Source organism: Asparagus officinalis, chromosome 10, assembly GCF_001876935.1.
Source record: "Asparagus officinalis chromosome 10, Aspof.V1, whole genome shotgun sequence".
Classification (NCBI taxonomy): domain Eukaryota; kingdom Viridiplantae; phylum Streptophyta; class Magnoliopsida; order Asparagales; family Asparagaceae; genus Asparagus; species Asparagus officinalis.
The window spans coordinates 28,285,620-28,429,798 of NC_033803.1; the positions used below are offsets into that span (position 1 = coordinate 28,285,620).

The 144,179-nt window shown below is 38.4% G+C and overlaps 2 protein-coding genes across 2 annotated transcripts; both read right to left on the reverse strand.

The window, feature by feature from the left end:
- On the reverse strand, positions 73,164-80,844 carry LOC109826583 (histone-lysine N-methyltransferase ATX2-like). Its single transcript, XM_020393611.1, has 5 exons — positions 80,770-80,844; positions 80,621-80,698; positions 79,537-79,632; positions 73,577-73,680; positions 73,164-73,493 (listed from the first exon to the last, which is right to left on the reverse strand). Exons 1-5 carry the CDS (start codon positions 80,842-80,844, stop codon positions 73,382-73,384), a joined length of 465 nt encoding a protein of 154 aa, XP_020249200.1. The 3' UTR covers positions 73,164-73,381.
- Positions 82,890-109,498, reverse strand: LOC109824981 (histone-lysine N-methyltransferase TRX1-like). The gene is made up of 19 exons (XM_020391632.1): positions 108,852-109,498; positions 108,721-108,772; positions 108,545-108,619; positions 107,839-108,058; positions 105,792-105,915; positions 104,890-104,994; positions 103,830-104,032; positions 103,568-103,660; positions 103,350-103,447; positions 100,740-100,898; positions 86,643-86,768; positions 86,373-86,420; positions 86,166-86,283; positions 86,028-86,093; positions 85,864-85,925; positions 85,727-85,783; positions 84,230-84,298; positions 83,524-83,716; positions 82,890-83,267 (listed from the first exon to the last, which is right to left on the reverse strand). Exons 1-19 carry the CDS (start codon positions 109,361-109,363, stop codon positions 82,972-82,974), a joined length of 2,676 nt encoding a protein of 891 aa, XP_020247221.1. The 5' UTR covers positions 109,364-109,498; the 3' UTR covers positions 82,890-82,971.

Genomic DNA, 144,179 nt, shown 5'->3' on the forward strand with positions numbered 1-144,179 from the left:
TACACTATTCGAGCAACAGTTAAAGGATTTATGGAATTCAGGATTTGTTCCTTCTTTAATCACTTCTGCGCTTCGTTCTCTTTTAGACAAATTGAAGAACACATGCACGAATATTAGGGCAAAAGAGCCTTCTACCACTACCGCAGGTAAATCTGAGTTCCTTTCTCTTTCCCGCCTTTTTGTATGTATCCAGCACTTAAATTCTCACGCAGGTGTTGCGCTAGAAAGGCCAGTCGAGGACGAGACTTTTCATGATATGGGTCTTGGAGGATTCAGCGAACATATGTATGTCTCAGCACCGAGTTTCTCAGGATCTGACACTAGATTGTTAGTTGAGATGTTGGTGAATCAGGCCACCAGAGGGGCTGCAGGACCATCCTTTGAGGGTGGTTCTTCTGCAGGTATACACCTAATTTTCACCATTGTAACTATCTTCATTTGTCGAAACTTTTATTTGACTGATAGGGAATTCTGATCGTAGGACCAACCACTGGGGCTGATACCACTATGATTTTTGGCATCCCTAGTTCAGTTGAGGGTGATGAATCTGTGGGTATGCATATAATCTCTTCTGTCGTCATTCTTTTCTTTTGCCAAAAACTATATTTGACTAATGAAAAATTGTAACCATAGGACCAGTTGTCATGACTGATACGACTACGATTCTTAGTATTTTTAATTTGCCTGACGGTGATGCATCTTCTCCAAACCCGACGAACATCACAAAATTATCTAGAGGAGTTGATATACCCCCGATGATCACACCTACTGTTATCTCTAAGCCTGCTGAGATTGGACTGACAGAGCCGATCGTAGAACCTTAAACTGAAGGGACCCCTATTGGTACTGGTATGCTCATAATTCGCTTTGAATTTTCCACTATGTTCGAGAGTCTCTTACTCTTCTGCACGATTGCTTGTAGGATCTCAACTATCTCCATATGAGCATGTCCTCGCCCTTTTGGCCGATCCTGATCCCAACAAAGACATTTTTCGAATGGATCTCGGTTCATCTTTTTTGACGGAATGATCGAGAAACTTCTTCATCAGGGATATTATTTCGACCAGTTCAGGCGTTCCCTTGCTCGCTACATGACGATAATTAGAGAAGAGGGATATCCTGAGTTAGCTGATTCTTTCACTGCCGACTTTGTTGTTCTGGAGTGTGAACTCCGAGAGTTTGGGGAGCTAAAGGCTAGCCGGGCTTCTTCTTTCGTATCTTCTCAGCTAGAGCATAGACTAACACAATGGCATGACCTTAGATCTTCCATTGGTAGTGAGCTTCAGTCGCATGAGAGTTCTATCGCACAGATGATGGCTAGTCTTGTGAGGAAGGATACGAATAGAGTCAAGTTGCTCACTTATTTGGACTCCAACCGCAAGGAGGTAGCCAGGTTGAAGAAGGCCTTGAAGTATGCTGAGGAGCCTGGTGCTATCATTGCAGATGAGCTGGCTAGTTTAAAGAGCTCTCGCGGACAGATACTTGAGAGACTAGGATCTACGCATGAGATATTGATGAAGCTGAAAGGTGAAGCCGCGAAGATCTTAAGCAATTCTGAAGATTCTGTCCGAGCTGATCTGCAGGCTGAGCTTGAGTAGAGTTATGCAGATAGGCTCTCTAGGTTGGAATTTCACATTCTCGGTCGCTGACTGCGTTTGGGCCGATGAGCTTATTATTGTATGCTTTGACTTGATCTATTAGTAGAGACCCAGTATTTGATTTAGTACACTCATCTTTTATCACGATGTTTCTTTGTTAATTGTGAACCCAATGGACACAAAGCTTATAGAATTTTTGGCAAATCCTCAGCCGTCAACGGATTTGATGTACCTTTACCGATTACCGTTTGAATCGAGCTAGCATACAAATTGTATAAGTCCATTCTGTATATAACGTTGTACTAAAAGAATTAATTCTTCTAGTGCTACAATGTGGAATACATAGACTTTGTCTTTATCACGGGAATAGACTACCCGGCAACGCGTGTTAGGCGTTGACTCATCCTTACTTAGGATTCAGGATAAAAATCCCCAGATTTGTATTCTGGTATCTTTTAATTCGGTAAAAGACTAAACCGGCAATGTGTGTTAGACGTAGACTTTGGATTTTTGGCAAATCCTCAGCCTTCAACGGATTTGATGTAAACTTTACTGACTACCGTTTGAATCGGTCTAGCATGTGAATTATTAAAACCCGTCTCACATGTGATGTTATGCTGAAAGAGTTAACTCTTTCAGTGCTACGATATTGAGTACGTAGACTTTGTCCTTGTCTCGGGAATAGACTACCCGGCAACGCGTGCTAGGCGTTGACTCATCCTTACTTAGGATTCAGGATAAAAAACCCCTAGATTTGTATTCTGATGTCTTTTCATTCGGTAAAAGACTAAACCGGCAGCATGTGTTAGATGCAGACTTTCTCTAGATAAAATCCCCCATGCATGAAATGTACGGTTTTGGAGTTGAGAATTGTGTCTTTTCTAAAGGTAAAGACAAACCCAGAGAGGGAGAGGAAGAATTTTATATTCTATCTCCCAAAACTGAAGAGGAAGAATTTTATATTTTATCTCCAGTTGCAAAGGAGACTCGAGATAGGATCTCCACCCCCAGAATCCAAAAAGGTAAAACTAGGAGTGAGATCTCCACTCCGAGAATCGGAAAGATTCAAGCAACCCTAACTTTTATAGGATTGGTTGCTTAATCCAAGAAAAGAGTTCCTCATTTATTAAGGTGAAATTCAACTTTTATAGGATTGGTTGCTTAATCCAAGAAAAGAGTTCCTCATTTATTAAGGTGAAATTCCGATTTTGACCCTAACTTTTATAGGTTTGGCTAAAAAGGAAAAAGTGGAAGTCTTTCGTTGATCGAAAGGGATGACCCGATCTTGGTCCTAACTATCTGCAAGTTTGACCAAGTGAGGTTAGAGGCAATCCTAACTTTTATAGGTTTGATTGCTCAATTTGAAAGTGGACTTCTCGTTCATGGAAGGAATCAAGAGGGGAATCTGGCTTTGGCCCTAACTTTTATAGGTTTGACCTAAAAGCAATGGGAGTGGAATACAGATAGCAGTAGAAATACCTACTTGTATTAGCCACTCGATGGAGAATTTTTATGTTTTGAAAATTGCTAAGAATTAGCATATAGAAATTTTGGTGGACCCACCGTTAAAACTGGTCGAATCTCATCTCAGCAAAAGAATTCATAAGAATTGGTGAATTCGATATCAATAATAAAATACGCTTCAGCTCTGAAAAGATCCAGAGTCTAAACATGGATCTCTTATTTATCACTTTTGTACTGACTGGGTTATCCCTAAGAATACCAGATGCAGTATTCTTCTGGGAACTTCCCGGTACTGGTTATCCTGAAAGTACTAAGGATAGTACTTTTTAAGGAACTTGCCGTTTATCGGCATCATAAGCCGGTCATATTCCTTGGTAATAAGGCGATATGCGCCACTCGAATAGGCTGTCTCTACTACGAACGGCCCTTCCCATTTGGGTTCAAATTTGCCTTTCTTCTTGGAATTAAGGATCATGGGCCGTCGTTCAGTTAAGACTAAATCTCCTTCCTTAAAACTCTATTGCCGAACCTTTTTATCAAAAGCTCGGGAAATTCTGGCTTGGTAGAACTTAATGTGCTGTTGAGCTTCTAAGTGCTTTTCGTCGAGCATCTCGAGTTCTTCGAGACGTTTCTGGTGTTGTTCTTCGGTCGTCAACTCGGCTGTGAGAGTGATTCAAAGAGATGGAATTTGAATTTCCAACGGAAGGACGGCTTCACACCCGTACACCAAAGAATACAGGGTTGCGCCAGTAGGCGTGCGAACTGTGGTGCAGTAAGCCCATAGGGCTTTGCCGAGTTTATCATCCCAATCTCGTTTGTTGGTCTTTGTTCGCGGGGAAAATAGTTTTCTTCTTCATTGAAATAATTGTCATCTTGGGTTACAAAAGATCCGGTCTTTTTTAGATCCGGTTACAATTAAATCAAAGAAAAAAAAAGAAAAATTACAACTTTCCTTATTTGTCGAACGAATCGCGAGATCCTGTTTTGCGGTCTCTCGCTTTTGTGGGTTCTTTGCCGACGCCGGGGTTAATCCGTGGACCACCGCGCGATCTAGATCCGGTCGGATCTACACGATTATACGGGTATTATTCCACGAAGGGAATAATAGCCGGGAGGGATTAGTCCACCAAGGGAATAATCGCTCAGATCTCGGGATCTAAGACCAAGCTTAGATCCGGAGTGTGATATCGTGTAGATCTCAGATCTGTTCTTTGCCTCCTCTCGAAATCCTACCTTTTCTGACGTAGGTGCTCGCCGAGGATCAGATCTGTACGTGCAAGTCTTCAGGTCTTCAAAGCTCTGAGTTCACTCTTCAATCCGGCAGAGTTTTGGCTCTTGAAATTCCAACCTCTCCAAATGAACAACCCCTTAGCCACCTTGAGGTGGCTCGGCCACCGAGCCACCTCAAGGTGGCTCGGCTAAGGCCGAGCCGCCTTGAGGTGGCTCGGCTTTGGCCGAGCCCCCGCGGGCGGTGTTTTCCGACTTTTTCGAGTCGTTTTCCGTTGTTTCCGGTTCTGTCCGTGATTCGGTTGATTGAGACTCTGATTGGTTGATCTGATTTGGCAGTAAGTTGGATTCCTGATTTGGCAGTAAATCCGCTTCTGAGTTCGAGTCCGAAATTGATCTTGATTCGATCGTGATTCGTCCGAGTTTCCCCTTGGTTGGATGGCTCGTTGATTCCTCAACTCATTAGCTTGATTCTGCACGCGGGTGGATGCATTCCGTCGCTTCTGTGCGATTCGTCGATCTCGTCGCCTCGTTGGTTCGTCGGTTTGTGCCGAGCTATGCTAGGGGACCTATAAGCAATTTTATATGCCTACAGATACCCCCTCCAAAGTATTTCAGTCTCGTTCTTTTATAGAAGAGTCTGGGATACTTTGGATATGATTGTCCCTACCTTCAGTCGGTATAACGGGACCTCGGAATGGCTTCTGTTCTTGACTCCTTCAATTCTCCAGGCTTTTCGGTGCTTTGTCGAAAGTCTGTAAGAGTTCCGGTGCTGCATTTATTGTCTGACCGTTTGTCGGAATTTTCTGAACTTGAAGTCGATTCCTTTGAGCTGACCATTGATTGTGGCGTCGAGTCTTTATGCACAACGCGTTGTCCGGCGTAGTGTGGTTGAGTTATCCTTAAGAATATTTATAAACAATATTCTCCAGGAACTTCTCAAACCAAAAATAGGGAATAGTTTATACTCATATACCTTATTGGAGTATTAAGAAGCAGTTTATACTCGTATACTTTTCGGAGTGTTTTTGTGCCTAAATGAGCTGAACCGGCTTAAAATGAGCCAAAAAAGGCAGTAAATCGGTTCAAAAAATCCTCCGACTCTTCCGAACATGTGGGAGAAGAGTGAGTAAGTGATGGGTTGAATCGTCGCTCGATTTGAAGTCGTTTCGATGCTCGGTTCGGCTTCAATTTGGATTTTGGTTCGAACTGGGTCCGGTCCGGTTCGGTTCGGTTTGGTTCAACCCGGTCCACCTTATATAAAGGGGGTCTTTTTCTTTTCTTTTTCTTCACCCTAGGGCCGGCCCCCCCTTTTGCCTCCTTTTTGAATTTCTCTTCCCTCGAGCCTCCGTTCTCCCTCAAAACTCGATCTTCGTCTTAGATTCATCCTTCCTTTTGATCCTTGACTGAGAAATCCCTCGAAACTTCCATATTTAGACTTTCCTTCGAGCCCCTCGAGCGCGTGGTTCGAGCACTTCCAAGATCTAATTTTTGTCGGATCCTCGAGCTTCCCCTCAGGTATATCTCCATAATCTTGATCTATTTCATGTTTGATCTAGTGTATGGAATAGCGGGATCGCATATAAGGGTTGAGGGAGTGATTTGATGCCTCAAGCTCGCCTTTTTAGGGGATAAAAAAGTGATTTTTATTTCTAGATCTGACCTCTTGAATTCTTTTTCTGTAGGCCATTATGTCGCGAGTATCGAGAGGTCGTTTTCCTGCTGCATCGGTTGATGGCGCGCCTCCCTCATATGCTGGTGAGCAATTTTTTGACCTTTTTCGAAAATTTACAAATTAGTCCTCTTTTTTCTGGATATTCGCAAATTGGTCCCTTTTACCCCCGTTGTTCTCCTTGGTGAGGCAACCGGGAAAGGCCTTGGTTCTCCTTGGTGAGGATCGACGCTTTATGGAAATTTTGCAAATTAACCCTCTTTTTTCTGAAAATTTGCAAATTAGTCCTTTTACCCCATTTTGCTCTCCTTGGTGAGGCGATCGGGAAAAGCCTTGATTCTCCTTGGTGAGGATCGACGCTTTAAAGATGGGTTTTGCTTGGTCAAAACCACATCTCATAATAAAGGGGGCGTTTTGACGCTGCATTGTGCTTTATAAGGCAGGGATATATTGTCGATATACCCTATCTTATAAATGCGCAATGTGGCCAAATCGTCTCGCCCTTTATAAGGCAATGACTCTATCTTACCAATTTGTAAGATGAGTTCAATTTCCTTTTATATCTGAAATTAACAAACACTTAACTGCTTGTTTTCAGTGGAATATCCTTCCGGAGCTTTTTCGTCGCATGCGGTGAATGAACGTCGTAGGAAGACTGACTTCTTGTTTGGCGACTCTACCAGAGATCCCGATGCAGCATTTATTGAAGCTGAGCAGTGGCTTTACCAGACTGGCAGTCGTTTCATGTATTTGCCGAAGATTCCTCGGCACCGTTCCTTGACTGAGCTCAGACGCCAGGCTGTTAAACGGGAGATGTCGTGGCGTTTGACAGAGCAGCCATTTATTGAAGCTGAGCAGTGGCTTTACCAGACTGGCAGTCGTTTCATGTATTTGTCGAAGATTCCTCGGCACCGTTCCTTGACTGAGCTCAGACGCCAGGCTGTTAAACGGGAGATGTCGTGGCGTTTGACAGAGCAGCATGAGAGCGTCCACTGCGGCTATATTACTCATCAAGCAGTTCCTGGTTCGAGCAGGGATCACATTGTTGGACTGCGTCCTGGAGTACTGGGGCTAGATACTCCGCCTCGTAACGAGTTCCTCGCCTCTGCCTCTACCTTGAGGAATCGCCTCGCTATCTTAGGACGGGAGATGCCTGCACCGCGCCACAGATTCTATGGTTGGGTCCATTCTTTGGACAGGTTTTGGTGGGCTCGTATGACGAAGTACGTCTTGAGCCGATGGAGCGAGGAGTTACATGCTTGCGGTCTTTATGCAGCCATTCGGGCCACCATGCATGGTTTGCCTACAAGCGCGAAGCATTTCTTTGCCCTATGCGAGCTTTATAATCCAGATTCCAACACTTTTCTGACCAGGCACGGAGAGTTGGGCTTGGCTCTTCATGAGATGCACAAGATTTCTGGCTTGCCCATGGGACAGATGCTATACCAGGAGTACTTTCCCTCCAACCATGAGTTGAGTCAGCTGAAGGATCGCATGCCCGACCGCTACGAGACCTTATGGGACCTCACTTGTCATTATCACATTGCTTTGGCGCAGTCTAAGCCCCTAGCGAAGAGGACCAAAGCAAATGTGATCCTGAAGCAGTTCGCATCATATTTGTTCAGGAATCTGGAGAGCCATTCTGGCCAATCTATTTGTGAACTGGCACCGCTGACTCCTTCAGAGGTTAATGAGCTGCTGAAGAAGACTAACGCCCAATCCTATACCATTAGCAGTCCTGAGAGTGGCTTTCCTGTTGGGGGAATCGAGAGGGGATTTTGACTGTGGTCCTAACTGTAAGAAGGTTTGACCAAGTGGGTGTTTTGAGACAATCCTAACTGTAGGAAGGTTTGATCGCTCAATTTGTGGACCTCTCGTTCATTGGGGGAATCGAGAGGGGATTTTGACTGTGGTCCTAACTGTAAGAAGGTTTGACCAAGTGGGTGTTTTGAGACAATCCTAACTGTAGGAAGGTTTGATCGCTCAATTTGTGGACCTCTCGTTCATTGGGGGAATCGAGAGGGGATTTTGACTGTGGTCCTAACTGTAAGAAGGTTTGACCAAGTGGGTGTTTTGAGACAATCCTAACTGTAGGAAGGTTTGATCGCTCAATTTGTGGACCTCTCGTTCATTGGGGGAATCGAGAGGGGATTTTGACTGTGGTCCTAACTGTAAGAAGGTTTGACCAAGTGGGTGTTTTGAGACAATCCTAACTGTAGGAAGGTTTGATCGCTCAATTTGTGGACCTCTCGTTCATTGGGGGAATCGAGAGGGGATTTTGACTGTGGTCCTAACTGTAAGAAGGTTTGACCAAGTGGGTGTTTTGAGACAATCCTAACTGTAGGAAGGTTTGATCGCTCAATTTGTGGACCTCTCGTTCATTGGGGGAATCGAGAGGGGATTTTGACTGTGGTCCTAACTGTAAGAAGGTTTGACCAAGTGGGTGTTTTGAGACAATCCTAACTGTAGGAAGGTTTGATCGCTCAATTTGTGGACCTCTCGTTCATTGGGGGAATCGAGAGGGGATTTTGACTGTGGTCCTAACTGTAAGAAGGTTTGACCAAGTGGGTGTTTTGAGACAATCCTAACTGTAGGAAGGTTTGATCGCTCAATTTGTGGACCTCTCGTTCATTGGGGGAATCGAGAGGGGATTTTGACTGTGGTCCTAACTGTAAGAAGGTTTGACCAAGTGGGTGTTTTGAGACAATCCTAACTGTAGGAAGGTTTGATCGCTCAATTTGTGGACCTCTCGTTCATTGGGGGAATCGAGAGGGGATTTTGACTGTGGTCCTAACTGTAAGAAGGTTTGACCAAGTGGGTGTTTTGAGACAATCCTAACTGTAGGAAGGTTTGATCGCTCAATTTGTGGACCTCTCGTTCATTGGGGGAATCGAGAGGGGATTTTGACTGTGGTCCTAACTGTAAGAAGGTTTGACCAAGTGGGTGTTTTGAGACAATCCTAACTGTAGGAAGGTTTGATCGCTCAATTTGTGGACCTCTCGTTCATTGGGGGAATCGAGAGGGGATTTTGACTGTGGTCCTAACTGTAAGAAGGTTTGACCAAGTGGGTGTTTTGAGACAATCCTAACTGTAGGAAGGTTTGATCGCTCAATTTGTGGACCTCTCGTTCATTGGGGGAATCGAGAGGGGATTTTGACTGTGGTCCTAACTGTAAGAAGGTTTGACCAAGTGGGTGTTTTGAGACAATCCTAACTGTAGGAAGGTTTGATCGCTCAATTTGTGGACCTCTCGTTCATTGGGGGAATCGAGAGGGGATTTTGACTGTGGTCCTAACTGTAAGAAGGTTTGACCAAGTGGGTGTTTTGAGACAATCCTAACTGTAGGAAGGTTTGATCGCTCAATTTGTGGACCTCTCGTTCATTGGGGGAATCGAGAGGGGATTTTGACTGTGGTCCTAACTGTAAGAAGGTTTGACCAAGTGGGTGTTTTGAGACAATCCTAACTGTAGGAAGGTTTGATCGCTCAATTTGTGGACCTCTCGTTCATTGGGGGAATCGAGAGGGGATTTTGACTGTGGTCCTAACTGTAAGAAGGTTTGACCAAGTGGGTGTTTTGAGACAATCCTAACTGTAGGAAGGTTTGATCGCTCAATTTGTGGACCTCTCGTTCATTGGGGGAATCGAGAGGGGATTTTGACTGTGGTCCTAACTGTAAGAAGGTTTGACCAAGTGGGTACTTTACGTCCAGACTCTAACAGAGAGAGTGTTGAGTGCATAGACATGGTGAGAATGGGAGTTCTTATTCATTACATTGCTGTGGTTTTGGGAACTTCCCGTTACATAAATCGTCCACCCCCAGTTTCCTCTGCGGAACTGGTTCGGACATTATTATCAGTTAACTAACCGGGTTATCCTTAAGAATATTAGCTTAATATTCTCCAGGAACTTCCCGTCAAAAGTGGGGAAACAGTTTAGACTCATATACCTATTGGAGTATCAGGGAGTAGTTTAACCTCTTATACCGGTCGGAGGATTGAGAAACAGTTTATACTCGTATACTCTTTGGAGTTTTGCCGTTCTCAATTGGCTTACCTTAGCGTTATGACGCCGGCTTCAACCAAGGTCTGAATGCTATTCTTGAGAGCAAAGCAATCCTTGGTGGGATGAACGACCCTCCTGTGGTATGCACAGTACTTTGGGTCCGTAGTGTTGTCAGCTTCCTCCTGATTTGTGATAGGTGGTAGCTTGATCTTGTTACCTTCAAGGAGGGATTCGAAGATGGCTGGAACGTCTTCGTCCTTGAAGGAATACTCTCTTTGGAGTCTCGGACCCGAAGTCTTTTGCTGCCTTCGGGATTGCTGTTGTGACGCTTGATTAGCACCACCAGTAGCTGCAGGTGTTTTGCCCTTACCACGAGAGGCGAAATTTGAGTCCAGCGGATTAACCGTCGGTTGGTTCCTCTCGGCCTTCTTCCTTCTAAGGAATCGCTCAGCCTGCTCCCCTCGGGCCTTCAGATCCTTCCAAGTGTCAGACGGTGCTGTTCCCATTGCTTCCAACACGTCCAACGCAAGGTTGTTGTGGCAAGTTTGGAGGATGAATTCCTCTGTGATCGGGTCCCGGCAATTCATCGCCTTGTTCCGGAATCTTTTGACGAAGGTATCGACTAACTCTCCGTCCTTCTGCTTCTCATCGAGCAACGATCCGATAGATATCTCGGTGTCGTCGTCGAAGAAGTTGGCCAGGAACTTGGTCTCCATGTCATCCCAGCTGTTTACGCTGCCTGGCTTGAGGCGGCGATACCAATCGAAGGCGGCTCCGCGAAGAGTGCCGACGAATGACCGCACCATCAGAGGCTCATTACCAGAGATCACCCCCAAATGCGATTTGAAGTAAATCAAATGCTGGGTAGGTGAACCCATCCCATTAAACGGCGTGAAGTTAATTAGATTAAACTTCGCCGGATATGGGATCGATTCCCATTCTCTTGGGTATGGGCAAGGAATGCCTGTTTTCTTCGTCTCTTGAGCGGAAATTAGTGTGTTGATTTTGCTCTCGAGGTTCTTGATCTTCAGGTTTTCGCCGGTTTCTTCGCCAGCATTCTCATTACCACCCCCTGCGTTGACGGGAGGATCATTGGTGTTACGAGCATTTGTATCCTCATCTTCCACATTAATCGGGTTACGATGATTCTGCTCGCCTTGTTGGTTCGCCAATGCTTGGATCTGTTGGTCATGCATTTCTCTCATCTGCTGCATGGCCATCTCCATCTCAAATTTGAAACTTTCTTTCTGCTTAGCCAAAGCGTCTTCAAGCATCTTGGCCATCTGCTCCGCACTTATCATCAGGGCCTCGCGGGGTTGTCCCTCGCTGGATACTGTATTATCTGATGCCACCGCGGAGCCGGCATCAGATTCTTCATCTTCTGAAGGGCGTCTTGTCCGAATCCTACCATAAGTTGCTCGCTCTATGGTTCCGGACTGCAGACGGGTTCTAGGTCGGGAAGCTTTCAGAATCGACTCGAAATCTTCTCGTGCCGATGTCCCTTTGCTCGTCATGTTGGTGGTGACCCTCGGAAATTCTCCGTCTTCAATCACCCTTCTTCTTCGTTGGAAGCGCCTAGGCCTTGGTTTTGGCGTTTCCGCATTGAGTCTTTCAAAAACTGAAACTCTTTCGGGGACCGCCTTAATGCAATTGCATTCCGACAATACCGCCCGAATGAGTTTGGAACAGGGACATTGAATTTCCCGTTCTCGGGGACTCCTCTTCCTGGTTCTATTCGTACCCCCAGCACGATAGTACAACTCGTCATTTTGACAGTCAGAGTAACCTATCGTGTGCGGGCACGCCTTCTCAGGTACAACACAATCATTATCAGATGATAATGTTTCCATCTGAGGTTGACTTGCCTTCTTTGGGCTTTCAAAGGTTACCCGCCTCAAAACATGCCTTTTTGGGCGTGAATTTTCGGCGTGATCTTGGACTTCAATGCGCAAATTGGTGCGCGCAGCTGCCTTGAGGTCTTTGTCATGCTGGAGGTGATGGCGACCCCCAGTATGTTGAGTCGTTCTGGGCTTCTTCATCGGGCCCAAACGCTCGTGAATTGGAGCTTTGCCTCTCACGTCAGGAACTGGACCGAGGCGCTCCAAAATTGATTTCTTCTTGCGGGATGACTCTGCATGATCTCCCGGAGAAGTTATTGGGATTGACGGCGACTTTGGTTGACTCGCCGGAGTTTGACCTTCCTTAGAAGGCTGCACTGGTTGCTTTTTGGCCTGAGTCGCCACTTCAGACTTAGGCTTCCAGACTTGTCGTGTTGGTGGTGGCTTCTTCTCCACCTCCTTTTGCAGCTTTCTACGGGCTTCCTGAGCTTGAGCCCGTGCCTGCGCTGACATCGCGCGGCGCTTGTGAATGCGCTCCTCGAGCGTCGAACGGTTCCGTTTGACGCGGACCCATTCTTTCTTTGGCGGCTTGGAAGAGTCGCCATTCATTGGTGGTTGAGGCTGTTTGCCTCTTCTGTTCTTCAACTCCGCGTTGTAGCGGAATCCGTCCATAGACTCCATAGCCTTAGCGAGTTGCCGCGCGAGGCGTTGACGACGCCTCTGGCGGGCTCTCTTTGAGAGAGTCACAACGCCCTGAACAGTGGAGGCGTTGGCGGGAGCTGGGCTGACCTGGTTGGAGGTCGGTGGAATTTCATCTGAAGCAACTTCGGCGTCAATTGGGTTGAGAGCTTCGTGGGCTTCCCGAGCAGCTTCAAACCAACGAGCTTTTCTCCCGGAGGAGAACTTCTTGGACTTGCGGGGGGAGGTAGATCCAGACGAGGACAGGTACTCCTCGAACTTGGCTTGGTCGAACTCGTACTTGACTTCCTCCACGACCGGGATTGCAATCCGCGGCTGCGACGCATCGATCTCGTTGGCGAGATCGTCGGCTCCCACTGTGGTCGCCAGATTGTTCGCGGGAAAAATAGTTTTCTTCTTCATTGAAATAATTGTCATCTTGGGTTACAAAAGATCCGGTCTTTTTTAGATCCGGTTACAATTAAATCAAAGAAAAAAAAAGAAAAATTATAACTTTCCTTATTTGTCGAACGAATCGCGAGATCCTGTTTTGCGGTCTCTCGCTTTTGTGGGTTCTTTGCCGACGCCGGGGTTAATCCGTGGACCACCGCGCGATCTAGATCCGGTCGGATCTACACGATTATACGGGTATTATTCCACGAAGGGAATAATAGACGGGAGGGATTAGTCCACCAAGGGAATAATCGCTCAGATCTCGGGATCTAAGACCAAGCTTAGATCCGGAGTGTGATATCGTGTAGATCTCAGATCTGTTCTTTGCCTCCTCTCGAAATCCTGCCTTTTCTGACGTAGGTGCTCGCCGAGGATCAGATCTGTACGTGCAAGTCCCCGGAGGGGCTCGGCTCAACCCGAGCCACCTCAGGGTGGCTCGGCTTGGGCCGAGCCACCTTGAGATGGTTCGGTTTCGGCCGAGCCCCTCTGGGTGTTGTTCGTTCCATTGTTTTCCGTTGTTTCCGGTTCTGTCCGTGATTCAGTTGTGGTTCTGTTGTGAACTTTGATTTGTTCGGGATCTTGATTTGGAAGCCTGGATCCCGATTAGGCAGTAAATCGGCTTTTGAGTTTGAGTTCGAAACTGATCTTGATTCGATCGCGATTCATCCGAGTCCGCTCTCGGTTGGATGACTCGTTGATTCCTCAACTCGTTAGCTTGATTCTGCACGCGGGTGGATTCATTCCGTTGTTCGCGTGCGATTCGTCGATCTCGTCGCCTCGTTGGTTCGTCGGTTTATGCCAAACTGTGCTAAGGGACCTATAAGCAATTTTATATGCCTACAGTCTTCACGAGTTTTGATAAAAGCTTGATGATAGTCTTGTTAAAGGCTTCAGCTAATCCGTTTGTTGTGGGATTGTAAGCTGTTGACGAGACGTTTTGAATTTTAAACTTCTCACAAAATTTGATGAATGCATTACTGACAAACTGAGGACCGTTGTCATGTATGATTCACCTTGGGACACCATATTGATAGATAATGTGGTGCTTAATGAACGAAATGACGTTGTTCGTCTTCACTTCTTTGAGCGGAATCGCTTCAACCCATTTGGAGAAATAATCAATAATTTCTAGAATGAATCGATCACCTTTGACTGACGGAGGATTTATAGGACCAACAATATCTATTCCCCAAGTCTCAAAAGGCCATGATGTAGCCGAAGGATGTAGAACTTCTAGGGTTGGTGCATATAATTCGCATGCACTTGACACGCGTGACACTTCCGGGCATATGCGACCGTATCTTTGATCATGGTGGGCCAGAAATATCTCATTCTTCTGATGCGGTCATAAAGTTTGGGGCTAGGTTGGTGTGCACCACAAAAACCCCTTCGTACGTCTCCTTAAGGACTTCTTCTGCCTCTTTAATGGATAGACAACGTAGTAGTAAACCATCATACCCCCGACGATATAGTGTTCAACTCTTCGTGTTATAGTAGAATCTCGATGCTCTTCGTCGGATTGAGTCCCTTTCCTTCACGTCTTTTGGTAAGATTCCATGCAAGAAGAAATCAATGATAGGGAAATGCCAAACTCGGGGTTCAAATTCGACTTGAGTTGAATGCACTTCTTAAATATCCTCTTCTTTGTCATCTTCATCGTAGATTAGCACAAAGAGTTGGTGAGTGCTCATTGTAAAAAATTGTTCCATTTCGAGAGGCTGCGCCAGGGATACGACTAATGCTGGTAACGCATCCACGTAGGCATTCTGTAACCGTGGAATGTATTCGATAAAGAATCCTTCAAACGATTCTGCCATCTCAACGGCCACTTTATGATATGGTATCAAATCTTAATTTCTGACCTCATACTCTTCCTAAACTTGTTTAACTATCAGTTGAGAGTCACTGAAAGCTTCGAGGTATTCAACCCCCAGCTCTTTAGCAAATCTGAGTCCAATAAATAGCGCATTATACTCGTCTACGTTATTCGTGCACGGCTCGGTCAGCGAGTAAGCTTGAGGCATCACATGTTTTCCTGGGAAAACTAAGACAACTCCAACTTCGAAGGAAATCTTAGAACATCCAGGAGCACTTGCTACATTAGTTTCTAGAGAGGCACCGTCGAAGTACAAACGCCACACCTGTTGATGGGAAGTTACGTTGACCTCGTGGGTTTTATCTGGCAAATCATCGTACACCTCGGCGGTATCCGTAGTTGGATTTGCCACTAGGAGATCACAAATAGCCTGTCCTTTGACCGACTTTTGTTGTTTAAAATATAAGTCATATTTGGACAGAAGCAAGGCCCATTTTACTAATTCCCAATTCATGAAAGCCGGCTGCATCATGAACACTCGGATTGGGTTAACATTGGAGATGATGTAGATAGTCTGTCCAAGCAAGTAGTGCCACATCTTCTGAATAGTGAACACCAAGGTGAGACACTCTCTTTCAATCATTGGATACCAAGATTCGGCACCCACAAGGGTTCGGCTTAGGTAATATACCGCATGTTCGTGACCGTTGTCATCATCTTGTGCAAGTAATGCACTTAATGAGTGGCTCGTCGCCTTGACGTAAAGCAAGAATGGTTTGCCTGACTTTGGTGTAACGAGCACTAGAGGTTTTGAGAGATATTCTTTAATATCTTTGAACGCTTTTTGACAAGCATCATCCTATATGAATGATACACCTTTCTTCGTGAGTCTAGAGAATGGCTGACACTTTCCTGAAAGGTTTGAAATGAACCGACGGATGTACGCTAACCGTCCTTGTAACCCTCTAAGTTCTCTAAGGTTTCTCGAGGGTTGTAACTCGTTAATCGCCTTTATTTATCAGGGTCAATATGAATACCCTTAGTTGTGATGACGAATCCAAGAAATTTACCGGTGGACATTCCAAGGAAAGATTTGGTAGGATTCATCTTCAATTGATGAGTCCGCATCAGATCGAACATTGTCTTCAAGTCCTTGAGATTTGGTAGGATTCATCTTCAATTGATGAGTCCGCATCAGATCGAACATTGTCTTCAAGTCCTTGATGTGATCATTTTTATCATGGCTTTTCATGACTAGATCGTCCACATAGCATTCAACAGTCTTCCGGAGATGCTCTTGGAAAATCTTTGACATGGCTCTCTGATATGTGGCACCCGTGTTCTTTAAACCGAAGGGCATAACCGTGTAGCAGAAAACACCAAGGGGTGTTCTAAACGCGGTATGCTTTTCGTCATCTAGATGCATCTTTATCTGATTATAACCAGAAAATCCGTCCATGAAGGACATTCTCTCGAATTCACACGTATTGTCGATGATGACATCTGTGATGGGAAGAGGGAAATCGTCTTTTGGGCAGGCAGTGTTGAGGTCTCTAAAGTCGATACAAATCCTGATTTTCCCGTTCTTCTTAAGGACCGAGACGATTGGTAAGCCATTCAGGATGTTGCTCCTCCCTGACAAAGCCTGAGTCGATAAGCTTTTTAACTTCGGACTCGATTACCTCCATCATTTGTGGATGAAACTGTCTTTATTGTTGTTTGATAGGTTTGACATTCGGCTTAATATTGAGGCGATGCATTGTCACATTTGGATCGAGCCTTGGCATATCTTTATAGTTCCAGGCAAAAACATCGATATACTCTCTAATGAGGGCAATTAGTTCTTCTATCTCGTTTGGCGGGAGACTGTCGCTAACGAATATCGGCTTTGGATTATCTTCATCACTCATATTCACCTGAATTATTTGGTCCTCGGTACGAGGTTCTCTTTGTTCAAACCTATCACCGTACTACATATTCAGGTGATGAACCCAAGGGTCTTCCCAGGTTAGCAATTGGTCGTCTTCCTCTATTGTGGTAGGATCAACCGTAGCCATGTTCGACATTAGCCTTTTGAACATTTCTCCGAGACTAGCGTCGGAGTCCCAGGCTGAAGAGTCAGAGGAATATCCATCTTTACCCTTATTAGCAATCTCATAAATGACATACCAACAACACTCGTCGTCGGATAAGGAGACATAGCCTAAACCTCTTCTGTGGCTATAATAGTTATCGGGCTTCCCTTTCGATACATAAGCCATAGGAGGTGGAGCTCGCGGACCGCGACCAAAACAAAGACTCTCTACGAGTACGAAGTTATATTCGTATTTCTCCATGAGATTAGGTGCTTTTGCATCATATCTGAATAAATAAGGGGCAGGTTTATCATCATCGTCTTCTTCTTCCAAGAAGTGGTTTGGTATTAAAGATTCCTTTCCTTTATCGTAGATAACCTCCTTTTCACCCCCTGCCTTTGCGGGAATACCAAATGTCGTCCTGAATGAATCCTGCACCTGCTTTTTCGTCAAGAAAAATGATTAAAGTGGCATACAGAAGTCAGGGTTACCATGTAACCCCTTCATGACATTATCAAGGCACAACGAGCACTCTAAATCAGCATTTATTACTACTTCTTCGGTAAGTTATCAATTACAACTACTATCCGATGATTCTCCATTGTCAAGATTGATTACAATTGGTATAATATCATTAAGTACAAAACCACTATCATAATCAAATCCAGCTTCGGTATCAGCTTCTTCTCCGCTGTCCGTGCCTGGGGTCGATGGTTCAATATCGGATTCAGTACCGTAGAGAAGAGAGTCAGTAAAATAATTCTCTAACCCTTTAAATGATTGCTTATCCGTGACCATTTTCTTGACCTCGTTGTTAGTGTCTACATATTTAAGATACTGATGGAGGGTAGAAGGGACTATAACGTTACCGTAGATCCAAGGTCGACCCAATAGTAAGTTATAAGAAGTCTCTGCGTCGATCACATAGCACATGATTTCCGACTTCAAATCTCCAATCTGGCACTTTACCCGGATTTTACCCGAAGGTCTGGACCCACTGGTGTTAAATTCATAGATCATAGTGCCCGTGGAGGCCAGCTTACTGACTGGTATTCCGAGATTATACATTAATCGGAGTGGCATGATGCTAACAGTGGAACCCGGATCGACTTGGATCCAGTTGACAACGTTAGAGCCAATGTGCCCGGTGAAATACAAGGGTCGGTCATGCTTCAAATTCTTTGTCTGCATATCTTCCTTAGTGAAAGAAATGCAGGGAAAATGGTGTGCCGCGAGATTGCAATGGTGCACTAAAGGCTCTGGCTCTTCGGGGGACGGTTTGATCTGGGTTAGAAAAACATCCGTATTTGCCAAAGCTTCTTGCAATGCTTCCCTTGTGTCCTTCAATAGACGTAGTAGCTCATATAGAGTTATTCTAGCCGGTATATTGTCTAATTGCGTCATAATATCGAAATGTTGCGGAGTATTCGAGCTCCCCGGTTTGTCCCTTCTAATCGGTTGATTGAATCGAGACCGATTCGGGTTCTGAACCTCTTGGTTTAAAGGCTCCTTCTCCTTTAGCTTTGGCTGAGTCTTCTCAACAATAGGTACCAGAGGAGTTGCGACTACCCCCATTTCCGCTAATGTCTACGAGGGAATGGTTTTGGTTACTCCTTGTTTGGCTAGCTGATCAGAGGCACTCAGATATTTGAAATGGTATTCATTTCCACTCCTGGTAGCAAAGACCTCTTGCTCATCTTCGGAGAGCGGGAAAGTGGGAATTTTTTCGTCATTTTCTTCTGGAATAGCTACAACTCCATAACAGGACTTTCCTTTCCTCTTTGATTTCTTCTTAGATGATGACCCAGCCCATTGTTCGTCTTTGATCAGGTCCAGATGGACCCAGAGAATCTTGCCATTTGGGGCTGTGTGTGGCATGAGTCATTTCTAGCGTTGTTTGTGAGGATCATCATTGACAGTCTTCATTGTTACGTTTATTACAGGCTCGGGCTGGAACCAGTCTAAAGGAACAGATCCGAAGCTAATTGACACAGCGTTCGCACCCACATTCTTCTCCTTGGACGATTTCACCGTCAGGACCCAACATCGATCAATGCTTGGATCTTATCCTTGAGGGCGTAACATGCTTTGGTAGGATGATGCACCGCTCTATGGGATGCGCAATATTTCGGGTCATTAACCTTCTCGGCGTCTTTCTGATCTTGGATTGGAGGTAACTTTATTTTGTTATTCTCCACGAGGTGTTTAAAGAGACCAGGAACTTCGTCCTCCCTAAAAGAATAAACTTTCAGAAATTTTGGTTCGGTAGTCTTTGGCTTTTGTGACCTCTGTTGCCATTGCGACTGTTGAGGCCCCTTTTGCAGTTGTTGTTGCTGCTGCGGTTGTAATTCGAACGTCTGGTTCGCATCCACCGCATTTGCTTGGGCTTTCCTTTACCTCGAGGAACAAAATTTTTCTTCGGGGTATTAGCCGGCGTTTGACCTCTTTCGGCCTTCTTCCTTTTGAGGAAACGATCGGCTCGTTCTCCTTGCACTTTCAAGTCCTTCCAAGTCTTGGACGGCGCCATTCCCATGGCTTCTAGGATATCTAGCGAAAGGTTGTTATGACAAGTCTTGAGGATAAAATCTTCGCTTACCGGATCTCGACATTTCATCGCTTTGTTCCGGAATCTTTTAACGAAGTTCTCTACTAACTCTCCGTCCTTTTGTTTCTCATCGAACAGCGTTCTAATTGAAACTTCGGTGTCGTCGTCAAAGAAAATCATAAGGAACATGTTTTCCATATTATCCCAACTGTTGATACTCCCCAGCTTGAGACGACGATACCAATCGAAGGCCGCTCCTCGAAGAGTGCCAACGAATGACCGTACCATTAGAGGTTCATTGCCAGAGATTATTCCCAAATGCGACTTGAAGTATATCAAGTGCTGAGTGGGGGAACCCTTTCCATCAATCGGTGTGAAGTTGATTAAATTAAACTTCACCAGATATGGGATTGATTCTTATTCTCTCGGGTATGGACATGGTATCCCGGACTTCTTTACCTCCTGAGCACTCATCAAGGCATTGATTTTGCTCTCTAAGTCCCTCATCTTCTTACCTTCGCTCATATCTTTCTTCGAGCGATTACAGGGAGAAGTGACATGGTCTTCCTTTGTATTATTGTCGTCTGAGGGTCCACCCCCAGCATTGTTATCAACGAGAGTGTTTTTCGCATTGGCGTTCTCATCCGCTTCCCGATCACTGTCAACCTGATTAGGGTTATTACGATGACTGGACTCTCCCTGTTTATTTGTCAGCGTCGCAATTTGTTGGCTGTGCATATCTCTCATTTCCTGCATAGCCATCTCCATTTCAAATTTAAAATTCTCTTTCTGCTTAGTTAAATCTTCCTCGAGAATCTTAGCCATTTGTTCGGCATTAATTATGAACTATTCGTAAGATTGTCCTGCGCTGGATGTTGTATCATCAGAAGCCAATGCAGAGCAAGTATCTGACGTCTCATCGTCTGTGGATCGTGACCTTCTAGGTCTAGGTCTGACAGTTCCAGATCACAGCCAAGTCATGCGTTGAGATACTTCTGTAAAAGGCTCAGGACTGAAGCGTCGTACGGATTTGCCTTTGTTGACCATGTTGATAGTGACTCGCGAGAGTTTATTACTTGCGCCGGTTGACCTTCTTCTGCGGAAATGCCTCGGCTTAGCCTCGGATGTTCCGGTGGAGATTCTTTCAAACACCAAAACTCTTAGCGGAGTCTTAGAGCAGCAACATTCTGATAACACCACCTTGATTATCTTGGCACACGGACAGTGTGAGTCCGTGTCTCGGGTATTTCTTTTTTGGGACTTATTCGTACCCCCGGCGCGATAGTACAACTCGTCGGTCTGATGACCGAAGCAACCCATTGTGTGTTGGCACGACCTCTTAAGTATAACGTCATCATCGGACGAACATGTTTCCCTCTGGGGATATGACGCTTCATTAGCATCTTCAAGAGTCACTCGTTCAGATTTACGCCTTCGTGAGCGTGAAACTCTAACGGGCTCTTGAACATCGACTCGCAATCCGATGTGGCCGGTCATAGGGGCTTTCCCTTTGTTGTTATTAGGGGGATTAGTACGACCGCCAGCCTGAATTGTTGTTTGGGAGCCTTTCAATGGCCCTAATCTCTCCTTCACAGGTGCTTTACCTTGATCTTCGGGGAGAAGACCAAGGAGGTCTTTTAGGGTAACCTTGAATTTGGTGAGATCCACACTACCATATGGTTCTGTCGGAGGTATGGGGACAGGGAAAATGGGATATGAAGTTGACGAAGGTCGGATGGTAACTTCGTTCACTTTTGCCCTAGGCGCTGACTTCGCCTTCGGCACCCATACCTGTTTATGCTGGGGCGATTTCTTAACTGCCTCTTCCTTCTGTATTTCTTTCACTTTCTGCAAAAGGACTCGGGCGTGCGTGAGCAATGCGCGGTGCTTCTGGATTTGCTGCTCAAGGGTAGAGCGGGTCCTTTTGACGCGAACTCACTCATTCTTCTCTGCTTTGGAGGAGGGTTTGGTTGCTAGCCGTTGTTGTTCTCGGTGCTGCCTAGATTTCAGATCCACATTATAGCGGATCCCGTCCATTAGCTCCAAAGCCTTGGCTAGTTGACGCGCAAGGTATTGACACCATCTTTGGCGCGCCCTCATTAACAACGTTGGTGCACCTTCAGTAGTTATCTTCACGGCGGAGGGGAGGTCCAGATCTACAGCTTCGACCTCGTTGGACATTGCAGGGGCATCGCGAGGTGTAGGTACAGCGGCGGCGAGGGGATCTTTGATCTTCGAGCCTGAAGTCCAGCGAGTGTTCCTAGAAGAGGAGGCCTTCCTGCGCCTGCTAGGAGAGGCGGATCTGGAGGAGGAGGAAGAAAGATACTCTTCAAACTTTTGCTGGTCGAATTCATATTCGACCTCTTCGTTCACCCTGATCTTGATTACCGGTTGTGTCACGACAGCCTCGATAGTGAGGCTGTTGGCTCCCACTGTTTGTTTCCTTCGAAAGTTGCCTTCATTACTAATTTCATTATAACTTTAGTCATTTACAAAAAAATTCAAGTAATAAAAGTAAAACAATTACAACTCTCTCGAAAATAACACAAGATCCGTTTATCATCTATTGCTCGCGTGGGTTTTTAACCGGTGACGAGAACGTCAATATCCGTGGACCACCTGACGATCAGATCAGATCTGAAGCTTCATCGATTCGTGAAGAAATCAAGAAGCCGAAGCGCTTATCTCGTCTATAGCGAGATAATTGCTCTTCTTAAGATCACCGCAACGGGGTAATCTTAAAGGACGAACACGGGAACTGCAGATCTGATGAACTCTTCTTTCCTACGCTGAAGAACTCGATCAATCTCCTCCTCTCTTCTGAAATTCATGCACCTTTAGTCTTCAGTCCGGCAGGGCTTCGCCAACGCTCGAGAATTCCAGATCTTGAAAAATGATGGCCCTGGGGATGTATTTATAGGCTTCAGGAGCCCTGTGTTCGGATAAGAACGGTTGATTCCCTCTTATCTTTAGTTGAAACTACTTAACCACATTATCAGATCAGTTGGAACAAATCCAGGCGATTAATGATCGAAAAACCGCCGAAAACAACCAAAATCAGCGTTTTTTGTATTGCAGACACTTCTGAGTGTCTTGGCCAAGCCAAGACACTTAAGAGTGTCTCGGATTAGCTGAGACACTCAAGAGTGTCTCGCCAAAGCCGAGACACTTGGAAGTGTCTTAGCTTGGCCGAGACACTTATAAGTGTCTTGGTCAAGCCAAGACACCACGGGGTGTCTCGGTTTGGTTTTTTTGGGTTTTGGCGCGTTGAGTTTGTTTCCACCATAAATTTGTCGTCCAGACTCAGAATTACATGGTTCAATATGCGTTGGAAAGCCGACAAGGAGATCTACTGGCTCCTATGATTGAATCATATGTGGAGTAAATGGGACAAGAGGGATGCTCCACCTTTCGTAAACGACGTGGGGCTCCTGATCAGCTCTTGTTCCCGTTATTCCGAAGTTTCGTTGCTTAGTATGGTCCGTCAACTCACTTCATGTGTTTGTCATGGTCAAATGAGCTCCTGTGACTCAGATAGTGGCGTTCATCATCTTCTCTCTGTCTCGAACCGTGTGTGGGGACCTATGGGTAATTTTTGACGCCTACATTAGGGTTTCTGATTTTACGCGGTCGACCGTGGCGGTCGACCGCGTGTCATGCACAGAAGCAGTAAGCTTCTGCTCCAGTCATAGTCGACCACGGGCAGTCGAGCACTGGGGGATTTTTTCCTGTTTTTTCCTGTTGTGCTTAGGTTTGTATGGCTGGTAAAATATCTGGGTTATATGGGTTTGTTATATACTGAGATTGGTATACATGAGTTGACTTCAGACATGAGTCTTAGATTTATTCACCGGAGCATGAGCGTGAATGTTATATATGTGATTTCTGACACTATTTGCATATTACAGTCCTCGTGTTGGACTATAAGCTATCAAGTCCTCGTGTTGGACTATAAACGATTAAAGTCCTCGTGTTGGACTATAAGCTATCAAAGTCCTCGTGTTGGACTATAATCATCAAAGTCCTCGTGTTGAACTATAATCGACTACAGTCCTCGTGTTGGACTTTAAGCTATTGTAGATCATACTTTAGACATTTATTTATTGCAGACCATGTTGTGGCTTTTGAATTTGGTTTTTGGCTATTTACAATTTGAGCTAAGGGAGGCGTACCTATGCTGGTGTTATAAATTTCTAAACATCAAACCTCTATTTTATTTTTACAGTCGATGTTTGGCTATCTATATGTATTATAAGATATTTTCTTATCCTTCTAGCCCTTTCCCCTGGGGTTAGTTGAGATGTTACTCGCTATAGCGCTTTGACGCTCGTTGTTTCCCCACTTTCAGGTAACGAGCCAGGTGCACGGAGAGTCGTAGCTTGATGGAGTTGTTCTAGTTACCATTTTTAATTTTTGCTAGTAGTTTATGTTAGAACTCCACAATAAATGTATTTATGAAACATTTAAGTTTTTATTCTAGTTTTGTATAGGCAATGTGCCTTAATATCATTTCATTTGATTCTTATGTCGAGACATTTGTATTCAGTTCAGATATTACCTTTTTAGTGACTTATTCATTTATATCAGTGGTAGTGGTTATTTTTCTGAGTACTTGTTGTTTAGTTTCCTTTCTGTATACTCTCTTTTGCCTATTTTGTACCTACACCTGTTGTTGATTCTACTAGAGAGGTAGTGACTGTGATGGTGAAACATGTTGTAGCATGGTATTTAGTGCTTGACAGATTTGACATTCTTAGTTTCACCTTGGACTGCAGCCTTATTAAAACTAGGGGCATCATAGTTGGTATCAGAGCCCTAGTTCCAGTATCCTTAGGATAATCCTGTGTTAAGTCGTGGAGTTAGAGTAGAGTTTTTTAAGATTCGTGTATAGAGTCCGATAGAAATTCTAGAATGAGTGAGGACGTTATATACGCGTGTTCAAAAATTACAAATATTTTTTTTTGTGATATTAAAAGTATTTGAGTGAATGATATATGATATGAAATTCTTATATGTTTTGTTCATTAAAAGTATTTGAGTGAATGATATATGATATGAAATTCTTATATGTTTTGTTCGAGGACTTATAAACCTTCTTCTATATAATTCTTATATGTTTTGTTCGAGGACTTATAAACCTTCTTCTATATGCTCAGATGGCTGGACGTGGTAGAACTCGTACCCGGAGAGCTGATCAGGCAGAACCGTAGCAGGCTCCACCTGAGCCGCAGTAGGCTCCCCAGTACTTGATAGATTTGATGGCTCCCATAACTGCTAGGATGGCAGCACTTGAGGAGCTTGTGACGAATCATGTCACACCACCACCACCAGTAGTTCCACCACCGGTTGCACCAGCTACTCACATTGTAGAGGATTTTCCAGAGGGCACACGAATGCCAACCCCACAGGTAGTTGTTGATAAAGCCACAGAATAGGAGGCTTAGCTTCGCTTAGTAGAGAGATACCAGAAGATGAGGGCACCAGAGTTTCAGGGTTCATCATATTCTCTTACAGCACATAAATGGAAGGAGGATATGAGTAACATTCTTGAGATACTGAATGTGATTTCAGTTCAGAAGCAGAGGCTGGCATCTTACAGTCTCAAAGAGGATGCAGGGAGATGGCATCAGCTCCAGTTTACTCCAGATCAGAAGATTACCCTCACCTGGGAGGATTTCACCTACTTCTTTGATGAGCAGTATATCTCTTCTACGGCACGGACCAAGAAAGAGCTCAAGTTGTCCAGATTATCTTAGGGAGACATGTCAGTAGCTGATTTCGAGAGCAAGTTTATGAGCTTGCTTCACTTCATGGCATGTGCAGACGGGAGAACGCCAGGCACAGATGTTTTTAACATGATTTCGCCCTAACCTTCATCGATACCTCGTTTCTAGGAGGTTCTATTCAGTACGAGAGGTAGCGGATGCTGCCACATCACAGGAGAATGAGTCAGCTATGTTCCAGAAGGATAAAGAAACGAATACTAAGGATAAGGGTAAGAATAAGAGGCCTTTTTCGGGACCCCAGCAGCAGCAAGGCCCTCATAGGAGAGGACCCCGGCAGGATCAGAGAGCGCCTCAGCAGCACAAATTCCAGGGCACTTGTTTTAAGTGTCACAAGCTTGGCCAAAAAGCATCAGAGTATCGCAGTACACCAGTAGGAGCCCAGCAAGGGAGAGGGCAGAATCAGCAGCAGAACAGATTCTAGGGCCAAGGTTAGGGCCAACAGACGAGACTTGAGGCACCGCCGGTAGTTTCGTAGATTAAGGGACAGGTTCGTGTGGTTCAAGAGGTTCCTCAGGGGCAGGTAGTCCCATATGCCCCACCTCCAGTAGCAGAGCAGCTTCCACCCACAGGCAGAGTGTATGTAGTAGTTCCTCGTGATCATGGTGCGAGCGGGGCCGTAGTGGAGGGTATGTTCTCCGTGAACTCCTTTCCAGCCCGTATTCTTTTTGATTCAGGGGCTTCGCATTCTTTCATATCTTATGCATTTATGATTAGACCTCAGCTTGTAGCTTAGCCTCTAGACATTCCTTTGTCAGTTTCCACCCCTCTAGGTGAGATGTCGCTCTTGGAGAGCATTTGTAGGAGGTGTGTTATCGGTTTAGACGAGTCTGAGTTTGTTGTTGATTTGATAGTGTTGAGCATGTCAGAATTTGATGTCATTCTTGGTATGGATTGGTTATCTTCCTACTACATCAGTATTGACTGTTTTACAAAAACAGTCAGTTTGCGAGCGTCCGATGGGTCCGAGTTAGTTATAGCAACCTCTAAGGGGAACCAGTTTATGGAGTCATTACTGGCGTACATCAAAGAGATGATGCTTCAGGATCAGAGTATGGATATATGCGAGACTAGAGTTGTCTCAGATTATCAGGATGTTTTTCAGGACATACCTGGTTTGCCTCCTGTGAGAGAAGTTGAGTTCTGTATTGAATTACAGTTAGGCACAGCCCTGATATCCTGAGCACCCAACCGTATGGTACCTGCTGAGATAAGGGAGCTACGAGCCCAGTTGGATGAGTTGTTAGCTCAGAGCTTTATTCATCAGAGTCATTCTCCGTGGGGAGCGTCGGTCATGTTCGTGAAGAAGAAGGATGGTACTATGCGATTATGTATCGACTACTGTGAGTTGAACAAAGTCACTATCCGGAATAGATATCCTTTGCCTCGGATTGATGACTTGTTTGATCAGCTGCAGAGAGCATAGTATTTTTCGAAGATTGATCTTTGTTCTGGTTATCATTAGTTGTGAGTTAAGGAGATGGATATTTTCAAGACCGCCTTTCTGACTCGATATGGATCCTTCAAGTTTTTAGTCATGCCATTTGCACTGACCAATGCACCCATGGTATTCATGGATCTGATGAACCGAGTCTTCCATCCATACTTGGACCAGTTCGTGATTGTATTCATTGATGATATTCTTATCTATTCGAGATCGGAGTCAGAGCACAAGCAGCATCTACGTTTGGCTTTGCAGACTTTGATGGAGCATCAGCTATATGCTAAGTTTAGCAAGTGCGAGTTTTGGATTTCTGAGGTTAGATTTCTTAGCCATGAGCAGTGGACCCAGCTAAAGTTTCAGCAGTTCTTGATTGGGAACCGCCAAAGATAGTTACCGAGATTTGTAGCTTTTTAGGTTAGCCGGCTATTATAGAAAGTTCATTCAGGACTTCTCGAAGATTACAGTACCACTTACACGCCTTACGAAGAAGGTGTACAGTTCACTTAGAGCATGGAGTGCCAGAAAGCCTTTGATACCTTAAAAACTAAGTTGACTACAGCGCCAGTTCTTACTATTTCGAGCAGTGACAAGACATTTTTTGTATACACAGATGCTCATTAGAAGGTTTGGGAGGTGTCTTGATGCAGAATCAGAGGGTAGTAGTATACATTTCATGGCAGTTGAGGGTGCATGAGCAGAACTACCCCACTCTTGATTTGGAGTTAGCAACGGTGGGATTCGCGCTGAAGGCATGGAGACACTACTTATATGGAGTTTAGTTCGAGTTTTTTACAGACCACCAGAGTTTGAAGTACCTTTTCTCCCAGAAGAAACTTAATCAGAGGTAGTGGCGATGGATTGAGTTCATCAAGGACTACAAGTTTGTGATTTAGTATCACCCGGGGAAGGCGAACGTCGTAGCAGATGCTTTGAGTAGGAAGTGTCGACACCAGGCCATGGCTTTGAGGTGCTCGTTGTATAGAGATCTTTTCACTCTTAGCCAGTTCGATTTTAGGCCTGAGATTGGCGGGACCAGCGCATACTTAGTGTAGGCGTATAAAACTGCTTATAGGTCCCTTAACATAGCTCGGCATGGTGATTCGACAAACCAACGAACCATCGGGCGATATATCCAAACAGGATCGTTAGACCATAACACCAAAGTGGATTTACTGCCAAATCAGGATCCGGACTGCCAAATCAGAGTCCAGATCAACAATGAAGTGCGAAAAAACCGCGAGACCGGAAAAGATGGCAAAAATCAAACACCAGGAGGGTTCGGCCTTGACCGAGCCACCTCTGGGTGGCTCGATGGCCGAGCCACCACTTGGTGGCTCGGCCAAGGCCGACCCACGGGCTCATTGTTTGAAGGATTTGGAACTTTTGAGGTGAAACTCTGCCGGATTGAGAACTGAACTTCGGAGTTTTGGAGCTTTGAAGACTCGGACTTTTCAGATCTGGTTCTTGGCGATCATCCACGTCAAATAAGGTAGGAGTTCGAGAGAGATCAGATCTGAGATCTACACGGTTATCCTCCAGATCAAAACTTGGTTTTTGATCCCGAGAAGAGTATCGATTTCGCTTGGTCGATTTTGATTACTTAGGGCTATTATTTCCTTGGTGAAATAATACCCCCGGCTATTATTTCCTTCGTGAAATAACACCCGTCATACCGTATAGATCCGACCGGATCAAGATCGTGCGGTGGTCCACGGATTAACCCCGACGCAGGCGAAGAACCCACATAAGCAAGAGACCGCAAAACAGGATCTTGCGATTTGTTCGAGAAAAGGAAAGTTGTAATTTTTCTTTTTTCTTTGATTTTGTTGTAACCGGATCTTATAAAAAGACCGGATCTTTTGTAACCGATAAACTATTGCTTAAGGAAACAATAACATCAATGAAAATGATTTTCCCCGCGAACAATCTGGCAACCACAGTGGGAGCTACCGATCTTCGACTAACAAAAGTTCGAGGAGTATCTGTCATCCTCGTCCGGATCCACCTCCCCCCTCAAGTCCAAGAAGTTCTCCTCCAGGAGAAAAGTCTGTTGGTACGAAGAAGTGCAGAATGCCAATGAAGATCTCACCCCAATTGATGCCAAAGTTGCATCGGGTGAAGTTCCACCGACCTCCAACCAGGTCAAATCTGTTCTCGCTAATTCCTCCGCCGTTGAGGGCATAGTGACTCTCTCAAAGAGAGCCCGCCAGAGGCGACGTCAACGCCTGGCGCGGCAATTCGCAAAGGCGATGGAGTCCACTGACGGAATCCGTTATAACGCGGATCTGAAGAACAGGAGAGGCAAACAGCCTCAACAAACAATGAATGGTAGCTCCTCCAAGCCGCCAACGAATGAATGGATCCGGGTCAAACGGAACCGTTCGACACTTGATGAGCGCATTCGCAAGCGCCGCGCACTTTTAGCGCAGGCACGGGCTCAAGTCCAAGAAGCCCGCAAAAGACTACAGAAGGAAGTGGCCAAAAAGCTGCCACCAACCCGCCAAGTCTGGAAGCCGAAGTCTGAAGTGGCGATTCAGGCTAAAGAGCAACCTTTGCAGCCTTCAGCAAAAGTTCAACCTCCGGCGAACCAACCTAAATCGCCAATAATTCTCATAGCTACTCCGGGAGATCACGCAGAGTCATCCCGAAGAAAGAAGTCAGTTTTGGAGCCCCTCGGTCCACTTCCCGATGGACGATGCAAAGCTCCAGTTCAAGAACGTTTGGGCCCGATAAAGAAGCCCCGAACGACTCAACATGCTGGGAGTCGCTGCCACCCTCAACATGACAAAGAGATCAGGGCAGCTAAGCGCACTAATTTGCGCATTGAAGTCTAGGAGCCCGCTGAGAACTCACACCCACAAAGGCATGTTTCGAGGCGCGTGACTCTTGAAAGCCCAAAGAAGGCAGTTCGCCCTCAGAAGGAAACATTGTCGTCTGATGACGATAGCGTTATACCTAAGAAGTCGTGCCAACACATAATAGGTTACTCCGACCTTCAAGCAGACGAGTTGTACTATCATGACTCAATGCCCCTGTTCCAAACTCGTTCGGACAGTATTGTCTGAGTGTAACTGCATCAAGACAGTCCCTGAAAGAATTTTGGTTTTCGAAAGGCTCAGTACCGAAACGCCAAAACCAAGGCATAGGCGTTTCCGACAAAGAAGAACGGTGGTTGAAGATGGAGAATTTCCGAGGGTCACCACTAATATGACCAGCAAATGGACATCGGCACGGGATAATCCCAAGTCGATTCCGGAAGCACCCCGGCGTATAACACGTCTGCAGTCTGGAGCCATCATACGAGCAACTTATGGTAGGATTCAGACAAGATTACCTTCAAAAGATGAAGAATCCGATGCCGGCTCTGCGGTCGCATCAGATAATACGGTATCCAGCGAGGGACAACCCCGCGAGGAACTTATGATAAGTATGGAACAAGTGGCCAAGATGCTTGAAGAAGCCATGGCTAAACAACAGGAGAGCTTCAGGTTCGAAATGCAGATGGCCATGCAGAACATGAGAGAAACGCATGACCAACAAATCCAAGCATTGACGAACCAGCAAGGCGAGCCAAGTCGTCGTAACCAGGTTAATCAGGAAGATGAGGACACAAATGCGAATGAAGCTCATAATGCCAATAATCCTCCCGTCAATGCAGGGGGTGGTAACGAGAATGCTAGTGAAAACACAGGTGAAAGTTTGAAGATTAAAAACCTCGAGAGCAAAATCAATACGTTGATTTCCGCTCAAGAGATGAAGAAGACGGGCATTCCTTGTCCATACCCAAGAGAATGGGAATCAATCCCATATCCGGCGAAGTTCAATCTGATTAACTTCACGCCGTTTAATGGGATGGGTTCACCCACTCAGCATTTGATTTACTTCAAATCACACCTGGGGGTTATCTCTGGTAATGAGCCTCTGATGGTACGGTCCTTCGTTGGCACTCTTCGTGGAGCCGCCTTCGATTGGTATCGCTGCCTCAAGCCAAGAAGCGTGAATAGCTGGGACGATATGGAGACTAAATTCCTCACTAACTTCTTCGACGACGACACCGAGATATCCATCGGGTCGTTGCTTGACGAGAAACAAAAAGACGGGGAATTGGTTGATACCTTCGTCAAAAGGTTCTGGAACAAGGCGATGAACTGTCGGGACTCGATCACTGAGGAGTTTATTCTCCAGACTTTCCACAACAACCTCGCATTGGACGTGTTAGAAGTAATGGGGCAGCATCGTCTAAAAAATGGAAGGATTTGAAGGTCCGAGGAGAGCAAGCCGAGCGATTTCTCAGAAGGAAGAAGGCGGAAAGAGGCCAACAAGCGACGAATGCTCCACAGCAGAATTTCGTCCCACAAGGGAAAGGTAAGGCACATGCTAATGCAGTTGATGCTAATCAAACTTTCCAATTGCAACCTCAGCAACAGCAGCAACAACGAGCACCGCAACAATCGCAGTCGCAATGGCAACAACGGCCCCAGAAGCAGAAATCTTCGGAGCCAAGATTTCCTAAAGTGTACTCCTTCAAAGATGATGAAGTTCCCGGCATCTTTAAGTACCTGTTGGAAAATAACAAAATCCAGCTGTCGTCGATCGTAGATCAAGAAGGGGCTAGCAAAGTGACGGATCCGAAGTATTGCACCTACCATAGAGCGGTCCATCACCCTACCAAGTCATGCTACCATCTCAAGGATAAGATCCAGGCGTTAATTGATGTAGGCGTCATAACCCCGAAGCCGTCCAAGAATGTCGGAGCAAATGCAGTATCAATTAGTTTTGGATCAGCGCATCACCAAAGTAGGAATGAAGATGGTGAATGACAACCCATATGGACAACGTCAAAAAGGACTTGTGCCACACACAGCCCCAAATGGCGAAATCCTCTGGGTCCATCCTGATCTTATTGAAGATGATCAGTGGGCGACTTCCTTAATCAAAAAGGGTAAAGGCAAATCCTGCAATGCTACCTCCACGGTCTTCGAAGAGGATGCTAATGAAGCTCCTACCTTCCCGCTCTCTGAAGAAGAACAAGAAGTCTTTGCCACTTGAAGCGAAAATCAGTATCACTTCAACTATCCATCACCTAGTGATCAGTTAGCTGAGCAGGGGGTGACTAAACTGGGACCAGCCAAAACTCTCATGGAGCTGGGTGTGATTACGACTCCTAGACTGGTTGAAGAAGCTCGACGACAGCCGGTTAATAAACAGAAAGAAAAGAGGCCCCAGGAGGTTCAGAATCCGAAGCAGTCTCGTTTTAATCGTCCGATTGGAAGAGATAAACCGGAAAGCTCGAACACTCCGCACATTTTCGATATTATGGCTCAACTAGCTAACATTCCAGCACGGATAACATTGTATGAATTGCTACGGTTGTCTAAAGAAACCAGGGAAGCCTTGCAAGAAGCCTTGGCCAATTCAGAAGTGTTCATTACTCGGATCAAGCCGGCCATTCCAGTTAGTAAGTTGGCGTCCACAGGCACTGTTATCTATGGATTCAATACTAGCGGGTCAAGACCCTTGGGTAAGATCCGGATAAAATGTCAAATGGGTGATTTGAAGACAGAAGTCACATGTTATGTGATCGATGCCGAAACTTCATATAACTTACTATTGGGTCGGCCTTGGATCCATAGTAACGTTATAATTCCCTCCACTCTCCATCAGTGTTTGAAGTATGTCGACACTGATAATAAGGTTAGGACGGTGGTCGCGGATAAGCAACCATTCAAAGGGTATGAGAATTATTTCACTGATTCTCTCCTTTATGGTAACGAATCCGATACTGAATCATCGGCCCATGGCACGGACAGCGGAGAAGAAGCTGATACCGAAGCCGGATTTAATTACAATGGAGGTTATGTTTTAAACGACATTGTACCCTTTGTAATCAACCTTGACGATGAACAATCATCAGATGGCAGTTGTAACTGGCAACTTGCCAATAATGAAATAAATAATGATTTAGAGTAGTATTTTCGAAGATTGATCTCCGTTCTGGTTACTATCATCTAAAGATCAAGTCAGAGGACACACCAAAAACTGTGTTTCAAACCCGCTATGGTCATTATAAATTTCTAGTATTACCATTCGAGCTCACAAATGCACCTGTCGCATTTATGGACTTATGAATAGGGTGTTTAAACCCTTCTTGGATCGGCTTGTTGTGATATTTATTGATGATATCCTGATTTACTCGGGAAGCAAAGAAGAGTATGAAGAACACTTGAGATGTGTACTGCAAACATTAAAGAGAGAAAAATTATATGCGGAATTTAAAAAATGTGAGTTTTGGTTGGAGAAAGCAACATTCCTTGGACATGTAATCTCTAAGGAAATGATTTCTGTAGACCCTGAAAAGATAAAAGCTATAATTAATTGGGACAGGCCAACTAACGTGACGGAGATCTATAGTTTCCTTGGTATGGCTAGCCTAACTTGTAGAAGGATTTTCTTGTATTGCCTCACCTCTGACTCGTCTTACCCCGAAAGGGGTTAAATTCATCTAGTCAGTTGAATATCAGAAAAGCTTTCAAAAGTTAAAAAGCAAATTAGTGTCTGCTCCAATACTTGCATTACCATCTGGAGATACAGGCTTTGCTATCTACAGTGATGCCTCTAGAAGAGGACTGCGATTTGTTCTTATGCAAAACAAAAAAGTCACAGCATATGCTTCAAGGCAGTTAAATCCTTATGAACAGAACCATCACACTCATGACCTGGAATTAGCATCAATAGTGTTTGCTCTTAAGATTTGAAGACATTATTTATATGGTATACATTATGAAATATACACTGACCATAAGAGTTTGAAATATATATTCACTCAAAAAGAGTTAAATTTGCGGCAAAGAAGATGGTTGGAGCTTCTAAAAGATTATGACATTACCATCAATTATCACCCGACAAGGGCAAATATTGTTGCTGATGTCTTGAGTCACAAGAATTCATGCAATCTATTATATTTAATTACTTCTCAAAGAAAGTTATTGGAGGAGTTGGATCGTAGTGGAATTGAAATTAGAGTTTACCAAATTGGAGTTAAATTAGCAAATATGGTGATACAACCTTTTTTGATAGATAAACTTAAAGCAAACCAACAAAGGGATCCTCAACTAGTAAAGATAAAGAAAGATATGGAAGAAGTCACTCGAAGAGAATTTAAAATACATGAAAATGGGTCATTGAGGTTTGGAAATAGAAATTATGTGTCTGATATACCAGAGATAAAGAAGAAGATTCTAAAAGAGGCACATCACTCTCTGTATAATATGCATCCTGGATCAACAAAAATGTATAAAGACCTAAAGAAAATCTATTGGTGGAATAACATGAAAAAAGAAATTGCTACTTATGTTGCGGAATGTCATATTTGCCAACAAGTAAAGGCTGAACACCAAAGACCAGCTGGTTTAGTCTAAATTTTGGATATACCAATGTGGAAATAGGAAAAGATCACCATGGACTTTATCATCAGCCTTCCTAAGACTTTCAAAAAGAATGATGTGATATGGGTGTGTTGACCGACTGACTAAGTGATGCAACACAGGTTTAATAAAAACAAGTTCTCCGTTCTTATTATTAGTTTCCTATTTTCTAGAATTATTTTCTAAGTTTCCTAATTTTATGTTTCCTATTCTAAGTTTTCTAATTTTATTTCCTATTCTTAGTGCATTTCCTATTCTTTATATTATATATTCTATTTAAGGCTTTGAGTGATATCTAGGAAAAACAATCTAAATAATATTTTGGAAGAAAAGTTATCATTAGTTTTTTATCAATTTGGGTTCTAGATTGTTTCTTTAAAACACCTATTCTGATGCACCAAATTGGTATCAGAGCATGGATTTTCACCTAGACCTGATGGCTGAGGACGGTTCTAGTGGGAAACAACCCGCTAACGATGAAAGGCGACTCGAAAGAGCCAAACAACGACTCGATGGATTTGCTAAAACACTTCGCAATCTGACGTAGATGATGGCTACGTTGACTGTCGAAGCGAGTCATGAAAGAAGGGAGAGGCTACCAGATCGAGTAGGGGACCGGTCGAGGAATGGCAACCCCGATGGCGATGGCGGTAAAGTGATTGGCGGTCGGCAGAACCCCGAGCGAGAAAATCTGAATACGTGGAATCCTAGGGTCTAGAATCTTGACAACCCAGTCCTGGGTAACCCACATCAGCCCTTAGAAAGTGTGGTTGACCCCTGCCGAACCCAAATTGGAGCTGATCTGGGCGGTGGTGATAGATTCCAGTGAGTGGCTGCGAGAGACTTTGATAAGCAAGACGAGATTTTTCTTTCTTCTCGAGGTGGGGTTGCTTTGTGCCAACCACAGTAGAGGAATCCTCCTCGTTGGCAGCAACGGGAGTTGGATTATTCATCTGGGGAAGAAGATAGTTTCCAATTTGACCATTGGGCTATGAAACAGGGTCAAAATAGCCAACAATTTAAGATAAAGATGGACTTGTCGTGCTTTGATGGGCGCTTACACATTGAAGATTTTCTCGATTGGATTCATAACATCGAGAATTTTTTTGATTATTCAGAAGACCGACAAGTGAAACTTGTGGCCTACAAGTTGAAAGGTAGAGCTTCTGCTTGGTGGGAACAATTTCAATATAACCATCAACAACAAGAAAAACAACGTGTTCATACTTGGCCTAAGATGAAGAGGTTACTTCAACAACGTTTTCTTCCCTCCGATTATGAACAATTCCTATACCAACAATACCAAAATTGTCGTCAGACTAATCGCACAGTGAATGAGTACACAGAGGAATTTTATCGATTAAATGCTCGAGTCAATTTGTCAAAGACGGAAGATCAATTAATCGCTCGTTATATTGGAGGTTTAAATTTGACTATTCAAGACCGTTTAGCTCTTCAAGGAGTTTGAACTATGACTGATGTAGTTAATTTGGCGATGAAAGTGGAAAATCAAATCAACAGGTCCACCGTGCGCACTCCGAGTAATTTTTGGCGACCAACTCAAGAAGTTTTTTCTACTCCAAGAGGGTCTACATCTTTGGGCAACAATGAAAACAATAATAAAGACGCCCCTTATACTCAAGATTCAATGCAGAATCGGAGGAAGGACTTCAATCCCTATTGGACCTAATACTCAAGGTCAAAATCAGCAGCCACAACGAACCACTAATGACCCTTATGCGAGCCCTATGTAGGCATCAAAAATTACCTATAGGTTCCCGCACGCAGTTCAAGACGAAAAGAAGATGATGAATATTGTTATCTAAGTTAAATAAGATTATCTGACATCAACAAGCGAATGAAGTGAGTCGACGAAGCGTACGAGATAACGGAACAGCAGAATAGCGAAGAAATGGTCCAATCGGGAATTACATTTCACTCACGAAAGGTGAAGCGCCACTCGTGTTTCATCTGCTCCACATATGATTCACCTATGGAAGGTTGTAGATCTTTTCTTTGGTTTTCTGACACATTTTGAATCGCGTCATTCCGAGATCGGACCGAGGAAATATGGAAAAAACAGTAAAAAAGGCGAAAACGACGTCTCGGCCTTAGCCGAGACGATCTAGGCTTGGACTGTCCAGAAATGCCGCAGACTATCGAAAACGACGTCTCGGCCTTAGCCGAGACGATCTAGGCTTGGACTGTCCAGAAATGCCGCAGACTATCCAGAACTACTCCAGACTATCCAGAACCGTAGTGGACTTTCCAAAACTACATCGAACTGTCCAGAAGTGCTCCGGACTATCCAGAACTACTGCGGACTATCCAGAACTGCCACGGACTATCCAGAACCGCCGTGGACTATCCAGAACTGCTCCGGACGATTCAGAACTATTGTGGATTGTCCAGAACTACTCCGAACTATCCAAAACTATTTTAGACTGTCTAGAACTGCCACGGACTGTCTAGAACTACCCCAGATTGTTTGTCCAGAATCGCAGCGGACTGTCCAGAACTACTCCGGACTGTCCAGAACTCCTTGGACTGTCCAGAACTGCTCCCGACTATCTAGAACTCCTCTGGACTATCCAGAACCACCACGGACTATCCAGAATTGCCCCAGACTATCCAGAACTGGTCCGGACTATCCAGAAATACCGCAGACTATCCAGAACTGCTCCGAACTATCGTGAACTACCCCGGACTGTCCAAAAATGCCGCGGACTGTCCAGAACTATTCAAAACTACCCAGAAATGCCGTGACTGTCCAGAACCACTCTGGACTATCCAGAACTACTCCGGACTAACCAGAACTACTCCGGACTATCCAAACCCGCTCCGGACTATCCAGAACCACTCCGTACTATCCAGAATCATCGCGGACTGTCCAGAACTGCTCCGATTCTGATCTAGAATCTTCCCAACTGATTTGAGGTTATCTATAAATGTGGTTAAGTGGTTATAACTGAAGATAAGATCAAATTGTTTGCTCTTATCTAAAAATAGGGCTTCTGAAGCCTATAAATACAGCCATAGTGCCTTCATTTGCAGGCATCTAGAATTTTTGAGCCTTTACGAAGCTCTATCGGTTGGGAGAGTGAAGGAGCACGAAGTTTTAGAGAGGAGGAGGAGGTCTCGGTGAGCTATTCAGCATAAAGAGGAAGAGTTCGAGAGATCTGTATTCGTTCATCTATTTCCTTGAGATCGTACCTAGCTGCGATTCTCGAGAAGAGTGATTATCTCGCTTTGTTAAGATAGTTACTTCAGTTTCCTATCTCCTTTGCAAGGCAACAAAACCGTTCTTTGGATCTGATCATTTGGTGGTCCACGGATAAACCCCAGCATTGGCAAAGATCCTGCGCAAGCAGAAGATCGATAAATGATTTCTGCGTGTGTTTTCAGGAAATCTTTCTGTTTCTTTTCATTGTAAGGAAAGTCGTATAAAAGGACATAATTTTTCTTTTATTTTGAATCATTGTAATGCCTAAAGTTGTAATGGATTCGAAAGCAATAAAACTGATTTCTGACGCGAACACGCTGGCGACCACAGTGGGAGCCAACAATCTCGATGTTGAGGCTGTCATGTCGTAGCCGCTGATCAAGATCCCAGTGGATGGAGAGGTTGAATATGAGTTTGACCAGTAAAAGTTCGAGGAGTACATCTCATCCTCCTCCTCCTCCAGATCTTCCTCTCCCTGCAAGCGCAGGAGGACCACTTCCTTGAAGAATGTTCGTTGGTCTTCAGATATGAAGACTCAGGGTGATAATCTCCACCAGAATAATGCTGAAGCCTCCTCTCCGGCCTCCAAGAAAGCTGGATCTGATGTTCATGACAACTCCTCAAAGGTCAAGGAGTTGCCTGTCGAGGGTGTACCAGTGCTAACGAAAAGGCTCACCTAAGGCGGCGCTAACGTCTTGCCCGACAATTCGCCAAGGCTTTGGAGTAGATGGATGGACTCTGCTACCAAGGGGATCTAGGTTTTAGAAGGCGTCAAGTGGCTAAGTCATTGCCACAACAAGCACCAAGATCCTCCTCCCAACCGTTGACTAACAAATGGGTTCATGACAAACGAACCCGTTCTACTCTCGGGGAGTGCAACCAGAAGTGTTGCGCACTTCTTACGCATGCCCGAATCCTTGTACGAAAAGTACAAGAGTTACAAAAGGAAGAGATGGTCAAAGAGCCACCAAGACCTAAGCAGGTTTGGGTGTCGAAGGCCAAAACAGCGCCTCTACCCGACAAGAGACACCACTCGTGTCTCTCATTCAATTCTAACTCTAGGGCTGCTCCCCAGCCTTCATCAACTTTAGATCCTGCTCCTCCTACTCCCGCACCTCCGACAAAGCCCTACAATAGCGTGGGTCTCTCTAAATTCATAATTCCATTGAAGGATCGCCTAGGTCCTCTACACAAAGATCGAGGCAAATCTCCTGTCAAAGAATGCTTAGGACCGGTGAACAAATCTCGAGCGACTCTTCAGGCTGGGGGTCGTACACGACCTCCCAATAAGACTGTTCCTGTAACTGCCTGCTTAGGGGTGCGTACAGAAGGCTAGGAGCCTATTAGGGTTTCACCCTCACAAAGGTGTGATTCCAAACGTGTGACTCCTGCAAACGCCAACAAGACGTTGCTTACTTAGAAGAAATGTGTCTGGCAGAAGACGACGTTATACCTGATAAATAACCAATAGATTGCTTCGGCCATAATGCTGATGAGTTGTACTATCATGCTAGGGGTAAGTCTCGAAAGATAAATACCCTAGAAATAGACTCTCACTGTCCTTGTAAGAGGTTAATCAGGGCAGTATTATCAAAATATAGCTGCCCCAAGACCGCTCCACAAAGAGTCTCGGTATTCCGAAGGCTTTCTGCTAAAGCGTCAAAACCCAAATCAAGACACTCTCGTAAAAGAAGATCAGTCATTCGAGATGACAAAATCCTAGAAGTCACCATCAACATGTCTAACTAAGGAAAATCTGTGTTCGCTTCGAGTGACACTAATCCTGACTTTTCTCCGGGAAGAAAAGTCAATTCAGGGATAGCTCAATGAATGTCTTGGCTCCTGCTAGAAGCCGTCAGAAATGGGGATTACCCGAGGATGTACGAAGGACTATCTTCAGAAGATGAACTTTTAGATACTTGCTCCGCAATCGCCTCTAACGATATAATGTCTAGCATGAGGCGAGCTCAAAAAGTATTCATGATCACTATCGAACAAGTGACTCAACTTCTTCAAGAAGCCTTGGCCAAACAGAAAGAAGATTTTAAAATCAAAATGGAGATGGTCGTGCAATAGGGAAAGGATTTACATGCCCAACAACTCCAAGAGTTATCAAACCAGCATGGTGAATCCAGTCGTCACTACACTACTAATCATGTAGACAGCGATTCGAAAGTGAAGAAGAATATCAATATGGATACCCCTGCCGACAACAAAGACGCTGGGGGTGGTCCCTTTGACAATGATAATGCTGGGGGTGGTCCAACTCATTCTACTCAGCATCCTTCGAAGGAAGATATAGATGATGACGAGATAATGAAATAGCTAGAGAATAAGGTCAATGCCTTAATGTCTGCTCAAAAAGTAAGGAGAATGGGCATTCCGTGCCCATATCTAAGAGAGTAGGATTCAATCCTGTACCCAGCGAAGTACAACCCGATTAACTTCACTCTATTTGGCGGGAAAGGTTCACCCACTCAGCACCTAATTTATTTCAGGTCCCACCTAGGAGTGATCTTCGGGAATGAACCCCTGATGATTCGGTCATTCGTGGGTACCACTCGCAGGGCGACCTTCGATTGGTATCAACGTCTCAAGCAAGGGAGCATCAACTGTTGGGATAATATAAAAAGCTCGTTCCTTAACAACTTCTTCGATGATGACACCGAAGTGTCGATCAGAGCTCTTCTGGTTGAAAAGCAAAAGAACGGAGAGTTAGTTGACACCTTCATCAAACGATTCCGGAATAAGGTGATGAATTACCGAGATCTGGTCACAGAGGAGTTCATACTCCAGACCTTCCATCATAATCTCTCCCTCAATGTCCTCAAGTCATGGGGGTTTCCCCATCAACCACCTGGAAAGAATTAAAAATGTGTGGAGAACAGGTCGAGTGCTTCCTCAGAAGAAAGAAGCTTGAGAGAGGCCAGTCGACGGTTAACACACTTAAAGCCGCTGTCGATGCAAATCAAATGTCACAACGGCAACCTCAGAAACAACGAAGGACTCTGGATCCGAGAATCTAAAAAGAGTACTCCTTTCAGGATGAGGAAGTTCCAACTATCTTCAAGTACCTCCTCGCCAACGACAAAATCGAGCTACCACCTATTAAAGGTTAGGAGGGAGCTAAGAGGATTACGGATCTAAACTACTATGCGTACCACGGGAGGGTTCTTCATCCTACGAAGGTTTGTTTTGGTCTCAAAAACAAAATCCAAGCCTTAATTGACTCCGATGTCATAACGGCAAAACAAGCAAAATGAGAGAGTTGTGCACTCTGAAGAGTATATGAGTATAAACTACTCCTCCTTTGTACTCCAACAAGGTATACGAGTATAAACTGTTCCTAAACCTCCAACTGGTACACGAGGCTAAATTGTTCCCTGCATTCGATGGAAAGTTCCTGGAGAATACTACACATAGTATTCTTAAGGATAACCCAAAACCAATAAATTCTTAATCATGATAAAGAATGATTAAGAACATACCACTCTAGCTATTAAATCATTTCTAAGAAGATTAAAACACTTCCACTGTGACTTCTCAAGCACTCTTTCATCGAAATAAGATTCAATGACTTTATCCGGTCAATCTTCCCTTATGAAACCCCCACGGTCTAATTGTGGAGTGCTTAATCCATCACTGATCAAATCAATTGATGATGGGTCCACTAAAAATTATTTCTGGTTTGATTCACTCAAACTCCTACTGTGTATGTACACTTAACACTTCTATTTTTAGAGTCCAGACACAGTATTGAAAGTTTCAAAGCCCCTTGTGTTATAAAGTCCTTACAACTTGACACCAGAAATTCCCACTGTATTAACACAGTGATTTGTGCAAATTAACATTTCCACTATTATTTGTACCACCTCACTCCTATCTTGGTCAAATCTTTAAACAGTTAAGACCACAACCAAAATCCCCTCTTGATTCCTTCAATGAACAAAAGATCCACAAATTGAACGATCAAATCTTTAAACAGTTAGGGTCGTTCCAATCCCATCTTGGTCAAATCTTTAAACAGTTAGGACCACAACAAAAATCCCCTCCCGATTCTTTTCATGAATGAGAGGTCCACAAATTGAATGATCAATCCTTTAAACAGTTAGGGTCATTCCAATCTCATCTTGGTCAAACCTTTAAACAGCTAAGACCATAAGCCAAAATCCTCTCTCGATTCCTTCCATGAACAAGAGGTCAACTTTCAAATTGAACGATCAAAATCTTTAAATAGTTAGAGTCATTCCAAATCTCATTCGGTCAAACATTTAAATAGTTAGGACCAAAATCGGAGTTCCCTTTTGATAAACAAAAGACTTCCACCCACATCGAGCGAACAAACCTTTAAACAGTTAGGATTTTTTCCATCTCCCCTCTGGTCAAACCTTTAAACAGTTAGGACCAAGGTCAAAATTTTATCTCGATAAATGAGAAATCCCCCTCCAGATTTAATAATCAAACCTTTAAACAAATAGGGTTATCTAAACCTTTTCGATTCTTAGAGTGGAGATTCGAAGTGGAGATCCCACTTTGAGTTTCTTTTCAGTAGGAGATAGAATATAAAATTCTTCCTCCCCAACATAGGGTTCGTCTTTGCTCTAAGAAAAGACAAGCAGGAGATAGAATATAAAATTCTTCCTCTCCGACACCGGGTTCGCCTTTGCCCCAAGAGAAGACATCATTTTCTATCATTAAAATCTATACTTTTTATACATGGAGGAATTTATCTCAATCCTCAAACCGAGATAAGTTTACGCCTAATACGCGTTGCCGGGTGGTATGTTCTCGCGAAAACGACCAAGTCCATGTATTCAAAATCATAGTACCAAGTCTAAGAGAGTTTCTCTTAGCACAACATTACATGTGGAATGGGTTTAATAATTCATATGCTAGCCTGATTTAAACGATAATCGGTAAAGTCACATCAAACCCGTTGATGGCTGAGGGTTTGCCAAAAATCCTATGAGCATCCCGCAACGGATGATTAAGTCTATGTATTCAAAATCATAGTGCTAAGTCTAAAAGAATTCATTCTTTTGGCATAATGTTACATACAGAGTGGACTTAAACAATCTACATGCTCGCTCGATTCAAACGGTAATCAGTAAAGGCATGTCGAATCCGTTGATGGATGGGGATTTGCCAAAAATCCTATAAGTATTGTGGTTATTCATCCTAGATTGGATAATAATCATAATAAAGAGAAGAGGGCGCTAAGTAAAAGACTTTGTTTCATTAATAAAGTCAGGCTAAATGGAGATACAAGAAGATGTCTCAAATCACATCTAACAAACTAAAGGAGGCAATTTTAGCCTTGACAGCGGCCAGCTCCTTTGCCTGTTCCGCTCAAACTTTCTCCTCCTCTTCCATCCAGAGTTTGGCATCAGCAAGAACGGCGACAGCATCGGCGGTCGTGTCTTATCAACGTAGTGCATGGAGAGCTTCCAATTCTCCTATATAAGCACTTTGAACTCTGGTACTCTCGAGCTCAAAGTCCTTTAGGGTCCTCTCCCCTTGGGTGGTCCTGACCCCCGTACGATCAGCAATGTTGTTATAAGCATCCATCTTAGTTTGCAGATGACGTTGTTGCTCATACAAATTCGTGACGGTAACTTCTTGCTTCAATATGTGTTTTGCTCGGGCTTTACGCTCATGCATCCTCTGAATCTGAGCATCGATCATGAGTGGCGCGGCTTCATCGTGTGGGTCGGAGTATACCAGCTCTTCCAAGCGATACATAAGTTCCTCTAAGCGAGTAAGCTTTTGATTGCATCGCCTAGCCAGCTGGATACCGCCCACACGCTGAATATCCTTAAGACTATCCGCTACGAAGGGGAGAAAATCATAAAATTTGCCCTCTCGCAAGAGTTCCCTTGAGAAGTCAAACCAATATCTAGCTTATCAGCATTAGTGGTGAAAGTCTCTCGGCTACAACCACTCGTCGCGTGAAGTGGGAAGCTACCCGTCGGGAACTCAACTGAAACAAATAACACACAACCAGAAAGATTATTTTTAAGATAAAACAAGGAGTGAAACTCACCTGGAAAATTAGCGAGATAGGATCATTGTTCAGTCATATCTGCGAGACGATTTCATCTGTTTTACATAAGAGGGATAATGTATATTCTCGCGCAAGCAACATGATAATATACTTCGCCCTACAGGGTACAATACAGCATGAAATCGCCCCATATGCCTGAAAACGTGTGTTAGCCAAGCAACACACGCCTCTCGAAGCTTCAATCCCCACAAAGGAGGATATCAGCTCTTCCCGATTGACTCGCCAAGGAGACAAACGAGGGTACAACATAACCTGAAATTGTCCATATACCTGGAAAAGTAAGTTAGCTAAGCAACACACGCCTCTCGAAGCTTCAATCCCCGCGAAGGAGGATATCAGCTCTTCCCGATTGACTCGCCAAGGAGACAAACGAGAGTAACAACATAACCTGAAATTATCCCATATTCCTAAAAAAGTGTATTGGCCAAGCAACACATGCCTCTAGAAGCTTCAATCCCCGCGAAGGAGGATATCAGCTCATCCCGATTGACTCGCCAAGGAGACAAACAAGGATATAATATAACCTGAAGTCGTCCCATATACCTGGAAAAGTGTGTTGGCTAAGCAAAACACGCCTCTCGAAGCTTCAATCCCTGTGAAGGAGGATATCAGCTCTTCCTGATTGACTCGCCAAGGAGACAAACGAGGGTACAATACACAAAATACTAAAAGTTATGAAGGCTCACCCCATGTGAAGAAACTACAGGAGCCTCCTTCTCATCATGTTAAGAAATGGAGCGACTCCTATGGAAGCGCGATCGTCGTGGAAACATGGCTAACTTGCAATGAAAATCAATGAATCAGGTACAATCTCAAATTTAAGAACCCGAAATTAAAAAGGGAAACTATAAACTTTAATTAAAAATCATACAAATAAAATGGGATTTTACAGTTAAAGTCTAATTAAACCTACGGGATCCATACATGCCAACAACGGGTTCAAATTGCATTTAGGACCCTCATGATCAATTTTTGGCAAAATACCCAAAATAACCCTCATGTTCAAGGCTCAATGTTAGCCATGAAAGCCCCTCCAAAAAATTCGGCCACTTTGCAAAAAGCCCCCAAGATTTTTAGCCTATTTTGCAAATAAGCCCCTTCAAGAGTTTGGCCTACTTTTGCACATAAAACCCCCTAAGAAATTCGACCACTTTGCAAAAAGCCCCTTCAAGAATTTCAGCCCCTTTATACACATAAGCCTCTCAAAATTTTAGCCCCTACTTTTCACATAAAACCCCCAAAAGTTTGGCCAATTTAGCAACAACACCCTCAAAAAATTTCGGCCATATTAAAAAATCCACTGTCAAGTTCCAATCTTTTCCACAAAACCCAATTCATGAGGCCAAAAAGCCTTAATCTTTGCATACAAATTCATGAACTCTTGATGCATACCCACTTTACAAGATTAAAGCTTTAATCTTTACACCAAAACCATAAGTTCTTGAATCAAAATCAAGCATACAATGTAGGGTTATGGAGAAGAGCTTACCCAAATCAAGAGCTTGAATCCAATGCCAAAAGAACCAAGTTTCGAACTTGAGAAGAAAAACCCAAGAGCTTGATCATAAAAATTTGGCCAAATAAGGAGGGAATAATTTCGATTTTTTTTTTTTTTTTTGGAGGAATTGTGTGCTTTTAAATGATAAGGATTTGAGGAGTTTAAGAACTCTAACAGAAGAGTTATGGTTATGAGGAGTTTGAGGGAAAAGAGAATTTTTTTTTTTTAAATGAGAGGAGGAAGGAGGGTATACAGTTTTGGGGGGAAACTTTGAAAGAACTTTTGGACAATAAGAGTTGCCCTATCTTGTACAAACCCTACACAAAACCCATGGACAAAAAACCCCCTCTCCTTCTCTCTCTCTCTCTTCCCTTGACCATGTGACTGACCTCCTTTCTCTCTCTCCTCTATTTTCTCTCTCCTCTCTCTCATGAACTCTCTCTCTCTCTCTCTTGCCAAACTGAGATTGTCCCGAGATTAAAATTCTATCCCGAGATCAAAATCATGTCCCGAGTTTAGAATTATGTCTTGAGATCAAAATCTTATCCCGAGTTTAGAATTCTGTCCTGAGTTCAAAATTCTGTCCCAAGATCACAACTCTGTCCCAGGATCAAAACTCTGTCCCGAGTCCAAAATTCTATCCCAAAACCAAAATGGGGTCTCACGCATTTAAAATGTTGTATTTGGCTCGTATTCGCTCGTTATTGGCTATTACGGTTTACACTCCGATGAGTATAACAGCATAAACTGCATCTTCTTGAACCTCCAACGGGTGCACGAGGTTAAACTGATTCCCAAAACTCCCAGGAGTATACGAGTATAAACTGGTCCTCCTCACTCTAACGCCTTAAGAGCCTAAACTGTATAGACTCCAGTTAACGTATGAGTAGAAACTATGTTTACGCCGGTCAATGCGTAGCTTTTGGACAACATCAGTCAACGCGTTGCGATGAAAGTTAATATCAGTCAACGCATTACGATGAAGGTTAATGCGTCATCAAATCTCACCAAGACAAGGCTCAGATCAACTCCAGAACAAAGGATGATCCCAGAGAGTTAATCATAATTTAGATACGAACCTTCGACGAAGATAATCAGTTCAATGTTGACTCGATGACACAAGCTAAAATCAGACATGAACACACAGGTTTCAATTCGAGACTTCGACAACGGTCAGACGATAAACGCAGTGCTGGAAGAACTTTAGCTATTCGACAAAATACTGTATAGACTGAAAATCAAAGAAGTCAAGAACTAAAGTCAATTCTAGGTCCTTTTACACCGGTTAAAGGTTGGATCTATCATATCCAAAGTATTCCAGGATCTTCTATAAAAAACGAGGCTAAAATACTTTGGAGGGGGTATTTGTAGGCGTTAAAAATTACCTATTGGTTGCCGCACGCAGCTCGAGATGGAGAAAAGATGATGAATGTCATTATCTGAGTCAAAGAAGATTATCTGACATCGGCAAACGAATGAAGCAAGTCGAGAAAGTGAATGAGATAACGGGACGGCGGAATAGCGAAGAAACGGTCCAATCGGGAACTACATTTCACTCACGAAAGATGAAGTTCCACTCGTGTCGTGTCTACTCCACATAAGATTCACCCATGGAAGGTTGTAGATCTTTTCTTTAGCTTTCTGATGCATTTTGAATTGTATCATTCCGAGATCGGACCGAGGAATTATGGCGAAAACAGTCAAAAGGGGGAAAACGACGTCTCGGCCTTAGCCGAGACGGTCCAGGCCCCGATTGTCCAGAAATATCGCAGACTGTCCAGAACTACTCTAGACTATCCAGAACTGCTCCGAACTATCCAGAACTATCGTGGACTATTCAGAACTACTGTGGACTGTCCAGAACTACTGTGGACTATCCAGAACCGTCGCGGACTGTCCAGAATTGCCCCGGACTATCCAGAACTGTAGCGGACTATCTAGAACTACTCTAGACTATCCAGAAATCCTCAAACTATCCAGAATCACAGATCCAAAACTGCTCCGAGCTATCCAGAACTCGTCTGAACTGTCCAGAACAGCCGCGGAGAGTCCAAAATTGCCCCGGACTGTCCAGAACTGGCCTGGACTGTCCAAAAATGCCGCGAACTATCCAGAATTGTTCCGGACTATCCAGAACTGCCCCCAAACTATCTAGAACAACCACGGACTATCCGTAACTACTCTAGACTATCCAGAACTGCTCCGAACTGTCCAGACCTACTCCGGACTGTCCAGAACCACCGTGGACTATCCAGAACTGCTCCGATTCTGATCCAAAACCTCCCCAACTGATTTGAGGTTATCTATAAATGTAGTTAAGTGGTTACAACTGAAGATAAGATCAAATCGTTTGTTCTTATCCAAAAACAGGGCTTCTGAAGCCTATAAATACAGCCCTAGGGCCTTCATTTGCAAGCATCTAGAATTTTCAAGCCTTTGAGAAGCTCTGTCGGTTGGAAGAGTGAAGGAGAATGAATTTTCAGAGAGGAGGAGGAGGTCTCTGTGAACTATTCAGCATAAAGAGGAAGAGTTTGAGAGATCTACATTCGTTCATCCATTTCCTTGAGATCGTACCTAGCTACGATTCTCGAGAAGAGTGATTATCTCGCTTTGCCGAGATAGTTACTTCAGTTTCTTATCTCCTTTGCAAGGCAAAATTCTTTGGATCTAACCATTTGGTGGTCCACGGATAAATCCTGGCATCGACAAAGATCTCGCGCAAGCAGAAGACCGATAAATGATCTCTGCGTGTGTTCTCTGGAAATCTTTCTATTTCTTTTCATTGTAAGGAAAGTCTTATAAAATAACTTAATTTTTCTTTTATTTTGAATTGTTATAACGCCTAAAGTTGTAATAGATTCGAAAGAAATGAAACGGATTTTCGACACGAACACCCTACTCTTGGAAAATGCTTTCAATGCAACCAACCTGGTCATCATTCAAATAATTTCCCGAATAGACGAATAGTCAATTATGTGGAATAGGATGATGGTGACGAGGAGCATGTGCTTGAAGGAGAAATTTATGATGGAGCTAAGATTGAAGTAGGAGACGAAGGAGAAGAGGTAGCTTGTATTGTTCAACGTCTTTTGCTAGCCCTAAAGGTGCAAGATGATTTGCAACGTCACAAGATATTCCAAACCCGATGCACTATTAGAAATAAAGTATGCAATGTGATTATTAACAGTGGTAGTAGCGAGAATGTGGTCTCCAAGGCTTTGGTAAGGACACTCAATTTGAAAACTAAGAAGCATCCCTCGCCTTACAAAATTGCATGGATTAAGAAGAGCCCTGAAGTTCAAGTTCTAGAAGTTTGCAAGGTTCCTCTATCGATTGGCAAATATTGCAAGGATGATATTCTATGTGATGTAGTGGATATGGATGCTTGTCATGTGCTCTTAGGAAGACCGTGGCACTACGATGTGGATACTACTTATAAAGGATCGTGATAATACTTTTGTCTTTTGGTGGTTTGATAAGAAGATTGTTTTGATGCCACAATCTCACCCGTCTGACAACAATTCAGCTAGTAAGGAAGACAAGCCGGTGTTCACCAACATAATGGGTTCAGCCTTCTTTGCTGAAGTCAAAGAACCGGGTTTTGTGATAGCATTGTTGGTTAAAGGTCAATCTGAGACTATTGTTGAAATCCCTCCTCTAGCTCAAAAGGTTCTATCTGATATTCCTGATTTATCTCCTACCGAATTGCCTAACAAGTTACCTCCCATGATAAACGTTCAACATTATATTGATCTAGTACTTAGAGCTAGCTTACCCAATTTGCCACATTATCGCATGAACCCAACTGAATATGAGGAATTGCAAAGGCAAACTAATGATTTGCTTGATAAAGGTTTGATTAGGTAGAGTATGAGTCTTTGTGTAGTCCCTGCCCTGCTTACCCCAAAGAAAGATGAAAGTTGGAGGATGTGCGTTGATAACCATACCATCAATAAAATTACTATCAAGTACCAATTTCATCTTCCACAACTTAATGATATGCTTAACAGATTTGAGGGAGCTGTGGTGTTCACTAAACATGATTTGCACAGTGTCTACCATCAAATCTGTATTCAGCCTGGAGATGAGTGGAAGACAGCCTTTAAGACTAAGAATGGCCTCTATGAATGGTTGGTGATACCATTTGGGTTATCTAACGTACCTAGTTCTTTCGTGCGTTTGATGAATCAGGTTCTTCATCCATTCATTAGGAAATTTGAGCTCCTTTATTTTGATGATATCCTTATTTATAGCCGAGATGAGGAGGAGCATTTGACACATCAGGGAGGTTCTTCTAGTGTTGCAAGCTCATAAACTGTATATCAATCTTAAAAAAGTGCACTTTCATGACTAACCAACTTCTATTTCTTGGCTTTATAGTGGGAAGAGATGGAATTCAGGTTGATGAGGCCAAGGTGAAGGCAATTCGAGAGTGGCCAACTCCACGAACCGTGCGTGAAGTACAAAGCTTTCATGGTTTAGCTACTTTTTATAAGCACTTTATTCAAGGTTTTAGTACTATCATGACACCCATTACCGATTGCTTGAAAAAATGGCAGTTTTAATAGGGAAGGACGTATGAAAGGAGTTTTCAGGTAATCAAAGAGAAGTTGTGTTCTGCTCTTGTGCTGGCGCTTCCTAGTTTTGAGAAGGTGTTTGAGGTTGAATGTGATGCATCGGCTCTAGGAATTGGTGCGGTTCTAACACAAGAATGGCGTCTAGTGGAGTTTTTTAGTGAGAAGGTTGCAGAGCCTCTACAAAAGTGGACTACTTACGAGCTTAAATTTTATGCCACTATTCGAGCTTTAAAACATTGGGAGCACTATTTGATTCAACGGCAGTTTGTACTGTTTACAAATCATCAAGCTTTAAAGTATATCAACTCCAAAAAATGACAAATCGAATGCATGCTCGATGGATAACTTTTTTATAAAAGTTCAACTATGCCATCAAGCATAGAACTGGTCAATCTCACAGGGTAGCAGATGCCTTAAATCGGTGAGCCTCTTTCCTAGCTACGATTAGTACAGAGGTGGTGGGTTTTGATTCTTTAAAAAATACTTATGCTGGTGATGGCGACTTTGGCGATATATGAGTGAAATGCAGTAACAAGGAATTTATTATTGACTTCCTCATTCAGGATGGGTTCTTGTTTAAAGGTACACAACTCTGCATTCCTCAATCTTCTTTGTGTGAATACTTAATTCGAGAATTGCACACTGGAGGATTAGGTGGACATGTTGGCCGAGACAAGACAATTAGCTTGGTAGAGGAGTGATTTTATTGGCCTCAATTGAAGAGAGATGTTGGACGTTTCGTTCAGCGTTGTCCAGTATGCCAAAAGGCTAAAGGTCAAACTCAAAATACTAACCCCTATACTCCTTTGCCTATTCCAGAGACAATTTGGTAAGATTTGACGATGGACTTTGTTCTTGGTCTTCCAAGAACTCAACATGGAGCTGATTTTGTTTTTGTCGTAGTTAATAGATTTTCTAAAATGGATCACTTTCTTCCTTGTCAGAAAGCCTCTGATGCATCTTACGTGACCCATTTGTTTTTTCGCGAAGTTGTTCGTCTACATGGTGTTCCTTATTCCATAACTTCTGATAGGGATGTAAAATTTCTAAGTCATTTTTGGAGGACATTGTCGAAGTTGTTCGATACTTCCTTGAAGTATAGTAGTATGAACCATCCATAGACAGATGGGCAAACAAAAGTAGCTAATCGTACTCTTGGCAATATGATTCGGGTTGTGTGTGGTGACAAACCGAAACAATGGGATGTTGCCCTTCCACAGATTGAGTTTGCTTTCAATAGTGTGCCTAACCGTTCTACCAAAAAAACACCTTTTGAAGTTGTCTACACTAGTGCTCCAAAGCATACTATAGATTTGATTTGTCTTCCTCCCTCTATTGATGTTAATTATGATGCTCAGGAGTTTGTGGAGCGTGTTCAACGGATCATAGTGAAGTACAGAAAAATCACGAGGAGGCTAATTCTGGGTACAAATCCGCAACAGGCAAACATAGGAGTGAGAAGATTTTTAATGAGGGGAACTTGGTAATGGTGAATTTACATAAGCATCGATTTCTAGTCTGCACCTACAATAAACTTAAGGACAAGAAAATTGGTCATTTCCATATTCTCTAGAAGATTGATGATAATGCTTACAAAGTTGATCTTTCAACTAAAATGAACATCTCCAACACCTTCAACGTTGCATATATCTTTGAGTACTTTCCACCAAATGAGTTTTCTCTACAACAATAAAACTCGAGGATGAGTTTTCTTCAAGAGGAGGAGATTGATGCAGCACACGTTTAATAAAAACAAGCTCTCCATTCTTATTATTAGTTTTCTATTTTCTAAAATTGTTTTCTAAGTTTCCTAATTTCATGTTTCCTATTCTAAGTTTCCTAATTTCATTTCCTATTCTTAGTATGTTTCCTATTCTTTGTATTATGTATTCTATTTAAGGTTTTGAGTTGTATCTAGGAAAAACAAATTGAATAATATTTTAGAAGAAAAGTTATCATTAGTTTTTATCAATTTGGGTTCTCGATTGTTTCTTTGAAACACCTATTCTGTTGCACCACTAAGTCAGCACACTTTTTACCTATCAATATGAAATTTTTATTAGAAAAGCTGACTAAACTATACATCAATGAGATAGTGAGATTGCATGGAGTACCCATATTAATAGTCTCGGATAGAGATCCTAGGTTCACATCAGAATATTGGAAAAGTATACATAGAGCTCTGCAGACTAAGCTAAATTTTAGCTCAGCTTAGCATCCATAGACGGATGGCCAATCAGAAAGGAAAATTCAATTAATAGAAGATATGCTGAGATGTTGTGTGGAGGAAATGAAAGGATTGTGGGAAGATTATCTGCTCTTGGCTGAATTTGCATATAATAACTGCTATCAGACTAGTATTCAGATGACACCATATGAACTTCTTTACAGAAGAAAGTGCAGGTCTTCTATCTATTGGGACGATGTTGGAGAAAGAAAACTTCTCGGACCAGAATTGGTATAACAAGCAATTGATAAAATTCAATTAGTTCGGGAATATCTTCGCACTACACTAAGTTGTTAGAAGAGTTATGCTAACCAAAGAAAAAGAGAATTGGAATTGCAGGTGGGCGATCATATTTTTTTAAAGGTTTCACCTACCCGAGGAGTAAAAAGATTCGGAATCCAAAGAAAGTTAAGCCCGAGATTTGTTGGTCCATTTGAGATTCTGGAAAGGGTTGGTCCAGTGGCGTATAAATTAGTGTTATCGCTATCTCTATCTGGAATGCATGACGTATTTCACCTATCGATGCTGCAAAAGCTCATCCGAGATCCAAATGAGATAATCGGATTATCTCCAGTGGAACTCAAAATCTGACTTGACTTATGAGGAGAAACCTGAGCGTATTGTGGATTTTAAGAAACAAGTACTTAAGCGTCGAACCATCAAATATGTGAAAGTACAATGGAAGAACCTGTAGGTCATAAAAGATGACTCTAAATTTGTATTGATTGAATTGTGTATTACAAACTAGAAGTCTCTTTTACATAGAAGAAAGGAGAATTGATATGATCTCTCTTTTATTTAACATAGGATCTTTGGGGCGAAAGGATGCCTCACTCGATGCTTAAGTTGAGTTTGCTTCTCATTGACGATTCGAACAAGATTGTGAACAAACTTCCTCGCGTGGTAGAAGTTTTGTCAAAGTTTGAGTACCCGAGCTAGGATGCTTAAAGGTCGAATGCACAATTCTCTCAATGCTTCGTCCCTTCTTTTCTCCTCCACCCCTTCTTTTGGTAGTCATTAGTGGCTATTTATAGAGGAGAATGGTGTGTAACCGTCTCCTATGAATATGGAAAGTGGGCACAACCACTTCTATATTTTAAGCCTTAGTGGCTGACTTGGTCAAGCAGTGTAGGCGGACTTACACGTTCAGGCGAGCTTGATGAGCTTGTAGATGAGTTGGAGCATGCAGGCGAACCTCATAGGCAAAGTTAAGTGTTCAGGCGAACTTAACTCTTGTAGATGAAGTTAAGTGTTCAGGTGAACTTAACTTCGCACGAGCTATCCTGACGAAGCTTGATCAGTTTAGGTGAACTTGAATCTGCATGGTTGATTCAGGCGAAGCAGTGTTATCAGGCAAACTTGGCTTTGCCCGTGAAGTCAAGTATTTAACCGAACTTGAATCAGCATGGTTGATTAAGGCAAAGCCGTGTTATCAGGCGAACTTGGCCTTGCCCGTGGAGTCAAGTATAAGGTGAACTTGACTTTGTTCATGCAGACTTGAATGTTCAGCCGAAGTTTAGTGTTCAGACGAACTTCGTTCTTCGTGGGCGAACTTCAAGCGATGTTTAGCTTTCAAGCAAAGTTCAACTTTCAGGCGAAGTTCGTTCTTCGTGAGTGAACTTAAATCTTTGCAGACGAACTTTAGGCAAAATTCAGCCTTGTAGGGGAACCTTTGAGCTTCTTTTGTTAGGGATAAAGGTAATTTTATTTGCCTATAGAACCATTCAGAAAGAGAAGCTACTTAGGAAACTAAAGATTCTATGCGAGAGAAATATCTAGAGCTCTTTGGACGTTAAGGTATATTAAGTTTCGAGAATGAAACTTTTTATTAGGTGGGGAGAGTGTAACATCCCCAAATAAACAGGAAAAAATAATTAGATATATTAAAAATATCACATTTCACTGTTCCTCACCGCCTCTCCATGTCGGAGTTTTTCACCACCTCACGATAGGATAAAAGGGAGGAAAGGGGGAGAAATTAGGGTTAAAAAAAGAAGAGAGAGAAGAAGAATAGAAAGAAGATGGAGACAGTGAAAAAAAGGGGGAAGTGGAATAGTACCCTAAATTCAATCAATCTGAAGATATAAACTGATCTATTTATTGATTTTCTTTGATATCAAGGGGTTGATGTCTTAATTTCTTTAGGAATTAAGAAAAAAAGAAAAACACATACTTGACCACCGACGAGGGCCGTCGTCGACCCCAATCAAACCAGGCAGAGTCCTCGCGCCTCATGAAGGCCGCTCCGACGGCGGAAGAGTAAGGTAGCCGCATGAGTAGCCGCGGAGGAGGAGGGAGGGAAAGAGAAGAGGGAGAGAGAGAGAGAGAGAGAGGAGAGAAGAGAGGAGAGAAGAAGAGAGAGAGAGGAGAGAGAGAGAGAGAGAGAGAGAGAGAGAGAGAGAGAGAGAGATTGGGTTCCTTTTGTTTTAATGATGATTAACAAACAATTTACAACTGATGTTGTTTGTCTAGTATTTATGTTTTATATTTATTCTAGGCAAACAATATATTGGAAGATTGATGGAATCACACCATAACGATAATATCCAATGGAGGTTGGCAGAATCGTGGAGTGAAGCCTACGCAATTCAAGTTGAAGATCCAAGTTCTCGCTTCATCCGCAAGTGTACCAAGATAGAGCTTCGTTGAAGATCACAAGCTTGGGTATATTTAGTTTAGGTTTTTATATTATGTGTGTTAGTACTTTAAGCTTAATTATACACACACATACACGTTTTGGTTTATATATATATACATGTTTTGGTTTTATAGTTTTCAAGTTTATACAAAAATGAATTTATGAAAATATTGAATTATTTGTTCATGGACTTCATAACAATATTTTATATTAATTCATTAAGTCTATAAAATTATTTTATAAAAGTTTTAATATTGTGTTTATGTCAAATGTCAAAAACATGTATGTTTAGTTTTCATGTTTTTGGACATATTTGAAAAATGATGAGTTTTCACTATTGAGAAGTGTAATTCTAAAAATTCTTTTTGTAACATGTTCATTTACATGTTTACAATGATTTCGTAAAGTTTTACATTTTTAGAATTTATTTGCTATTTTTAAAGGCAGCTCAAAAATCAGTTTTACTATTTGATTCAGGCTGATAACCTGTTATCAGTCAACTGGTAAGTCGACTGATGACATCAGTCGACTGATGTGTCAACTGAAGAAATCGTCTGGAATAATAAAAAGTTTCTGTTTTGTTTTAGTCGACTGACCAGTCGACTGATGAGGTCATCTGTCGACCGATCAAGTCATCAGTCGACCGACGAGCTAGATGCTGACTCTAATGGTCAGCTCATCAGTCGACTGATCAGTTGACCGATGACCCAATGGCTAGTTTTATCAGCTTTTTTGTTTTTGTCTTTTTGCTGGTTTTGTTGGTTTTCTCTTGGCTTTGGGGTTTCCTATAAATACCCCCACATATCCTCAGTTCAAAAAAAATAAGAGAAAAGTTTTTAAAAAGTGTTTACAAGTTTTGTTTAAGGGTTTCAAAGTTTGTTTAGTGTGTTTTTCAAGTTTGTGAAGAAATTTTCACAAGAGCAAGTGGAGATCATCCTTTGGTGTTTGAGCATTCACTCTTCTCCCTCTCTCTTGTTATCTATAGAGAAGTTTTCTAAACTCAATCTAACTTTACATTTATATTGTTTGATATCAATTCATTAAGCTAGTGTTTATATTGAGTTTAGTTGATTGTATTTACTCTTTGTTTACACACACAACCATTGAGCTTATTGTATTTGCATACATTGTATAATTAGGTTATGGGATTGTGTGACTTAGAGAGTGAGCCTACATTGTGTTCTCATGCATTATAGAGAATAAATTTATTTGTATTGTGAGCCTAATTGTGAATTTTACTTTGTATTACACTTGTACACCAAGAGGAGTGTGTGGTGAGAGACAGGGTCATCCCAAGAGGGAGATACAGGCTAAAGAGAGGTTGTAATTCCTAACACTTGAGGGAGATACGGGCTAAAGACCAATGCTTGAGGTGGTAGTTAGTGTAGTTACATTGTGAGTGATTGTGAACGTTGATCGGTGAGCGTTGAAAACTGACATTGTGTGGTGTAAACGTTTTTCGGGTAAGCGTAGAAAACTCGGTGTGATAGTGGAGATCTCCTCGAGGTGAGGAGCGGAGACGTAGGTCGTGGGGACCGAACTCCGTGATCATATCGTTTGTTTGTGATTGCATTGGAGTACTTATTTTTATATTTGTGCTTATTATTTATATTGTCATTATCAATTGCTCTTTGTTTATATTGCCCACTATCTTGTTTATCTTCTTTATGTTTATTTCACCCTTGTGTTAATTGTATATCCTTGCTCATATCTTGTTGCATATCATATTTACTAGGATATTTGTTAATTAGTTTTAATTGGTATAAAATAAGATTAGATTAGCATAAACCCTATTCATGCCCCTCTAGGGTTCTTTCCTAGTGGTATTAGGGTACTTTCGAGAGAGAGAGAGAGAGAGAGAGAGAGAGAGAGACGAACGGGAAAAAATAAGAAGAGGAATGGGGAAGAAAGAGATAAAGGAGAGAGAAAAGGGGGAATTAAAATAAAATAGCAAAATTTCTTTGGGACCCCTAAAAGTTTATTAGTTTGTATATAGGTCCACAAGATAAAAAGTAATAAAAATATTCTTGTAGACCCCTGTTGCTTTATTAATTTCTATCAATCCAAAAGATCCAATCTCAGTTAGGAATTAAGCTCGAATAATTAATTGGAATCCCATGAGTTGCGCCATATATTAATAATAAGTTTGAAATTATTAGAATAATATCATAGAAAATTATAGTAAATTGCTAAAATTAGCAAGAAAGCCTATGTGTATCTTATTTATAAATAATTATTATTTGAGTTTACTTGAATATGATTGATTTAAACTCTGCAGTGATTATCCTATAATATGTAATTATCCTGAATTAATATTAGTCTTATATTTTATATTATATGTTCAGATTGATATTGGAAAGTAGTATTTTGAGGAAGTTGTGATCATTGGAGGTGAGTTCATTTCTCACTAGGATTTATTTTATAACATAAAATTCTATGCATATTATAATGGATTGATCTTGTGATTGAAAAATAATTATTCTACTTTGCTTATGTATAGAAAATGATATATGATTTGATCGATTCTATCGCGACCTAACTCATAATACGATTTTGATTTCTTATGAGACATTAAAAATAAATTTGATTTTATTTAAATGTGACAAGTGATTTTGATTCTCATGCGATCCCAAAGAACTGTGAATATCGATTTATTTGAAGGTTATCAAAGAAATAAGTGGTTTAATTATGATTTAGCATTTTAACGAGTTCAATAGATTTTTCGTTATTTGATATTTGGAATAAAAGTAAATAAAGTAAATTTGTTGCATCGGTTCTATTGATATGATAAATTTACTCCTGCTCACTTAATTTGGAAAGTGCTTGAAATTTAGTAATTTGATAAGTGATGTTGCTGAAATCAAATAATGTGTCAAGAGACGTGTTTCGGAAAAAAAAATCAAGCCATTTGACAAGCGGTTCTTGATGTTTTTAAAAACCCTCAGAAAGTCTACTATGTAGTGATATGTTTGTGCCTATCATATGGTTAGAATGCATCTTTATGTGTCTCATTATGGGTATTTGTGATGTGACCTTTTGGCATTTGTGATGAGGCTCTGTTTGGGCGTTTGTAATGTGGCCGACAGCCTATGGCAGAGTTAGGTGCATTCTGTTCCCGGGAACTATATTTTATGTGATGCTTTTTTGGCATTCTCATGCTACTGGGCTATAATTCGTAGCCTTAGTGAGACTTATATGGTGATTCTCACATTTTATGTAGATCTCACCGAGATTTGAGATCCTGAGATTTGACTGTGATTCTGAGAAAATAACAAAATTTTGGTTTTGCCAATTTTAATAGTTCATTTTCTTTCTTAATATTTACTTGTTTTTAAAGTGATCTTGATTTTATAATAAGTACGATGTATTCAACTTGCGCTTTCTTTATGGAATATAATAATAATATATTATTTTTGGACCATGTTTTGCCACTTTTTGAATATTCTAAGCCAAACTTATAATTCACTATCTCTGAAAATTTACTATTTTTATCGTGTTAGATACTTAGAAACTCTAGTGGGAAATATTATCATTGAGCTTTAGCTCACTCCGTTGTTTTTCAAAAAAAAATCCAGATCCGAGATAGAAATGTGATAATCCAAATTCTTAGTTGTGGGCATGGTTAAAAAGTGTTTACTTAGAAACTCGACTCCAATGGTGTTATGTTCAACAAAAGGAGTGTTTTGCATTGTAAATATTTATAGCGGTAATGTTGTGAAATGTAAATAATGATTATAAGTATATATGTATAGTTTATTTTTAGCTACTATCTTCAGCAGGCTTATGTATATGTTTTGAGTTAAGCTACTTGATATAAAGTATTAGGCTTGACTCGTGCACGGGACTAGTCTTGTGCGTGGGTCGCTGCTTTCTCGTAACACGTATTTATGAATTTTCGTTGTAGTCTTCAGGGCGTGACAGGGGCTCTTGCAACCCAAAAGAACTGACTGAATCGAACATCCATAATTCAGTTCAATTCAGTTAGGCTTGGTCCTCAGTTTTAGTTTGGTTCAGTTTGCTCCAAAATGACTAAAGTGACTTAACTGACCGTTTGCTCACCCCTCATGCCAAGCAATCTACTGGCTCTGTAATTAGATTCGTAAAACTAGAATTATCCGAGAGAGCAGTCAATCACACTCCGTGTCCCAAGACACCAACACGCGCAACTTGTTTGGCTTAGAAAATAATAATATTTTGGTTTTGCCAATTTTAATAGTTCATTTTCTTTCTTAATATTTACTTGTTTTTAAAGTGATCTTGATTTTATAATAAGTACGATGTATTCAACTTGCGCTTTCTTTCTGGAATATAATAATAATATATTATTTTTGGACCATGTTTTGCCACTTTTTGAATGTTCTAAAACTTATAGTTCACTCTCTCTGAAAAATTATTATTTTTATCGTGTTAGATACTTAGAAACTCTAGTGGGAAATATTATCATTGAGCTTTAGCTCACTCCGTTGTTTTTCAAAAAAAAATTCCAGATCCGAGATAGAAATGTGATAATCCAAATTCTTAGTTGTGGGCATGGTTAAAAAAGTGTTTACTTAGAAACTCGACTCCAATGGTGTTATGTTCAACAAAAGGAGTGTTTTGCATTGTAAATATTTGTAGCGGTAATGTTGTGAAATGTAAATAATGATTATAAGTATATATGTATAGTTTATTTTTAGCTACTATCTTTAGCAGGCTTATGTATATGTTTTGAGTTAAGCTACTTGATATAAAGTATTAGGCTTGACTCGTGCACGGGACTCGTCTTGTGCGTGGGTTGCTACTGTCTCGTAACCCGTATTTATGAATTTTTGTTGTAGTCTTCGGGGCGTGACAGGGGCTCTTGCAACCCAAAAGAACTGACTGAATCGAACATCCATAATTCAGTTCAATTCAGTTAGGCTTGGTCCTCAGTTTGTATCCACAATATCTGCATGGATCTGCTATATAGTTAGTCTGACGACTACCGGCCTCACAAGTTCCTCTTATTTAATAATAAAAATTGCTTTTAGATTTGAGAAACTAAGTTGCAGCTTGGTATCGCTTTTTTTCATGGTGCTTTTGCTTATTTTTTTAAGAAACACTCAATAATGATGTTTGGCAGAAAATTTTGCATGATTATTAAACCTGCTTCTGCTTCTAAGAGGATACTTTTAGAAGCAACTTGATGATGCTTTTAAAACTTGATGATGGTTTTAAAAGTAGCTTCTGTTTTTTTTAATTTATATATCATATATACATTTTATATTTTAATAATGATCATTAAGCACAGTTCAACCAAACATAATAGCTACTTTTTAAGCAATTTTTAATATTTAATTATCATACTGTTATTTTCACCAGCTTATATAAGTTATTTTTATAAATTACTTCTATAAAAAAATTATTAAAATTCCAACAATACTAGACTTGTCCTAAATCTAAAAATATTTACAATAAAAAGATAATAGATTTCAATTTAACAACAAAACCAAATTACTTGAAAAGTTATGCCTAGATTATTTAATGCGGCAGCGAAGTGCAACAACATCACATCAATAATCATTTTATATTTACTTCTTTCTTTTAAAGGAAAATTGTGTCAAGTTCCCGAAAATAATATCTTCAAGTGCTGCAGCCCATTTATTTTTTTTCCCATGTGGTTCAGGCTCAAGAAGTATGACATCTTGTGCTGCAATCCTCTTTTAGCAAGTATTACCCGCCAACTCAGCATAGAGAGAGAGGATAAAAAATACAAAACCCTGCCATTATCTACTCTATTCTTTCATGTTATGTCTATTTAGAGTTCGTGTTAGACCTAATTTTATGTTAGGTCTATTTAGAGTTTATGTTAGGTCTATTTTCATATTAGGTCTATTTAGAATTCATGTTAGGTCTAATTTCAATTCAATTTAATTCATATTAAGTCCAATTTAATGTTAAGTTTAATTTCATGTTAAGTCTAATTTAAGTCTAATTTCATATTAAGTCTAATTTAAATTTTTTTAAGTCTAATTTAAATCATGTTATGTTTAATTCAACTTATTTTAAGTTTAATTTAATTAGACTTAACATTAAATTAGACTTAAAAAATTAAATTAGACTTAACATGATTTAAATTAGACTTAAAAGGAATTTAACATGATTGAAATTAGACTTAAATTTTCATGTTAGGTCTAATAAAAGTTCGTGTTAAGTCTAATTTCATGTTCGGTCTAATAAAAGTTCATGGTAGTTCTAATAAAAAATCGTGTTAGGTCTAATAAAAGTTCATGTTAACACGAACTGAGTTAGAACCAACAGGAATACGAAATAAAACTAACATGAACATCAATTAGACCTAACATGAGTTAGAACTAACACGAATACGAAATAGAACTAACATGAACTCCAATTAGACCTAACACGAACTTTTATTAGAACTAACACGAATTTTTATTAGACTTAACTTGAATTTTTATTAGACCTAACATGAAATTAGACTTAACGCGAACTTTTATTATACCTAACACGAAATTTTAAGTCTAATTTCAATCATGTTAAATTCCTTTTAAGTCTAATTTAAATCATGTGTCTAATTTCAATCATGTTAAATTCCTTTTAAGTCTAATTTAAATCATGTTAAGTCTAATTCAACTTTTTTTAAGTCTAATTTTTAAGTCTAATTTAAATCATGTTAAGTCTAATTCAACTTTTTTTAAGTCTAATTTCATGTTAAGTCCAATGAAATTAGACTTAAAACAAGTTGAATTAGACATGACATGATTTCATGTTAGGTCTAATAAAAGTTCGTGTTAGGTCTAATAAAAGTTCATGTTATGTCTAATAAAAGTTCATGTTAGGTCTAATTGGAGTTTATGTTAGTTCTATTGTGTGTTCATGTTAGTTCTAACTCATGTTAGGTCTAATGAGTGTTCATGTTAGTTCTATTTCGTGTTCGTGTTAGTTCTAATTCTTGAATTAGAACTAACATGAACTGAGTTAGAACTAAAACGAACACGAAATAGAACTTACATGAATTAGAACTAACATGAGTTATAACTAACACGAACATGAAATATAACTAACATGAACTCCAATTAGACTTAACACAAACTTTTATTAGAACTAACACGAACTTTTATTAGACCTATCATGAAATTAGACTTAACATGAATCTTTATTAACCTAACATGAAATTAGACTTAGCGTAAACTTTTATTAGACCTAACACGAAGTTTTAAGTCCATTTCAATCATGTTAAATTCCTTTTAAGTTTAATTTAAATTATGTTAAGTCTAATTCAATTTTTAAGTCTAATTTCATGTTAAGTTCAATTAAATTAGACTTAAATCAAGTTGAATTAAACAAAATATGATTTAAATTAGACTTAAAAGGAATTAAATTAGACTTAAAGTGGATTTAACATGAAATTAAACTTAACAATAAATTGGACTTAATATAAATTAAATTGAACTGAAATTAGACCTAACATAAACTCTAAATAGACCTAACATGAAATTAGGCCTAACACAAACTCTAAATAGACATAACATGAAAGAATAGAGTAAATAAGAGCATTTTGGGACTTTATACTTTTTATCTTCTCTATGCTCAGATGACGGGTAATAATTGCTAAAAGATGGTTGCATCACAAGATGTCACACTTCTTAAGGCTGAACCACATGGCAAAAAAAGGGGCTGCAACACATGAAGATATTGTTTTTGGGGTCTTAACACAATTTTCCCTTCTTTTAAATTGATGGTAAATCCACTGCAATTTTCACATTATGTTTTTTTTATGTAAAATAAAATAGTGTAGTTATCATTATTCTGCAAGTACAAATTTTCTCTTGTACACGTCATATCATTATTCAACAGATTTTCTGTTTACTCAATATCCAACTTATATTCGTCACCAATCCATAACTGCTGCTCTAATTTCCCTCTGCATCAATTTCCTGACACAAATATGAGTTTTTCTTACCAAAGAAAGTCATTATGCACTGTTTACTTTTGGCTAGCTATACAGATGTGGAAGCTGTTGTATTCAAGCCACGTCGGAGTAAACGCGATACCCTCCACGCTTTATTCGTGATCTTGACTTCCATATGTAAATAAGCAGGATGCAGATAAATACGCTCAGAACATATTTTCTAGCTCATAGACATTTTATTAGGTTCCGTATGCCAGCACAAGGAGAATCAACAACATTTCATAGAAAGGACTCATTAAAAAACTGTAGTAATAAGAAACCACAATAAATAAACAATATGTAACATCACAGGAGTCTGCTACCGCAACTCAATAAGCCAGAGCATGCAGCTGCTTATGTGTAAAACCCTGAAAATTTGAAATATATTGTTATATGATGATAAACGAATTGTTTATACGTTGTGCTGCAATATATATATATATATATAATTATATATATATATATATAATATATATATATATATATATATAATATGAGAAAAATGAGTATGCTCGGTACCAATGAAAAACAAGTTATGACTGGTAGTATGCTGGCCATAACTCCCCTTCACTCATTCAAATGGTTATCATATCACCATGCACTCCTCAAACCCATGTGAATGCTGGTCCCCATTTTGAATGAGCTGAAGGAGATTGCGTCACCTACTACCAAGCCCACAAAATTTTTGCTTGATTACCAGCCATACCCACATTTCTATATATATATATATATATATATATATATAATATATATAATATATATATATATGTAATTTCGACCCATGTTTTAGTTACCGGTCAACTGATCAGATGGAATCGGTCGACGCATAGCCACTTTCAGAAGCATGGGTTTCGGGTCGGAGTTAGTTCGTAATCTGCTATTGATCGATTATATATACAGTATTAGATACCCGATTTTTCTCTTCTTCATCTCTCACGGCTTTCAGCCAGTTCAACCCCCCCACCCCCCACCCTCCTCTCAAACCCTAGCTCGTTCAACTTCGTTTTCTGGAGAACTTTTGAAGGAAGATCGAGTTCCTCGCTAGTTAGGGAGATCAAAACGATTTTGGGAGGCAAGTTCATCTCTTCCCAAAATCAGCCCCTTAGTTTTTCATGGTTTAAACCCTAATTTGATGAATAAAATCTGTAGTTCCGAACACTAAATGAAGAAAATATATGTTTTGATGACTAAAACCCTAATGATCTATTAAAGAATGAATTAGTTAGGGATGGAACCCTAATTACACAGAATTAAACCTGATTATTTATGTTTAGGGAGTTTTTGATCCCAAAATCATGTTTTTGTTGATGTAAACTTGTTTGGATGAGATCTCTCTTAAGTTAATACAAGATCTTAGACGTAGTTCACACTCTATGTTAATAATTCACGAGTTTTTGAGAAAAACAGTTAACTGTTAGCAAATCATGAGAAATTGCACCATCATGTGACTTTACTGATCGCAGTCCCAAAATGCCCACTGGACCCCGTATGACTAGATCGGTCGACGCCATCCAGTATCATCGAATCTCTGCGTTAGCTCTTTTCTTATGGTCGCATCGACCCGACGTAGTAGGGTAATCAGTCGTATCCAAATATCGATCGACCAATCGAGGCTGCTCAGTTTGTGCACGTTGTGCGTTGCCACCCAGTCATCTGATGGACCATCAGTCGACCGGCCATATGTCAGTCGACCGATTTCCAAAATCAGTCGACTGATCTGTGCTTTCTGCTTATGATGATCTTCTATGCACGTTTGGTTGTGAACACGAAGGACGAGACCGCATGTCAATGTACGTGCGTGGCGTGGCCATGGTAGTGTACACGTTTGATTTAGGCACGCACGGATCCTCAGGAGTGCGTGGCCATGTGTCGAGCTGTCGCGATGTAAGGGCGATAATTTTCGGGTTGCATAGTCAGCGTTAAATGTCTGCATGGATGACCGAGATAGGTTATGAGCCGCACGAGGTTGCGATGAACCGCGGGACATTGCGAGTACATATGCTCCGCATCATACCTATTCATGGATGTCCGAGTTCGGTTGTGAGCCGCATAGGATTACGATGCACCACAGGATGTTGTGAGTACCGAAACTTTACATTCCTTTTGTTTGCATTATGTTTCGGATTAGGTTGATATGTGTATACTCCGCTGGGTGTCCGAGTTAGGTAGTGAGCCGCATGATTTGCGATGAGCCACGGGATATTATTAGCACCTATACTCCACACCATTTTCGTTGAAGAGAATTACACAAGATTGTGTATTTGCTCCCGTGTCATCTACCCTGAGAGTAGTGTGTAATATTGGGTTTAGACATACACGAAGTGTCCTTGACAAGGTTTATCATAGGTTTGTATTTTTCATTTACATGCCACCTGCCCAAGGGTAGTGTGAAATGTGTAGTGTGAAATGTTATGATACGACATATACTTAAGTATTTTGGATGATGTGTTGGTGACGTATTTTCTTTTGTTGCGTATTTATTTATAGGTTCCGGGGTTGATATTTGGCGATCCACAATTTAAGATACATGGTATATATATGAGGATTTACTTGTTTGGATTACTCCCTCAACGTACTCATCTCGTGTTGTTGGTTTCTAAATCTTAACACCTCTTAGTACAAGGTAAATGATATAGGTAGATTATGCATTTTATAGGTAGTCTCCATTATATGTGTTGCCCTTTCCCTGAGGGCCGACGAAGATGTTCTTGCTAGCGCTCTGACGCTGTTGTTTTCACCTCTTTTCAGGTAATGAGTCATAGCTTCGAAGGGTCGCAGGTTGACGAGAATTCAACATAATCACCATCATTCATTGGTAGCTAGTTGGTACTCCACTTTGAAACATTTATGATTTTAGTTTTCTTTTAGAGATGCATTTCATTTTGAAGGCTGAGCGTCATTGTACTTTTCAGTTGACCCTTATGTATTAGAGATTCAATGTTCTTATTCCAGTTTATCAGATGTATTTTCTTTTCTCTTATTGGAACATAATTATAATTATTATTAAAATCTCTTCTTTATATTATGTTCCTTGTATAGTCACGTTTAATATATATGCTTGTACCCTCACTTTTTATTTTTAACATCTGCTAGAATGATAGTAATTATAACAGTGAAACATATTTATGCACAGTATTGGGTGCATGACAAATTTGACATTTTTAGGTTCACCTTAGACTGCAGCTTTGTGTAAAACCAGAGGTGTCACATTATGAAACTTCCTCCTAGCTTCGGTCACAGACTGAAAGTTCATTCTTAAAATTTTCATTACAAAGGTAACAATAGACTAACGATTATAGATGAGAAATGAATCATAAACTTTACCAAACTCCATGTCAAAAGAATTGTCTGGTTACATCCTATGAAAAAATTTGGCATAAGCCTAAAAACATGTTTAATTCTTCTCTCAAGGGCGCATATCAAAAATTTTGCCCAACAATCTCGCCAATAAGATTGCTGGCTATCAGTTAGGAAAATAAAGTACTTCTCACATATAATGTTAAGATTGGCATTCAATAAAATTACTAAAATTGCTCCTCTAATTGAGAATCAGAGCATTTGTAGAAAGGTGGGAGATTTAGTAATTGTCCATTCAATAGAATACAACATGGAACACCCTTGAGAGAATTAAACTTACATATAGTAAAAGGTAAAAGGAAGATAAATGGTTATAGGGTACAGGTGAACTCAATGTTAGCCTGTGAAGTATATTCAAACTTGAACACTTGTCATACAGTTTAGATTCCTGAAAGAGAACAATATTAACAAGTCCGTTAAACAAAAATAATTTTTCTGATAGTTGTTTTAACAGTAAAAAGTAAAGTAAATTGGTCCTTCGTACTAGAGTAGCAGGAAAACCGAAACAAGTTCATAAAACAATTCTTTACATACCTTCATATCAAAATTGAAGAATTGTATTGCTTCACTGCGTGCTGCAACGTATCAAGTACTGCATAGTAAGAAATCTGAAGTCTATTACAACTAAAGCTAGAAGGAAAAGTAAACACAAACCGGTTTTTGCCAACACTAGCATCTGACAGGTAAAAGAAAAAAAGGTCATGTTTATACTTTAAGCATTAGCAGCAGGAAACAGGTGACTCAATATGACCAAAAGACAAGTAGCAATTGGGCAAGGATACAACAATATCCTCATAGAGCCCCTCGTGAACATTAAACTTTCTTTCTTGTTTGTAAAGGGACACTTGCCTGATCCTAACCTTTCCCCTACAGCAGTTCGTTTTCAATTAACGTACAAAGCCAAACTCACAAGGCTTCCAGGTCCTAATCACTCTATTCTTTAGAGCCAACAAGACGAGAGTTAGGAACTTAACCAGATTGCATCTTAACACAATAAGCACCTCTCGGAAGATTATTCCTCTCACAAAGCCATAGGCTTTCGTGTTATGCGTGATTCAGTTCATACCTGGCCAAAAAAGAACCAAAAATATGTTGTTGCAGGAATTAGTATCAAGGAACACTTAAGTTTCCCATACTCTGAACACCAGCTTTTAGAAGAAAATAGGTCAAAGAACATAACCAATGGAGACATTAACCCATCTTATGATGATCTCATTTCTTCATCCTCTTTGCTGAAATACGCAAGTGTTATTCAAGAAGATGTCTAGAATAGAAATAGACAACCATCTATACTGAATGTCTCACGTCCAGGAGTATAGGTGGAATATTGTTATGCAATTTTGTAGAAATTGCCTAAAGTTACCTACCTCATGCTAATTTCTGACCATAAGCATATACATACGCAGACAATAATTTGTGAATGAGTACATGTGTGATCTCACTGGCTATGCTCTAATATGTAGAGAGATGAAAACAGGTCACACGTATTTTTTTTTTTTTAAATATGGATACAAAACCCAGAAAAAAATAAGGGAAACCCTATATTCCAGATATGGGAGATATAAGCTTACATACAAGGATACACATACCTTTTTATAGTAAATGGCTCACTTAACTATGTTTTTAGGACTCAACTGTCACCAGAACAATGATTTGATTAGTAATAACAACAGGTTTATAATGGGAAATGATATAATCAGGCAGGTAGCTATGAGGATTTATGACGGGTTTAAGTGTGTCTCATAAAAATATAAAAATCTTCAACTTAAGGGGGTGATTAGATTTTAAAGGAATGGGATTTTGAGGGAAAGCTGAAAATGGAAAGATCAAATTCAGCATGGAAGATGATTTCACACCTTTAGAGTTAAAGAGTTTTGCGACCAAGGTTGCATCACAACTCCAAAAGCGAAGAAGACTTTAATCTCCTGTTAACAATCAGAATTTTCATAGCATTTGCATTGCATAATTCAGCAACCGTACTACACGCAGATATATAGTTATCTGACTCGACCAAAATAACTAGTACTATTTATAAGTGTAAAATCTGTCAAATAAGCTAAATAGAATCAAATAAATACTGATTAATCAAACCCCAAACTCAGAAAGTATAAAGGCCCTAAGCAATGGACTACCAATTGCCAATGCAAAAAATAATAGTTCATGTAGTTATATAGCTTAAAGGTTGTTAAGAGTATTTTGGGTTTAGTCTCTCTTTGGTTTAGTCCCACATCGGTTAGGGACTTAACTGTACCATCATTATGTTAATATAAATAGATGGGAAGAGGCTACTAAGCTCTTCTCCTTTTTCCTCTAATTCCTCTCTGTACAAGTTAACATGGTATCAGAGCTATTATCCTAAACTCTAACCCTAGCCTAAAAAAAAACTGTAGCCACCTATCTCTCTGCTCAAAACCCTAACCCACCGTCACCACACCCTGTAGCTTCGACGCCCCCTCCATACCACCCGATCGCCTCGTCTTCCTCTTCTTCATTCGTCACTCATCTACGCTGATCGTCGCTCTCCAGCTACTGCCGACGACGCCGACGCCATCTCCAGATCTCCTAAGACCAGATCTCGCCGAAGACATCTGACGCACCTCTGTTCCCATCTCGATCCCGATTCGACGCTCCAAATCTTCCAGATCCGACGCTCCTCTGATCCCACTTCGACCCAAATCTGACGATCGACGATCCTCCGGCGTCGTCTCCTTTATCAAGACGCAGCCGACGTCAAGACCGACGCTACGCCAATCCCGCCTCGATCTAGATCCGATCTCATTCAGATCTAGATCCTCTGCCACCACGAGCGTCCAGATCTTCAACGCCATCAACGCCCGTCGTCTTAGCTTCGTTCGCCGCCTTCGGTTAACCCTCGTCCAGATCTAGGGTTGAACTGTAAAAAAAAAATAGGTTCCCTCGACAAATCAGTCCTAGAACTGATGAGGAGAAGAGTGTATATCTCACTTTGTTAAGATATTTCACTTTTTGTTCTTGTTTCCTTCGCGAAACATGAAAACAAGGGTTGGCTTGAGTTTTGTAAAAAACAAAAGCCAAGACTCTCTCTTGGGTTGATTCTCTCTCGGGTTGGTATCACTTCCGCGGCTCCTTTTCTGAATTGGAGACCTAATCGAATCTATATGTCCTCTTGATTTGTTTTGAGTATCTATTTGTTTTAACATCTGTCTCAAGGAGGGTTTCAATTATATTTTTCTGTTTCATGATGACCAGTTCGACTGAGAACAAGCTTGCAGACCCGCTGGTCCAGACAAAAGTTTCAGAGATCTTCACGGGAAAAATTATAAATCGGAAGCTAGATGGCAACAATTACTTACAGTGGAAGAGAGTTGTTGAGATCTACATGGCTAGTCGTGGCAAGACCAGTCATTTGTTGTCTGACCCTAATACTCCACCGACAGATGTTTGGACATTGGAGGATAATGTTCTCCTTCATCAGATCCTTACTATTATGGAGCCAAAAGTGTAGGACCTCGTTTTGCATTGCAATACTGTCAAGGAACTATGGACTTTTCTACAATCACTCTATGGCGGAAGCAGCAACATCACCAGAGCCTATGATGTGATTTAGGCGTTGTTCCGTAAGAAACAGGATGGTACATCCTTTGAAGACTATTATGAAGAGTTCAACCGTCTCGCTGGGGACAAATTTTTCCAATCACTTCTGACGTTTGTTTCTGACGTCTAACAAATGCAGAATCAATGGAACCGCTTGATGGTACTCACATATTTGGGTGGTCTCGATTCAGTTTATTCATCAGCCATGCCCCAGAGTATGGGTAGTTCTGCTGTAAGGTCACTTCCAGAAACCTATCATTTTCTTAAAAGTTCTGTTCCTGTAGCACCCATAGCTCCATTAGCCACCTCAGAACGATCAACTCTAGCCACTCAGGGCATGTCTCCATCTAGCTGTGGTGGACATTTTGTTGGTCGTGGTAGAGGTTATGGGTATTCAGAGACCAGAGGTGGTCACGGTGGCAACCGAGGTCACAAAGGACAACGATGAGGTTTTTTCCAAGGACATTCACACGGGGATACTTCTATGACTTGTAATTACTGTCATCAATCTGGTCACATTAAATACAACTGCCCGGAACTTGGCAAAAATTGGTGCCTATATGACTTTTCAGACATCTCAGGATATATCTACTGAAACTGAGCAACCATTCACATCTGTTTTTAACGATGAACAGCTTCAACGTCAATTTGAGCAGTTACAACTATTTCAGCAATACCAGAATTCACAGGCACAACCTTCCTCTTTCTCAGCTACTCTTGCACGTGCAGGCATATCTTCTCACATCATCTTCGTCTAAACCTTGGATTATAGATTCAAGAGCTACTGATCATATGACTAGAAACCGTAATATTTTGTCATCTTTCTCTAATGCTGCTAACCAAGTCATTCTAGCTGATGGATCACGCATAACAGTTAAGGGCATTGACAAAACCATTCCTACTTCTAAACTTCCTTTGTCATATGTTTTCTATCTGCCTAGGTTTCCTTACAATCTTTTATCCGTTAGATTACAAAACTTTTAAACTGTATTGTGACGTTGTTTCCTACTCATTGTTTATTTCAGGATCTTGTAACGAGGAAAATGATTGGCATAGGACATGAGCGGAACGGTTTGTATGAGCTAGAGTTAGCTTCTGATCATGTGGCTTGTACCAGTATTTTATCTGCACTTGATTACCACTATCAGTTTGGTCATCCATCTTTACCTGTTCTCAAATGATTATGCCCTCTTAAGTAGTATTTCCACTTTAGATTGTGAGTCTTGTCAGTTGGGAAAACATCGTGTGTCATTTCCTAATCGAGTCAATAACCGAGCTATTAAGCCATTTGATTTAGTTCATTCTGATGTTTAGGGTCCATGTTCAATAAATTCGAAAATGAGATTTAAATATTTTGTTAGCTTTGTGGATGATTTTTCACGTGTAATATGGATTTATCTTTTGAAATCTTGTTCTGAAGTTTTTCCTATTTTTAAAATATTTTACACAGAAATCAAAACTCAGCTCAATACTCAAATTAGATAACACAAAAGAATATTTGGAAACCTCATTTGCCAATTTTCTTGTCGATCATCGTATTTTACATCAATCATCTTGTGTTTACACTCCTCAGCAAAATAGGATGGCTGAACACGAGAATAGGCATCTTCTTGATACTGCTCGATCCTTATTATTTCATCGATGTGTTCCAAAAGAATTTAGGGATGAAGCTGTTTTAACTGCCTGCTATCTAATTAATCGAATGTCATCCTCTGTATTACACAATAAGATTCCATACAGTGTTTTATATTCCACTTCTGACCTATTCCCTTTACCCCTAACAATTTTTGGTTCACTATGCTTTGTTCATAATCACAGTCCTACGAAAACTAAACTTGATCCTCGCCCTATCAAAGGCATTTTTTTTGGCTATTCTCGAACTCAAGAAGGTTACAAATGTTTTTGCCCCTATCTCAACTGCTATCTAATCTCTGTCGATGTTACATTCTTTGAACACTTACCTAGTCATTCTTCATCTCTCCCTTCATCTATTGCTAACTACGACTACCTGCTCCTACAAGATACCTTCATACCTAATGGTACTGTGCCACTATTGAACGATACTGGTAAGAACCTACTGAGATTTCAGAAACCATTACAGGTCTATACACGTCGCCCACTCATGCTCCTGTGCCACCGCCAACCTTGGAAACAAGTCCTGTGCTTAGCTCTAGTTATCTTGCTCCTACTCCTGATTCAGATATTGCTCTTCATATTGCTCTTCGTAAGGGTAAACGGTCTTGTACTAATCATCCAGTCTCCAATTTTGTTTCTTACACTAATCTCTCTTTTTCTTTTCGAACATTTATTTTTTCTCAAGACTAATATTCGGTTCCCAGAAATGTGTCAGAAGCTCTATCTATTTCAGGTTGGACTCAGACAATGCAGGAGGAAATGATTGCCCTTACTGAAAATAAGACATGGGATTTAGTTACTCTACCACCTGGCAAAACAACAATTGGCTGCAAATGGGTATATACTATTAAGCTTAATCCGGATGGATCTCTCGCTAAACTAAAAGCTCGGTTGGTGGCTAAGGGTTTCTCCCAGGTTTATGGCTTGGACTATGTGGATATCTTCTCGCTCGTTACAGAAATAACTTATGTTCGCATTTTCATTTCTTTAGCTGCAAACTATCACTGGCCTCTTCATCAGGTAGATATTAAAAACGCTTTTCTTCATGGAATTTTGGAAGAATAAGTCTTTATGGAGCAACCACCAGGTTTTATTGCTCAGGAGGAGTCTAACAAAGTCTACAAATTAAAGAAATCACTATATGGTCTGAAGCAATCTCCTCGTGCCTGGTTCGGTCGTTTTGCCTCTGTACTTCGAGAGTTTGGCCTCAATCGTGCAGAAAAAGATCGTTCTGTCTTCTGGCGAATGCATGATGGAAAAAGGATATTACTAATTGTGTACGTGGATGATATTGTGATCACAGGAGATGAGATGATCCACAAGGTATTGATAGCCTGAAGAAATATCTGCAGACGCATTTTCAAACTAAGGACCTTGATTCTCTTAAGTACTTTCTAGGCATAGAAGTGGCCAGATCAAAGAAAGGTAGTTTTCTGTCACAAAGAAAATACGTACTTGATTTGTTATCAAAACCTGGAATGTTAGGATGTAAGAGTATTGACTCTCCAATGGATGTGAACACAAACTGCTACCAAATCAGGGGAGCTCCTTGAAGATGTGGGGAGGTACAGGAGATTGGTTGGAACATTAAACTACTTCATGATAACCAGACCTGACATCACATTTTAGTAAGCCAATTCCTATCAACACCACGAACTACTCACTTTGATGCCGTAATGCGGATTTTGAGATATTTAAAAAAAGCTCTTGGAAGAGGACTTCTCTACACATATCAGAGACACACAAGGGTGGCAGGTTTTTCTGATGCAGATTGGGCAGGGTGTCCTTCCAATAGAAGATCGACCACATGTTATTGTGTATTTCTTGGAGGAAATTTTATATCCTGGAAGAGTAAGAAGCAAAGTATAGCGTCTCGTTCGAGTGCAGAGTCGGAGTATAGGGTCATGGCCAATGTAACATAGTTAGAGATTATATGGATTAGAGATTTACTGGCAGAAATTAAACTCCCTCCTGAGTGTCCTATGAGCTTATATGGAGACAATAAGGCGGCAATTCATATTGCTGAAAATCTCGTATTTCATGAGAGAACCAAACATATTGAAGTTGATTGCCATATAATTCGTGAAAAACTCATGGAGAAGATCATTGAAGCAAAACATGTGTCAACAGGACACCAGCTAGCTGATATTTTCACCAAACCACTAGGTAGAACACGATTGGATTTTATTTGTGATAAACTGGGTATGTATGATGTATACACTCCAGTTTGAGGCGAAGTGTTAAGAGTATTTTGGGTTTAGTCACTTTTTCGTTTAGTCCCACATCAATTAGGGACTTAACTGTACCATCATTATGTTAATATAAATAGATGGGAAGAGGCTACTAAGCTCTTCTCATTTTACCTCTAATTCCTCTCTGTACAAGTTAACAAAGGTAAAAAAAATGAAATTGACGAGCTAAAATTCTTCTGAAAACTCAAGTATTCTTTATACCAACTTCAGAATACAATTAACAAAACCAACAACATATTCACACTAATACAGAAGAAAGTTCAGGAGCAAATTCCTCCATCGAGAAGCAGAACTATCTGCATACTTCAGATGGATGCTCTTTAATTAAATCAATAAAAAGACAAAATCTTACTTTGCTCTCATTCTCCCATCCAAGGAACCAAGTCACATCATGAAACAAAACTTTTAGCCTTTTGCTCATCTGATTCAATATCATTAACAACTCCACGACATCTTTGGGAGCCACAGTAGCAGACAAGTCGTTCATCCTCAGAAGAGAATCTGGTATTTATCATTAAAAGGTATTAAAAGTAAGAATGAAGAGTACGTAGAAAAGCAAAAACAGACAGGAGCAGTGTGCAAACCTATAGTCATAAGTCAATTCTTGCCCTATGTTAATGTCCCGTTTCGCAAATATAATAATATGTAGATCATCGTTAACAGTGATTATCCTTGAAAAACAGTTAGGCTGCAAGGAAAAAGATAATTACAGGCCTTTAATTAATGATAATAAATAGGCAATAGTGAAACTGTTTGGCAGCATGAACAAAAAACTATACCTATGTGAGCAACTCATAACATGCTTTTGTGAGGCTTGCTAATTGTTTGAAAAAAAAAACAAGCATTTCATCATTAATGCCAAAATCTATTTCAAGATGAGCAACAAATAACCACAATGCACCTTTTTCTCTCTGTGTACATGTACATGTCTGCGAGTTGAGGGCTGTTCTTAGGGATGCATTAGGCTACTAAACAACCATAACTAACCTCCAACTTAACCTAATCCAGTCGGCAATCTCTCTACACAACAGGTTACCATAAAGAAAACACTATTCTATTACTTGCTTGCTGCTTCTTCCAGAGCTAGCAACACTATCAAGAGACGCCAGATGGATCACATGGCAAAATAATATGTGAAAAACAATTATAAAATGAAATATTTCTTTTGGGGAAAATATCTGGAAGAAAAGAGTGTTGTTATAACATTCTACATGGAAATACGTTGTATACGCAAGCTTTATACACACTTCATGAATTGAATAATAAATGAAGAAATCTGCACATTAATGAGAGAATATTTATTATAATTTTCTTCTTTCTCCCCGAATAAGAATAGCAGTTTGATGCACATCGTAAATTATTTGCTACATTCACCTGACTTTTAAGACATGCTGCATGTATGAGTGCTTCCTGAAAACTAAATTCTTACCCTACATTCTAAACCCTGAGGAGACTATTAAAGAAAAACAGATGTACGGAGAACCCTTCTACCAAAGATTGTCTGCTAAATAATAAATTCTTGCCCTCTCAATGAGCACCATTATGGCATGCTACAGCTCAACATAAAGTTAACAAGTGTCACTCTCTATCTCAAGCATTTACGACTTTGTGTTGGTTTTACAAAATGCCCCTTATACATAATAGTACTTCCAAGAAACAAGCAAATCCCAAGAGAACTTCACCAAAAAATCAGAGGACCCCAAAAATCAACCCACGTGATTATCTTCTTCATCCATTTCCTGCCAAAAAAATCAGATCAAGTCTCATGACCTACCCATTAAATTTAACAAAATCAAGGAAGTCAATGAGTCCATGTTTCATTTTTGCCTGCTATTCTCTTGTATCTTTCAAACTTCATGTACCAATGTTCACATCTCCGTTGGAAAGATTGTTATATACAAGAACAAAGATGAGACTAGCAGTTTTCTGGGAATAGCATTTCTATTGGATTACTATGTGCAAGGTAGAAGAAGCTAGATCAGAGACCAAAGGTATATAAATACAGTAAAACTTCATACTGATCATAGAATTTCGATTGAAATAGAAACCCAGGCGATTGGATGTTGATTTGAGCAGCTTCTTTAACCCTAAATCAGAAACCCATTACCTGCATCCTCTCTCTCTCTCATTTAGAATTTTATAAATTATAATCAATTTAATTTAGGGGGAAATGGTAAATACAGATCTATTTGTTCTTGGTTCGGTAAAGATTGGTAACTCATGCATAGTCATATTTAAATCTGAAATCCATAATCATACTTCATCAAGTGTTCAAATAGATAAATTGTTGTGTGCTTTGCTAGGTAGCACAGACACAGATACGGACACAGGACACAACAAATTAGTAAAATGTAGGATATAGGGACGCCGTATAGAATACACACACATGATCAAATATTGAACAAAAATACCAACATTTATATGTTTCTTTCTATTATCTATAACAATTAAGAATCAAGTTAAATCAAACCAAGAATAAGATTTAATGAGTTTAGTTTTGATAGCATGGGATAATACGATGGGTTTTTCAAATATTTAAGTAATGGATTTCAATTTTTGGGTTAAAAAAGAATTGATTTTGAACCTGATATTACCAAAGAAACTAGTTTAGGGTACAAGTAACGGGGAAATCGGGTATTTCTTTGAATCACAAGTGTCCATAAAGTGTCCGTGGAGAGTCGGTGTCGGACACATGTTGCACACGGACAATGCACCCAAAAGGAAGTGTCTGTGTTACCTAGGTGCTTTAATATTTACATGAAGTAGTTTCCTAGATTTGTTATTTCTGGAGAAAAAAAATTGTACTTGGCTTTTCATTGAACTTTTCATGATAATTTGCTAATAATGTAGCAATAGTCAGAAAGTTTTGGGGTAGAAGGAGGGACGTAGGAGTTGGTTTTTGACAGTGAATGAAGGAAGAAAATGAATAATCACGTGGGTTGAGTTTTGGGCATGGGGGGATAGCCATGGTCTTCACTTGAGTAAAGTTCTCTAGGACTTTACTTGTTTGTATAGGGGATATTTTGTAAAACAAACACGAAGTCTTTAAGTGCTTGAAATAGGGAGTGACACTTGTCAGCTTTTTATTGAGATGGAGTATGGCATGATGGTGCTCATTGAGTAGGCAAGAATTTTGCCTGTAAAATGGGTCAGAAACTTGGTGTCAGTATGAACAAGGTCTTAACAGGAGTGAATAGATCTTAAATTCAGCCAAGCTCTAAATCCAGTTTTTAATTCCCCAACTACCTCACAGTTTAACATGAGTAAGCAGAGTTGTCCCTCCATCCCCCACGGGCAAGTAAAGTTTTTTTTTTCATTCTAGACTCTTCCATTTGTTAGTTCTTCCTTTCTCCGACCAATTTTTTCCCCACATATCACCAACTTTCCTAGATTACCAGGACTTTAATAATTCTTCTTGAATATTCGTCTATTTTTATACTAAAGAAAAAAATATTAAAGAAGTGAACTGTTTAAAAGCAGCTGGTTGCTAAGTGGTCGGTCTGGTGTCTGCAGAGCGACCAAGCATCTGCTACAAATCTGGTTCCAAGTAAAGTCATCACTACGATCAAAAGATTTCAGTGTAACATATTTCAAGAACTAGTCATCTTCCAAAGATTTACAGTGTAACATTATATGTTACATGTTATGTGGGCAGAGGAGACTTTCGTGCAAGCTGAAGTCCTATGCTTCCGTTTGGTTCTTTTGATGTCTGAGATAAGCTACTTGCAAGTTGCAACTATAAAGACAAGACATATAGGTATTTTATATGATCTGAGGTATGTAAAAGTTCATCAGAGATGACTATATTTAGAAGGTAAACTCTCTAGCTAGTCAATGATATGAAGTATTTATTCATGTTATACATTTAGAGGATAAACTACCTAGCAGTCAATTGTATGAAGTAACATTCTCATCTTATTATTCTATAAACTAGTCAACTATTTAAATATCTTTATTAGTTTTTGGATTATAAGACTTGACTATAACCATATGAAACCTCCATGTGAATACACTAATTAGATCAACTAAACAATAGCTACATCAAATAGTCAGCCTTTCTGATATAGCGGAAGCTTAATCAAAAGAAATAACTATTCGTTCTCGTACGAGCAAAATGACACAAACCCTAGGAATAGAAAACTTCTGAAATTAATAATAATCAATCTAAAGAGGTCACAAATTTGTTCCCCTTGTATAGGGTGTAAAAGAAAGTAAATGTACTAAAATAACCTTTCCTAAAACAATTAGACTTCCTAAATAAAAAAAATGTTCCATAAAAAACTAGAAACTAAACTGAACCGAAACTCTTCAACACGCAGTTTGAGCCTGAAGACGAATTCCTTTGACCTTAAAACTCGATTGGAACGACAAGGTTGTTCGACTTGTAGAGCACTTTCTGAGCTTTCCGAAAACATATACTAATAGCAATTCTACGAAATGAATCAAATGTTATGATCCGTTGAAGTTGCACGTCAAAATCTAGCCGAAAATCATCCTCGTTTCTTAGATCCTTCGAGCTTCGCACGATCCGATTTCTCTAAAAGGCATTAGCAATGTCATCCGCATCACTCTTCCCTCAAAAAAAAACTTGACCCCGTTTGGCTGAAGATAAAGTGGCACGTCAGGATGAAACTATGTTATAGCAACATTGAAGGTCAAAGAAATATTGGCGAAATCACTAAATAACTCCACAACATAAGCGTTATCATTGAGCCACGATAGTATACAACATAGGCCACTTTTTTCATCTTGAGCTTGCGGTATGTGTCTATAGGGAATCATTTTTTGAGCAGGTGTACCATGACTTGATCACAGATATCAAACAGCTTCTGGCGACGATGTTGATCACCATGAAATTTGTACTTAGCATTCCCTCAAGCTTCTGCTATACTTTAGATTGAATGCCCTGAATATGCTCAACCGCAACGCTATAACCTTGATCCTTAGGAAATTTTAATAAGTCAACAGTGTGGGCAGGTTTGCGTTGGTAGACAATCTCAAATGGAGTCAAGAGTGTGATGTGGAGGATATTGTTAATGCTTTTTGGGAAAAATCGGATCGTGTGAAGCTCGAACGATCTAAATAAATAGGATAATTTTCGGCCAGATTTCAACGTACAACTTCAACGGACCGTAACTTTTGATTCCCTTCATAAAATCACCATTATTATATGTATTTTGAAAGCTCGGGAAGTACTCTACAAGTCGAACCGCTTCGCCGTTCCAACTGAGATTCAGGGCCAAAGAAATTCGTCTTCAGTCTCAAACTGCGCTTCGAAGAGTTTTCATTTAATTTAGTTTCTAGTTTTTTATGGAACGTTTTTTATTGTTTTAGAAAAGGTTATTTTAGCACTTTGTTTTACACCCTATATAAGGAGAACGAATTTGTGAACTCTTTAGATTGATTATTATTATTTTCAGAAGTTTTTTATTCCTGGGATTTCTAGGGTTCGTGTTGTTTTGCTCGTACGAGAACGAGTAGTTATTTCTTTTGACTACGCTTTCACTACATCACTTTCCCCACACCGAGAAAAAAAACCATAAATGTAGTTTTTAATAATATGATACAGGTACTACCATTGTTTAAAATATCGCTAGCATGGCCTGATATATTAGCCAATATATCCTTCTATAAGCCTTGCCGCAAAACTATATAGTCTATATATCATTTACCACTTTTTGGCTATTTTTGGGGATATATCCCCGACCTGGCTAATATATCAACCTTATGTTGACCAATATGTTCTTTTATATGGCTCGCTGCAAAATAATATATTTGGGTGACATTTTATGATTTTCCTAATATATCAAGTGACACTTCAGCATCATAATCAATCAAAAGGTTGCAACATTAATTTGGACTTACATTTGTTTTAAAAGGTTAATTAGTGATCCTAAACACATTATTTAAAAAAATTATGCTTAGATTTTGTTAAATACGTTTAGATTACATTTTAGGACGTTATATATGCACATCACCCAATATAGCATTCCGATATTTACCATATATCCTTGATATCCGCAATCCAATATGAATTTTGGCAGTCCAATATTCACCGATATCCGATGTTTAAAACCTTAGGTACTATATATGAATTATTAGCTTATTACATGAAACTTAAACTTAACTGCAACAGCATCAACAACTAAGCTTTTCCCAGATCTTTGAAGTAAGTATTTCCTAATAATATGCTAAAAGTAACACATGTCACTTGCCACCTAAGTGAAAATTTGAAATTGAAATGAATATTAAGAAGAATAAAGTTCTTTTAGTTTAAGTTTCATCTATCTACCAATATCAGCAAACAAGCACATTCAAGCATATGAGAAAGTGTCTAAGGGCACTTTGTCAATGTTAACTAGAAACAATATATAATCATGCACGATACATGCATTAATATATAAGGGCGTGTCCAATCATACACAACTACAAGACTGATGTGATTAATAATGTCACTAACTGTCACAATTGAAGTCATATATCATGACAAGATGAGAATAACAGATAAATGATCAAACAATAGGGCACATTTAGGATTTCTTACTTCACATGAGTGGTTAATTAAATGAGCTATGCTTCCAGCTTTAGTAGCATCAATGACACGCTCCGAATCTAGACGAAACATATATGTTCCAGCACCCTGTACAGGGCACATATGGCCAAGAGCATCACAAGAGATGATAGGAACATTAAAAATGTCTGAAAGCAGCACCAGCACTATGAATTATAAATAGACTTGGAAAGGTAACAAACCAAAACTTGGTTTTTTAGATACTTTACATGAGGTAGATCAACTTAAAGGAATGAATGCTTCATATGAATTGACAAAATTGAATTTGAATGGGAAGGATTTGCCTCCAATTTCTCTCAGAAATAACCAAGTCTATCTCTAATAATAATCTCAATTAGTAAAACATAGCACTAAATGACTGCAGCACATCAAATGAACATTATAACATCAGCAAATTTATGAAACAAGTACATGGATGACAGAATGATACAACGAGAATCACTCTCAAAGAAATTTGTTCACATTAAACTAGTGGACAGTCAAGTGTCATAAACAAGAAGCTCACCTGTTCAGTTTCTCATCTTACTATTGGAACAACATACCAATACTTAAGGGTTTGCAAGTTGGATTTTCTTATGTTTATCTCATAGTCTTTCTTCCTATCATATACAAGATTGAAGATTCTAATTAAAAATATATGTGTGGTATTTAGGAGCACTAACTGAGAGTCTAAACACCTAGCTTTTTCTTAAGATTCATAACACAGACTATCTTTCAAAGTGTTCATCTTTATCCTATTGCCAGAAAAATGGGAGAATAGAATATTGTCATATATGCCTCTTCAAGAGTCCTTCTGCATGGGCAAAATACATACCAAAAGTTTACTGCAAGCTTAACTACTAACAGGAAAAAGATCTTTGACAGTTCATGTGTGATTGAACTACTCAAGTATCCAATTGTTGACATATTCATCATGCTAGCTACTCTAGTACAAGCAATACAATGGTGGTATGAGGAACATAATTGACACTAAAGGTACATATATAGTTGAACAAGGTGAAAAAAAACCCGCCAACTAAACTGCATTAACCAATTAAATGATGTGATTGGAACGCACCACTAGTGAATTGTATATACAACGCTCCCGTTTATCAGCTATAGGTGGTCTGACTACTTCTCCTATATATTCAATAACCTGCCAAAAAAACAAGGATATTTACACATCCATTAGCAGATCCATAACTAAGATGTTGGCATTAAGCATACCATGTCTCCTGCTTTATGCGGAAGCTTTGCAAAGACACCAAAGCTACAAAATTGTAAAATAAAAATATTTGACATTAAGTGGACAGAATATGTATTGGACCAATATAGAAACTACATTATTCTGAAATACTCCTCCCAAAAAAATAACACTAAATTATGTTTTTTAGAAATGAAATGCAAAAATATTCTTGATAACGGCATTGTAGATTAACAAGTTTTGAAAGAACGCCTAAAATATGAAGAAAAAGGATCATGCCGAGAATGGATGAAATGTAAATACTCTGCTTAGCTATTCACACGTTCATGTTTTTTTCTTTTTTTCAAGAAAGGACAAGCTTAGCCTCACTCCATAGTCTATTTCCCACTTTATATGGGCCATGAGGTTAAAAGAAAGGGACATAATTATATATGGGTCAGTTAGGACATGAAATCAAAAACCGCTCATGTGGGTGTAGAAATATGCATGGCACTGTATGTGTAGAAGTTTAAGATCAGCAAGACTCGCGCTAAGGAAAACATAAACGCAACTTCATAAGCCAAATTGGGTGCTAAGGAAAACATAAATGCAACTTCATAAGCCAACCAATTTAGCACTGCTTATTCTGCGATGTTACCAACCATTCAACTTTTCTTTCACTAACAATCTAAAGATAATTCTGAGAATCATGATATAAAGATCAAAGTTTCCTACAAATAGACATGAGTGTCAACCATTGCAAAGTCAAATAAAGATGATATGACCAAAGGAGTGGATATCTACTTGCGAAAAAATTGTGAGTATAACAATGCGACTGTATGCACACACAGACACCATATTAATCACCAAAAATATGAGCATGTCTGCATCCATCAAATTAAAAATGTAAATGAATGATCATAAAAGAACAGATGGATATTTGGGGGAAAACATTAGGCATTTTGATGGAAAATGTAAGCAACTTAGAACAAAGGAGAATAATGCCAAAGGCACACTACTGTAACGGTCAAATTTCATAGATTGCTTTCTATTCCTTGTAACCTGTCCTGGCCACTGTTGTGTGGATACGCTTTGACGATGTTATTGAACTAAAAGGTTTACCAGATAAAGACAAAATGTTTTCAATAACTTTGAGCCAAACACCTGTAGCACTCTAGTAGAGCCAAAAAAAAAGTTACAATTTCAAAAGCAGAACCATGAAAACAAAACTGGAGCATTGGTAGAAGGGGTCAAATCATTATCTTTTATTCATTGTTGTTCAAAATTTTGAGATTATGATGAACGAAGGATCGGCAATTCATTGGTTTTTGAAATTTTGAGATTATGATGAACAAAGGATCAGCAATTTGGTTGGTGTGCATTGCACACACACAGCACGGTCCCAGGCACATGAAAACACACTCATAGACAGACATATACAAAGACAGAGACTATACATATACATGCATGCATAAATACATATATAATGAAATATGATCTACATGCATGTATATGTATTAACAAAATTGTACGGTGGTTCACCCTCAATAGATTATCTACATCGCTTATCATGATCTGCAAACACATAAGTCCATAGAAAATCATACCTTTTTGAGATTTATAACACATTCATCTAATGGACGCAAACTAATGTCATATCACTGATGGAACTGACACATGCTTTGAAAGATTATAACATAAAATTACTGACTATTTATAAAAACAGCAATGAAGTTGGTGGTGATGGTTAGCCGATTAAGGGAGGTGTATTTACGAAGGCCATAGGACAGCAACCTGGGACGTCCTAATGTAATTCCACCACTTACTGCTAAGGCAGGCCACTGGCAAAACAGCAATGGATGTAGATGTGGTGTTTTGACTTGTACAAGAAATCATTCCCCTCTTTAAAAATTAATAATGTGGAAGATTCAGACTCATATTTGATAATCTGAATAATGACTGTTGCCATAGTGGCCACCTTATAGTTATACAGCCTCTATAAGATCAAAAACCAAAATTCTTCCCTACAATATTATATCATATATGATTTATAAATTGTTCAAACCTGATGATATAACTCAGTTGTAAGAACTAAGAAGAGAGTGCTGAATCATTCATCAATTTTGAAGCACATAGACCCCTTAACCCTTACTGTGAAAAAACTATCATTAACAAGCTATGCCAGGGAAAATGTAAAAAAACATATATGACTGATCCAATTGAACAGTATATATCAAAGCTGCTTTTTAATGAATGGATTGCTGACCAAATGCCAATCTTTTCCTGAAGGTTATCTTCATATTGTGGTACTTTTCAGCCATTGAAGAAATATTTGCAGAAGCAACATGCTGAATTCCACCTTTTGAAGCACCAGGCAGTAGAAGAAGTTGAGATTCATCACCATGAAAACCAAGGTTGACTCCATTTTGATAATAATCACGGACCAGGTGAGGCATATTCTCTACAAATAATCGCTTCACCGATGCAGCAGCAAGGACTTGGGGTTCTTTCCTTCCTCTTCTCCCAAATAAATTATAAGGTTCTATTAAAAAAAGGGCAAAAAAGAAAAAATATAGTTTAAAATTGAGAAGTGATGGAAAATATAAAAGCATCTAACAAATTTTGTGATTCTCTGGAATATCACCTATAAATGTAACTTATACTAGAAATGCTTTTGATAGAATGTTCATCAATATTAAGTTTTTACCTTCCAATAAATTTGTCAATATAAGGAACAAAAGTCTGGCCTTGTTATGCCATACATGTGTTATAAATAATATAAGGTTACATATGCCTACCAGTTCTGGCACAGCCAGATGTATTTGACGCAGGGACATATTTGGAAGCACACTGATCAAGCAAGACCACATTTTCATCAACCTGCTTCCCATCATTACCAGTCTGCCTGTGTTTCTTGCAGAAGGATAGTAGCCGAATGCACTGTCCGTCCTCTTCAAATGACATCAAATGGGTTCCGTCTTCACCTTCAAGCTACACATGCAAAAAAAGTATAATGCACAATGATCACCATGTAGCCAGTATGGCCATATTGCTATAATCATCATCATTGACATCACTTTCTTTACCATCGGAAAAAGAAGTAAAGACCTCCCTCCCTCCCTACCTCCCAATAAGAAAACCTTCTAAGCAACTCAATGAGTTGGTAATTTGGCAGACCTAGCTTGGTTGGTCATGCAGTTTTGGGTCTTTATTAAGCATGAGCCATAAAATCTCCAGCAGCTAAAGTGGTTGGAATATCAAAGAACCAAGGAGGATCCATGAGCCATCTACATTCCCAGACTTAAAAAATCCAAAGTGGAACGAAAAGTCTACAAGATAGTCTAAGGATAAAATGAAATAAAACATTTAACAGAGTGAATCACAAAATACATGCCAAAAATGCAAGAGTAATTTGAAAGCCAACACTGACTGGATAAAGCAGAATACTGGGAATAAGATACAAATGGAAAGTAAGATCATAAGGTAAAGATGAAAATGAGATACCTCAACACAAAGACCTTCTGCCCGTGCACAAAGAGGATGATATGCCACACGACAGGTACAATGTGAACACTGTATGAAAGAAATTTTTAAATTTCAGTGCAGCACAAATATTTAAAGTTACATGAGGTAGTGCTTATCACCAGAGTTTCACACACACACAGGAGTGACATAGAGAGGTTGAATGTAGACTAGCAACTTGTATCTTGTTACATACAATACACATACAGCTCCTTCAGGATATATATGACTCGCAGTTACCTGGGTACTTTTAATATGGAGCTGCACCCGCACCCGACAAGCATCGTACCCATACCCAATACTTCTTGGGCACTCGATAAATATATGTATATATTTATTCAGACCAATACTTAATTATACAATACATGTTTAATTTAAAACACTCGTTATACACTTGTTAGATATATGTCCTACATTTTACATCCATTTTTGTAACTTGTTGGATAAGGTTCTCGTTCATTTCAGCCTTAAGAACTACGATTTAAAAGGGTCATTTACATATGTAGCTTAGAACTATGATTATATCCCATGAGTTTTAGCCATGTGCCAGTACCCAACCTTTTACAAATTTGTCATGTCTCGTACCAGTATCAGTACCCACACCCCTACCTGTACTAGTGCAACTTAGCTCGCAGGATAAGAATCACAATAAATTTCATGCTCGAATCCTAGTTGTAACATTTAAGAGAAATTGTATAATTTTTACAAAGGTAGGGAGATATCTCCATCCTTACCGCTTCATAACCAAATAGTCTGGAGGAGTGACCCAGTTATTGATTGTCAAGAAAAGAGGGTGTTTATGCTGTTCATTATGTTTTTCAACCAAAAATGCATCATGGTTTTGAGATCACAGATGGCCAAGTGGTAGGCACATCAAGTCAAATCATCATCGCAAGTGTTCCTTATAATAGAAGGGGCCCTACGTGACAAACTGGAGGCTGAGAAAGCTCCACATAAGGATTTGACCAGATCTTTAACCATCATCAATACAATGTTAATCTAGTTGGCAACTGACAAAGAGGCTTCTCATAAATCATAAAAGACCTTATGCAGGGTAGGAAGTGCTGTCTGTCATGATATACTTAAGTAAATGAAACATAAGAACCTTCTAGAATCCCTTAGACTAGACCATATTGCCATGAGAGAAGAAAAACATCATAGCATCTTTGTAACTCGAGCTGTCAGAATCTTTAAGCAATGCTATAAGACAATAGTATATGAAAATATTTGAAACAAGTGCCTTACCTTTTCTATATTTATGGTGAAAATGATATCTGTATAGTAGAATAAAAGCTTATAAGAGATCATTAAAATGTGACATGCTCGTGAATGGAAAAGTGAGTAGGTGAAGGAAAGATATTACCATCCAATACTATTTAAATTGTAAACTCCTTAAAATGGGAGACCTTTCTCAGACAATAAAGGCTATAAACACGAGAAGGAACTCAAAAATAATATAGTAGAAAATGTTCACTTCACCTGAATGCAGGCTCCATAACCAACAGTACAAATGCTACATAAAAGCTTCCATCGATCCTGCACATGTTATGTAAAACAAAATGTTATAAATGCTTTAAGCAATACACAAACACACAACACAAGACTAAGAAATAGACCTTATTAATTCTGGCCAGCCCGTCAATAGGCTCCATTCTCTTCACATCCACCAAGCAAGTTTCTGCCAAAACCCTTTTGTTAGATAAGAACTGAACCTTCTTTGACTATATCACCTCCTACACAAGAATTATAAATTGAAAACTAACGAGAACATTTTACAAACCAGGAATCCATATAGCACATGCCAGATGTGCCCAACGCCCATCAGTGGTAGGTTTTAGTGCACCACCTGAAAGAATTATAACTTTTAACATACCCTATTCATATATGAAGACTGAAGTTTAGATGAATGTAAAAATACCTGTAACAGGACAAAGGCAGCATCGTGGAGGTGATTTGGGTGCCCCAGGACGACATAAGTTGCAGAACCAAAGAACTCCATCTAAAGACTCTAATTCACCATAGCATCTAGCATGGACCTGAAAAGGATTTTTCAAACACTACAAGTTACTCAACTAGCTGGCAATGGAATCACTAGCTTCAAACCATTATAGAATGAAGAACCAACCATCATGCGACATTTATCACACTGCAAGAACAGATTATCTTCATACTCCTACAAAATGGACAAACATCAGCACAAATTTAATCAACTCATGAGAAGCTATGATATAACCAAGTAGTCCCATACATAAGTAAATCAGATAGTGGTTATCACGAAAGAGTAGACAAAAGTTAATCTCAATGCTGGATAAGAACCATGATGTGACAAGATATTTAATAAAGAACTTTAAAACTCAAAACATGATAAATGAAAGACGCAGCATAATAGTTTTACCTCATCATTATTGCATACGCTACACCTGTCAAGATCATTCCAGTCAACATGAACTGCTCTAAAACCTTCAGGAAAATCCCCACATCTTTTGAAATATTTTGAGCAAAATCTAGCGTTTGGCAAGTCCTAAAAAATAAAAAACAAAAAAAAAGTTCGCCTGATATATGAAAAAACAGAGAATATATGGTGAACTGGGAAAACAAAAAAAATATTAGTAAAAGAATATTTTGAAGGCTGTAAAGTTCCTAAGTACATATGACTCTGTGTTTATGTACCCATATTACAGAAATTAGACTTGAGTCAGAAAGCAGGAAAAAAAAAGCACTTCAAGGACCATAATTCCAGGTAATATCTCTATAAGTTGTCAAATGCCATAACATGCAATAGGTACTTCTTATTATTGTCAAACAGTTTATCTTTGCCTCACCTGAGTCCCCCAAAATAATAAATTTTCATAAACTATAATTTTATAACATCAAATTGACATTTTTCATCTCAAATACCATAAATTGTCACAGGGAATATGCATTCAAATCCAAACACACTTTTGCATGAGATGTAACATATCAAGTTAGTGAAAAGACTCATTTCATCTCAAATAAGACAAATTTACATGGGGAATATGAACTCAACTTTGAACAAACTTTGAAGTTTTCTTCTTTTAAATGAACTACAATATACTTCCATCTCAAATAAGACAATTTTACATGGGGAATATGAATTCACTTTGAACAGACTTCCGCAAGGGATGTGGCATGTCAAATTTTGAAAAAACTCCCTATGCATACCCCAAGACTATAACATCTTGCGTTATCATAGATTCATAGCATACTTTTAATTAAGAAATTCTTCTAATATATTTACAATATATGACAAATTAAACTTTTCTTCTTTTAGAGATACTTTTCAAAAGATACTTCCATATTAGTTTGATAAGTTCCGCACACGCATACCCCCCCGTCCCCCCAAAGCATCCACGCCCCCATGGGCACACACAAGTTTATCTCTGTGTTGTGTGTGTTCCACATTGGTTGGATATCTACACCAATAGTGATAAAGAATCTTGTTTATACAATTATGCATTGTTGTCAATGCGCGAGGTGCAATGCGGGGCGCAAAGCATTTTTACGTGCATGCACAAGGCACAACGCGATGCGCGCGTCCGAGTGATGCGAGGCGCACACCGCACATAATTATTCAATATATGTAATCAAGCGTGAAAGAACATATATTTAGAATTTACATGAAAAAATATCATGATAAATAATAACTTACTACAAAATCACAATATAATGCCTTAATTTCTAATGCTAACACCCAACATAGTAGCAAAATTCATAAATTTTCAAATCAAATGTTAAATCAAGACTAATATCCAAACAAAGGATTAGTAATGGTCCTCAATTGAAGGCTATTAAAAAGGCCTAATGGATTTATTTTGCTTTTTGGGATATGAAATATCAAGTATAAAGACTCGATTGAAATGTTATCAAACAAAACTATATGAGGATATGTACTACATGCACCCTGCACAAAGTAAGGATGTACGCGAGGCGCAAAAGGTGTTGTTGCATCAAATATGAGGCGTTTCGCCACCGCCCCGCATCGTAAGGCGCATGAGGCGCACGCCTTTGAAAACACTGCAATTATGTATAACAAGTAATAAGGAATTTATTTACATACACGCACAACACATGTAAGCACGCACAAGGTTTTAAATGTCGGATGTCGAGTTCATGTCGCACGGCTAAAATTCATGTCAGATAGCAGAAATCGCCCACATGTCGAGGGACATAAAAAATATCGGATTTTCATATCGGATGGTGTGCATATGTGTAATATAATATCATAAATAAAATCTAAAGATAATGAATTCTATTGTCTAAATATATAAAAAAAGTAACTTATGATGCTTAGAGTTGATGTTGAAGGAAAGAGGTGAAAAAAAAGAAGCCCAATGTTGGCGGCTAAGAAGAGAGAAGATTGCCCGATATTGATGTCAAAAGAACAGCTCGTAGAATAGACCGATGAAATGTTGAAGGAGACAGAAAAGAGGAGTGACGGAAATGACTTCAGCACTTTTCCCCCTACTTGACCAGGTTTTGTCTTCGGGTATTTAAACCCAATCCAAATTAGATAAACATAACAAAAAATAAGCTAATTTCTCAGACTGAAAAATCAACCGACATAGCGGACATGTCCCCCAATATATTCAGCCGACATATCCGACATGTGCCCTAATATATCTAACATGACCCCTAAAAACGCAATATGCATTGAAAAGCTATATATCGTATCGGTTGGCCCCTAAATCCACCATGTAAGCCGACATGTCCGACATACCTAAATCCACCGTATCATCCGACATGTCCGACATGGTTGCCAACATTTAAAACACTGAGCGTGCGCAGACGCATACCCCCCCCCTTGTGTTTTCTACATTACTTGGATATCCTCTATTCTTTTCCGCCAATAGTGATAAAGAATCTTATTCATTCCCTTCTGTACAACAACTCAACAAGTAATGACAAACTTGTCTATTAATATCTATAAAGTGAACCACAAACTCATATCTGTCAAAATATACAACAATCTACCCTAACTACATTAAATAATGGTGAGGTCACCTCCAAACTCTAACTATACTATTCTATTCTCAAAAAAAAAAACACATAAGTTATTAGAAAGATTAATTAAAAGAAAAAATATATTGAAAGAGTTTACTATTTCAAATAGTAGTTGCTTATGCTATTTTACTTATCCTATTGCCAATTTTAGCAATACTGATTGTTAACATACCACGAATTCAAAACCTCATAAATATTGCATTATAGTTCAAGTAGAGATGTCATGGACTAGATTAACAATCAATAACCTCCATCATGAAATCCCAAACCAAGTGGCAAGTGTAGTTTGTAATGTGACTGAATGATGGAAGGATTTATAATCAAAAGTATCAAAGATGCTAAAATAAACATTTATAATCAAAAGTATCAAAGATGCTAAAATAAACTTACTCCGCGGAAAATGTTTGCGGACTTAAGACACAATTAATGGGAAAGTAATTTCATTCACCACAATCGTGGGGTCTGTGCATCTTTTTCTGGGGAATATAATTGTTCAAACGCATTAACCATGGTAAAATAGCGGGAAAAAAGACTGAGAAAACTAATCAATTAATGAACAGACCAGTCACATGACTAGGTTGTCTATCATTATCAACCAAATCAATAATAGTCCCTTAATCCACCGCCATGGACAGGCTGTTGCTAAAAAGGCATCAACGCCAACCTAAGTTACCCTGAAACTTCATTTAGGCTCACATGTCCATGTCCATGTCTGTGTTCGACACTCCTTGGACGCTTCTTGGATATATACATACATTTATTCAGACGTGTACTCAATTACATCACACATGTTTTAGTTCAAAAAAACTCGTGATACAGTTCTTGAACATATGTTGTGCACTTCACCTCAAATTTATGCAACTTATTGGACCTGGGACAGGTTAGTTTTAGCACATACCTAGTTCATTCATAAGTGTGAACTATTTGGAAAGCTTCTTTCCGTGCATTAACACCTTTGACAAGTGAGAATTAACAATTTGGAAAGCTTCTTTTCGTGTAACACCTTTGACAAGTGAGCTCCTCTTCATACCTCCAACAAATTATCACAAACACATCCATCTTTCATTTGTTTCATTTCACTCCCTATATGATCTCCTTCTCATGTATCCCCTCCCACTCTTCACATAACAAATACTTGGTCAAATCAAATGATTAAAGTGTCCAAGTTCTACTTTTTTCCCCTCTGCTACTCTTCTTTGCTTTGCCAATGCAAGGAAATTGAAGGAAGACAGGGAGTTCAAATACTAAAAGACCTGCTTCTACCATTGAGGCGAGCTCGACATTAGCGGTAAGGTGAATTTGGTGAAGGTGGTTGTAGCGAGCTTGGTGATTTCAATAGTAGGGGCCAAAGATGATATCAGAGGAGGCGAAGGAGCTGGGTTCGATGGGCAATTGTGGTTGGTTCGGTGAAGATGGTAGGTCTAACGAAGGAAGTAGAGGCAGATAATTTGTTCAAGGCAGCGGATGTGGATTTGGAGGTGGTAATGAAGTTTTCGGTTACAGATCCTAAAAATTTCCCTAAAGCACCTAAAAATCACATGAGATTAAATTAAGTGACAAAATAAAGTCGACTAATATTTATCATGATGGATCAAGAAAAGGTAGAATTATATAAACCTGATATGTACTATATCAAAATTTCTCAACATTTGCAGATTGTGAAAGGGAAAAAAAGAATTAAAAGCGAGTGAAATAATAATTTTTTCTAAAGATTATATATACTATCTACTTTTTTTAATCATATGCTTAGAATATGTATAACTACGAATGAAGACTATCAGAATTCATTATTGACTTTTGAACCATAAAAAGTGACTCTTAGATACCATTTCAAAATAACTGAATGACACATAAAGACTAATAACAAAATGTAACTCCTATTGCATTTAGTATGTGTTATTAGACATTAAAGCTGTGCAAACATTTAAGCCCATAGTGGGCTTTGCATGCTAATCTTCGTCCATAACAATATGCTTTGAGTTATAACAAATGTACAATTCAAAGTTATAGTATAGTTTATGAAATATATTATAGTATAGTTACATATAGATATACTAAATTATATTTTAATATGCATTCTTCTTTTATGTATAATACACTATAGATATAAAGTTTAGTATAATATAGATATATCAAACTATGGTAATTATTTATATCATACATTAATTTTAAGTGTACATATTTGTTTGATTATAATTATAATTACAGGATAATGTATAATATAATATAGATATCAATTTCACTAATTATTAATATCTAAACTTTAGTATAAACTTTTTATACTATAGTTTAAAATTATATATCTATGTGTGTTGTATCCAAATAATTTCATCTTCTTTTACTTTATCACATAAATTAAAATACATGCTCATTCTTGAGAAAATTTTTATAGTCTGAACTAGAAATAAATACTTTGAGAAGGCTACTTGAAGATTGAAACAAAAGTTTATGAGAAGTTCTCATACTTAATTAGCCTCTTAATCATCTAATTAATTATTTATCAAAAAAAATTCCAATTAACGAATCTTATAATTGACCTTCTCTCAAACAAATTCAGTAGTATGCTTCTTAAATTAATGAATAATTTAATTGATAAGTTGGTGTATAAAGTGAAAGAATGTGGGACATGGCCATCTATTTTAGTTTTAACCTTTGATCTCTTTAAAAAATTTGTAAGATTATAGGTCATGACATTAATCGGAGTTTCACATGCAGCATCGATGATGGTGTTCAGGCACTCATCAATGCTAGAGCGAAGAAGCTGCTTACTGGAATGTTTCATCAGATATAGAAAAACAACAAAGAAATATAACTATATTGTAGATAAAATGTAACTTTAATTAGAGTCTCTTCATCATTTTCCTATCCATGAAAATAGTCGAAAACATAATCAAGTTTGTACACAAAAATTAGAAACTCAAAAGTCTCAAATCTTTGTTCTTCTCCCTCTCCTTCGATTACTATTTAGATTCTTCAATATATCCCCACTCTCTCTACCTTCATCAATGGGCAATCAGTTTACAATAATGATTATTATTATCCTTATCATCTTAGATGCAACTACAAATCAAGTTTATAAAAAAATATTACGCCTTCTCTGCCATCATCTCTTCAAATCTTAGATTTTAGTGCATCAGGAAGGAAACAAATTCAGGAAGGTGATTATCAAAGAAAAAATTGGGGATGATTACTGCAAATTTTTAACTTTGATTTTAATTTTGAAATTTGTTTGTTTATACCCTCTTTCTTGATTCTTACCTTTCTTCGACGTTGCTCCCCACTATCATACATTTTTCCTTGCAAGAAATAGTTGAACTCATGCATACAAATTGTTTGTTATGTCTCACATATATTAGTAATATCAAATTTGTATCATTAATTATAACTTCCAACGCTAGAGTTTTAATGAATTGACACGGGTATTATAGTAAATACTATTCTCTTGAGAAGAAAGAGGAGCAAGTTGTTTTCGCAAGAGGAGAAGAGGAAGAGGTATCTTAGGCAAGCAAGCAAGAGGAAGAACAATATGGAGAAGAGGCTTTTGAGAGATAGTGGGGTGTATTCTGATTTTGATATGTAATTTATGTGATTAATGTTAAAATGTAAGTAGGAAATGGTAATGTTTGTGAGTAAGGTTACAGGGGCCTAATGTTATTTTAGTGAAAATTAATCAGGTTGGTAGACTGATAAATTTGAGAAAGTAGTTTAGAATGGACTTTCCTAAAAGATATAGGTCACATGTAAATTAAGATGTTTCTTCTAAAAGCCTTATTAGATCCGTAAATTAGGTGAAGACTTGCTAGAGTGATAAAAACTTATCAAATATGATGAAGTTGTACTCACGTTGTGTGAAAATAGAAAAAAGGGTATTTATTCACTTTGGTACCCCAAAGGTTACCCATTTTATTAATTTGGTATCCTCAATGTATTTTTAACACTTTAATACCTCAAATTTTTTTATCTATTTCACTTTAATACCATTTGTCGGAATGTGTTTGTTTTGTTGAGTGTATCATGTAAAACTCCTAATAATACTTTAGTTCAAACATAACAGTATAACACAGAATAAAAAAATCAACACAATGTAATAAAAATTACACAATTTAAAAAAAAAATCTAAAAACATCTAACTTAGCATTTGTAATTTTAGCCTAAAGCTCTCAATTGAGGAGGACAGTTGATAATATTTGGTTATTTTCTAATTTATTTCAGAACTAACTTACCTTTATTTGCTTTCAGCCTTGTGTGATTATTATTGATGGTCTGCAAGGTTATCGATAGCGGATAGCGTCGCGTAGCGGTGAGGCATCGTTAAGGCTATTTCGGGCTATTACAGTAAAATAATGGTAAAAAGCGCAAAGTCAAATAGCGGTCTAATTTAGATATGTATAAATACTAAAAAAATTTAAAGAAAAATATAAGAAATCTAAAAATACATATTGGATGATTTAAAGAGATCCAAAACATGAAATAGACATGTAACCATCACGTAATACCGAAGATGACTAGAGGAGTCAAAAAATCGTCGTCTTCGAGAAGAAGAGCTTAGTGATGACAGGACTGTCCTAAGAGGAGCTCACGGTGAAAGAGGTGAGAGGAAGTATCAAGGTAGGTGCCAGAGGCTATGAGAGGTAGCGGGAGTATGCTGAAAATCACAGGAGACGGTGGAATATAATGGTCAAGGGTTGGGTTTAATTTTTAAAAAATATGCCTCAAACCGTTTTTAAATATCAACCAAAAAACAAATTTCGAATGCAATCGCTCATTATTTACCGTTATGACACACTATTGACCGCTTTTGCGAACAGACATATTCCGCAATATGTCAACATTATTGCGCGATAGCGTAACGGGCGATAGCGTCGCGGGAAGGGATCGTAAAGCTATTAGCGCCGCTATTGCGGGGCTATTTACCGCTATTTATAACAATGATGATCTGTTGAGTTATACTTTCAAGTTGAGATAATTGTTAATACACATTCATTATTTGCCTCATCCAGATGTCTGAATATCATCAACCTATATCATTGCATGACTTGATTTTGGTTGTAGCCAGAATAATACTTGTTTTCCATATTTATTTAGTAGAGTAATGTATATCATTGACGAATAAATGATGTGTCATTTTGGCTTGTATATCATAGTTTGTTTTCTATTATTGAGGATGCACCCACTACTATCACCCAATTGATCTCCAAATATAATTTCATTGTTCAAACATTGTGAGTTTTTAGTTCCTGTCCATATGTTTGCTCCATTGTTTACATTCAATAAATTTGTACAACATTCCCTAAATAAAATTATCAAGTTAAAATAAATCTAAAATTTTTTACCACATGCATTGTATGTGCAATCCTCTGAGATTGTATGATATGGTCTACGTGAGTGTTGTGAATTCATTTACTACTCTGACCACTCCAAATTACCCCGAATAGATTTTATTCATTGGATTTCAAAATGTATGATTTGGTTATTTTGCCTTTATAATATTACCCTGGTTATATGCTAAATAACTCTCACACGCCACTATCAACCAAACTTCTTTGAGAAAACATTTGGCATTTATTGATTAATACTTTCAGATGGTTGTTCAAGGTACTGAATTTATTTTGTAACTATAAAATGACGGTGCTTTGCTTAACTTTAAGGACTTGGGTAGTCAATGAAACCAAGACACGTAGCCTAATCAAATGAGCAATTGAAGCCTTGAAGGGTTTATGTCTTTTATTAGTGAAATGTTTCATCTCGGTCTTTATTTGAGCTGAAAATAGAGCAACTTGATCTTTTTAATCATATATTTCTATGTTTCCATCTTAATGAGGATGACTACACTTAAGAAGTAGAGCTTTACGAAGATGTGTCCTAAGGAGAATAATTCTCTCATGTTTTAGCTTTTCAGAAAGAGATTTACTAATATTGTTGGTACAATTGATTGCATACATTTTTTAGGGATGAAGTAGGTAGAACAATTCTCTCATGTCTTAACTTTTCGGAGAGATTTTTGTTTATCTTGCTAGTATAATTGATTGCGTACATTTTTTAGGGATGAAGTATACAAATATCCAATGATATATTCATATTTGTATTAGATAGGATTGCTATAAGTATTAGATATGGATATACTTTTTATAGTTTTCGTAGGACAAAGATGCTAAGGCAAACGTAAGCTCAATATCTGGATCCAAATTCTCATATTTGAATATACATATATAGGTCATATAATTGAAATTAGTTAGGCATTAGATTGGTGGTCGACGACCAATTTTGGAGATCCAGAGTTATACTTACATATATCAAACACATTATACTGATTCAAGAAATTTTCTTTTATTTAAATAGCTCTTACATAACATGGTTCATATATTCTCCAATATTATCAGTAGGACTCATTTTTTCTCTTAAACGTTTCTCTCCTATCCATGCATATTCATATCCGATTTTTGCAGATATTGACTATGAACTTACACAAATCTTCTTACATTGACTATGAACTTACACAAATCTTCTTTGTCAATTGAATAGGATTGGAGAACCAATACTGTAAATTATTCAGAATTCCACAAAAACTTATTCAATATCCCAAGCAAAGAATACACCCTTGTGTAAATCAAGCTGACTCGTCTTTCCTTCAAAAGCTCTAACATAGCTCATTCCACACATCAATGGGCTCAGGCAAGCACTTATGCAGACAATCATTGATCCCCTAAATTTTTAAAAATTTGCACTTAAATACGCATAATTTACAATTAGGATTGAATATTATGTGTTTAATGGGTTAGCAGCCTCAAAATAGTCATCTTTAACTTCTACATGCTATGGGTAAAGTCGTAGGGGACTATTGTTTGATATGTTATGACAGTTCTATAACACAGACTTGGAATGCTGAAATTATTGTCTTTTTCTTCATCATGTAAATATTTAAATAATGATAAAATGACAGTTCTTAAAAATGTCAAAGTTCAGCTAGATGTATAATTTTTTTCCTTCTTTTGTTGTAAGTACAGGATTCAAACCCTATAGTTTTGACAATATACTATAACTATTTGGCATGTAATACAACAGAATGTTATACCTGCAAAATATTAGTATAGCATAATTAGCAGATATCAAATGAAAAATGGCCAAAGTACTACAACCGCATGCCATATTAGTCGACAATAACTAAGTATGATAATGATTCAATAAGCATACTCTTCACATTAAACTTCATGTATGTGCCTATAGAATAATCTTGATAGTCCTTTTCTGAACTTCTTTGAATCCTATTCAGATCTGCTAAAACCTCATAAACTGTAAGCATGCAAAAAATGTATGACAAAATACAAGTATTATCTAATGAAAGTAGTGGGGAGACTAAATTCCTAATTCACCACATTGCACTACTAGTTAAGTTTCAAAATTGAAAGTAGAGGAGATAAGAACAATGCAAAAGACTGATGTTATTAACTGGTACAACACATATCTAAGATCATCATCTTCAAATTGTCGCCAATTTGTTGTTCATGAATGGGCCTGCAATGTCAGCAAGCATGAAATAGCCATGAAAAGTGATAAGTTTGGAAAAGTAATTGGAGATATTGAATCCTTGTAGAACTTATCAAGTATTTATTCACAAATTCAAAACTTTAAGGTTGTTCATGAAAAAAATTTCTCAATGAAATTATTTTGACATGCTAAAATTTTCTATCAATATCTTAAAATTTATTTAACTCAAGTGTTACTGTTAAATCTCTTTTGAAATCTTTTTGCTAATATTTTACATCCAAAAAGAAAGGGTAATGAATCCTTGTAGAAATGAAAGCTTGTAACATAGGTTCATATAAATAAGTCGGTATTTTTTAAGAAGCATCTTCTCTCAATTAATTTTTTTGCTTTCTTAAACACATGAATTTAATAATGTAAAAAGGTTTTATGATGTAGTTAAATAGTTAGATTGACTAACAAATTGGTTCAGAAATTTCTTCCAATTTCCCCTTTTAGCGTCATTTTTTGGAGTTTATATTTTTTTCATACGTTCATTTTATGTTGGAGATACCGACTCTTATAATGCTTGTGTAGAAGGGGAAAGGGAGATTAAAGTCATCACATAAACTTTAGTGTTTTCAAAAGAGTGACTACATGGATCCTGATCAAGGTCTGTCTTGGTGCCCTATTTGATATTGCAACGAATGTAAGTTGTGTCCCCTATATTAACTAATCTTTTTGTTTACTCTGTAATATGACATTTTGCTGACAAATTTTATTTTCATTATTGTCATTTTTAGTTTAGGGACTTGACACAGGAAGAAGACTATGCATACTTGGCTTTTGCTGGTCCATTGAAATGCTAAGTGATGTTGAAAACACTGTACTAGAACATGGAGGAGAGGTAACTTGAGAAGCACATTATAATGCAGAATTGTATTTGAAACTGGTATTTTTGTTCTTATTTTTAGTCATATTGTGTAAAATTATGCAGAACATGTGTGCGTCAATTCCTTTTCTTGTCATTATAAAGAGGAATAAAACTGTCGATTGTAAAATTGCACTTTTACTTATATTTAAAAAGGTTTGGAACTGAGTTAAAGGATCTTTCTACATACTAACATTAACAATTTGATATCCCATTTACGAGAAAATATTCATTTAGAAATAAGTGTAATAAACTATTTTGATTTATATTCTTCTAGTACATTGAAAAATAAAAAACTAAAAATTGTTGAATGCAAAATTAATAAATCAATCTTACATGCAAAATATAATTAAGTCTTACTGTATAATTATCCTTTTAATAGAGATATAAGATTTGCAAAAAAGCGGTGCTCCTTTTAGGTCTTCACTAGGCTATCATATATTTGTTTAAACATCTCTATAAACTCCAAATTAGCTTAAAAAGGATTCAATGAATAAATTTGAGTGAAATGCTACACTAAATTATCAATTTTAGCTAAACCTAAAAATCGATACCACGTGCATTGCACGTGCAATTCACCTATATATATAGTGTGTATACACACACATGTATAATATATATGTATACTCATATATCTATACATGTATATATGTATGCACATATGTATACGTATATATATACATGTGTGTGTATACATACATATACATATTGTGTGTGTGTAGATACATACAAACATATGTATGTATGTGTATACATACATACATACATACATATATATATATATATATATAACAAACATAGGTACGTGCGTATGTATGTATGTCTGTGTGTGTGTATATGTGCATACATATATATGTGTGTATGTGTGTGTGTATATATATATGTGTGTGCGCCGCGCACACGCGTGTGCGTACATGTGTATGTCTGTATATATATAGAGATGCATATATATAGGGAAGATTGTTCATAACGTGACACCTTAAACGTAGCACCTCTTGATTCATAAATTAGGTTATTCCAATTAATAATATGTTCCATTCATCGTGATCTAAATATCTCAAAAACATAGTTTCCAAAGCGCTACCTTATATTGAATCTAAGGTGTCACTTTATGAATATTTTTTCCATATATATATAGCATTCCTACAGGCATGGTCAAGAATCAACGTAGAATCTTGCAACACAGTTTAAGAGGAGGGAGGTCTGAATCTTTGTTCTGGAAAGCTCCTATATGTGTGTGTATAGTAAAATGTAACATATGAAATTAAAGATTCTGAGCCTTGTCATAAAACCATGAACAAGCCATTTACTTGAATTCTAGACTAATGGCTCGAACAAAAGAGTGCAATAGGACACACAGAATACACCCTGTAGAAACATAACCAAAGTTTCAAGTAACCACGGTTTACTCTTGTATCTCAATAACTTAACAATTAGTTCAACTTACATAATAATCATACTTCTAAAAGTATGAGCTCGGGAAAAGCTTTCTATGGTCAATAGTACCCTTCACTATTCTGAATATTTCATTTAGATCTTAATCTATCATAATCATAATAATATCCTATCCTAATCACATGTGAACTACCTACAGGTCAACAATTAAAAAATAAGGTTACATGAAACAACTCCACGGTATTAGTTTGTTAAGGTAAAGAACTAACATGCTATGATCAAATCAAATCAAACTCCCTTTAAAAGTATGAGTTTGGGAAAAACTTTTCATGGTCAATATTACCCTTCACTATTCTGAATATTTTATTTAGATCTTAATCTATCCTAATCATAATTATATCCTATCATAATCCCATGTGAACTACCTATAGCTCAACAATTAAAAAAATACATGAAACAGCTCCACGGTATTGGTTTGGTAAGGTAAAGAACTAAAAATATGAAATATTACAAAAATAATCCAAAACATTTTAAAAATTGCACAAAATACCCTCAAAAAATTTTAAAATAACAAAAAACATCTTGCCATTTCAAAACTTAAATTAACAAAAATAAAATTTGGAAATTAACAGCATCCTCGAAAGAATTTAAAATCTGCAATTAACACCCTCAACGTTTTAAAATTGTAAAAACAACCTTAGAAGTTCAAATAATAAAAAAGCTATAACCAATGCATACCAAAGGATTACTGTCAGACACCTAAAATTTTAAATTTTGCAAAAAATAACCTCAATATTATAAAAATTGTAAAAAAAAGTCCTTCAAAAGTTAAAAATCACAAAAAAACCTAAAATTTCAAAAACCTATAATCGGTACATATCAAATCTGGAAATTATTAGCATACCACTAAAAGTTTGAATTTCACAAAAAACAATCTAGAGTTTTAATAATTGTAAAAAAACACCCTCAAAATTTCAGTGTTGGCAATAAACTTACCACCAACGTTTCATAAAAATTATAAGAAACTTAAATTTTAAAAATTTTAAAATACACTATCAAAGTTTAAAATTTTGAAAAACGAATCCTCAAAATTTCAAAATCACAAAAAAAGACTAAAATTTCAAAACTTAGCAAAGAAAAGAATAGTCGTTTGATATTCTTTCATTAAGATATATAAATTTAACTTCCAATTGAAGGTTCACTATCCCTTTTCAACATCTAAATGTTGTCTAATTTTATCGAAAAAGATAAAGGTGGAGAAAGATTGATGTCGGCTCAATAAAAAATAAAACAAAAGGAATGAAAGTCCCTATTTTCTAGATATTTTATAGAATATTTACTTTTTTAAGTAATTAGGAATCTTTAGAATGGATTTTCATGAGCTTTTTTTAGTACACTTGTATATACCTATCAAGTGAAGCCAATATACTAGTTTGCTAAAAGTGGAACTATCAAGTGAAGCCAATATACTCTTGTCAGCCCTAAGAAAGGTATTAAAAGCAAATCAATATTAAACTCAACTAATGATATGATTTGCATGAATGGAAATTTTACCTGCAACAGAGGTAGAAAGATGATTAATCAAGATACCCGTGGAACTAAGTATTAAATAATACATTAAAAGCAAAAAATGCCATACACGTGACGGTGAAACTTTCTTCAATGGAAGATTAAACTGCATACCTGAATAAGCTCTGCTACTTTTGGATTTTTGAAGCCAAACATCTCAGACCCAGGACTTTGAACGTCAAGGAGCTGGGCTTCAGCATTAAGATTGTTCTGACTTTGTCTGATTCGCTCATAAATTTCCTTCCAACAAGCAGAAGGATTTGGACCATCAATCTGATAGCAAGAGAGAAATCTCAGAACATACATAGAAGGGAGGTTGGAAGTGATAGAGACCTTAGAAATTGTTTAAATATGATTCAGTGATTATGTTGTGTTCACTATTGAAAATGAGAGAGAACCTCAGGCACGAGCTTCACACTCAGATCACGTTGAATATGTAATAGGAATAGGGATACAAAAGAGTATGTATATTCACAGATATATCCAACATCCACATCAGGATAGGATACGGAATGGATTTAAATTTTTGATAGTATATGGATAAGGATACATATATGAAATATTCGCATGTATCATTAAGACGATTGAAATGTCCCAGACTTATATGAATGGAACTGAGACCAATTTTCAATCTCGATGATCCAGTGTTCTAAGTTTGCCTTTTAGATATATTAAAACATATCTTTCAGAAAACTATTTTCATTTAAGCAGCTCTATCCCACATGCTCTACATATTTTTAAATTTATTTGTTACCTTCATACCTTCTTTGATCCATAAATGCTTTCTCTTATCTGATTAATATCATATTCAATTTTTTCAGACAAGCGCTACGGATTTCCCTATTAAACCATGTTCATTTTCATATTTGTATATTTGAAGGTTAATGGACACGTATATGGTAAATACAACGTCCAATCATGTCCAATCCATTTGCACCCATAAATAAGAATGTTCACATAGTTAGGCACACTCATCTTATGAAAATGTGCCATTCTACAGACGTACCAATAACCCTGTTGATTTTAGCAAAATTGGGAAGCTATATCCAGAGACTATTGCATTTTTGAGATGAGCAAGGAAGCAAAACCCCACAAGCTCCATTAACACGTCGGACAAAACCATGTAACTCTGAAAAACAAGTATGTAACACAACCCAAGGCATTCAGTTCGAATTCCGCTGGGATTTATCCTTGTATTCAGCTAATCCTACTCGGGCGTCAGTTGAGATTTCTTGACTGGAAAGAATCAATTTTAATTGAAATTGAACTCGAATTGAAAGAGGATTGGGATTTGAAAACCAAGTCAAAGGAGGACTCCTACATGAATTCAACGAATTTATGCAGTACAGAAATTTATCATCCACTGTCAACTTCAAATAACCTTTCAAACTAACAACATTTTCATGGTCAAAGAAATTAACGAGAGGAGAAGTACATAAAAGCAAGTTACTTCATTTGTGCATAGCAAAACCAAATTTCTCATTTAAGTTAAGGCCATGCAACGAAGCAAAAACCTCCCTTATCCTCAAAGCCAGGAAGGAATCTAGAAGGATACATAATAATACAGGGAACTGCATTGTCTTTGACAAATGGTTTAAGAAAAGAGGACAAAGAAAAAGATATCCACATGTTTTAATTTTCCTAACAAATTATTTTCCTATAAATACTACCAATCAAGGACATAAGCAAAGAGTGCTCACAAGTTCACTTCACTCGTGTGTCATACTCTACTACTGTTTCTCTCATGGATCCACACTTGCATTATCAAAATTATGAACTTCTCCTAAATCTTTATCCTTTGTAAGTGAGAAGGGAAAACCAAATCGAGAAGGCCAGAAAAGTGGGAAAAACAAAATGTAACAACTTTTTTCTTCTAATTATGTGATATTCCAGTAGGCACTACCTAAAAGTAAAATATAATGTAACAGCAATTGTTAGTAATTTACTATTTTTAAAAAGTTGTTCGTATTCTCACTCTATCTACCCCCTCCTCCCACCCCCCAATGACTCGACATGGCGAGAGAAAAGATACTAAAGTACAAAACGCAAATTTAAGGCACAGGAGGAGAAACTAGGATTTAGGGAACAATTTAAGTAATCAACGAAGAAGGACCTGTTTAAGCATGTTCTTTGTCTGCATGAAAAGGCCTGAGATTACCATGAATAGCAACGCTGAACTGGGGAAGGAAACCTTCCCGTTACATCAAGTCAACATAATTAGTGTGAGAATCATATTGCACTGGTGACCATGTAGTACGGCTCTTTTTTTCTGTTAAATACAAAAGTATCTTTAAAACAAAATTTCCTGGCTGCAACTGTTAAAATTGTATAAGGGTATTATCTGAGACCACAAAACCAAAAGGTGTCTTTAACTTACACCAGATATAGCAGATACTATGGAGTGGTAATTGGCACACTAGTCCCACATCAAACTTTCATCATCCAACAAAACTTTGTTGGAAGTATAGGGAGTGCATCTGATCAAAAGTTCCCACATATGAACGAAATAAATAACTAATTTTGTCTATGACCATTTAGATGATTTCAAGCAAAGTAGATCCATGCACCCATTATGCCAAACAGTGGTATCATACAGATAGTATCTAATTTTTCACTAATTATGTTCCAGGACCCTAGGGTCCTAAAAGGTCCTGCTGTTAAACTGACAAATTCATACAAATCAGATGTACAAATAAAAAGTTAAGAAAAAACAAATCTTGCTACCTGTTGTCCATCATCAGATGTAACCCGAAAAAGAGGCCGACTTTTAACTTTTGGATTCCTCAAAACTTCCATTTTATATGACGTTTCCATGCTTGGATCTGTGAAATGATAAGGCCTCATAAGAGAACAGAAATACACCAAGTTCGAAATAACAAAGCATGGTTCTAGTCGTAATTCTATATTAAGTATGCACTGATGAACTCTAGCAAAAGTATCACCTCTCATCGATGTAAACGTCCTGAAGGCAGTATATCCTTCTGGCCAGATGTGTTTCTTGTCATGGAAATGCATTGAATTACATACAACCTTTCCTGCAACAAAAAGCAAAGCATGATAATCAGTTTCACCAATTATTTTGTAGAAGTGTGATGTTTGAGCATACTCTGCTAGTGCAGTTAGAGATGTGCAACCAAAAATAAAACGGTATCTGTTGTGTAATTCAGTGATAAAAATCTTAACATGTTCAAGTTTTGAAAACACCTAAGCTAGTTACTCGAAGGTTCCCAATTTCCAGTGGTAATGTACTGTTGCATTCAACTGTTTTTTGCATCATATCTTCCCCATGATCTTCACAAGAGTAAATCCTTTCCTCCTTCTCTCTAGAATAATCCCAACTACCTTCAGCACTGTTGCTTTTTCGCATTTGCAGCATTGTCTCTGGAAGTTGTTGGTCCCTGAGATACCTGCTTGGAATTGCAACTTATAAAAACCATTCTTGATGAATCTGACTTCAGACCAACATAAATAACCTATGAAATATAAGTTGCTAAATAGAAGATAATAGAGGAAGAAAGAAGAACAAAACAAGAGGAAACAACACAATTGTAAAAATCACCTTATTACATCCAAAAGACACGAAATATGGGGTTTCGATATGAAATCGCATATTAATAATATTTTTTATAACTTCTACAAATGTTCAGCACTCTTTTCGATGGATCTAATAAAAAAAATTGGAGCCAAACTTGACCGAAGAAAAAGAGAAGATCAAATTCTATGACAGTTAAAAGTAGAATACAGCTTCTTTATGACGTTCATGGGAGTTAAAACGACTCCTTGCCTTCCTCAGGGGTGTTTCTTCTCTACCATTCCTGACTCCACAAAGAAAACCAAACCAAGAAGAACAAAGAAAATAGCATATCACTTTCCAGAGAGTAAATATGAGACAAAGCATTTTTGAACAAGTTAATATTCTATTTATCCTCCCTGATGCTTATAAATCACAATCTCTATAAATTTGAAAAGATAGTCTCCACATCCGATGTTACCATTTTATCTCTTCTAAACTTTTAAAGATATTCTAAATTTCCAAACTGAAAATACAGAATATGCTGAAACTGAACCTTCAATCAGGAAGCAAAGTTGAATTGCAGTTCGTTAGCACAAACGCATGCTTGCAGAGCACAATATCCAGAACAATACGTTACACACAGAATTTTAGTAAATGTTAAAACCAAATTTCCTTTGCCAAGAGGAACATCTATTCATATAACCAAGTATTCACAATTTAAAAGAAAAAACAAAACATAGAAGTACTAACTCTTTAGCTTCTTCTAAGCTTCGACCGAAACGTGTTTGCTTGCACTTCAGATGCAAAGAAGAAAGAAGACCATTAAGAAATGGAATAGCCTGCTTCGAATTAATCCTGAATACTCCAAGACAAAAAATATTAAAAGATGAGAAAGGATAACTATGATTATGAAAGATTAAAAGAAAGTGGCATGTACTTTACAGCAGGAAGCTGACAAGTCATGGATCCATATATAAATAGGACGATTTTACTTCCCAAGAATGATATGTGGACCTCTGAAACCAAACCAAGATTTTAAATAATGGATATTGGAGAAATTTTGAAAATAAACCAAGATTTTCAATACTGGATATTGGAGAAATTTTGAAACTAAACCAGGATTTCAAATACCAGATAGTGGGGAAATTTTAGACAGAAAAAATGCATGTCGGATTGCACATATTGGGAAAATATTGGGGATATGTAGTAAATATCAGAGTGTAAATATCAGATTATGTGCATATATAATATAATGTCCTAAAATATAATCTAAACATACTTAATGAGATATAAGCATATAAAAATGTAAATAATATATGTTACTAGAATTTTTGCTAAAATAAATTAAAGAAATTTGCAGAGCTATATTGTTTTACAACAAGCCATTTAAAAGGAGATATCGGCCAATATATCAGGCCTAATATCAACTATGTCGGAGATATGTTGCCAAAAAAATGGCCAAAATCGGTAAAGGATATTAAGGCTGTGTCATTTTGTGACAAGCATTAAAAGGGTATATCGGTCAATTATACAGCCTATATCAAGGATATTTAAAACAATGAACAAAACTTAAATTATTTGTCGAATGAAATAAAAACTGACAAAATTGATGATAGTATAAGCACTTAAATCTCTTGTGATGAACAATGAACCTTGCAAAATCATGTGTTCCAAAAAATTGTACAAGAACCGATTGATTATGTCGTACTAATTGTAGGACCCCTCTCTCTCCAATATTTGATTCATCAACAATGACAGCCGGCCACATAGCATGCCCTGTTTAAGATTATTAACAAGATCATTAACAGCGTATGAATGAGATTTTAAAGTTTTCAGATCATTCGATATAGTATTACACTAGAACCACCAGAACATCAATAATACAGTTTAATGGTTTGAAAACACTGTTATAAACTACTTAATTTCCACATTTACCATGAAATACAAAGGCATTAAAGTTTGACAAAACACAGTGCTAAGTATATGATCTCACTATTCTCTCGCACATTTCAAACCCACTTTGACTAGCGGTATTCCAGAAATATCTCCCAGGTTTTTCTAATGTTGGTTGGTTGGTGTGATTCATCATTGAGCCAATAAGTTCACTGCACAGAAGTGATACAATTTTAGTAAATATAGAAGGATGAAAGTAAAGCCTAAAAGAACGTGGATGAGGTGGTTTGAATATGATACTTGTTAATTGAATCAAGAAGATGAACCTTAACAGAACTAATGCACGAAAGAATTGTGTTGCCAACCAAAAGAAATGGTGAGAAGGTGTTCTGCTGTTCCTCTTGTTGATTTATCAAGCGACTCGTTTTTAGGTATAGCTGTCAGATGGAATTTCAAATTGTCGGGCTCAATGAAATATACTAGTCTTTATTTGGGAAGCTAAAACTTGGGGAAGTACTAAATAGTACTATTTTCAGAGTTAAGAGGCATTAGTTTATTAGAAGAACAGGAGTGTTTAGGCATATGCGCTTAGTTCCACATTGCCCAAACACAAAATCCTTTCATATTTTATTCCAATATAAAGGGACGTGGTTGTGGTCTCTCTCATTTAATGAAAATATGCAGATTTTTTACCTGTTTAACATGGAATCAGAGCCATGATTCTCAAAACCAAAACCCTAGCCACCACCTCCCTACAACCCTAGCCGTTGTTGCCCATCATCTATCGCTGCCAAATCCCTTTATCCCACAAGCCTCTGCCTTCACTAACTCCCAAACAAGTCCTAACCAAACCCCTAAACAATCACCAATCAACTTTCATCCCCCAAGCCTCCACCAACCACAGAATCCCAAAGCCTTCACCAAATTCTTGCTCCCAATCCTCCACTAACACAATCATATCCCAAGCCTCCACCAAACTCCAAGCCTTAATTCCCTACAATTTACTGTAGCAAAGTAATTCTTTGTTATATCCCTACATCAACAAGAGCCCAAATTCCTGTATGGTCTGCATCCTAAGAGAGCCGAACTCCTGGCCTCTTCACAGGTTCATCTAGAATCACCTAATTTGATCCTTATTACCTTAAATGTCCTCTCCAACTTGTTCTGATCTTTAAGCTGAACAAGTGGGCATTGTGTTCAATAATTTGTATTGGCATATTATACTGAAGAATCCTGCAAACCTAAAGCTTCATGAAAGGCTTCTGAGCTTAATTCTAAGGCAAACACTACATGTTTTTTACAACTGAAAACCTCTTGAAGTCTAATTTCTATGGGTTCACAGAGAGCTTTCCGAATAGAGATAAGGGTAAAACACCGCTGAACAGTCAGATATTCCAGACAGGGCGTCCTTTCAAACTTAATATGGTGAAACAGTTTTGCAACCAGAGTTGGGAAGCATCATGTTTGAAAGTACACGGATTCCTTAACCAACTAAAGAAACTCTTCCAAGATCGAAGAAAGTGAAACACTGGATATACAAGAAATAATTAATAGAGAATATCATGGTGCTTTTGATGAAATGAATCTAGGATGACAAGACTTACTATGAGAATAGACTCTTTAAAGAATATGAAACCTAAAAGAGCAGACATCATATTTGAACTTTAAATTCATCTTCATAAATGTAAACGTACTGATGCAAAAAGGAACATATATCAGCAAGTGTGTCCTGTTTAAAATACATAAAACGCAGAAAACCGCAGGAATAGACATTTTAAATACAGATTTTAAGATTACTACGGATACCAGTAAGCTTGGCCCAAACAAGATCGCCAGGTTCCAGGTCTTGGCAGTCATCAAAACTGGCAGCCAATGCCAGCATTTCATTATAGTTGAGTCCTTTCTTCTCCCTGCTTGAAACATCATACTTCAGATTCCAGTGTTGAACTTCTTCGGTAGATAGGTGAAATTTAATCTTTTCATCCGTAAGACTAAGATGTTCAACATCACCATCATTGTACTCAATCTGTTAATAAACTTAATTTCTATTAGCAACTTGATTACAAATAGGAATAGAATTGAGAATTAACTCTAAGAAAAGCCTGAATAAAGAACATAACTTGTCAAGAAACATCTTAAACTGTCATTTTTATGCAATGCAGTTAGAGGATTATGGCTAGAAGGTTAGGAAAATGACATGAATTTTACCACCATTATCTAGAAGACAAAATGCTGCATAGGAACCCATGCAAGCCATGCATGGGCATGCAAGCCCAATTATCATGTTTTTTGGTGCCCTAAGTTTTTTAATTGCTGTATTAAGTTACATACACAAAAACATGTACAGGGAATACACCAAAAGCATGCCAACCGGATGGCTGCAACAAAGAAAACAAGTAATTTTTTTACTCTAGAAGAAATTTAATTGTTAACAAAACATTGTAAGCCATCATGAGTGATTGAACCAGATATCTAAACAATCATTCCAATGGATATGCAATGAAACACATACACAATGCTTCCTTGTTACTGAATTGTACCCGGACACAGAGCCCTTGTACCAGTTGTCGTCCATTGGCCAAAACACCTGCAAATTCCATAGAAGAAATGCCACCTTAATACTCCTGAAATGTAAAATTAAGGTGTCTTCAATTCATTTTATCAAATATGTCTACTAAAAGTTATTACCTTGCAAGTCATTCCCACAAACACATTTGGCTCCACCCCATCAAAATCCAACCTTTTAACATTAATTTCCCACAATGTAAACAACAATCTCACTTATCAGAGCAATGATGAAAACAGCCAAAAAAACTTACTCAACCCATCGCTGCGTCCTGGAAAAAGCAGACGATGACTCTTTGGATGATCCTGGACAACGACCTCTACACCCAATATCAGACTCTTTGCCCTTTCTGCTCAACCCCCCACTTCTTCTTAGATGCCGAGGTCCAGAGATCCCAGAGGAATCCAAACTGAGAAGCTCATAGTTCTTCTTCGCCTTTTTTCTAGAATCGCCACCAGATTGATGATGATGATCTCCTTCACTTCTTTCATCACAAGGCCTAGGCTTCTTCTTATTGCGCCTTCTATAAACAAGAAGGAACGGCTCTTTCTTCACCATCATCTTTTCTCCCTTCTCCTCCTCCTCATCCTCTTCTTCGATGAGCTTTCGAGCCTTGACCTTTTTGGACATGACGCTGGAGGATCCGCTAGGGTTTATGCACGGGGAGGTGGAAGAGTAGAGGCGGTCAATGGGGAGGTACTTCATCGTCCGGCCATCGACTTCCTCGTCTTCATGCAAGAAAGCCGGTGATGAACCCAAGGGCATTGCGTGCGTTGATCGTTTCGAGAGGGGCTGCCTAGGGTTTTAGGACGAGCTATCAAATTGGGAGCGGATCTTTGAATGATAGGGGGGTAAGGCAACCAGATGGACTTTTCGATTTGCCCCCGGACATTTTGCCCTTTTCCCGCCGCTGGCCGCCGATTTTGCCCCTTCTTATTTTGGGTTTTTGCCTTTTAAGTCCAAAGATTACCCTGATTTTCCTTGAAACCCAACTACTATTATCGTATAAAACCAAACAACTTTGGTATTTACATTTAAACCCAGAGCATATAATCCACGATTAAAGTAGATTGTATTTATACCCTAACCCACTCAGAGCTCCTGTCTCTCTCCTCTCTGTCTCCCCTCTCTCTTCTCTCTCTATTTCTGTAAGAAATTGATCTCTTATTGAAATTGCAAAATCGCTCCTTCCTTAAAATCAATAGTAAATTTTCATCCCTCTCAATTTCCCTATCGCATGTCTCAATTTGTCCTTAAATCAGCTCTCACTTTAACCCCTAAAGTCTACATTTTCTCAAAATTGTTGGTGGGTAAAATTGGTCAAACCTTAGGACTAGAACTTTTGTCTAGGGTTTGGGCTATATATTGGGGTTTTTTTCTTCAACATCTTTAATCGTGTTGCAATAATGATGAAAGTGACAATACTAGCATCGCCATGTTCCATCTTCTTTGACTAAGAGACATTTGATCCAGACAACCAAATGTTCAACGATGAATTCTACAACGTCGAACTCCATAAGATAACTCCAAATGTGATCAAGCACTACTCAAAAATAGGTCAAAGCGAGTTAGGCACCCAAATCAAATTACTTGATTAATTGATTAAGCATCCAAAATCAGTCATCTATGATTATCTATCTTTTTAGGGCTTTTACGTTAAAGAATTCCCCATTATTTTTGCCTTCTCCATCATCCAACCTACCCCTAACCCTAAGGATTATGACTATGATAAGAACCATCGTTAATCACTAATCGTCATTGATGATCATAACAGTGAGAATGTATAATATGTGCATTTCTTTCCCCTCCTTATCTTATAATAGCGTCTAGATTCAAGGGTCTGCTTTGATTCATAACATCAAATCTACTATATACATGTTTTACTATAAACATCAAGAAGGAAAGGATATGGCATGACTTAATTTACATTTTAGTATATGAGCATATTTATTGGTGATACATGTATATGTGCTCAAAGTACGTGTTCATATTCGCTCCTAACATATCATCCTATTCAGTATCATGATCAAGATATCAGCTTAGTCCAATGTATTTGAATCATATTTCTAGTCATTGATGAGAAAATTTTTGCTCACTTGAATCATAAATAGAGAAGATAAAAATTAATGGACTCATAAGCAAGAAAATTTGTCAGTCATTTTATTTCCTATTTTCCCTCAATTACATAAACTTGGATAGATTATGTGCCTAGGTTTTATTTGAGAAAAAACCTCACATGCACGCATATACAATTCATTAATCAAAAATACATGTCCTGATTTAAGGTGGCAATGGTGTCAGGTTGAGCATATACAAGACATTCTGACCCGTATATGTTAGTACCTATAACTTACTCATTTATTTAGTGAGTTAACTTCATCCACACATGCTTAATGCACATCCACCCATGCTTAATGCACCGCACCTATAGCAACTTGTGTTTCTTATGCTAATTTGGTTGAAGGGTGTTCTTCATCGGCTTCTAATTGTTTGTTAGTCAGAAGTACATCAATAACATGATAAGTGTATTCAACTTCGTCTATATTATTATTTTTTCATATGTTTCATGATATAGAAATCATCGGTAGTAACCTTTCACAATTGTACTTGCAGTAGCTTAGAATGAGGGGTATTATCAATTACATACTGAGCATCGTCTCCAGTGACCTCATTTCAATAAAAAAAAGCTTGTGCCAAGCATAGAGCTAGTCTCGTACCTATGTTTCTGTTTGAAGATGAAGTATCTAAAGGGGGAGCGATTTTAATAGAATAGAAAAAACAGAAAACTTTTTGAAAGAATTGATGTGTATTTTTTGTGTATATAGATTCACGTACAAAGTTGTACATCTTTTAGTTTTGGTTGTATTTTGTATACACTCAATTTGAATATGATATGTTGATTGAGTTTACTGCAATGAAATATTACTTCGATGATGTGCATGTGTACGTTTTACAACATGTTATGTTTATTTAAACGTTGACGCAAGTATAGCAAGTTAACCATATTAAATGTGAAAGTATAGCTAGGAACTTATGGAAGAAAATGGACAAGTATAACAAGAAAAGGAACAAGTATAGCAAGAAAAGTCACAAGTATAACATGTATTTTTACATGTATAATAAGACAAAACGCAAGTATAGCCGGTACTTCTGAAAGTGTCAGGTATCGATGAAAGTACAACAATATTTCATAAAGTATAGCAAATATTGATGAAAGTATAATGTCTATTTCTAAAATATTTTTGAAGTATAGCAGATATTGCTAAAAGTATAGCATGTATTTTTGAAAGTATAACATGTATTTCAGAAAGTATAGCAAGTATTCTAAAAATATAGCAAGTATTACTAAAAGTAAGTAGACATTTCTAGAAGTATAGCAATCATCGCTAAAAGTATAGCTAGACAACACTGAAAGTATAGCATGATAAGACACAAGTGTAGCACAAATTGCTGAAAGTATAGCATGTATTTCTGAAAGTATAGCAGGTGTTATTGAAAGTATATCAGATATTTTTGAAAGTATAAAAGATATTTCTAAAAGTATAGCAGATATTTCTGAAAGCATAACATGTACTTCTAAAAGTATAGCAGATATTTTTGAAAGTATATCAGATATTTCTGAAAGTATAAAAATTATTTCTAAAACTATAGCAGATATTTCTAAATGGATAACATTTACTTCTAAAAGTATAGAAGATATTTCGCTGAAGGTACAACAGTAAAACGTGTATAACAGTAAAACGTATGAATACATAATTAGACCAAACACATCAATCAGATTATAATAGTACATCAGGACATCATCATCGTCACATACACACACAAAAACTTCTTTTGTGTTTGGGACATCGTCACATACACTGTCACGCCCCGCTTCCCAAAATACCGGGGAATCGGAACGTGAACAAGCCCGCGACGTATTAGATTAAGGAGAATAAATAAAATAATTGTTTCTCCTCAACCTAATATGCTAAGCGTCTGAAGATAAATACAATGCAAAGGCACATGTCCCCGATCACAGATAGTAAGAATATAATGAACAAACTCAGAATAAAATGATACATATCACAACTGAAATATCATCCAAGACATAATATTCGGGTCAAACATGCCCTTATACAAAACTGACAAATGAATACTGGAAAAAATAAAATACAATGATCAAGCGGAAAAGAAAATGCTACAAAAGAAACTAGGATCATCAACTAAGAAGAGGTAGATGCACTTCGGCCTATTCTTCTGTTTTGTCTGTAAGACACTTCTGCTGAGAATCCTCTGGCTCCTGGCGTATCTCCAAGTTAGACTTGTCCTTCCTTTAAGTCTAACGTACACCGGAGAAAACAGGTGTACGTCAGCATGCATGGCACACGGCAAGACCCTACAAAAGAAAAGAACGAAAGAAAACCCAATGCAAAAAACGATACAACAACAGAAATGATAAAGAAACGTGCAACTGTAAATCTAACAAAATCAATACAGTAACAAGTCAATCATGCAGCTAGTGATCAGAATAATCATCCAAGTAACAGGGTTATACAACTAGATGGAATTAATACTTAAAATTTTACAACTCCAGATGTAGTACGTCGAGTGAAATAATCCAAACAAGGAAACCCTCATGTATATATCATATGTCTTAAATTATAAATAATTAAATATTAATCCTGATCTATGCATGAAAAGAAATACAACTTACCTACATCTCACAAGAAATCATACCTAGCCAAGAAACGAGGTCATGCAACTAGTCATCCTATAACAGGTCACTGGTTCACATCTCACACAGAGTCAACGCTCATATTATCGGATAACTGTTTGTTCACAAATCCTCTACGTGTATCCAATACCGCTACACAAACTCGGTCAGAGGACTACACGCAATCCATTTTCAGCCTGGTCCGGACTTAAGCTAAACTCGGGTGAATATCAAACTCACGGACCAAAGTAGCGACACCGATCTACTTTGACCCAACAAACCAACCCCCAGTGGCAACACTGATCCACTAGTGCGAGCCTGGAAGATATATCAACAGTCTTATCCGATTACATGAACAGAGACTTCCACATCCCAACTATTCTCATTTTTCTAAATCATTAGTCGTATTCCACACTGAAACTCTGGTTTACCACCTAACTCAGTCAACACACCCACACATGTCACTAGGTCTGTTCATGATGCACAAGGCCACTAAGTCATGGATTACTAATGGTTCTCAAACACAACATGGACAATACATAGCAGACATGTCAAATACATTAAAATATTCACAAAACATGAAATGTAATCATGAACAGGAACTATGTAATTCAGAAAATAATTCATTTTCCAAAATAATTTCTTTTAAAATTATTTCTCATTATAATCCAGAAAATAATTCATTTTCCAAAATAATTTCTTTTAAAATTATTTCTCATTATAATCTAAAATAATTCTTTTTCTCAAAATAAATTCTTTTTAAATATTATTAAAATTATTTCTCATTATAATCTAAAATAATTCTTTTTCTCAAAATAAATTCTTTTTAAATATTATAATTTCTCTAAAATGATTCCGTTATCAAAATAAATTCTTTCACTTCGTTATCATTATTCCGAAAATACTATTTATCACACGACTATGATTTAAATCAATATTATTCAGCAAACAACCCACGCAGATAAATACATCACAAATAAACTATGCATATGATTTAAATCAATATTATTCAGCAAACAACCCACACAGATAAATATGTCACAAATAAACTATGCAAATAATTTATAAACAGATATAAAATTCATATCTGAGCAAGCGGGATCTTGCCTCGGGATTGAAGGCAGGAACGTTGCGAAGCTGGGCGAATCTGAAGGCGGTGTGGATCGTCGGAGGGAGCTCAGGGCAGTTGAGGGGCTGGTGGTCGCGGGGAGCTTGGGGAGTCGACGACGACGATGAGGAGGCTTGGGCGATCAACAGGGGTAGCAAATCGCAAGACTAGGTTGGAGAAGGAGATGGCAATTGGGGAGCAGTGCGGGCTCCGGCCGCCGACAAGGCAGGGGGCAGCAGGTGTTGGCGTGGCTTACCGTGATAGAGTGTAAGGCGGACGGTGGCCGGGGAGGATTTAGGGCGCGGGTCAGGACGAGGGTTGTCGGGACATCGAGCGTTTGCTGGGCGGTGATCAAGCGGAGATCAGGGGCATGGCTGATCGCTGTTGGCTGGTGTCGGGCCCTGGGTTTTGTCGACATCGGCAAAGGCCAAAGGCGGCAGACCGCTGGGGGTTGGTGCGGATTGGGTGGCTTGGGAGGAGGTATAGGTTCGTGGGGTTATGAAGAGAGGACGCAGGAGTAGATCTGATGGGGAGTTGGGTCTCTTTTGGGGGATTAGGAAGAGGGAGAGAGGCGATGAGGTGATAGCTGGTGAGAGAAAACAAAAAAGAATATGTATATATACAAATTAGAATTAGAGTTAAGGTTAGGGATAATCAAACGAAAATTAATTAAAATAAAATAATTACTGATATTTAAAAATTAGAATAATCACATAATAATTATCTACAAATAAAAACGTATATGTTGTGCTAATACAACAGTTGATATGAAATAGCCAAAATATACACATATTGTACAATTAAACGAGAATAATTAATAATAAAAATATATTTACTTACATTTAAAATCAAATAATTATGAGATAGTTATATACATAGTAAAATGTACTAGTTATACTAATACGATAAATAATATGTAACAGTAGAAATAATACAACAAATTATACTAAAAATACGTAATTAATAATACCATGTATTATATGAAATAATATGTAATAATATTAATAATACAACATATTATTTAAAATAATACGTAATAGTACCAATAACACAACAAATTAATTCTAGAAATTTTTTCCGTACAAAATAAATATATAAATATTAAAATCATTTAAATAAATATAAAATTTGGGCTTATAAATCATAAAAAATTCTAGAAGGCCGAGAAAAATACAAATACTCTTCTAAAAAATAACTAAATATTTAAAAATACTAGAAAATTATTTTAACTGGTATTAAATTTTACGGTCATTACATACACACAAAAAAAACTTCTTTTGTGTCTGGGACAACCGCATTGTGCTCGCACTAAAAGCAATTAGGCTTTACACGAGAACCACTAAATAATTGTAATTCTCCTTAACATTCAATTTAAAGAAGTAATTATTTCCTCCAAGATCTGTCAATCCACAGTACAATTCATCATCCATCTCTATTTGTTACAAAAAAATATGTAAATTTTACCAAAGATAGTCAACTTAAAGCAAATTTAAATATGAAATTTGGTCTCATAATAAATGAAAATCAAAATTATGAAATTAAAATCAACATTTTGATTTTTTTAACATTATCAATTGTTATGATGCAACACACATTTAATAAAAACAAGTTTTCCATTCTTAGTAGTTTCCTATTTTATTATTTTCTAGAACTATTTTCTAAGTTTCCTAATTTCATGTTTCCTATTCTAAAGTTTCCTAATTTCCTTTCCTATTCTTAGTACGTTTCCTATTCTTTTTATTACGTATTCTCTATTTAAGGCTTTTGGGTTGTATCTATATGGAATAACCTGAATAATATTTTTGCTAAAAGTTATCAATAGTTTTCTCAATTTGAGTTCTCAATTGTTTCTTTGTACACCTATTCTGCTGCACCAAATTGGTATCAGGGCTTGGATTTTCACCTGGACCTGATGACTGAGGACGATTCTAGTGGGAAACAACCTGCCGACGATGAACGACGACTCGAAAGAGTCGAACAACGACTCGATGGCTTTGCTAAAATACTTCGTAATCTAACACAGATGATGACTGCGTTGACTGCCAAAGCAAGGCATAAAAGAAGGGAGAGGCTACCAGATCGAGTAGGGGACTGGTCAGGGAACGGTGACCCCGGTGGTGACGGTGGCGAAGTGATTAGCGGGCGACAGAACCCCGAGCGAGCAAATCTGGATGCGTGGAATCCTAGGGTCCAGAATCTCGACAACCCAGGCCCGAATAACCCACGTCGGCCCTTGGGGGTACGATTGACCCTCGGTGACCCCAAATAAGAACTAATCCGGGAGGCGGCAATAGATTCCTGAGAGTGCTTTCCGCCAACCACAACGGAGGAATCCTCCTCGTCTGCAGCAGCGGGAGTTAGATTATTCGTCCGAGGAAGAAGATGGTTTCCAATTTGACCATCGGGCTATGAATTAGGGTCAAAATAGCCAACAATTTAAGATGAAGATGGACTTGACATGCTTTGATGGGCACTTACACATTGAAGATTTTCTTGATTGATTCATAACATCGAGATTTTTTTGATTATTTAGAGATTTTGGAAGACCGACAAGTAAAACTTGTGGCCTACAAGTTGAAAGGTGAAGCTTCTGCTTGGTGGGAACAGCTTCAATATAACCGTCAACGACAAGGAAAACAACATGTTCATACTTGGCCTAAGATGAAGAGGTTACTTTAACAATGTTTTCTTCCCCCTGATTATGAACAATTCCTATACCAACAATATCAAAATTGTTGTCAGACCAATCACACGGTGAATAAGTACACAGAGGAATTTTATTAATTAAATGCTCGAGTCAATTTGTCAAAGATGGAAGATCAGTTAATCGCTTATTATATTGGAGGTTTAAAGTTGACTATGCAAGACCATTTAGCTCTTCAAGGGATCTGGACTATGACTAGCGTAGTTAATTTGGCGATGAAAGTGGAAAATCAAATCAACAGGTCCATTGTGCGCACTGCGAGTAATTTTCGGCGACTGACTCAAGAAGCTTTTTCTACTCTGATAGGGTCTACATCTTCAGGCAGTAATGAAAGCAACAATAAAGACACCCCTTCTACTCAAGACTCGATGCAGAATCATGGAAGAACTTCAATTCCTATTAGACTTAATACTCAAGGTCAAAATCAGCAGCCACAACGAACCACTAATGACCCTTATGCGCGTCCTACTCTTGGAAAATGTTTTTGATGCAACCAACCCGGTCATCTTTCAAATAATTGCTCGAATAGACGAACAATCAATTATGCGGAACAGGATGGTGGTGACGAGGAGCATGTGCTTGAAGAAGATATTTATGAAGGAGCTGAGATTGAAGTGGGAGAAAAAGAAGAAGATGTAGCTTGTATTGTTTAACACCTTTTGCTAGCCCCAAAGATGCAAGATGCTTCACAATGCCACAAGATATTCCAAACCAGATGCACTATTAGAAGTAAAGTATGCAACGTGATTATTAACAGTGGCAGTAGCGAGAATGTGGTCTCCAAGGCTTTGGTAAAGACACTCAATTTGAAAACTGAGAAGCATCCCTCGCCTTACAAAATTACATGGATTAAGAAGGGCCCTGAAGTTCAAGTTCTAGAAGTTTGCAATGTTCCTTTATCGATTGGTAAATATTACAAGGATGAGATTTTATGTGATGTAGTGGATATGGATGCTTGTCATGTGCTCTTAGGAAGACTGTGGCACTACGACGTGGATGCTACTTATAAGGGTTGTGATAATACTTTTGTCTTTTGGTGGTTTGATAAGAAGATTGTTTTGATGCCACAATCTCACCCGTCTGACAACAACTCATCTATTAAAGAAGAAAAGCCAGTGTTCACTAACGTAATGGGTTCGGTCTTCTTTGCTGAAGTCAAAGAGCTGGGTTTTGTGGTAGCATTGGTGGTTAAAGGTTAATCTGAGACTATTACTGAAATCCCTCCTCTAGCTCAAAAGGTACTATCTGATTTTCCTGATTTATCTCCTACTGAATTGCCTAATGAGTTGCCTCCCACAAGAAACATTGGAGCTAGCTTACCCAATTTTCGACGTTATCGCATGAGCCCAACTGAATGAGGAATTGCAAAGGCAAGTTAATGAGTTGCTTGATAAAGGTTTGATTAGGGAGAGTATGAGTCCTTGTGCAGTCCATTTCCTGCTTACCCCAAAGATGGATGGAAGTTGGAGGATGTGCGTTGATAGCTAGGCTATCAATAAAATTACTGTCAAGTACCGATTTCCTATTCCACGACTTAATGATATGCTTTACAGATTGGAGGGTGATGTGGTGTTCACTAAACTTGATTTGCGCAGTGGCTACCATCAAATTTGTATTCGGCTTAGAGATGAGTGGCATCCTTTAAGACTAAGGATGGCATCTATGAATGGTTGGTGATGTCGTTTGGGTTATCTAACGCACTGAGTACTTTCATGCGTTTGATGAATCAGGTTCTTCATCCATTCATTGGGAAGTTTGTGATCGTTTATTTTGATGATTTCCTTATTTATAACCGAGACAAGGAGGAGCATTTGACACATCTCAGGGAGGTTCTTCTAGCCCCACGAACTAATAAACTGTACATCAATCTTAAAAAGTGCACTTTCATGACTAACCGACTTCTATTTCTTGGCTGTATAGTGGGAAGAGATGGAATTCAGGTTGATTTGGCCAAAGTAAAGGAAATTCGAGAATGGCCAACTCCGCGCATCGTGCATGAAGTACAAAGCTTCCATGGCTTAGCTACTTTTTATAGGCGCTTTATTCGAGGTTTTAGTATTATCATGGCGCCCATTACCGATTGCTTGAAAAAAAGGTAGTTTCAATGAGGGAGGACACAGGAAAGGAGTTTTGAGATAATCAAAGAGAAGTTGTGTTCTGCTCCTGTGCTGGCACTTCCTAGTTTCGAGAAGGTATTTAAGATTGAATGTGATGCATCAGTTCTGGGAATTGGCACGGTTCTAACACAAGAGGGGTGCCCAGTGGAGTTTTTTAGTGAGAAGGTTGTAGAGCCTCGATAAAAGTGGACTACTTACGAGCTCGAATTTTATGCCGCTATTCGAGCTTTAAAATATAGGGAGCACTATTTGATTCAACGGGAGTTCATACTATTTACGGATCATCAAGCTTTAAAGTATATCAACTCCCAAAAATGACAAATTGAATGCATGCTCGATGGATTGCTTTTTTGCAGAAGTTCAACTATGTCATCAAGCATAGATCTGGTCAATCTAATAGGGTAGCTGATGCCTTAAGTCGATGAGCCTCTTTACTAGCTACGATTAGTACAGAAGTGGTGGGTTTTGATTCTTTAAAAGATACTTATGCTGGTGATGATGACTTTGGAGATATATGGGTGAAATGCAGCAACAAAGAATTTATTACTGACTTCCTCATTCAAGATGAGTTCTTATTTAGAGGTACACAGCTCTGCATTCCTCAATCTTCTTTGCGTAAACACTTGATTTGAGAATTACATGCTGGATGATTAGGAGGGCATGTTGGCTAGGACAAGACAATTAGCTTGGTAGAGGAGCGATTTTATTGGCCTCAATTGAAGAGAAATGTTGGACGTTTTGTTTAGCGTTGTCCCGTATGCCATAAGGCTAAAGGTCAAACTCAAAATACTGGCCTCTATGCTCCTTTGCCTATTCCAGAGATAATTTGGCAAGATTTGACGATGGACTTTGTTCTTGGTCTCCCAAACTCAATGTGGAGCTGATTCTGTTTTTGTCGTAGTTGATAGATTTTCTAAAATAGTTCACTTCCTTCCTTGTAAGAAAGCCTCTGATGCATCTTGCGTGGCTCATTTGTTTTTTCGTGAAGTTGTTCGTCTGCATGGTGTTTCTTGTTCCATAACTTTTGATAGGGATGTAAAATTCCTAAGTCGTTTTTGGAGGATATTATGGAAGCTGTTCGACACTTCCTTGAAGTATAGTAGTACGAGCCATCCACAAACAGATGGGCAAATGAAAGTGGCAAATTGTACTCTTGGCAACATGATTCGGGCTGTGTGTGGTGACAAACCAAAACAATGGGATGCTGCCCTTCCATAGATTGAGTTTGCTTTCAATAGTGTGCCTAACCATTCTACCAAAAAAACACATTTTGAAGTTATCTACACTAGTACTCCAAAGCATACTATGGATTTGATTCGTCTTCCTCCCTCTACCGATATTAATTATGATGCTCAGGAGTTTGTGGAGCGTGTTCAACAGATTCATAATGAAGTGAAGAAAAATCTCGAGGAGGCTAATTGTCGGTACAAATCCGCAGGAGACAAACATAGGCGTGAGAAGACTTTTAATGAGGGGAATTTGGTAATGGTGCATTTATATAAGCATAGATTTCTAGTCAGCACTTACAATAAACTCAAGGACAAGAAAATTGGTCCTTTCCATATTCTCCAGAAGATAGATGATAATGCTTACAAAGTTGATCTTCCAACTGGAATGAACATCTCCAACACCTTCAAAGTTGCGGATATCTTTGGGTACTTTCCACCAGATGAGTTTTCTCTACAACAACAAAACTCGAGGACGAGTTTCCTTCAAGAGGAGGAGATTGATACAACACACATTTAATAAAACAAGTTTTCCATTCTTATTAGTTTCCTATTTTATTATTTTCTAGAACTATTTTCTAAGTTTCCTAATTTCATGGTTCCTATTCTAAAGTTTCCTAATTTCCTTTCCTATTCTTAGTACGTTTCCTATTCTTTTTATAATGCACTCTCTATTTAAGGCTTTGAGTTGTATCTAGATGGAACAACCTGAATAATATTTTTGCTAAAAGTTATCAATAGTTTTTTCTCAATTTGAGTTCTTAATTTTTTTTGAAACACCTATTCCGCTGCACCATGTTATTAATTGTAATCGACAATCATTAGAAATAGTAAATAATTATGTGAAATTTTATAATGAAGAAAATGATAAATTAATGCTATAATTATCCCCAATGCTTACGTGAATTTATGCTGCAAAATTAGAAGTTGACAAATTAGGAGAATTTATACCTTAAAATACAAAAATAAAAATCCCTACCAAAATTTAGTATTTAAACCTTAGACATTAATGGAGTTGAGGAGCACTTAATGGGTTTATAAAAGTTGAAGAATGAAATGAGAGTAAAGAAGGCGAGAGAGAGAATTAAATGAGAAAAAGAGAAGATTGGAGGCTTTCGAGTGGGATTTTCGTGTGGTTTTCGACTTTTGGATTGGAGATCTTCCTTGGCTTGGCATCTTAAACATTTTTCTACAAATCTCACGTGAGTTCATCTCTGCTAATCCCCCTCCTAATTTTTAAAATGTTTTTAAGAGTTTTTAACATGTTTGATAGAGCCAAATTGACTAGTTCGTGAACAAAAGTCAATTCTTTTGTATTATATATATAAAGACTAGGTCTTTTTATGTAAAAAAGTTTGAGAACGAATTAACAGAAGTATTTAAGATCTAAAAATGATTTAAAATGTTGTTTAAATTGAAGAAAGATGATTTGTTCTTCGTTTTGAGTTTTTATGCATGATTTAGGGTTTTGAATATGAATTTAATGCGAATAATCATGTCATTTATGTTGAGTTATTTTCAGAAGTTTTTATCTGCTGTTGGCATGCTTTCATGCAAGTTTCATATGTTTAAAACAAGTTTGAATCACTGAATAATCGACATGAACACAACATGGTGCAGAATCTGCACAAACTGAAAAATCGGCCCACGGTCTATCGCGTGCAGAATAGAGGCCTGAGTAGGCACTGGAGCCCATCGCGGTCGACCGCTGCATAATTACGGTCGACCGCCAATCAGTCTTGGCCTGTACATGTTTGTTTGACTTGTTTTGGTTTTCGAGAGAGTTTCTCGACCTTGTGCTAATGTATTATGATGTTTATGAGTTGTTAACACCCGGGATGATAGTGAATACTAGATATGTACACGCTCACCGAGATATTTGTATGTATGCTTAGAATATGTTGCGTTAACATACTTTTTTTATCACAAATTAAGTAGATAAATAAATATGATGAGTATAGTAAGTGCATGTATCCGAAATAGGGAGATAAAACCTATTGTCGCAGAACAATTGAGTAAGAGTATTATAATAGTATCGTTATTTCATGTGTCCGGAATAGGGAGATTAAACCTATTTTCGCAGAGCGATTGAGTAAGAGTATTACAAGAGTATCACTATTGTATAAGGAGATGCACGCTTGTATGTATTATCAGTTGTACTTTGATTCCATGTTAGATCACCCGTGAGTAGGGTATATTCTTTGAGATCGTGACATACAAAACATGGCCTATGATGAACTTTTGATTTGGATGAGATCCTCTTATATTGTAGCCGACTACTCAAGTGTAGTTTTGAGATGAGATGTTTATTCTACATGTTTGAGGTTTGGAATGTTTCCTTTTGTTTGCTGTTTTTCATTCATAGAGTTTGGAGTTTTATTCTACATGTTTGAGGTTTGGAATGTTTCCTTTTGTTTGCTGTTTTTCATTCATAGAGTTTGGAGTTGGTATTTAGGGAGTCACAATTTGAAATGTTTCCTTTTGTTTGCTGTTTTTCATTCATAGAGTTTGGAGTTGGTATTTAGGGAGTCACAATTTGAAACATGGTATATACATGAGGGTTTCCTTGTTTGGATTATTTCGCTTGACGTACTAACTCTCGTGTTATAGATTCCTAAATACTAATCTCCAGTTAGAGTTATATGAATGATTTAATACTTATATGTACTGACTCTATTTTCTATATACTCCTACCCCTTCCCCTGGGGAGAGGTAGAGATGATCTCGCTATAGCCTTTTGACGCTCGTTATTTCCCCCCTCTTTTCAGGCAGCGAGTCCAGCGCACGAAGAGTCACAGGTTGATGGGATTTCTTCATAGATTCCATCTAGCTATTTATTATTTTAGTAGTTATTTTAGAACTCCACAGTTAGTTGTTTATGTTCAGACTCTAGACTTGTATTTCATTTTGTAGAGGCTGAGAGTCATAGTGATACTTTATTTGACTCATTGTACTTGAGGTTTATTTCAGACTCAGAGATATTTCTATTCTATACTTTATTTGACTCATTGTACTTGAGGTTTATTTCAGACTCAGAGATATTTCTATTCTATTTTAGTTGGGATCACTGATGATTATTTTCTTATTGCTTCTGTGTATACCTGGTTTGTTCTATCTTTATTATTTTGCCTGTCAGTACTTTCACCTATTTGTTGTTTTCACTAGAGAGATAGTGACTGTGAAGGTAAAACATGTCGTAGTATGGTATTTGGTGCTTGGCAGGTTTGACATTCTGGGTTTCGCCTTGGACTGTAGCCTTGCGTGAAACCTGGGGCGTCACACTTTCTCGACAGTCTCCTGAGTTAAGACATCCCCGCCGAAGACGCCATCGTCAGAAGAGGCGACCCATGGGTGACTTAGAGCTCCCAATAGCCACAGTCAATATGACAGGGAAAGGTAAAGCCTAACATTTGGATTCATCAGATCTTGAATATACCCCGGGGTTCAGATGACCCCCTGTTGAAGAGGGGGGTGTGTACCAACACACTCGCCATCAAACAGGAGCAACTATCACATTTGATTATGCTCGTTTGTCGCCATCTACAACAACGAGGATGATGTGTGCTCAGCAGCAGCGACATCTCAGACCTCAAGCTTAGCCTACGGCAAGCACGCAAAGGTGCACATGGCGGAGGCCTCCGACGACCTCACTAAAAGTTCGAGGAACAGCATGCAACCATCAGCTCTCAAAGGGAGATAATGGAACAACTTCTCAGCAAGAAGAAGAAGAAGAGGAATTCACGAAATCGACGAAGACCCTCAAGGAATAGAGAGCGAGAGCTTACTCCTCCTCACACGACTGAAGAAGAAAATAATCGCGAGATGCATTAAGATTATTCTAACAAATCCTCAGAGAAGACACTTGTATTCAAGTAGCACTCCCCGAGACAAAAGGTTCGATGAGTTCTAGAGTCAGCTCAATGCCTTGAAACTCTAGAGAAACATGAACGAGCTAGGGGTGGTTCGATCGTATCCAGTCGAATGGGACATGGTCGCCTACCCGACAAAGTTCAAACCGATGAGCCTGGTCCAGTTTGATGGCAAGAGCTCTCCCTCACAGCACATCTACTATTTCATGTCTTAGACAGGATTCCTCACGGGAGACGACATTCTCACCCGACTATTCATTAGTACCATGAGAGGAGTGGCCTTTGAGTGGTTTTGTAAGCTAGAACCAGGCTCCATCACGACATGGGCCAATGTGGAGAGGCTTTTCTTGGCCTATTTCTTCGACAACAATATGGAAGTATCGATGGCTACCCTGCTGGCTGACAAACAAAAGAAGACGGAGTCAGTCAACAATTTGGTCAAGAGATTTAGGAATCGATCACTTCAGTGTCGAGACCAAATTTCCTTGAGCATTGTGGTTGAGATGTGCCACAATAACCTCTCAATCGACATTCTGTCCAGAATCGGCGTAGTGGAAACCCGGACCTAGAAAAGACTTATTCGCTAAGGTGAGCAAGTCGAGGACATGATTAAAAGATTGGAAGCCGAAGAGTCTCAGCCCAAGAGTAGAGCTTCAAAACCAAACACCTCTAGGAACCCTCGGTCAAGGGGAAGGAGATCATGGCTATCGATTCCACTCCAACCCCTAAGCCCGTGCAGAGGCAAAAGCCCAGGCCTTTCGAGCAATGTCCGCAAAGACAATACGACTTCACAAAAGATCAGGTGGTGGCTACCTTCAACACTCTACTCAAGAGCAACATGATCAAGCTACCAGAAGTCATGAAACCTGAAGACATGAACAAAATGGATGATCTAAGCTACTGTGCGTACCACAGATTTGTCGGTTACCACACCTCCAAATGTTATATCCTTAAGGATAAGCTGCAGGCTCTTTATGACACAGGAGTCCTAAAAAAAGAGAAAGTGTAGAAAGCAGTGACTACAAACATGGTCACCCTTAATTTGGAACAGGTCTCCCTAAGGTTCATACACCGGCAGGAGTCGTGCCCATCTCTAAGGCAGAACTGAAGATTGTCAATGACGACCCTCACAATCAACAAGGAAAAGGCTTGGTACCATAGACATTGTCACCAGGACAGATGATGTGGGTTCATCTTGACTTCCTCGACGATGAGCAATGGACTTCTAACAAGTCAAAGGGCAAGTCTAAGCTTTGTAATGTCATTTTGGTAATTCCGGACAATAACAAAGTGGAAGTAGCAACCATCACCGATTCTGACGAGGAGGCAGACGCATTGATCACCCGAGCAGGGAAGAACTTTGTCTAGAACTACCCTTCGATGATAGATGTTCGCGGGAAAAATTGCTTTCATTGATGTCATTGTTTTCTTGAGCAACACTTTATCGGTTACAAAAGATCCGATCTTTTGATAAGATCCGGTTACAACAAAATCAAAAAAATGAAAATCTTAAAAGATTACAACTTTCCTTCTTTTGGAACAAATCACAAGATCCTGTTTTGCGGTCTCTTGTTTGTGTGGGTTCTAGCCTGCGCCGGGGTTAATCCGTGGACCACCGCGCGATCTTGATCCGATTGGATCTACACGGTATGACGGGTGTTATTTCACGAAGGAAATAACAGCCGAGGGGATTATTTCACCAAGGAAATAATAGCCCTAAGTAATCGAAATCGACCAAGCAAAATCGATACTCTTCTCGGGATCAAAAACCAAGTTTTGATCCGGAGGATAACCGTGTGGATCTCAGATCTGATCTCTCTCGAACTCCTGCCTTATTTGACGTGGATGAAGGAGTCGTGCCCATCTCTAAGGCAGAACTGAAGATTGTCAATGACGACCCTCACAATCAACAAGGAAAAGGCTTGGTACCATAGACATTGTCACCAGGACAGATGATGTGGGTTCATCTTGACTTCCTCGACGATGAGCAATGGACTTCTAACAAGTCAAAGGGCAAGTCTAAGCTTTGTAATGTCATTTTGGTAATTCCGGACAATAACAAAGTGGAAGTAGCAACCATCACCGATTCTGACGAGGAGGCAGACGCATTGATCACCCGAGCAGGGAAGAACTTTGTCTAGAACTACCCTTCGATGATAGATGTTCGCGGGAAAAATTGCTTTCATTGATGTCATTGTTTTCTTGAGCAACACTTTATCGGTTACAAAAGATCCGATCTTTTGATAAGATCCGGTTACAACAAAATCAAAAAAATGAAAATCTTAAAAGATTACAACTTTCCTTCTTTTGGAACAAATCACAAGATCCTGTTTTGCGGTCTCTTGTTTGTGTGGGTTCTAGCCTGCGCCGGGGTTAATCCGTGGACCACCACGTGATCTTGATCCGGTCGGATCTATACGGTATGACGTGTGTTATCTCACGAAGGAAATAACAGCCGAGGGGATTATTTCACCAAGGAAATAATAGCCCTAAGTAATCGAAATCGACCAAGCAAAATCGATACTCTTCTCGGGATCAAAAACCAAGTTTTGATCTGGAGGATGACCGTGTGGATCTCAGATCTGATCTCTCTCGAACTCCTGCCTTATTTGGTGTGGATGATCGTCAAGAACCAGATCTGAAAATTCCGAGTCTTCAAAGCTCCAAAAACTCCAAAGTGTAGCTCTCAATCCAGCAGAGTTTCGCCTCCAAAGTTTCACCAAAAATCCAACTCCTCAAAAATAAGCCCTCCTTCTTTATTTATAGGCATCTCAATCCAGATCTGGGCTCAGATCTGGGCCCAGATCTGGGTGGCTCGGCCAAGGTGGCTCGGCCACCGAGCCACCCAAAAGGTGGCTCGGCCGGCCACCTAGGTGGCTCGGCTACCGAGCCACCTTGGTCCGAGCCACCTAGAGGTGGCTCGGTTTCGGCCGAGCCCTCCAGGTGTTTGGTTTTGCGCCCGTTTTCCTGTTTCGCGGTTTATCCGAACTTCATTGTTGATCTGGACTCTGATTTGGCAGTCCGGATCCTGATTTGGCAGTAAATCCGCTTTGGTGTTCGAGTTCGAGTCCGCTCCTGATCTTGTTTGATGTAGTGGACTCTACGGTTGGATGACTCATTGATTCATCGACCCGTTAGCTTGATTGGGCACGCGATTGGATGTATTCTGTTGTTTACGTGCGGTTCGTTAACCTCGCCGCCTCGTTAATCCGCTTTGTCGCGTGTCACTTGGCTTCGGTGTTGTGGTATAATGATCATGCTTGGATATATCGCCCGATGGTTCGTTGGTTTGTCGAATCACCATGCCGAGCTGTGTTAAGGAGATACCCCCTCCAAAGTATTTCAGCCTCATTCTTTTATAGAAGAGTCTGGAATACTTTGGATATGATTGTCCCAACCTTCAATCGGTGTAACGGGACCTTGGAATGGCTTCTATTCTTGATTCCTTCAATCCTCCAGGCTATTCGGTGCTTTGTCGAATGTCTGCAAGGGTTCCGGTGCTGCATTTATTGTCTGACCGTTGTCGGAATTTTGAACTTGAAGTCAATTCCTGATTTTCTGATCTTTAGCTCGTGTTTGTTGTTTCAACACGGAACTGACCATCGATTGTTGGCGTTGCGTCTTCATTTGCAACGCGTTGTCCGGTGTTTGACACAATTTATACTCGTACGTCTGCTGGAGTCTACACAGTTTAAGATCTTAAGGAATTGGAGCGTGGCAGTCTCAAATTTGGGACTGCAGGACCAACTATTACAGTTGTTTCGTCTGTATATATGGATATTATCCCGAAGTTGTTGGATGCCCAAGTCACGAGACCAACTCATAAAGTTGATGCATCAATGACTCGCATTTATAGAAATTTTGGCGAATTCTCAGCCATCAACGGGTTTGATAAGCCTTTACCGACTACCGTTTGAGTCGGGCTAGCATGCGGATTGTCTAAATCCGTTCCGCATGTAACGTTGTGCTAAGAGAGTGAATCCTCTGAGACTTTGTGCTATGATGTCGAATACATAGGATTTACCATTTGTTACGGGAATAGGCTACCCGGCAACGCGTGTTAGGCGTTGACTTTAGGATTTTTGGCTAACCCCAGCCTTCAACGGATTTGATTAGCCTTTACCGACTACCGTTTGAGTCGGGCTAGCATGCAGATTGTCTAAATCCGTTCCGCATGTGACGTTGTGCTAACGGAATGAACTCCCTTAGACTCGCTGCTACGACTTTGAATACATAGACTTCGCCATTGTTACGGGAATAGGCTACCCGGCAACGTGTATTAGACGCTGACTTATCCTTACTTAGGTTTCAGGATAGGATACCCCAGAATCGAACTCTGGTGTCTTCTTTTACGGAGAAAGACTAAACCGGCGACACGTGTTAGGCATCGGCATGTCCTTTCTTAGGATTTAGGATGACATTCCCCATGCGTGTAAGGCATGGATTTTGGTGTTATTAATAACAACCTGCCACAATGTTGAATATGTGTTCTTAGGATTCAGGATGAAATTCCCCATGCGTGTAAGGCATGGATTTTGGTGTTATTAATAACAACCTGTCACAATGTTGAATATGTGAACGGGTGTTCTTTTTAAACGGTTAAGAACTGACCGGCAGCGCGTGTCAGGCGCAGACTTATCCTTGCTTAGGTTTCAGGATAGAATACCCCAGAATCGAGCTCTGGTGTCTTTTTCTACGGAGAAAGACTAAACCGGCAGCGCGTGTTAGGCGCAGGCTTATCCCTGCTTAGGATTCGGGATAAACTTCCTAGGATGAATCCTAGATTGATAAATTCTTGGAAAAGGTTGGTGTGGGAAAGGAAGAATTTTATATTCTATTTCCCGGTCTTCTATTAGGGTGAAGGCGAACCCGAATACAAGGAAGGAAGAATTTTATATTCTGTTCCTTGATTCTGGAAAGGAAGAATTTTATATTCTATTTCCAGCACAAAAGAAACTAAAAGTGGGATCTCCACTCCGAGAATCGAAAAGATTCGGATAACCCTAACTGTCGGAAGGTTTGATTACCGAACTAAAGATGAATTTCTCGTTTATCGAGAGTGAATTGTGGTTTTGGTCCTAACTGTAGGAAGGTTTGACCAAGCAGGAGTTTGAGATGACCCTAACTGTAGGAAGGTTTGATCACTCGATTTGAAAGTGGACCTCTCGTTCATTGGAGGAATCGAGAGGGGATTTTGATTGTGGTCCTAACTGTAGGAAGGTTTGACCGAACGGACAGGGAGTGGAATACAAGTAGCAGTAGAAATACTGGTTTGTACTGGCCACTCGATGAAGGGTTTTGACGTTAAGTAATCAGGACTTAACACGTCAAGCTTTAGAAATTGCCATGAATTGGCGGATGGAAAATTTAGTGGACCCACCGTCAATTGACTTGATCAGTGGGGGATTTTTGTGAGGAAAGATTAATCTGTCAAAAGGATCGAATCTCGTCTCAACAAGATAACTCATGAGAATTAGTGAATTTGATAACAATAATGGAAAACATTCCAACCTTTAGAGTTTAAATGTGGATGTTTTACTTATCACTTTTATAGTGATTGGGTTATCCCTAAGAATATCACCCGTGGTATTCTTTTGGGAACTTCCCGATACATGAATAATCCACCCCCAGCTTCCCTTGTGGAACTGGGTCCGACATTGTACTCAGTTACATGACCGGGTTATCCTTAAGAATATTACATATAAAAATTCTCCAGGAACTTCCCGTGAAAGAAATGAAACAGTTTAGACTCATATACATGTTGGAGTATCAGGGAGCAGTTTAACCTCTTATACCAGTCGGAGGATTGAGAAGCAATTTATACTCTTATACTTGTCGGGGTGTTGTTGAGTTATCCTTAAGAATATTTTTAGAATTAAACTCTCCAGAAACTTCTCAACAAAAATAGGGAATAGTTTATACTCGTATACCTTATTGGAGTATTAAGAAGCAGTTTATACTCGTATACTTGCCGGAGTGATGAGAAGCAGTTTATACTCGTGTACTCTTCGGAGTGATGCCGTTCTCATTTGGCCTATCCTAGCGTTATGACGCCGGCTTCAACCAAGGTCTGGATGCTATTCTTTAAAGTAAAGCAAGTCTTGGTGGGATGAAGGATCCTCCTGTGGTACGCGCAGTACTTCGGATCCGCGGTATTGTCAGCTTCCTCCTGATTTGTGATGGGTGACAGCTTGATCTTGTTGTTTTCAAGAAGGGTCTCGAAGATGGCTGGAACGTCTTCGTCCTTGAAAGAGTACTCTTTTTGGAGTCTCAGACCCGAAGTCTTGTTTTTAATCTTCAAACTTTCACCTGTATTTTCGTTAGCACGATTCTGAGGTGGAAGTGTGGCGTTATGACTAGCATTCTTGATACCACCCCCTGCATTGACGGGAGGATTATTGGCATTATGAGCTTCATCTGCACCCGTGTCCTCATCTTCTTGATTGACCTGGTTACGATTACTTGGTTTGCCTTGCTGGTTTGTCAGCGCTTGGATTTGTTGGTCATGCATTTCTCTTTTATTCTGCATGGTCATCTGCATTTCGAACCTGAAGCTCTCCTGTTGTTTAGCCATGGCTTCTTCGAGCATGACGAAGGTATCAACTAATTCTCCGTCTTTCTGTTTCTCGTCAAGCAACGACCCGATGGATATCTCGGTATCATCGTCGAAGAAGTCAGTGAAGAATTTAGTCTCCATGTCGTCCCAGCTATTCACACTTCCTGGCTTGAGGCGGCGATACCAATCGAAGGCGGCTCCACGAAGAGTGCCAACAAACTTTGCTGGTCATATTAGTGGTGACCCTCGGAAATTCTCCATCTTCAACTACCATTCTTCTTTGTCGGAAACGCCTAGGCCTTGGTTTTGGCGTTTTGGTACTGAGCCTTTCAAAAACCAAAATTCTTCCGGGGACTGTCTTGATACAGTTGCACTCAGATAATACTGCCTGAATGAGTTTGGAACAGGGGCATTGAGTTTCTAGTTCTCGAGGACTCCTTTTCCTGGTTTTACTCGTACTCCCAACACGATAGTACAACTCGTCGGCTTAAAGGTCGGAGTAACCCATCGTGTGTGGGCACGACTTCTCAGGTATAACGTTATCATTATCAGACGACAATGTTTCCTTCTGAGGGCGAACTACCTTCTTTGGGCTTTCAAGAGTCACGTGCCTCGAAACATGCCTTTGTGGGCGTGAGTTCTTAGCGGGCTCCTGGACTTCAATCCCTCATCGGGAAGTGGACCGAGGCGCTCCAAAACTGACTTCTTTCTTCGGGATGATTCTGCGGGATCTCCCGGAGTAGCTACTGGAATTACCGGTGATTTAGGTTGGTTCGCCGGAGGTTGAACTTGCGTTGAAGGCTGCAATGATTGTTCCTTAGCCTGAATCGCCGCTTCAGACTTCGGCCTCCATACTTGGCGGATTGGTGGCGGCTTTTTGGCCACTTCCTTCTGCAGTCTTCTGCGGGCTTCTTGGACTTGAGCCCGTGCCTACGCTAACAGTGCGTGGTGCCTGCGAATGCGCTCTTCACGTGTCGAATGATTCCGTTTGACACGGATCCATTCGTTCATTGGTGGCTTGGAGGAGCTGCCATTCATCAGTTCTTGAGGCTGTTTGCCTCCCTTGTTCTTTAGATTCACGTTATAGCGGATCCCATCAGTGGATTCCATTGCCTTCGCGAATTGTCGTGCCAAGCGTTGACGTCACTTTGGCGGGCTCTCTTTGAAAGAGTCACTACTCCCTCAGTGATGGAGGAATTAGCAAGAACAGACTTGACCTGGTTGGAGGTTGGTAGAGCTTCACCCGATGCAATTTTGGCATCAATTGGGGTGAGATCTTCATTGGTATTCTGCACTTCTTCGTACCAACGGACTTTTCTCCTGGAGGAGAACTTCTTAGACTTGAGGGGGGAGGTGGATCCGTACGAGGATGACAGATACTCCTCGAACTTTTGTTGGTCGAATTCATACTCGACCTCCTCCTCGACCGGGATCGAGATTCGCGGCTGCAACACAACGATCTCGGCAGCGAGATCGATGGCTCCCACTGTGATCGCCAGATTGTTCGCGGGAAAAATTGCTTTCATTGATGTCATTGTTTTCTTGAGCAACAGTTTATCAGTTACAAAAGATCCGGTCTTTTGATAAGATCCGGTTACAACAAAATCAAAAAAAAAAAGAAAATCTTAAAAGATTACAACTTTCCTTCTTTCGGAACAAATCACAAGATCCTGTTTTGCGGTCTCTTGTTTGTGTGGGTTCTTCGCCTGCGCCGGGGTTAATCCGTGGACCACCGCGCGATCTTGATCCTATTGGATCTACACGGTATGATGGGTGTTATTTTACGAAGGAAATAACAGCCGAGGGGATTATTTCACCAAGGAAATAATAGCCCTAAGTAATCGAAATTGACCAAGCGAAATCGATACTCTTCTGGTCGCCAGATTGTTCGCGAGAAAAATTGCTTTCATTGATGTCATTGTTTTCTTGAGCAACAGTTTATCGGCTACAAAAGATCCGGTCTTTTGATAAGATCCGGTTACAAAAAATCAAAAAAAAGAAAATCTTAAAAGATTACAACTTTCCTTCTTTCGGAACAAAACACAAGATCCTGTTTTGCGGTCTCTTGTTTGTGTGGGTTCTTCGCCTGCGCCGGGGTTAATCCGTGGACCACCGCGCGATCTTGATCCGATTGGATCTACACGGTATGATGGATGTTATTTCACGAAGGAAATAACAGCCGAGGGGATTATTTCACCAAGGAAATAATAGCCCTAAGTAATCGAAATCGACTAAGCGAAATCGATACTCTTCTCGGGATTAAAAACTAAGTTTTGATCCGGAGGATGACCGTGTGGATCTCAGATCTGATCTCTCTCGAACTCCTGCCTTATTTGGTATGGATGATCGTCAAGAACCAGATCTGAAAAGTCCGAGTCTTCAAAGCTCCAAAAAATCCGAAGTGTAGCTCTCAATCCAGCAGAGTTTCGCCTCCAAAGTTTCACCAAAAATCCAACCCCTCAAAAATAAGCCCTACTTCTCTATTTATAGGTATCTCAATCCAGATCTGGGCTCAGATCTGGGCCCAGATCTGGGTGGCTCGGCCACCTAGGTGGCTCGGCCAAGGTGGCTCGGCCACCTAGGTGGCTCGGCCGGCCACCTAGGTGGCTCGGCTACCGAGCCACCTTGGTGGCTCACCAATGGCTCGGCCACCGAGCCACCTAGAGGTGGCTCGGTTTCGGCCGAGCCCTCCAGGTGTTTGGTTTTGCGCCCGTTTTTCGGTTTCGCGGTTTATCCGAACTTTATTGTTGATCTGGACTCTGATTTGGTAGTCCAGATAATGATTTGGCAGTAAATCCGCTTTGGTGTTCGAGTTCGAGTCCGCTCCCGATCTTGTTTGATGTGGTGGACTCTATGGTTGGATGACTCGTTGATTCATCGACCCGTTAGCTTGATTGGGCACGCGATTGGATGTATTCCGTTGTTTGCGTGCGGTTCGTTAACCTCGTCGCCTCGTTAATCCGCTTCGTCGCGTGTCACTTGGCTTCGGTGTTGTGGTCTAACGATCATGCTTGGATATATCGCCCGATGGTTCGTTGGTTTGTCGAATCACCGTGCCGAGCTGTGTTAAGGGACCTATAAGCAGTTTTATACGCCTACAGTAGAGAGTCTGGCAAGGCTACTAGCGGGACTACCACCGACAGTTCGGCCAAGTCCTGACAGACCGAGCTCGAGTGGTCAACACTTTCGGTTCGACCTACTCACATAGCTGAAGAATATTCTAGCCAAGATCATCTTGTACAAGCTCTTGCGGTTGTCTAGGGTGACCCGCGAAGCCCTACGAGAGGCGCTGACTAATTCAGAAGCTTTTGCCACATATTTCTTGCCCACTCCTAAAGAGGACGCAAAAACGGGATGTCCGCAATGCTGCCAGGCATCCAAACAACATATCTCCTGCATTACTTTCACTCTGGAGGATATGCTCATCAAAAGCACGTCTCATGACTGACCCATGTACTTCACATGATACATCGGCTCTTTGAGAGCAGATAGAATCCAGGTGGATCCAGTGTCTGCACTGAATATTGTCCCACTAAAGCTCATCAAGCACTTGGGGATGCCTCAAAAGCGGTTGTCTTTGACAATCACCACAATCTTTGGATTCAACACCACTGTAACCCAGCCGCTCGGGAAGATTCGTCTCAAATGTCGATTGGGTGACATGAAAATTGAGGTGACCTACTATGTTATCGACGCAGAACCGCCATACAACATGCTGTTGGGCCGACCATGGATCCATAGCAACAAGATAGTCCCATCCATATTACACCAATGCTTGAAATATGTTGACCACTACTACCAGGTAAAGACGATAGTTATGGATAAACAGCCCTTCAAAGGGTTGATAACTACTTCACCGACTCCCTGCTCTAAGACTTTGAACCGGGGAACAAACCACTGGTCGAGGGAGGGGGCAGTGGTAATGAGGCCAATAGTGAGTATGAGTGCAATGAGAGTCTTATCTTAAACGACATTGAACCTATTGTAATCGGCTACGAATGCATTGTTGTAAGCGACGCTGACAAGGCAGACGAACTTACCCTGAACGAGGAATCTTATCTTGCTTACTTGTTGTCTGGTGCAGAATTTTTTAATGATGAGTTCATCGACTTGATCTCGGGATTGTACTCCAATTCTTCTTTACACTTGCCTGTGCACTCGACAGTAGTCACGAACAAGCAGATGGTCGAGTCCTTGAAAGCTATCATTGTTATACATGTCTGAAATATTTCTCAACAAGAAATTATATTCGGAAGGATAGACCAACCCGCACGCACATTGTGGGACAAGTCCGACGAAGACGAACTTGCTCCTCAATTCTCATGTTATAGCGCTGTCACAAAATGCATAATGGAGAGGATGTGTTATGACTTCATTCGCCAAGAAGGTTTGAAATATGGCAAAGGCCGAAAGACGCCTCTCCGACCTGCCTACGTACTCAAAGGGAGGCCTGACAATTACTATGGCAAAATGCGAAGATGGTTAGGTTACTCCTCTTCCTCACAGTTGTGCTACAATTTCGGCAAAATGCTCTGTAAGGACCATGAATTTTGATACTAGTTAAAATATTTTTTTAGTATTTTAAAATATTTAATTATGATTTTTAAAAGAGTATTTATATTTTTCTCAAATTTCTACAATTTTCTATGATTTTAAGTCAAGGTTTTATATTTATTTAAATGATTTAAATATTTATAAATTTATTTAGTGTAGTGAAAATTTTTGGGATTTATCCGTTGTGTTATTGATACTATTACGTATTATTTTAAATAATACGGCGTATTATTATTACTATTACGTATTAATTCTTATATTATGTTGAATTATTAATTACGTATTAATTGTGTAAATTATTGTAATATTTTAATTATTACGTATCAGCTGTCGTATTAGCATAACTGGTATGTTTTATCGTGTAGATAATTGTCACATAATTATTTGATTTTAAATGTAAGTAAATATATTTTTATTATTAATTATTTCCGTTTAATTGTAACAATATGGGTATATTTTGACGATTTCGTATCAATTGTTGTAATAGCACAACATGTACGTTTTCAATTGTAGATAATTATTTCGTAGTTAGTTTATTTTTTAAAATACTGTAATTATTTATTTTAATTATTTTGTCTTAAACCCTAACCCAAACCCTAATATATAAATATATATAATCCTCTCTTCCTCTCTCTCTTTTCCTGCTCAAAAACACGCCTCTGCCCTGTACCTTCTCTCTCCTCTCGGCCTGTCCATTATTTATATGTTATTATTTATACACTATATTTTCTTTGACTTGACTTCGTATATGCGTTTGATGTAATTGAATTCTATATTATTTATTATATTATTTCATGGCTTATCGCATACAATGTTAATATTGTATGTTTTCATTTGTTTTAGTTATAGTTTTATGTATTATAGCATTTTATTATTGTATATTACACTGATTGTATTTTATATATAATTTTGACTATCTGTACCAATATACTACTATGTCTAAACTTGGATTTTATATTGGATTATTTATTGTTGTTGTATCTTGTTTATTTATGAATATACTAATATCTTCTAATTTATGCATATTGTTGTTCGAATATATATGTCCCTGTTTATTAATGTTTTATATAATATATTTATTTGATCACGTGTTTACTTTTATAATCTATTTTATCAATAATATATTTGTGACTCTTTCCAATCAAAATTTATTTATGTTAGCATGCATTAGTACCGATGAGTATACAACTTTTTATATGCTTATTATTATGTGTGTGTTTTCACCTTTTAACGCTTATTATACATAATGATTATATTTGTTATACGCATCATATGTTTCTGAATCTTGTTTATCCCTTTTTGCTTTTATATATATTTTATTTGTTAGACTTGATTTTATTGTTTTCTTTGAACTAATAAGATTTGCGTATTATTTAGCTTTGTGTTATATAATTGTTGGTATTCTAATAATTATTGTGTATCGTATCATTCTACTATTGATTATTATTATGATTGCCTGTCATGTTTGTTTGTCTATATGTATTTGATATGCTTCTAATTATGTTTATATTTTTAATGCTTATTTTTATATTGTGACTATGTATGTATCCTGTATACCTTCTTATATCTTTTTTGTCTTATGCTATGTGTTCTGCATTCTTGTTTTTATGTCCTTTGTGCCTATCTAGTAATACTTATGTCATTATCTCGTTTTAGTATATTTTAGTCATTTTACATAATCATTGTCTACTATTGTATATTATAATATAAAGTGCCATTATATAACTTCCTGTTAGTTTATACGTATAAAAGTAGTTTTCATTAGTGTACTTTCATTTCATACTTTCTCGCCATTACATGTACATCATGTTTTATTAATTTAATCAATCCATTTCATTCCTTCTTAGTTTTGTTTATGTTTTGCTTACTTATTTTGTATATTCAGTTTCTTATTCATTTAATACTTACCTTTTTATTTTGTTCATTGTTCATGTTGAGTCTATATTCATTTATTCAGTCATAATATTTATATAAAGTGTGTGTTTTCGATAATTATTACTTGTGATATACACATACATATATTTATTTTGTATTTTGATATGATATACTACATATAATTCATTCTTTTATAGTGTTGTTGTGTTATATCACCTTGTCCTTTCACAATGATTATTCTGCTTGGTTTGTTTGTACATCATATCTTTTTGGTTATATTTATTAACCTTCTTAATATTTCACTTTATTGTGCGCTTATTTTTACATAATTATATTGATTTGGCATTCTAATTTCTCGTGTATACAATTTGTAAATTCCTAATATTTGTGTAAATAAATTTAAGTATCTGCTAAAGTTGTATACTGTTTTACATGATTACATTGATTGTATAATTGTTTTTAAATGTTGTGTTTAGTATTTATACTTTGACTGTCTTTGTATCTTTTTCTTGTTTCAGACTACTTTCATACCATTCCATCAATAAATATGCTTTTCTTTATTTGTATTTATTTTGTATGATTATTATTCTAATTGCTTTATGATTGTTTTTCCTATTATCCTGTTTGATTTATACTTTATTATATCATTCTATTTTGTTTACATGATCGCTTTGATGTTTGTTTTTTTGCCTTCGATTACATCGCCTTTATTAATTTTATATCTTACATTGTGTTTCTTAATGATCTTTAGTTTGAACCTATATTGATTGTGTTTTTATAATTAAATTTCTTTTGTATTTATGAATATAACGCTATTGTTTTACCGCTGCTTTTATGTTTTGTTTAAACGGTTATATATCTTTAGATTTTTCGGACTTTTCTACATTATGAGTTTATGTTTTCTGTCTGTTTCTGATTTTATTTGACTTATTTTGTGTTTGCTTTAGATTTATTATTCTTACCTTGATTTATTCTTACTTAATATGTTTCTACTTATGTTTCTATGAAAGCATTGGTTTATTATTTGTATGATCACTCTATGTGATTGTTATTTTATATCTGTACCTATTGTTTTGATTTTATATTATTGTCTTATCTTATACTTTATACTGATTATATTGCTTATATATTTACAATAGCTGTATAACAAGTTCACACAGTTAAATATGTTATGCTATCGCATAGTTATTGTTTTGGACTTTGTTGGCGACCGTCTGAAATGCGATAGCGATATTCTTAGCTGTCACATTTGTTGTTACGATGTGACGTTTTTATTTTATATTTCCTCTGTATATTATGGATACGTTCATATCTACTGTGCCTTGGATTCATTCTGCATTACTTTTGATTTTAATACGCGAGATGGAATTTTTTTAAGGGGGTAGAATGCAAGGTCCTTCGATCGCCGAGCTCTGCCCCGTCGCCGTCATCTCCCTATTGCAGCAGCGACGACGCTTCCTCGACCATTCAGATCCGTCGTGCCGCGTCCCTATCTACCCCGTCGCCTCGTCATCAGACCCAATGGTCTCGCAGGCAAGATCCCTATTCCTCGATCTTATTACATTACAATTTTAGATTTATCGTAAATTATTTATATGCAAGATCCTGTTTTCCTTGATTTGATATTCTATTATTTATATCCGTTAGTAATTGATTTCATAGATTAGACTATGATATGTAATGATTTGATATTCTATTATTTATATCCGTTAGTAATTGATTTCATAGATTAGACTATGATATGTAATTACCTGCGTGAGTTTGTTGATGAAATATCCGTTAGTAATTGATTTCATAGATTAGACTATGATATGTAATTACCTGCGTGAGTTTGTTGATGAATAATATTAGATAAATCATGATAATCTGATAAATAACATTTTCAGAATGATTAAAATCTTAAAAGAAGTTATTTCGGTATCAGAATTATTTTGAGATGATTATGCTAATTTAAAAAGAATTTAATTTGAGAACAGAATTATTTTAGATAATTATAATAATTTAAAAGAAACTATCTTGGAAGAAGAATATTTTTAGAATAATTATAAATAAATTAAAGAAAATTATTTTAGATTAATTTTAATTAGAAAAGAAATTATTTTGTAAGAGGAAATATTAAAAAGAATGTTTTTAGAATTATTTAAAAGGAGTTATTTTGGAAAATGGAATTATTTTTGGATAATTATAACAAGAAATAAAAGATTTATTTCGGATAAGGAAATCATTTTGAAGTAAATAAATTTATTAATTTAAAGGATTATTTTTGAATGTGTGATTCTCATTTTAATTAGGTGATATGCCATGATATCGTTGCGCATGATTGGTTGTACTTATTGTTTCCTATTGTGCTTGAGAACCCCTAGCAGTTCATGACTTAGTGACCTCGTGCGTCATGAACAGACTTAGTGACATGTGTGAGTGTGTTGACTGAGTTTAGGTGGTGAACCCGAGTTTCAATGAATTATGATTGTTGATTTAGACAAACAAGAAGAGTTGGGATGGGGAAGTTGGATCGTTTCACTCTGGGGTGGGTCTGAGGAGTTGGGATATTTGTGATTTGCGATTAGTCAGTTACCCGAGGATATGAATGTTGACTCTGTGTGAGATAGGGACCAGTGAGTTGTGATAGGATGGCTAGTTATTTTCTTTTCATACATAGATCGGGGTTAATATTTAATTATCTACAATTTGAGACATATGGTATATACATGAGGGTTTCCTTGTTTGGATTATTTCGCTCGATGTACTACGTCTCTTGTTGTAGATTTTTAAGTATTAATTCCATCTAGTGTATGATCCTGTTACTTGAATGATTAGACTGATCGCTAGCTACATGATCTCGTTACGTGATCGATTCTGGATGCTTTATGTTATCATGACTTAGTAGTGTTTTTATGTTGATTTGTGGATTTCAGTTGTACGTTCTTTTGTTGTTTCTGTTATCGTATCGTTTTTCGCATTGGATTTTCGTTCGTTCTATTTTCTTTGTGGGGTTGGGTCTTGCCGTGTGCCATACACGCTGGCGTACACCTATTTTCTCTGGTGTACGTCAGACTTAGAGGAAGAACAGGTTCAGCTAGGAGATCGCCAGGAGCCGGAAGATTCTCAGGAGGAGAGCCTTGTAGATGGAGCAGAAGAACAAGTTAAAGTTTAGTTATTCCTTTTAGTTTATTTTCGTAGCATTTCCTTTTCCGCCCGATCATTGTATTTTATATTCTCCAGTATTTCATTCAGATAGTTTGTATAAGGGCATGTTGACCCATATTTTTATGTCTCGAATGTTATCCCATTTGTGATATGATATTTCTTTATTCTGAGTTGTCTATTATCTTCTTGCTGATTGTGATCGGGGACCTGTGACTTCGTATTGTATTTATTTCCAGACGCTTAGCGTATTAGGTTGAGGAGAAATTGTTATTTTATTTATTCTCCTTGATCTAATACGTCGCAGGCTTGTTCACGTTCCGATTCCCGTGTATTTTAGGAAGCGGGACGTGACAGGTTTTAGTGGTGGCCCATGCAGGTCACGGTTCCGATCACGGTCCCGAGTTCCTACTAGTGAGAATATAGTGGACAATTTAGATACATATCATGATTTCATCCGTAAGACTATTCTTGAGCCCTTATCCTATTTTCTTGATAGATTCGTTTCATCCCTATCTTATCACTCTTTGACTCCGGAGTTTCCATGGTTCTTGTCCCATTGCTTCGTGATTATCCTCTCTTTGTATAACTCCTCTATCCTCGTGCCTGTCATTATTTTATATGTTATTATTTTACACTATATTTTCTTTGACTTGACTTGTATATCGTTTGATTGTATTGAATTCTATATTATTTATTATATTATTTCATGTATCGCATACAATGTTATATTGTATGTTTTCATTTGTTTTAGTTCATGTTTTATGTATTATACATTTTATTTATGTATATTACACTGATTGTATTTATATAATTTTTGACTATTGTACAATATACTACTATGTCTAAATTGATTTTATATTGTGATTATTATTGTTGTTGTATCTTGTTTATATTATGAATATTACTAATACTTCTAATTTATCATATTGTTTGTCGAATATATATGTCCTTCTTATTATGTTTTATATAATATATTTATTTGAATCACGTGTTTACTTTTATATCTATTTTATCATATAATATTTTGTGACTCTTTCCATCAAAATTTATTTTGTTAGCATGATTAGTACCATGAGTATACAAACTTTTTATATGCTTATTATTATGTGTGTGTTTTCACTTTTAACGCTTATTATACATAATGATTATATTTGTTATACGCATCATATGTTTCTGAATCTTGTTTATCCCCTTTTGCTTTTATATATTTTATTTTTAGACTTTGATTTTATTTGTATTTCTTTGAACCTAACTAAGATTTGGTATTATTTACTTTGTGTTATATAATTGTTTGTATTCTAATAATTATTGTGTATCGTATCATTCTACTATTGATTATTATTATGATTTGCCTCTGTTTGTTTGTCTATATGTATTGATATGCTTCTATTTATGTTTATTTCTTAATGTTATTTTTAATTGTGACTATGTATGTTCTGTATACCTTCTTATAATCTTTTTTGTCTTTATGCTTGATTGTTCTGCATTCTTGTTTTATGTCTTGTGCCTTTCTAGTAATATTATGTCATTCTCGTGTTTAGTATATTTTAGTCATTTTACATAATCATTGTCTACTATTGTATATTATAATATAAGTGCATTATTAACTTACTAGCTTGTTTTATTACGTATAAAGTAGTTTCATTTAGTATATTTCATTTCATACTTTACTTCCAATTACATGTATCATCATTGTTTGATTTAATTTATCAATCATTTCATCCTTCTTAGTTTTGTTTATGTTTTGCTTACTTATTTTCTATATTCAGTTTCTTATTCATTCTAATACTTACCTTTTATTTTGTTCATTGTTCATGTTAGTCTACTTCATTTATTCAGTCATAATATTTATATAAAGTGTGTGTTTTCGATAATTATTACTGTGATATACGACTATAATTATTTATTTTGTTTTTGATATGATATACTACATATAATTCATTCTTTTATATGTTGTTGTGTTATATCACCTTGTCCTTCCATGATTATCTGCTTGGTATTGTTTTGTACATCATATCTTTTTGGTTTATGTTCAATTACCTTCTAATATTTCACTTGTATTGTGCTGCTTATTTTTACATAATTATATTGTTTGGCATTCTAATTTCTGTGTATACAATTTGTAAATTCCTAATATTTGTGTAATAAATTATTTATCTGCTAAATGTTGTATACTGTTTTACATGATTAATTGATTGTATAATTGTTTTAATGATTGTGTTTAGCTATTTATACTTGACTGTCTTTGTATCTTTTCTATGTTTCAGACTACTTTTCATCATTCCATCAATTAAATATGTTTTCTTTTATTTGTATTTATTTTGTATGTATTATTATTCTAATTGCTTTATGATTGTTTTTCCTATTATCTTTGATTTATACTTATTATTATATCATTCTATTTTGTTACATGATCCTGTTGATGTTTGTTTTTTTGCTCGATTAATCGCTTTTATTAATTTTATATCTTACATTGTGTTTTTAATATCTTTAGTTTGAACCTATATTGATTGTGTTTTTCATAATTAAATTTCTTTTGTTTTTGATTAACCATTGTTATACCCTGCTTTTATGTTTTGTTTAAACGGTTATATATCTTAGATTTTTCGACTTTTCTTATTATGATGTTTATGTTTCTGTCTGTTTCTATTTTATTTGACTTATTTTGTGTTTGCTTTAGATTTATTATTCTTACCTTGACTTTATTCTTACTTAATATGTTTCTACTTTGTTTCTATGAAAGCTTGTTTATTATTTGTATGATTCACTCTATGTGATTGTTATTTATATTGTACCTATTGTTTTGATTTTATATTATTGCTTATCTTATACTTTATACTGATTATATTGCTTATATATTTACAAGTACTGTATAACAAGTTCACACAGTTAAATATGTTTGTATCATAGTATTGTTTGGACTTTGTTGCGAGTCTGAAATGCGATAGCGATATCTTAGCTGTCACATCTTGTTTGTTACCTTGTGACGTTTTTATTTTATATTCTCCTCTGTTTATGGATATCGTCCATATCTCTGTCCTTGGATTCATTCTGCATTACTTTTATTTTAATTCCGAGGATGGAATTTGTTTTAAGGGGGGTAGAATGCAAGGACCATGAATTTTGATACTAGTTGAAATAATTTTTTAGTATTTTAAAATATTTAATTATGATTTTTAAAAGTGTATTTATATTTTTCTCAAATTTCTACAATTTTCTATGATTTAAAGTCAAGGTTTTTATATTTATTTAAATGATTTAAATATTTATAAATTTATTTAGTGTAGTGAAAATTTTTGGGATTTATCCGTTGTTTTACTGATACTATTACGTATTATTTTAAATAATACGTCGTATTATTATTACTATTACATATTAATTCTTGTATTATGTTGAATTATTAATTACGTATTAATTGTGTAAATTATTGTAATATTTTAATTATTACGTATCAGCTGTCGTATTAGCATAACTGGTACGTTTTATCGTGTAGATAATTGTCACATAATTATTTGATTTTAAATGTAAGTAAATATATTTTTATTTATTAATTATTCTCGTTTAATTGTACAATATGAGTATATTTTGACTATTTCGTATCAATTGTTGTAATAGCACAACATGTACGTTTTCAATTGTAGATAATTATTTCGTAGTTAGTTTATTTTTTTTTAATACGGTAATTATTTATTTTAATTATTTTGTCTTAAACCCTAACCCAAACCCTAA

What these genes read in the sequence shown, in the direction of transcription:
- LOC109826583 (XM_020393611.1), bottom strand. Translation starts at nt 80,844, where the DNA reads ATGTCAAATATTTTTATTTTACAATTTTGTAGCTTTGGTGTCTTTGCA. An exon ending in GTATATACAATTCACTAGTG is followed by an intron (nt 79,633 to 80,620) that starts GTGCGTTCCAAT and finishes TGCCCTGTACAG; the next exon opens with GGTGCTGGAACATATATGTT. An exon ending in TAATTAACCACTCATGTGAA is followed by an intron (nt 73,681 to 79,536) that starts GTAAGAAATCCT and finishes TTTTCCTTGCAG; the next exon opens with CCTAACTGTTTTTCAAGGAT.
- LOC109824981 (XM_020391632.1), bottom strand. Translation starts at nt 109,363, where the DNA reads ATGCCCTTGGGTTCATCACCGGCTTTCTTGCATGAAGACGAGGAAGTC. An exon ending in CAGTAACAAGGAAGCATTGT is followed by an intron (nt 108,059 to 108,544) that starts GTATGTGTTTCA and finishes GTTTATTAACAG; the next exon opens with ATTGAGTACAATGATGGTGA. An exon ending in ATGTGCTATATGGATTCCTG is followed by an intron (nt 85,926 to 86,027) that starts GTTTGTAAAATG and finishes GGGTTTTGGCAG; the next exon opens with AAACTTGCTTGGTGGATGTG.